We start from the raw sequence: 139876 nt of genomic DNA on the forward strand, positions 1-139876 counted from the left end.
TGATGTCTTCAAACTATAGTCTTGACCAAATTTGTTATCAGACAGGCATGAAATGTTTGCTATGTTAGATTCTTATTACCCTTCTGGTCTGCTATTTCACATCATGGTGTAGTTTGCTTTTGTCAACACAGCTTTGCCTTTAAAGGTATTACAGCTTCATTCTCGTTATTCATTTTGTTATACTGAACGTAAGTAACAGCTGGTATGACAAAAAAAAAAGCCTTTAACTTAGTCAAATGCTTTAGAGGTTTCTCCAGGTTTCAAATAAATGCTTGTTTCTGTGAGCATACACCAGAAAGTTTCTGATGACACTGAAAGACAGTGTGCCTCAACCATCCCAGCAATGCTGAGGTGTTTTTACATACCGCAGGACTACCTTTGGTGACAAGGACACTGTGGGCCCTGAGGAAGCTCCCCCTGTCAGACAGAAAGCTCAGAAACTGGATGAGCTGCTTTGGAGGGAAACGGCCCACAGACACATCAGGCCCAAGATGAATGTCTAACTGTTGTCATGTTAAGGTCATTTTACAACATGACCCAAAGCATTGAACGCCTGCTTCCACCAAACCAACTTTTCCACCCACTTTATAATGTATTCTGGCTGGGTGCAGGGAGGGGGGCGTAGAAGACTGCTTGATGTTCAGAGCAGACTAGCCAAAACTTTGATAAAAAGCACTTCTTACATCCCACTTGTCCATAACACTCAGACTGTTCTCCAAGAACTCCTGTCTGACCAGCAGTCTGATAAAAGCTGAAGAAACAGGGAACAGTTAAAATTCTGATCTGTCCTCCTCCTCCAGTCAGATTAGGATTCTTGCTAACAGGATAATGTAACCCAGCCAAATCCATACTGCAACAAAAAAGAGAGCAAGTTTCTGTCTTTGCTGCAGTTTTGTTGAAGTCCTGTATTTTATTATCATCATCATAATTCAGTGTTAAGGCAGTATTTAACATAGGTATTATTCAGAGCCTATCTGAGAATGTACAGTTACAGCCCTTCCCTTTTGTTATTGTGGTCTCTACACCTACCTTCAAAAGGACGACAAAAACACTTATCATAAAGAAGACCTGCAAACAATACCAAGTAAAGAAGGAACAATTACCACAAGTTTCACTTCATCCAGATCTTAAATGACCTTTCATCTTGCTTCCTAACACTTCATAAACAAACATGCCAAAATCCAAACTTGCCTCTAATTCTAATCCACTCCCCAAAGGAAGGAAGGGTATATTTAGAAAACAAGCACATATATATACAAGCACACATATATTTAGAAAACAAGCACAAGTACAGGAAGCACTTGGAGAACACAGATGCTTTTTCTATTGAGAAGATACCTTGTTTGGGTGTTTGAATTCAATAGAAGAAGGCAGTTTAAGAAGAAAGCGTGGACACTCCCACCTCCTTCCAAACTGGGTCTTGCTTAAGCCGCAGCTGAAAAGAAACACAATCACATTCACATTCAGAAATCACATAAATATTATCACAGACATTTGGGTAGCGCTCAGAGTCTCAAGAGATTGTAAGAACCAGTTTTGCAGGGCTTCATGTGAGCACACAGCAAGAGTGCACCCCTGCATTAAAGACTTAGTAACTCTAAAGTACAAAATGAAAACCAGTGTTATTTCCAGCCCTTGCATCATTTCAACTGAAGAGCAAATCCCCTCCTTACAGTCCTGCAAAAACAATGGAGGGATTTAAGGTGTTCATTAGCTCTTGTTGTTATGCCGCTGGAGAACCATAACTAGTTTAGATACGAAATACAGAATTACTGCTAACAAACAAGACTTATCATACTCCTAACCTATATCAACTCTCTGCCAAGACAGAGCACCACAGCTAGGGCCATAACAGCATCAAGTTAAAGCATGTCTTGAAGTTGGTCTCAAGGCAGCCAAACAGCCTCCAACACCAGGAGCATAAGAAAGCATTTTTCACAGCTGAAAAGCTTCTCCTGAGAACAGGTACCACAAGTACTGAATTCACTCCTAGCAATCAGCAAATGAGGCAGCGATGTTCAGGTAATACCGTATGAAGGAAAGAGAAATCAGGAGCCTCAAATAAAGCTTTTTGCAGATTCACAGAGGATAGCCACAACACAGAATTAAATAGACTAAACAAATCAAAGTTGATGTGCTATCACAGGATGTTTTCAGACCACTGAGGTGGTACCTAAGCAGCTGCAGTAACAAAACTGTTACTGTTCCACAGATGCTGCAAAAGCAAAGGCTTTTTATTCTGAATAAAAGACCACTGAGATCCCTGATGAGGCTTCTGTAATTGAGACTTAAAAACACTATTTTGACTATCTGAACAACAGGCACACCAGTCAGCACCTTCTGAATAGCATCCAACTTCCCTGTTGATTTATTCTTCTTTTCAAAGCCATTGTTCACTTCTTCAGCCACAGATTCAACGGAATAGTTAGGCATGAGTAAGCCCCTTGATTCCACAGGCATGACATACCTGTGACTCTCAGACTTCAAACATAAAAGTGTGTGTTCAAAACTCAAAAAAAAAAATAAGTTAAGCCACTTTAAAGTTTCAGACATCCAGAGTTTTAGACATAGAAACAAAATGGAAACAGATTTCAGGCTGAGGGTCCTCCCAGCTCAGTTGCGCACATGGTCCCTGGACACTCCCTTCTCCAGCAACACTTTGATACCTTTACATGTGGCTCATAATGACATCCGACTCACTCAGCAGGTGCCTATTCTGCCGAAATCTACTAGTTGGCAGGAAGCTCAGAAAAATAAAAGTTATCTTTATGAAGAAACTACATAATGATTAATTGTGCTGGTAGCACTACACATGAAGCGGAACACAACTTGAAGAAGACACATACCCAGTCCTCTAGAACAGCCCTGTGTCAAATCCAGAGGCAGATTATTTTAATACTTACTCTGTATTGAATTAACTAAAAACTTGAATTTCAAACTGTAAGAAGTGAGTATTCTTACAGGTCATTAATCTTTACAGTAGTTTGCCATAATTCACTCTTAGCTGCCAGAGCTACTTTCTTACCCCACCTACACAAAAGCTTCTAGTATAATTTAATTAATTAATCTGAATTATCCATGCAGGAAGAGTAACTTAAAAGCATTCCAACATTTTCCCAATAAGATACAGGAGCATTAATATTTTAAAGTGAACACCTCGAGAGTCCACAGGAAGCCCAAGCAATCCGATTTCATGAAAGAGCAAGTCTGAGAAAAATTACCAATTCTGCCTTATCGCTGTAACACCCACAGAGTTTAACAGCTGACACCATCCTTCTCAAATCCTTCGGTCTGCAGAAAAGGTTACAGCAACCTTTTTCTTTACTTCTACAATTGTCTTTCTGATTCTCTCCTGTCACACTTTTAGAAGACCAGTCACCTTATATTCTGTGTACACAAGCTGCAGAGTCTAACTTCTCATGCTCTCTCTCAGCTATCCACTTCCTTTGCAAACTAAGCATGGGGCTTCTGAGGTTCTGAGTCAAACCTTCCAGCAATGGGTGGATCTCACCTTGCAGGACAGCACATAAAGTTATTTCAAACAGATTCCTCCCACTCCAATTTATTTCTTCACCATGATTACTACTGGAGAGGCAGGGAGAAGCTTAATGGAGAGGAGAGCACACAGCATTCCTTTCCCTCTCCTGTTGGGAGAAAACACACTATTTTAGCACACATGCTGTAGACATGAGATCTTCTGCTGAGGTCTGGCTGTGTCTGCATAGACACACATGAATTTCTCAAAAAGCATCAGCTATCATGACAGCAAAAGAACTGTTACCATCGCCACTGGAAAGTCAAAAGAAAATAAGGCAAGTGTGCTGACCCTGCTATGAGTTAACAAGTAAGGATAACAAATGAAACTGAAGGTAGCTTAAAAACAGTGTAATCTCTTTAATTTCTTGTTCTAGGACAACATGCCTCTGAGCTACACAGATGAGAGGTCATAATAGGGTGTATTTCATGGGGCTGACAAATAAATGCCAATGGTAAGCCTTGTCAGGAACAGCATGGCATACACACCGGATATAACCGTGAAGACCATCTTTCCTCCTTCCACATACAACAATACAGCCAAACAAGATACTGAGTGCTCCTGACCACTGACAGACAATTCATATTTAAGAATTTCCAAAGTGCAGTAGGAACTCAGCTGCAAAATTACTTTAAACTCCAGATCACACATATGCTAAATGAAAAAAGTCCTTACAATAGTACTTTGACTCAACCACTCAAAGCCTCTCTAACCCTTGGAGCTCATTTAAATTCAGGAGATACAGAAGGCAAGCAAGTTCTGAAGGCCACTTACTGAACAGTAAGTGGCTTACTCTCTTCTATATTTTATGGCATCAACAACTCTCAGAAGACTGCCTCTGAGTCACCAGTTAGTTCCCTTAACCCCACTCAGCTCCCTCGCTAGTTTTCAAGGCTAAACCAAACACTTCTTAGAAGACAACTTTTAATTTTATACAGATACAAGATAAGCATTTCCTGTTCTTACTCCACACCCCACAAATGATCAGATTATCACACTTGTCACTGGAAAAAAAAAAAAAAGCTACACAGCATACTCCCATATTAGCAAGCAGCCTTGTCTGGAGAGGTTCGTCTACCTAAATGTGTTTTTAAGTCTGAAGAAAGATATTTCTTCCTTTTCCCTCCTCTGTACTTCCAAATCTATCTGAAACTGAAATTTCAACTCTAGTTTTAATGAATAGTCATTAAAAGCCACTGCAGTTTCACAACTGATGTCACATAAAACTTGTATCAGTGTTATAACATTTGTTACCAGGAGGGTACAGGAAGATGAGAGGAAATTCCTCACAACAGTAAATATCTTCTTTGAAAGCATTAGGGTGCACTGATACAGCAACCATACCACAAAATAATGGGACAGAATGGGTTAGGTCGGAAAAGACTGCCAGTATCATCATCAAGAAACCTTCAAGTGTCCAAGGCACCCAAACCCACCTTACCTGGAGGGCTGCCAATACCAAAACCTTTAGAACTGCAGTGGAAGAAGTGTTATTTTGCCTTGCTTCCGTCTAGCACCTGGAAAGCACGAAGACGAGCTCTGTTTTGATAAAAATAAGTCAAACTGTAGTACTTTAAGGTTATCAGAATATATGCCAACCTTTTCACACTAATTGTGGGGCATTAATTTGTATGATAAGGCTTTTATAAGCAGTAAGCTCATAAAAGTAAAAAAAAAAAAGTCTAACAATTTATTTACTTCTAAACAAAGCTGACACTTCACAAACAAGTGCCAGTGGTATCACTGGGATGGGCTGAGTTTTGGCTATCGCACACACTACTGAAGCCAGCAGCCGAGCTATCACCAGGGCTGTACCGCTGCCTTGTGCTTCTCTTCCCTCCAAATGCTCTCAGAAGGTCACCCCGGTCAGGCTGACAGATACCGCAGAGGTAACAGGTTAAATCAAGACTGATTTGCAGTGTTCCCAGGGGCTCACAGGTCTCACTGTTTTATGACAGATGAAACACACAAGAAGAACTAAAAGCCCGCTTGTCATCCGTCCTAGGAACAGGTTCATTCGCCTTTGCCCACTCTTCTCCCACTCCAGCAACACTTCTCATAGAAAGCAGCCGCCATAGGAGTTCACAGCCTTACCATTCTTTATTAAAAGCATAAAGTATGTAATACGGCAGTTTAACCCCCTCGGGGAACAAGCAGCTCCAAGCAGTAACTCCCACATCCCTCAGAGAGGACCCCGAGCTGCTGGCCGCCGGGCTGAGGCCACTTCACCCGCTTCCCGATGCCCCTGGTCCCCGCCACCAGCAACCCGGGCTGCCACCGCTCCCGGTCAGCGCCTATCCCTCCACATGCCCCGTGGCTCGGACAAGGACCCCCGGGGCTCCCCGTCGCACACCTCCCCTCAGCTGGCCGAGGCGGGAGAACAGCGAGCTGCGTTTCCCCTCATCGCTGCCGTGCAGCCCCACTGCAAACCCTCGCCCCCCGCCCTCACCTCCATGACAGCCGCCAGCGTCCCCCGACTCCGGGACGTGAGCCGAGGGCAGCGCGCATGCGCGCAGCACCGCCCCGAGTGAGCCCGCCCTGTGCGCCGCCATCTTGTATTGCTGCCCGTCGTCCCTTTCTTGGGCAGGCGGAGAGCGCCCGAGGAAGAACCGAAATAACTAACACCGAGTACATGGTGCTCAGGTAATGCCTTCACAGAAAAGACCTTAATGAGTTAAAAAAGCCGCTAAGACTTTCACATCTGAAACCTAAAAACCTAGAACCCCTTAAAACTAAAAACCTAGAGCACAGGAGGGGTGGTAAGGAGAACTTTCAAGAAGCCTCTTTGCTCAGGAAGTTGTGTTTCGCTTTACGAGTTACTGTACTGTCTATGTAATGCCAGCAGCATAATAAATACTTTGGAAGCTGATATCCTTGCTTTTTCTGCTACCTGTGCTCCTCACAAGCATTTTGCAGGCACCCATGGTTTTTCGCAGTGATTTCCCATTTGTGCTCAGCATCAAGTTGGTGCTGATTGACCTCAGCACTTGCTCAGGTGTCAAGGGGAGATTGTCCTTCACCTCTGGCTTCTGAGCAGTGTGGCTACAGCACAGGGGTTTATGGAATCATAAATGAATGGTTTGGGTTGAAAAGGACCTTAAGATCACCTAGTTGCAACCCCCTGCCATGGGCAGGGACACCGCACTAGACCATGTCACCCAAGGCCCTGTGCACCTTCAAGCAGGACAGACTAAGTCTAATCTTTTTAATTATTTTTTTTAATTCCTATTGAATGAGGATTTTAATTTTGCCAGCTTTATCCCTTTTTAGCCTTTTTAGATAGGTTGTATTGCCTGGAAATATATTCGATAGAAAAAAACAATCACGTTTTCTTCTCAGCAAAGACACAAGACACCTGGTCTGCATGATTGCTCCAAGGGAAAAAAGGCTGACTAATAGCAGAAATCATGCTTTGGAGTTTGCAGATGAGTCTCTTCTTTCAGTTTTACAAAGACAAGTTCTGATCTACATCTCAGGTGTTAAAAAGGCTCAGGAATAGACTGTTACCAGTGCTATTTCCCACGGTAAGGCTGAGCAGGGACGTGGATTCATCTGCAGAGAAGCATCCCCAGAAAGAAATAGGGGTTTATCCGTATCAACTCAGATTGACATTTTATAAAGTTATTCTCAGTTTGGATGACATTTCAGTTCTCCACTCACTGTAATAGACTGAATGAAAAGATGTAAACTTGGTAAGTTTAGAATTCATATTAAAAAATGAAAAAGAAAAGATTTGATTGAAATTAAGTCCAGTAAGAACTCCTGTGAGATACACTCCCTACCTCATTTGTGATATAGTATCTTCTCCATAAGGATTTCAAATGTCAATGGAGATACTTTGTTGGGGAGTGAGAGATGTTCATGCCTCGAGACCGCAAGCTTTGCTGAACTGTGTGCCCACAGATACCAGACAGACGATGATAAACTTTGAAGGAGAACCTGAATATGCCTGAGAAAATCAAATTGCAAGTTGTCAAGTTAGCAGGACTTTAACAGTCACAATATAGATGTTCTAACTCATTTTATTTTGCATTTTTTAAGATCTGGGAATTGGCACACAGCATTACCACATTTCAGCTGGGAGATGGTAACTGCCTCATGACAAAGAGACTGTAGGACTGTGAATGGCAAAGAGATACAGCCCTTCCCACTGTGAAGCACCAGAAACCATCTCCAGGTTGCCATGAAGGAAGAGCAACCTATTTTAGTTACACTGGCCCGAAAGTTTCAACTCTGCTGCTGCCACATATATGTCAATAACTTGTTTTATTTTTCACCCAAAGCTGTTCAATTCCGCTAGTGCTGGCTATTGTTAAAATGGCTCAAGAGAAACACCAAATTCAGCTTTAACCCGTAAGCATCCTAGCACCATATGGTTTCAGTCTGGACATGCAGGTTGGTACCCACAACTCTCAAAGCAGCAAGCTTAGCAAACCTAAAGCAAGTTAAGACACAGTGCTACCTGCTCTTGTTGCCTTCTCTGCCGAGGGGCCAGGAAGATGAACCACAGTTTGAGAGAGCTGCCAGTTCCTCATCAGGGATCAAAGGAAACAGCTCAGAAGCAGAGCAGTGCCTGAGATAGCTGAAGTCTGCAGGTCTCAGGATAGGATGGGGCTAGTGAATCAATGATGTCTTTGTGGTCTTCTCTCCCAGGATGAAAGCATGTTTTGTTCTTTCCACCAAGCTGGCATGGGAGAGCATCTCCTATAAACAGCAGAAGCATTGAAGCCTGGTTTCCTGGGGATGGACTCGTGTGCATGGTGGTGCAGTGCTCTGAAGATTTCTCTACTCCCAGCAGCTCTTTCCTACATGAATGGTGGCCCATCCAAGTTGAGGATTCTCCCGTTTCCCTCTCCCCTTAAGGAAAGCATTAGTAGTCTTTGCTTTCCCTTAGCTGCCTGCCTATTTCCACAGTACATCAAAACCTTTTATCCTTGAAGGGTTCAGAACTTACTTCTGAACATCTTCCCATGTAGACCTCCACTTGAACAGAAGTAAAGGGTAGTTTGCAAGAGTAGCTCAAATCCGTGCAAGCACATTTGGACTCTCAACGTCTAGGACTGGATCAGTTCAGGGAAGATTATCTCAAAGTTCTGCAGCATGTTTTCAAGTTGAATTCATCACGGTTTTTCATTCCTGTCCTTTGCTTCTTATTACACCTTTCTCCAATGGGTTAAAGGGCTTTTACACCACTCAGTATCCTCTGCCTGTGAAAAGCAGGCATCCATTCTTAAAGCAAATTCTGTATATCTGGATCCTTGTTTTTCTGTCCTTTTGTTACTTGCAAGATAATCCAGCTGGACAACATTTAACTAGAGGGCAAATCTTAAGTTTCAGTCTAGCCTGTTATAAAGCAGGAGTGAAAAGAAAAATACCATTTTGATTTTCATTTTGTTGTTTTTCCATAGAATATGTGTGGTATTTCTGGGAAATGGTTATGCTAATATTTCAGGGCTAAGTCCCATGAAAAATGAAGAAGAAAGCACCTCCTCAAACACTATAATAGGGTTATTAAACACAGTAAAATGCGCAGTTCTTCCATATGACTTTTCCTTTCAGTTTTTAATAGCTTTTTAGGTACATGTCTGCATTTCATCCATGCAGCACACAGCAGAGAAGATAAGGAGCCATCTATGCTGGCTGTTAGGCAAATAAGGAGTAATTACCAAAGCTAGTTTTGATTTAGCAGTGTTACAATTGGATCACAGTATTTTTGCCTATTTTTTACTACTAAAATGATCGCAAGACATGACTAGAATTATTTCTCATCTGCCCACAGCCAGGCACCTAAATCTATATTTAAGCACCTGCAATCTAGTCTAGGCTGATTTTCAGGACATAAAGCATGTACTGTTCCCTCTGCTGTTCAAGGAATTTGTTTCAGGCTCAGTTTCTCCGAAAATTATACTTCTTATTTAGGTCATTAAACCCAGAGGCAGGTTTATGCGATCACATTTGCCAAGACCACACTTCTGGGTCATTCTTTTGTTGTGAATGTCCCTTCTCTACCCCCACTTCTTCCCAAAAAAAAACCAAGAAAAAAAAGGAAAAGAAAGAGAAAATACCGATTCTTACAGGAAGCCTTGTGATTCATGTGGGTAGGGTTGTCTCTCTCTACCCCTAGAGACCCTGTTTCAGTGTTCCATCTGGCAAAGCTGTTTACAGCAGGGGACAAGGAAAACTCAAAATGGACATTAAAAGTGTCTGTATGGATGTGAATGTCAGGCTGAAACCTGCTTTTCCTGTAGCCAGACCCATGAGGAGTACTCACACCTTCACAGAGTTCCACCCCACTGGGACAGAGATCCTGAACTGACTATATAATGGAAAGCCCAGGTAATGTGGGACTTGGAAGTTGTGCAGTGTGCTGAAGATCAAAAAACCAAACCTGCTGGAACCAAGCAGAAAAATGCTTCTGCCCACTGTACAAGCTGATCATTAGAGGCTGTTACTGCGTCCCCCTGAACTATCCCATTTATCTCTAACAGCTGTTCAGTAGCAGCAGTGATTTCTGATAGTCCAGATTGCTTTCCATCCTTGACAGTGCCTTGTTTTTCAGCTGGACTTGGCAGAACCATTACATCATAGAATCATTGTATTTGGGTTGGAAGGGACTTTAAAGCTCGTACACTTCCAATCCCCCTGCCATGGGCAGGGACACCTTCCACTAGACAAGGTTGCGCCAAACCCTGTCCAACCTGGCCTTGAACACTGCCAGGGATAGGGCAGCCACAGCTTCTCTGGGCAACCTGTGCCAGCGCCTCAGCACCGTCAGATTACAAATCCTTCTAGTCCATTTCCTATGGTGTCCTTCTTAGGAGAGCAAGTGGAAATGCAGACTCTGTGCTATCCCAAATGCTAGGCCCCGGGCATTGCAATTAGGCAGTGGAGACACATGGGCTGTGTCCAGGTAGTCTAACTTAAGTATTACAACTTGGTACTGATTGTTAGGTGGAGCCTATACCTGCATTGTCAATGCAAAATTAACAAGAAGGTTGAGATCTGGTGATGTTAACATGATGTTACACGTGGTGTTTTGATGATATATTCTTATTAAAATGAACAGGACTAAGCTGTCTCATGCCCTTGGGTTCCTCGGGATATTACCCAGATGAGTAACAGCCTTGCTGGCCAAAGTTCTGGATGCTGCAGTTTTACCCTATGACACTGTCCGTGCTACATCTATGTGCACAGTCTAGAGATTTAGAAAGTACTTGCACATGGATTAAACAAAAGCCTTGGGGCCAGGGGTATGCAGAACTCTCAGAAAATCCATTTGGAAAGCAAGGGTTGATACCCTTATCCCACCCAACTGATTTCCACAGACATGAGAGGTGCTGCTATGCAAGCGTGTAGCACCAAAGAGGGAGGCTCTTGGAGTTTTCTGTTACAAGCTTGTGCAGAAGGGCCTTTTTTTTTAATCCTCCTATTTCTACGGGCTGCTTACAAGACAGTGTAATATAAGAATGTCTGTGAGTTTTAATGGATTTAGAAGTCATAGCACAAAAGGGTGTCTTGGGAGGAAATTGCTGTAACAGCTAGGAACAGAAGTGGGAAGATGATTTCCTCCTGAGTGGTGACATTTTCATTTTGCTGCAGCCCTGTTATGCTTAGGTATTTATTTTTGCACCAGAGAGCAGTAATATCGAGCAGATTGCAAAGTCAAGCAGGAAGGACTTAGACTGTCCAGTGTTTCCAGCACAGAGAAGACATCAGCCTAGTTCCTAACAAGGCCAGTTATGGGTTACAGAAGCAATCCAAGGACTAAAAAATTCCAAGTCCTCAGAAATGAGCAGTCACCAAAACAGCAGAACATTTTGCCACCACGTCGGAAATCAGAACCATCACATCAGAAATCAAAGCCTTCTATAGCATTACCTCCACCTATATGCAGCTCCCAAAACCAGCACATCCACCTTGTGTACATCTCAGCTCTTACTCCCCCACAGTGCACCTAAGTGTGGAGAATGCTTGCACTACTGGAAAACTGCAAGATGAGTAAGACCCAAAGGAGGTAGATCATGAGTGCAGGGCTGGTCATGGCCTCCAGCCCAGGATGCCTACAGCAAGTTGTCCTGAGACTGTCAGCTCTTACCTATGCTCACCTGACAGCCACATGAACGGATGGCAAAATGCTTACCTTAGTCCATCATTAGGGCATAGCCCAGAGCAACTGGTAACTCACCCAGTGGATATGAAATATTAAATGACAAAAGACACGTCTGTTCCAGTATGGCAACTCCTAAGTAGTACACCTTCATTAAAGTTAATAAAATAGCTGCTGGAGGATTTACTCAGATGGTGGTGAAGTTTATGCTTCTAACAGAGGCTGAAGTCATAAAACGATCCTGAAAATATGGATCCTCTTTATACTCATGATTACTCTTCCCAGCAGGAGGGTGTTAAATGCATACCACCACTTGCTGAGTACAGAGCAACCCTGTGCCCCAGCAGACAGCACCTGGACCCAGCTGTTCTGCAAGAGGAACCCTACAATCCAGGGTTCCTGCAAAGTCCCAGATTTCCTTCAAGATTTCCACCAAAACACATGATTTGGGAGAAAAAGTGCCAGATATTTTTAAGAAGCAGCAGTCGTGGAGCTGCTGAACTCATGATGCAGTGGGTGTCATCTGAACACTGCTTTCCCAGTTATCCTCCTTGCTGCTGAGGAACCTGGCCCCAGCAGTGAGCCAGCTTGGAAGGAGGGAAGGTTGGGTGAACTCAGACACTGGAAGAGAGCAGAGACCCTGGGGCAGTCAAAGTGTGGCCAGCACTAAGTGACTACAACAGGTGGTGAGTCCTGCCCAAAGGATTTCAGGAGCAGATGCCATCACCCAGTATCCCAAAACATCAAAGTAAGGTACCTCATTGGAGTTGAGTGGATGGTGTTTCACTGAGGCTGTGTCCTGGGTTCAGCAGTAGCAGTCATGTTTTTCCTTTGTGTTAACTGGTGCAGTGACTGCTACTGCTGAACCCAGGACAGGCTGTAAAGAAATTTGCAGGCAGATCATGCTGTTGTTTCTCCCACAGCCACCTCTCCGGAAAGAGACTCTCGTGTGAGACCTCATTTGCTTTTGCTGTGTTCTACATTGATGCAGACACACAGGAGTCCCACACTCGCCGCTGGCATTTCAGCTCTGACTCAGGGTCTTTTTTCAGCAGGGAGCTGAATGCCACACTCTTGCTTCATGGTTTTCTTTGACTCTTATGAGTTCTCTGAAGTCCTTGGCTGAACCCAAGCCCTCCCCCATCCCTGTGGCACTGGGATAGGAGCCATTATGCTCCACAAAGCCTTTTTTTAACCCAAGGCTATTCCCAAATTCTCCAACATCTGCAGACAGTGCATAGCACAGCATCGCTCCTGTGCCAGCCTCCCTCTGACCTGTGATGGGTGCCACAACCTTTTGTTTAGTCCCAAAGGACATGGTGGCTCCAGAGAAGGGAAGTAAAATCCTGCAGTAGCACATCTGCCCTACATCAGGAGAAAACAGGGATTTTGCAAAGAGAAAAATGAGCCCCAGGCACCTCACAGCCAGCTGAGCAGATGAGTCATTTAGGGAGCTGGCGCTAACAAGAGCTACTTGCATATTTAATGCATCCCAGGTTCCTGCCTGCTTTCAAATTGCTCAGGGATGTTTGTGGAAGCTCTGGGGATGTTGGAACCTCATAGGCACACTTCAGCATCCTGAAGGGAGGAGATGTTTGACTTAGATACTTATCTCAGCACTTTTTGCTTCATAAACTTCTCTGCTGTGCTCAGGCATTAAACTCTCCAGGCTGGGAGGCACTCGGATGAGGACCAGGGGAATAGCTCCGTGTCTTGGAGAAAGACAGAAAGACCTTTCTGGCAGTGAATGATCTCCATGTCTCCCCTTCCAGTACTGCTTCCAGAGTTATTAAAGATGCAGTTTTCACAGCACAATCATGAGCTTTGTTTCCTTGGGTAAACCAGATTAAAAAGAGAAAAAAAGAAAAAAGACCTTTGAAATTCAGTTTTTAATTGCTGCTTGAGATGAGCCTGTGGGATGATCTTTCAGAAATAACAGCTTTCTGTTCTGCAGGAATCTATAGAATCATCATAGAATCATACATATAGAAGCTTCGTGGTGTGGAGGAGGTAAACAGGAAACATTCTCGAAGCAGGAGGGCTGAAATCCTCAGGCATGGGTTTAAAAAATAATCAAAGTTCACTCCCCTACTGTAATGCAGTTACCTGGTGGAACTCATTGCTGCAGGACAATGTGGTGGACAAAATAAAAGCAGGCTGCTATGCAAAGGTATTATTCATACCAAGTCTTGTTTATCTGAGGATGGTTAACGCTTCCTCTCTAGGTATGTGTCCCCTGGCTTCACCACACTCTTGGATTATTCTTTTCTATTGCCTGATTTGAATATTCCAAGCCACAGATTGTGACTGTTAGTCACTGTCTTCCACAGCTGAGAAGAGGTTGACTCTGTCATCTTTATACCTCACCCTGAAGTAGCTGTCGGCTGCGGTCAGTTCATCCCTTAGACCCCACTGTCAAGACAGCTTCTTCATAACTCCCAACCTCACCAGCTCCCAGAGGGTCGTGTGCATTGAGTCCAACGATGCCTCACTTCTTGGCATGGCAGAAGGTTCCTAATAGAGCTGTTGTCATCTTCTGCCTCTGCACCACACCACAGTCGTGCTTCCACTTCTGAGTTATATGAAGAGGCTGGAACATGGATCCCAGGATCCAAGAACCACACACCTTTGCAGAAAGTACTGAGTAAAGCTCACCACCATGTATCACTGGAAAAATACCTTCAAGTTGGGAAGCTGGTGAAAAGTCTGCAAGGGGAGGATGCAGACCAGCAACATCTGCCTATGCCAAGCCACTTTCTGAGATGTAATTTCAGGTCTCAACATAGCACTGAGATCCATCAGTGCTGCAACTCTGTGTAAATCCACTCTTCGAGTTATCCTGGGTGCTTTTTTCATGATGCCTGTCTTACTACAGATGAATCAGGGAAGAGTGATGCACACCAAGCTTATTAACATTTCTTTAATTAGGAACTGAACAAAAATATCTAGACTTTTACCAGTTATTTTACATAGAAAATATTTGAATGATGTATGAGGTGTTTTTGTGTCCATTTTGCTCTCTTTTATTTCCATGTAAAAATATATATCTGGTACATAAGCTTAAAAAAAATAGATTTTCACAACAAAATAAGTGCTTTGAGCACTAAAAATTCACTTATGCACCTTAATGTTAGCCTAAATATTTACATTTTCCAGCCACATCCCTCCCCCCATCCCAAAAACGGGCAAAACCCCAGATTATAAATATCGGCTGTGTCTGGTATACAAAACTTCCCCAGAAGGGCAGGAAATACAAACATAATGCAGTGGCTCAGACAGTTTGATTTTAACTCCCTAAAACAGAAAAAAGACTTCAGCTCTTGTGAAAAGACAAATGGGACAACATTAGTTATCAGGGGCTGCAAGCAGAAGGGAAGGAAATTTTGAGATGTAATACCATTCAGAGGAATAATGGTGCAGACCAGGTAGCAACAGTGTGCAAAAGGGTTTAAGAAGGACTGTTCTTGCGTTTTTGGAAGAACTGGGTAGATTAGGTATCTCAAAGTCCTTCTTCACCTGATTTGCTATACTGTAGAGTTGGAAAATGGAAAACCATCCATTTCTGCAGCCAGCATCTGCTGCTTTTGAGCCAAAACGACATGTCAGGAAATGCTGACATGTTGAAAATCACGTTTTCTGGCAACAGCTTCCTCCACTTTCTGAGTCTTTTCTCAGGTAGACTGTGCTGGTCACGATGAAAAGTGGCCTAGTTCACCTCCTCTGGCATGGGGCCACCTTGCCACTGGTCCAGGCAGTGTTGGATGCATCTTAAGAACATCATGAAGTCCCTCTGCCAAACATGAAAAATCCCTTGCAGGGAAAAATGGTCCTTTTGGTAAAGCATGAATTAGGGCAGAATGAGAGACATTCGTAGCTTGTGGTTAAAAATGGTACATCAGCAACAAACCACATTAGGGCAGCTTGGATCGAATGTCACCAACTTTGTTATCCAAGATAACATCTTGGATGTTACCACAAACCACTGCAGGTGGGAAAGGTAAGAGGCATTACTTGGTAGCCAAGTTCATACCTGTTCACAGGGCAGGAATCACTGATGAAGCATCTGGAAATCAGTGTAGATGAGGACAAAACAAGAGGAAGGGTAGCTGAGGGGATGTTAGCAAACACAGAATTGGGTCGTAGAAACCAGAGTGTGCAAACATCAACCAAACTTGCCTTGTTCTCCAGTAAGTCAGTGGCTTTCCTTGGCAGGAGCCATACAACAGAAACTGGGATCTATAACAAAAAATCCCAAAACCTCTGTCCAGAGATGCTTGGCAAGCTTAGGCTTTGGCCATGGCCTGAAGAGGCTCTTCTGCAGTGTTCATAGTTCATTGAGTTGAAATGCCCAGAGCAAGTCCTCAGGAAGAGGTCTTCCACCACAGGGTATCTTGTCCCATCAGACTCCAAATGAGCCAGCTGAGTTCACCTGCCAAAATGCTTCAGTGGCAAATTCGTTCTGTCATTTCTTTCTGCATTGAAGGGGAGAGAGAAGAAAGAAACAGTAAGTGCAAAAGACAGGTTTTGGTAGAGTGACACATCAGTTTGGTAGGTGTCCAAAAACAACCCAAAGAAGTGACCGTGGGAGTCTCGGGCAGTGTTTCTCTATTTCCCATGCCAGTCCTCATGGGAACTGCTCTGCCTCAGCAGCTCCTTCCTGGCATCCTCCTCGGTTCCTGTGGCACAAGGCTTTTTTGGCAGCCTAGCTTTGAGAGTGGTCCAAGGAAAGAGCTGAGATGTTGAAAGATGCAGGTCCTGCTCCTGACTCAGCTATGGAGCAGCCAAACAGGGCTGTGCTGCTCTTGGAGCCTCTGCAGCTGCTGAGGGAGGCGACATGGAGCTGCTCCCAGCTCTTGCTCCAGAAGATAACAAGAGCTCACCCAAAGACCACAGTCACACTACAATGCAAATGAGTGCTATTAAGAGGGCCAAAGGAAAGCTCCTGCAAGACTTGGCTGTGTTTAGGTTAACAGACTGTTTTCTTTAGCCAGGGTGGCATCATGCCAGCTGCATTAGGAAGGTACCCAGCTTTCAGGTGTTGGAAGATGGTATTTGTTCTTTCCTGAAGCTTGCAGATAATCTACTGCAGCGAGGGAATTCTGCGATTCCCTCTGGCTCATCAGGTTCATGGCTTGTGAATCTGTGTTTGCACACCTACCCTCTCACATAACCTAAAGGTTTGCACATGAAAATGTACTCCCAAAATAGAGCTGAAGTAGGACTGGGCTGCAGAGAGGAAGGTTGCAACTGAAAAAAGAACCAAGAAAGCAGGATGACCCATGAGTAACCCTATAAAAGTCCCTTTAGTGATATAACCAAGGGGGACAAAAGCTGCAATTTCAGCTCTTTAGTGGTGAGAGATTTGTTTTTAAAATCCACTGGGGGAGAGTGGCAAAGAGGGGGCTTCTCTGTAGGAGTAACAGTAAAAATCACTCAAGCAGCAGAAGCAGCAAATCAAAAGCCAATGCTCTACCACAAAACTATGTTGGAAATGTTTGCAGACATCTCAGAAGGAGAAAGAAAAAGGGGTGAGAAGACTGAACATCCTCTTGCAACGGCATCCAGCCTGCCCCACTAGCACAGCACCACACACCAAAGCAGCCTTGAACTGGGTGGATTGAAGCAATCGGTGGGCTGACAAACCACCTACGAGCTCCTTAAGCTGTCCCCAAATGTCCAGAACATTCATCAGACTGAAGATCCCCACAGCTCTGCCTTAGGATATAATCAGCTGGACCTCTGCCAGTGCTGCCGCCCAGCACCGTGACCTGTTCTTCTCAAGGCAACAAGTGCACGGCTTCTCTCTGCCCCCGTATTTCTTGATCTGCTAAGAGTGAATCACTGCCTTGTGCTGGTTCTGCCTATACAAAGGATCTCTTTCATTCTTGGCTCCCAGGACTTGCTGCTAAGGAATCATGCCTCAGAGAAGCTTGACAAAAGGAAACTTAGGCAGCAAAGGGAGATTCTGCCAGAGGCAGGTTTAGAAACTGAGAACTCCTTCATCCCACTATCTTTCTAATTTTTCAAAGCTGTTTGAGCCTAACAGGACATCCTTTGGCTGGGGAGGTGCTGTTGTTTTCTTTCTTACTTCTCAGTCGGAAAAGCTCCAACCATAATACAGCACTCAGATCTGCTGTCCTGCTCCAGATACGCTCCATCCACGTGAGTAGTGGCCTTCCATAATCACATGCAGGGAACAAGCACCTCTGCAGGCAGGAGTCTCTTCTGTCATGGGATTCATGAGGACTAACTCTGGCCATCTAAATGCAAGGTTAGGACGGTTTTATGGGGTCATGAGGTAGTCAGGAGAGACTGAACCTCTCAAGGACACTTAATCTCGTCCCTACTGAGAGATTATCGCCTTTCCACAAACCTTGAGCACTTGCAAAAACAAAACCTTGCAGTCTTAGCCTAAAATGTAGGCAGACGGAATGCACTGTCTGTCCTTGCTTCGGAGTCAAACCAGCTCATGAATCCTTCAGGACTTAAAAACACTTTTTTTAGTGTTTTAGCAGGACAACAGCTGCAGTGCAGCCACAGGAAAGTGAACTGAGATCGAGTGTAGAGTGCTGAAGAGGCTGGATGTTACTATTTGTGCATCTTCACAACTACTGCTGAAGCCAAGCCAGAGCAGCATGAACACCCACAGCAGGCTCCCAGTGGCTCAAGAAACTTCCCATTATTACTTCCCTGCCTGCAGCAGAGAGAAATGCTGTTGGAAGCTTTTGGATCAATCCTAACCCTTGCAGACTTTGGGACTGATGCAGTGTCAAGCTGCAGCCTCCCTGGGGCTGGCCTGAAGGACCATTTTCAGGTATTGAAAGTTATTCATGAGCTGCAGCAACCTGTCCTCTCTCCTCAGCTCAGCATTGCACCCTGGACACAGCCATCCTCTGGTTGCAGGACACTCACACACACCTACAGCAAGTCATTGCCTGAGGGAAGGAGGTCTGCCATGCAGTTGGGTCTGCTTGCAGCTTGGAAGCCAGGCAGTGGGCACACCACAAAATGAGATGCAGCTAGACCACAGGTAAATGTGTCTCATTTCCTTATAGTTTAAGCCTGGTTGCATCACACATGAAAATCTGTTCATGTTAGATTCATCCAGAACCATAAATCATCTCATGTTGAGTGTGAGTCACTGGCTTTGAAAGCCTGTTTAGCTATGTCAGCCTCTGCTAATTATTGGCATTAGCAAGCATCAGTCAAAGGAGATGACACCATTATGGGCTGTATATCAAATGCTAAAGAAGTTTGTTGTGAGGAGTGGTAGTGAGGGAGACTAACTGGACAGAGTGAGCCTGAGCTGCCATTTTCTGGAGCTGAGGGCCATTGTGGTTATACAGGTCACAATCAAACTCTAGGAAATAATTCATGTAGATGCAGTTGTCATTCAAGTCTCCCCTGATTAGATCATCATTTCTCCATCCCCCCAAATCATGACAGGAGCAGACAGGTAGCAAATTGACTGAAAACAAATGAAAGGAGAGGAGTAAGGCTTTGGAACTCTTCTCATCTCTTTCTCTCTCTGGGATTATATCCCTCTGGTCTTCCCTGGCTCTCTATTGCTGGATATGACCTTTTCTGCAACCCAGCCCTATCACAGCATGCTGAGTACTGGGCTCCCTATTAATTCTCCTCCCCACTGCAACATGTCCTCCTTAGGTCATGTTGTTTAACTTTGCCTGTGACACATTTGCTTCTCTTACAAAACTATGTTTTGTTTTCTAGTTCCCAAGCTGTCTGGCCTCTGCTTCCCACCAGTCCTGCTGTTTTCAAGGACTCTCACTCTCTGCCTGGCTAATTGCTTCCCAAGGGAGGCTGCAGAGAAACTGGAACTCCAGCGAGGCACCTCCAGTGAGGCATCCATAGCAGTTTTCTGGAGGTGTATGTCCTACTGGGGCTTGCCTTCCCGCAGCCTTATTGTAATTCATAATAGGGTCTCAAGCAAGGGCCTTAGTCTGCTAACAGGAATACTCAAGACTCTAGAGAGGAGACTTGAGCTCATATCTGACCCCTGAAAGCCATGGCTGGGGACACTTCAATGTGCAAACTGCATTAGAGCTACTGAGACAGTATAGAGGGACGCTATGTTACCGTTGTCCTGAGGGCAATGAAGAACAATGCGTAAGACACGGCAGCAGAAGCAGAGTTTAAGGGGGGTTTTCAAAGTATAAAGGGTTGCTGAAAAGTTCTATCTAAGAGCACTAAGGCTGATGGTTACAGGACAGAAAACATGGGTGTGCTTCTGAGTCAAGGTGAATGAAAAGAGTTCAGAGAGGGTGACTGCACTGCTCAGAGTGCAGCCCCTAACTAAATACACCAGTCCTGCATTCATGCTCTCTACCTCCCCTCCCTGAGGCATCCTTACCAAAGGCTCCAGCTCCCGATGGTCAACGAGGCTGAACTCCCTGATGAAGTAGTAAAAGTGCTTGTAGCAGGTGTTGACATGAGCCTCAGCACCCATGTTGATGATGCTGTCGAAGTGGTGGATGTAGACATGGACAAAGACACGGAAGAGCCGGGTGAGGATCTTAGTGCAAACTTGCTGGAACTGCTTGGGGAAGGGAACACCTGCAAAGCAGAAGCAAGTTGGAAGCCATCTGACCATTAAAATAAAACATAAACCAGCTAGTGTTTAAATGTCACTGTCATGCTTAACAGGCAGTCATGGGTCATGAGGTAGGATCGAGAGCTAAACTGGACAATATGCCATCTAGCTCTCCCCCCATACTTCCTTATTGCCCAACCAGCAATTTCACACAGGCATGGTCTGAGGATTTGGGGAGTTTCCCTTGGAGAGAAAATTTCTCATCCAGTGGAGAGAGAAAACTGTCATGCAGAGCAGTCTGGCAGAGGATCGAGCCCTCTCTCCCTGCTTTTCCTTACAAGCCTGTGAAGGCACAGCGTAAGGCAAAATGTATTTATCCAGGTCCATGAACAAAACTAGACCTCCTCCCAGCAGAAGAGATACCTTCCTTGTCCTCTGAATCAAAAGCATGGTTCATACTGTTTTCCACACGCCCTCAAAACATCACTTCTGGTGCATCACTAGAAACAGGTGGGTTTTCTGCTCTTTTCTTGATCCTTGCTTCAAACAGGTCTCATTAAACCAGGAAGAAAACTGCCTTAATGATGCTTAGGTTGTAATTTCATTGCACCTGTATGGCACTCCCCCACGAGAGGTCCTCCCAGGCTGATCAAGAACAGGACCCACCACAAGTAGCTCTGTCCTTTTAGCCTAGTCCCACACAAAGACATGATTTACCCTGCATTTCTATCCTTGCTTAAGTGAACTGTTATCACAGTGAAAACCTCAGAGGTGTGATACAGCCAGTGTCAGCAAGCTTGGGGTAAATCTCTAAAGGAAACATTGACTTTGAAACACCAAATATCTATTTTGCAGGAGGAGGAAAATGAAACAAGTGGAATTTGTTTTCCTGAAGCTTCTTCCTCCCCCCTGAGCAATTCCATGCAAATTTGCAAAGAACAGAATAAGCATCTCCCTTCCCACGGCTGTACCAGCCTCCTCCCTTAGCTTCTTATTAATGCAGCACATAACCTCTTCAAAATCTCTCCAAACAGTCTGTGCTCAGGCACGGCCAGCTCACCAGCTCACCCATTTGCACTGTGGAAAGCACCAGCAAGTCTCTTAGTTTAAAAAAAGAATTAAAAATGGTAATTTTATCTTTGAATCTTTCTCATCAGCCTCACAAGGCAATTAAACCATTGTTCTCAAAGGCTCCTGGCAGTTTTGTTTCCCATGCCCTTCTCCTGCATGGGTGGGAATTGCCAAGGAGCTGTTCTTCCAGCATCATGCATGGAGCCTGTGTTTCCAATGGCCAGGGTTTGGTGGGTGCTTTGTTCAGTACTGCAGCATTCGTGACAGAAAATCATCCTGCTTTGATCTAAAACAGGCTCATCCTAGCCCAGTCTTGCCTTGCTTTGTGACAGCATGAACATAGTCAGCAATGGGGGATGTCCCAGACACCACTTGGAGGAGAGCACATAGCTCAGTGTCACGCATATGGAGAGGTGGTTTTGAGGCTGATTCATGGCTGCTGCTCTGCACAACCGTGAACATGCTGCAGCCTCAGGGCTGTTACCACAGCAGGGACCTCAGCATGACCCATCTCACCGACAGCTCTAGCACATCCCATTAGGACTTTCTGGGAAACGTGCTCATCTGGCAAAGTACAACCAGGTTCTCCCCATGCCAGCACCTTAGGGTTGGTAGCAATCATCTGCTTCTGCCCTGCACCCTTGGCTGCAGAGCTCTCCTTGTGTGCCAGTCTGATAAGAGCAAGGATCAGAGAGAGGTCTCCAAGTTTCCCTGCAGTCTGGAGGAACACTGTGCTTTATCAACAGCTTCATTTGAGCTTTTTGCACTGAGTGAGAATTTGCTGAGCAAATAAAGGCCGTAATCACCCATCTGGGGGCTCAGAGATGCTGTTAGGGCATCCCCTGCAGACCTGCTTTGAAGAACCAGTCAAGAAACATTGTTTTTAATAAAGACAAATTCATCATGGCAAGTAGTTTCTAATGGCTGCACATTGCCAGGCACTGGCTGGGGAATACACGCTGTTCTGAACAGCCTGTCTTGTGGGACCAGAGGTGAACAGTTACTGCAGGGAGCTCAGCAAGGTGCCACCAGGCAGACAGCAACGCATTTGTTGCCTCCAGTTTGTCACCCATCCTACTTGCCTACTTGTCAAAGCAGGCAGTAAGGATGAAATCAGACCTGACCAGCCACTGGAAGTTTATCACCAGACTGGGAAGAGTGATAAGGAAAGCAGCAAACCTTGACCCAGTCCTGAGCTGAGAAAGAAATAAGGTCAGACATGAACAACAGACCAAAGGAGCTCAGACTGCCAGGGCTGATAGCATCTATAGTCCAGATACTGCTGTCAGATGAGCGACCTCCAGAGCTGGCAGATGGTGACAAGTGGCTTTTCATCCCTTTTGTCCTGAGGATAGCCAGGGAGCATCTTGTCCTGTAAATCAGTTCCCAGCAAGTCTTCATGGACATGCTGGTATCCAAGAGGGGGGACACTTCTAGCCACATCCTGGGTTCTCCAAAAACAGCTCTTGTATCAAGGAACAGGGGTGTAGCATAAATCGTAGCTCATAGAATAGTTTGGGTTGGAAGGGACATTTAAAGGTCATCTTTTAGCCTACCCCACCACAGTGCTTTCACATGAGCCCAGCTCCTGGGAGGTGAAGTTGGGCTGCTCTTCTTTGTGTCCATCACAAGGTGTCAGTGTGTGGCTATCCCCTCCAGATGTGGCCAGCCTGTAGTGGTGGCTGGCTTTCACTAATGGGTACTAATGCCACTAATGGACAAGTCACCCCTCACCCTACCATGTCATGACACCACTACCCACCATGGTCCCTTGGATCCAGGGATTACAGCTCCAGCTTTGGCTCTTTCTGCCCACATCACCCCTTTCACTCACACATATGCCTAGGGAGGCATGAGCAGACCCAGCAGCACAGGGCACAACCCTGGACCATCGAGTCCTGCTGCCTCTCCCCATGCTGCAGCCACATCTGCGCCTCCTGTGCCAGGACCCTCAACATAGGCTACAGATGCTTGACTGGACCTTGTGTCTGGCACAGGGTCCTGTGCCAGTTGATCAAAGCACTTCCCATGGGAAGGAAGCAGGGTGGATATGTGATAAGCAGGTTGCATCCGCCAGTAGCAGTTGTGTCTTGCTGCTGATCTCTAGTGGCTTGGAGAGAAACCCACAGCAGCCGCAGCAGGCACTGGCCACGCTGGCAAGGATATGGAGACATTCCCCATCTCCTCACCCAAAGCTGAAAGGAAAGGGCTCTCCAGCAGAGCCTGCATCTGACCAACCCAGGGAGAGCAGCAGAAAGATGTGGCATAAATAGCCTTGCCCTGGGTCATGGCTGCTGGCTCAGCGGATGTCCAGCAGACAATGCATGTGACATCCTCCTCCAGCACGCGAGGGGACACAGCAAGAGCAGGCTATGCCTCCTCCCTGCAGCCACCACATCCCAGCAAAGGGCAAGCCCTGGAACAGGGGTCTCAGCGCTATCGTGTTCTTGCAGGTGTTGAGCTTTAAACCAGTCAGTTCACATCAGAGTCATCCTGGCTGGTAAGAGGGGTCACCATGCATTCCCCAAGCACAGAGGGTGACAGGCTGCTCCCCAAATGACACCCACCTCCCAGTCAAGCTGGGCTAGGCAGATCAGTGTTACAACTAATGGGGCAGAGAGACCTCATTAGTGGCCAATATGCTGATAAGCAGCACTTGGGAATGGAGCAATGGTGACCCTTGTTTGGGGAACTTCCTCCATCTCTGAGGTGGTGCATGGTGGCACAAACCAGCAGAAGTAGCAACTTAGAGAAACAAAGGAATGAGGCTGGTGGGACTGACACTGCATGGCTGAGATGATCTGTTAGCAGGAGTATGGCAGGCCCGGGCAAAGTTAGGATAGAGCCCAGCCGAGTGATGCTGCTTGGGTTTGCTTCACCCTTCGCAGCCCTACACACATACAGGGACCCAGCAATGCCATCCCAGTCATCCTGCTGGTGCTGGTCCCAGCTGCCCCAAGGGACAGCAGAATATCACAAAACCCGCCTGGGTTGATTTAAAGGCACTGAATTTAACTTTACATTTAATTCACTGTGCTCACTGTCCAGCAGCCTTGCTGCTTTTGCAGCAGCAAACCCACAATCTGGCAGGCAGTAGCCCCCCTCTGACTCTCCTTGCATGATGAGTGATGAGGAGGGAACTGCAGGGTGCAATATGAACTTCATCAGATACAGGAAAAAGATTTATACACAAGGTGAGCTCTTCTCCTCCCGTTATCTAGGTATGCACTACCCAGACGCTGCACACAGACCAGGCAGCTGGTGGCTCAGAACATTGCTTATCCCAGTGTGGAAACACAGCCCAGTCCCAGGAGGAGTTGAGCAGAGCAGTAATCCCCTGCAGCAGAAAAGGGGGAACCTTACCCCTGCTCCAAGCCAAGGCAAAGCTGTAAGTACAGCAGGTACAATTTCACTGCAACACAGCCAGGGCACTGGTGAGCAGTGTGACTCACAGCCCTGAAATGAATTAGCACCTTCAGTTTGTCTTGGATGCTTTGCTTGAAAACCCCAAGACGTGATTCAATGCTCAAAAAAAAGCTGCTTTCCCCACTCTCTGCTGATTGCTTCAAAGCATAAAGAAACCATGTGGGACCACGTGTAAAAGGAAATGAAAATGAGAGCTAACAAAGTGCCTGCGCTTATGGTACAGTACCGCAAATGGCTCTCGGATCTCTCCTGCCCCTTCTCCTGTCCCTAACCCTTGTGCTCCAGCCAATTTAATATTTTCAGGATGAATCAGTACTGGGAAGCTGTTTTGCTTCTTGGCAATGGTATTTTTTGCTCTGCAAGAGCAGTACTTCAATGAACTATGTAATGAATTATTGTTGTTGTTATTATTTCTCAATTCCATTTTGGCCACCGTGGTGTTGGTGATTAATTTTTGCCTAAAAATAAGTCTTTAAAGCCCCATTTAAAACTAATGGCACCGTGGCAGCTGCAAGCGGGTGTGAAAGAAGCTGGAAGAAAATAGGGGAAAAAAAGAAGACAAAGCATGTAAAAAATAGCCAGCTGAGAGAAGGGCAATAATTAGCTGAATCCTGAATGTTTTCCTCCTGTTGTTATAGGGAGAAAGTATCGGATAATTTCACACCAAGTTCTCTCTGCATTTCATAATTGTTTTGGGACAACGCTTGAATGGCAGAGCTTGAGTTTTGAAAAGCTTTCTAAGAACTGTTCCAAACCCTCCTGTGACTGACGCTCTGTAGAGCTGCAGGCACATTTGGCAGAGAGCACGGGGTGTTTCCGCCGCTGGGTCTGGTCCAAGCCCTGCATCTGCACTGATTTAATAACGCCACAATGGTGCTGATGGAAGACGCCTGTGTGCAACCAGCAACCTGATGCTGGGCTGACAATGCAGACACAGTGGGCTGCCACGGGCCCTGCAAAGCCCATCCGGACAACTCTGTGGAGCTTCCTAAAACCAAGGCACCACAGGCAGAATGGTTACTGGAAAGAGTTGATATTTTCCACATGGTGATTTATTCATGTGGCCACTCACTGAAGAAATTTATACTGATATAGTTTTACCAGCTGGTAAAAATACACCTGTAGAATCATTTATTCTTCTCCCTGAATGGGAACAATGCTTATTCTCCATTTAAATGTGTTTTTCAGGACAGCTATGTTGGTTGAAAGAGTGGAAACAGAGCACTAGCATATGCAAACTGATACGGGTCGTCTGGGAAAGCTGCTGCTGCTGCAGATTTACAGCAGGCAGGTTGGCATAGCTCACCCCATGCAGGGATTTGTCTCATCTTGACCGGCAGACAAACAGGTTTCTGCTCCAGAGGAAGGATTATGCAGCAAAGCCTTTAAGTATGACCGAGCCCTGCAGGTGGATGGGGAAGACACAGCATCTCCCCCCAGTTGTTGCTATGGTACGCAACAGTGGCCCCATTAAATCACCATAAGGATTTTCTGCTGATGGAGGCAGCTATCCAAGGGCTGTGGTCTTGATGGTTACCTCTGCCAGGTCACAAGCTGTCTGCTGGCATCAGGTTCCCTTGCTGGAGCTGGGACAAGGACCTGTGCAGTGGTGCAACTGAAGTATCTCACTAGAGATTCTCACTGGAGTTGTGCCCTGTGATGCCAAAGGACCCTGTGAGCCCACAAGCCACTGAACCATCTCTGCTTATTTCCAGCTGAGCTTCTCACCCCAGGGTGAAGGATTTCCCTTCTCTGACCCGTGAGATACCTCTCCTTTAACCATCAGGACAGCCATGAGCAAGCCCCATTGAATCATGTGCTGCTTCAGGCTTTGTAGCTGTTGGATAGAGAAAGATGCTGTGGTTAGCCTCAGGCAACATTAGCAAGTTTGGGGAACACTTACTTAAAGGAAGAATATCAAAGAGATGTCTGTTTTGTCTGCGGTCAGGGGGCCTTAGCCAGGAAAATGGGAAATCTTGGTGCTGGGGCAGTTTTATTGCATATGGCAAAGAGGGGCTAGGAGGGAAAGCTGAGATGCACACAGCTCATGGAACACCTGCTGAGACAGCAGTCAGCTGTGTCAGTGGACCTCAGTAGTACAAGCAGGAGTGGAACAAACCTTCATGCTAAACCCCATCTCTGCTGCTAATACTGAAAAGCCTCACCCTGCCTCCAAAGCATGACATTTATAATTTCCCTCCATCCCTTCATCAGACTCAAATCCTCTCCTTCAAACAGCTCACCTCTCCCCTGTGTCCTCTAGGTGCCTTATTCCTTTGGTCCTGGGTCTCTTCCAGAGGGGCTGGCTCTTTAGGAGGGAGGGTGAGCATCTCTGTTTGCTTGTCCCTGAGACCCACATCCCTCCCCTCTGTGTGTACCCCCAGCCTCCCCCATCATCCGGTGCAGCGACAAGGAGCAGCTCATCAGGAACATCACATCAGGATGTGACATTTCCTTTCGGCCAAACACCTCCATTTTCTGAAATGCCAGAGCTACCGAGCAATTACCCAGCACACAAGGCAGGCCAGTGAAAGACAGTTAACAGGGGACACACTGGGACACAAAGTGCCACCAGGTCCTTCCTACCCCTGCTTCCCACAACAGCCTTTCATGTGTTTTAAAGTGTGATCTCAGCCTAAGTTCACTTTCACATATGGGAGGCCACAACCACCAAGCTGTGCCTGCAAGGGGGCTGAAGTCACTCGGGGACACAAAGGTCCCCGCGACAAAGGGGCCTGGAAGAGGGGCCACTGGAATGGCTTTGGAAGAGAGGAAAATGGGTTTTCCCCATGACTGCCTGCAGCCAGCCCGGATCTCACCCAGAATTGCGCCTGTACCAAAGTAAAAGGAGAGGTGGAAATGAGAGGCACGAGCTGTTCCTCCCCACATCAGGATGTGTTACACCTCGGAGGCAAAAGTGACAGAAATGGGGTGAAAACCAGCAGGGCCACAACTGTGCTTTGCTTTTGCTCCTCACAGGGAGACATGAGAGAGCAGAGGGTGCTGTAGGCTCCCTGTAGCACTGACTCCCCAGGGCAGCTTTCAAGCAGCATCAAATCCCAAATCCCACCTGAAAGGCATGAAATTGGACCAGGACACTCTCAATTCTGTCTGGAGGGAAAACTGAGTAAATCCACATCTTTGCCCCTGCTTTTAATGGTGTGCAGAGCTTCTCCTTGGGAAGAAGCAGACCTAGCTTGTATCCTGTGGCTGCTGTTTCACCCCTTGGCAGCAGCCAGAATCAATGGGGATTTTGTTGAGACTGCCAGCATGGAGTATCCTGCACCAACACTATCAGCCAGCCACACTTCCAGCCTCCTCTATCCATTGGGATGTGTGGAGCTCACTGAGCCCATGAGGGAGGGATGCCACCATGGCACAGGAAATGCCACCAGTGAATCCTAGGGGCAGACTCCCCCGTGTGCCCCAAAGACAGCCTGTCTGTCTGTCCTCCAGCATGAGGATCTGGCACCGCATTTGCCCTGCCTTCCCCTCTTGCCTGCAGAGAGCCAAGGGCCAGAGATTATCCCACAAAAGATACACAACTAGATGCTACAACATAGACAAATAGGGCTACAACAGCTAGTGGCTGGCAGTAATCCCACACAGACCATTTTCTTCAGTGTTTCTCAGCATATTAATGAAAATCCTGAGCCTCAACTGCACTGATTTCATATGGCTCTGTCAACTGTGCTGCTTGAGAAAACAAACAAGGTCAAGCAACCTTGCAAAGCTGTATCTTTCCTCCTGAAGCCCCTTAAATATTCTTTTACATTCAAGTACCTTTGCATTTCATCTGAAAAGCAACCACACCAAGGCATACCTGAGGCTCCAGCAGCTCCACCAGCCTACGCATCAGCTCTAACCCTTGAACTCATCTCCCCAAAGGACAAGAAAGCAGCTAAGTAGCAGGGCTAACATCAGCCCTGGCAGCTGCCAAGCACTGCAGGTCAGCAGCAAAGAGGTTACTTTCAAGCTGAGTTGCCTTTGGCAGCTGCTGCAAACTCCTAAGGCCAAACTTTTTTGAAGGGGTGCATCGTATACCCTGGGGATTGACAGCTGGAAAGGCCAGATTCCAGGGGCAGTAAGAATGTAAGTAGTAAGAATGTGATGTATAATCGGGGCTGAGATGAATTAGCAGAGGTGGAAAGGAGCTGAGAAGTGAAACAAGGTGGGATGAGGTTTGGGCCTTGGGACCACCTTTAACCAGCCCTGTGCTTCAGCTCCTCGAGGAAGTGCAAGGAAGCTGATGATCTGCCTGCCCTTATTTCTCACAAACACAGAATACTTGGAAAAAGCACAGAAAAGGAGAACATTGTTTTCTACATCCTCTAGGAGAAAGACAAGGGCTCCCAAGCTCAATTTGGGACTCTAAGGAACACCTGGAACAGGAAAGGCCATGATCCTTGGGATCACAAAGTCAGTAATACCAACCCTGAGGTGAATCAGCAGAGCCTGCCTCAGTTACAACCCCAGCCTTCTCATGAAGAACCAGAGCACACTCACCTATCCTGGTAGGGAAGATGTCCTCGTTGTTAATGAGCATCTCGATCCAGTCCATCAGCATACACATGTACTGCGGAGCCGACAGCTTGGTTGGCTTCTTGTACTTGCTATCATCCTGCCACCTGTACTCATACTTGAGTCCACCAGACATGATGGGGCAGCTCCTTTCCGTGCAGTACTCTGACATGGTGCCGTAGATGAGGTTGATGCGGTTGAAGAAGTCCACCACGTGCACCGCGATCCAGTCATTGATGCTCTCACCGGGAGGCAGCTGCACCACTGATTTCAGGTCCAGCCCAGACTTGAGGGAGGCCTGGGCTTTCTTGTACAGCTCAAAGCGCTGGGTGCCCGGCTCAAACTTCTTTCGGGGTCGAAACGTTTTGTCTTTGTTGAAGACTTGCTTGAGACACAATGCCATCATGGGTAGGGGTGGCCAGGGTGAGGGCAGAGGCTCGGCGCAGGGTCAAACCCAAAGCTGGGGTCTTCAGGGGTGGAGGTCTCTGTGGGGAGAAAGAGACAAATTTTAGTCACATATGAAGCCAACATGGGCACGCTCATAAGGATGAGTTCACACCAGGATGCTGGCTGGCACTGCTGCTCTAGCAGCACATAGGGATGGAGATTTGGGGAAAGCTCCTGGCCCCTCCACATTAGGGTGACATGAAGCAGCTGATGCCACCTCACACAGCAGCTCCTGGCACTGGAGAGGGTGAGCATGTACCACATGTACCCTGTGCAAGGCTCAATGGCAGGCAGAGCCCTTCCTCACTTCTGCGCGCACTGGGACCTCACCAGGCTTCAGCCAGGCTCTTACCTTTTATCAAAAATTGCTGCAATAAAGCAAGAGCCATGACATCAACAGAGTTCACCAGCCTGGGAAGCCCCAGCCTGGTGGCCTTTTCCTCTTCTGGCCAAGGGAAGCATCTCTTTCCTGGGGACTTCCCAGGATAAATAACCCGTATCCCACTACTGCGGCTGGTGAGCGATGCTCTGGAAACTGCACTGTGAGCGCAGCTGGCTGCTGGTTCACACAGCCCCAGTCCGACATCAATGGGAAGAGGGGGGATTATTTTTGTTGTTCTGCCCCATGTGTTTGTTCAACAGAACAAAACACGCATCCGAAGAAGGGAAACGGCAGCACAACAACACAACGTGCCAGGATGCGGCCAGCCCTCGGCATGCACACAATGAACGCAACAGCTGGAGTGGCTGATGCTCCTCTGGGTGACTCGGTCTGGAAGTCACGAGCTCAGCAAAGTGCTGAGCTCACCCCTTCCTGCCTGACTTAGGAGTTATTTCCCTTTATTCCTTTTCCTCCCTGAAGCTCCAGTGGAAATCCCATCCGCCCCAGACTGAACGGTGCGTTTTGTTACCTGCACTCATCACCTGTAGTGGTAACGTGAGATCAAGGCCCCTTTCTGCTAAATGCTTTGGTGAGGCTTAGAGAAGAGAAAGTCCTTCAACAGCATCCCCCCAACAGGGGAAGATGGAGAACGAGTTAAATAAAAGTGAGGAAAAGATTCACGGAAAGAGGAAGTGACTTACCCAAAGTCACAAGCAGGAGGGAATGGTGCCCCAGCAAAACTTGGATGCACATTCCTCATTAAAAAGACAGCTTGTAGGCAAAAGCTTGCTGTATAAACTCTGTTTTCTAAACTTCGCCCTAAGCCACAGGTAGATTCTGTGTTGCCCAGTGGAGACCAGCTAGATATTTTGTAAGAGAAACCCTGTGCTCCCCTCAAAACCCACACATGAGGGCATCACTGGAGGCAAAAGGACCTACTGATCATCCCAAACACTTGCAGGTCTGCCCGATGGGGATTTCTATACCACAGTCAGCACGTGGCTGTGAGGGAAAAACCTTTGTGTGGTTGGAAACCCCAGCATGAGTGCCATTAGTGCTCTAACCATGGCCTTTCCTACAGGCTGGAGTGTTGCTTTGCCACTGTTAGGTAGCTCATAGCATGGTGGTACCAAACCCTGCCATGCTCTGCTGTACCCAGTTACAACCCGACCTGAAACCATACGGTTTTAGGTGCTTTATGGTCCATGGAATGGGTCACAGCCATCATGCAATGTTATGCAGTATGATTTTCATAGTGGGGTATCTGTAAACCTTCCCCAGCTCATGTGGCTGGGTGGGATTTTAATGGGTTCTTATTTTAGTGACAGGACAAGAGGGAATGTCTTTAAGCTGAAAGAGGGAGATTTAGATTAGATATTAGGAAAGAAACTTTTCACTGTGAGGGTGCTGAGGCACTGGCACAGGTTGCCCACAGAAGCTGTGGCTGTCCCATCCCTGGCAGTGTTCAAGGCCAGGTTGGATGGGGCTTGGAGCAACCTGCTCTAGTGGAAGGTGTCCCTGCCCATGGCAGGGGTTGGAACTGAGTGAGCTTTGAGGTTCCTTCCAACCCAAACCACTCTATGATTCTGTGATTTATTGCTGAAGGGCAGTGACTGGGGAATGTTTCTTGGATGCTTTTTCCTCCCCCACCCCAAGCAGGCTCCAACCATATCAAAGGACTTGTTCCCCACTTCAGAAAAAGAGCATGAGCTCTTCAAAATGCCAACCGATGGAGAGAGCAAACAGCCCAAGGAAGCACAATGTACACCAGGGTACTCCGGGCCCAGCGAGGCTGTAAAGAAAAGCCCTTATCTGTGGCTTCCCACCCTGTGTGGCTGTCACAGGATATTCAAGGCATATCCTGTCGATAGCACCTCTAAAAAAAGCCTCCCGGGGAGTTTGCTAATGCATAACAGTTTCTGAAATATGTACACATACATCCATATACATTCATCTATAACTGCTGCAGTGGGGATCCTAATCTAATAGCAAAGGAAGTGCTGGGATACTGTTCAGGATGAGACATCCAGCAGGGTCTGCCCTTATGGAGGAATATGTATTGGGGCTGAGCAGTGCCCAGGCCTGCACTCAGCATGGGAGGGAGGGGGCCAGCAGCACCTCCGGTGCTTTTGCCCTTCTCAAAGCATTTATCACTAACTGGCTTTACAGCAAGCCAGGACATGGGGCTGTCCCTGCCCTGCTACTGTCCATACCCTCACATATGGGCTATTTTTTCTCTCCTGTCACCAGGCAGCAGCAGAGGGCTCTGGTTGAAACATAAAAGCCATTAAAATAAGGAAAATTAAACAACTGGTCCTTTAACAAAAAGTCAGGATTTGCCATCTGACACTTGGCAGCTTCCCGGGATGGGCATGATGCAGTACCCACTAATCAGTCCTCATCCTGCAGCTCCTTCATCCCAGTTCCCAGCCAGTCCATGACCCCACCAACAAAGCTGAGCATCCCCTTTACCCAACACCCAAATAAAGCCCAGGGGCTGCCACCCTGCAGGGCTGGACAGGCATCACACAGGACCACACCAAACCTGCATTCTCAGTCTCTTTGCTGAACAGATACAGGATGAACAACTTAGAATCACAGAATCAATTAGGTTGGAAAAGACGTGTAAGATCATCAAGTCCAACCATTACCCCAGGGTTGTCAAATACATTCACTGCTCTGGGAGCTATTGCTGTTTGCAGGCTCTTCCATGCAGAGACTGGGTTGTTGCAGGGTAATGAGAATCCAGCCTGCTAGAGGATATCCCACCACGTGTGTCACTTGCAAGGGGCCATGAGCAGTGAAATCAGTTCTCTATGAATACAGTGTGGGGGTCCCTTGTTCCTGTGTCTCACATTACAAGTCCTCTGCAAATATTGAGCCACTCACTGAGAAATAAACTCTACATCTCATCTCCTGAAGCCAGAGCCTTAACACCCCACAACTGCACCTCTGCATCATCCACAACCGGATCTTTGTGTTTCCCTGCAAGCTGCTCTCGCTCACCAGGCAGGTGGGAATGTGCTTCATGCTTCAGCACCATCCAGATGAAACACCAGTTAAAAACGTAAATGAAGAAACAAACCTGCTAAACATCTGCCAAGTGTTTTCATAACATACTTCTGATAGAGATTGCCAGGAATGAGGGGGAGAAACCTGTCACTGCTCAAGTGCTCGGAGCAGACCTGTACCTGGGATGCCAGCAGGACACCGCAGCCTTTCTGCTCCCCAGGCAGCAGCACACACCAGAGCAGCAAGAGCGGTTTTGCTTTCAGGATCCTCGCCAGCATCGCTGCCAAATCACTAAGTCATCAAAAGGCCGTGGCAGTTTCACTGGAGAAAATGCTCTCCAGAAATTAAATTTAACACAAAGCCAAAAACACATCCTGGGATTTACGACCCGGAGAAGCAGAGAGGCACCGGGCCAAAGAACAGATTTGCTCTATACCTTGCTCCAAAGCTATCACTGCCCAGAGATGGATGTGCAGGAAGGATGTGAGCAGCACAGGGAGGAGCTGCACAGAGGCCAGGATCAGGGCTTGAAATACCAGCTATGTTCTTTGCAGCTGAGGTGCTGAGATAGGACGTACCAGCTCGGTGCAAACAGGCACTGCAAAGTGACCGATGCCTCAGTTTCCTCTTGCACAGGGACCCAGCACTTGCCCCTGCTTTCTGGGAAGAAAAGCAAAGTCCTTTGGGAATGAACCGAAATGCATCCAAAACCTAACTGGAGGAAAAGGGCATCAGCATCGAATGCGAGACCAGATCTTCCTGGTGTCCACCTTTATGCATCTGACTCAACCAGTGCTCTTCCATCACTGGCCAAATATTTGGGACAGATCCACATAAAAGAACAGAAATGGGAGCTCTTTGAAGGTTTAGCTGTGGTGTGGAGTTCATCTGAGTCTGATGTCCAGGGCTGTTGCATTCCCCGAAATCAGACTTTGGTCACTGAAGCTTGGGGTGGGAAAGGAGACCCGTCCAAGCCCAAACCCAAATTGTCCAAGTCCAGATCACAGCTTGCACTGCCTGTCCTGGGAAATCTGAAGGTGAGCTGCCATTCAACAAGCTCAGACAGCAGCTTCCTACAACATGACCGTACACATCCCACTGGCAGGGCCTGGGCCGGCGCCGGTGCAGCCGCCTGCAGGTCTCTGCCTTTGGTTCCCACGTGTGAAATCAAAGCTGCTCCTAGAGGAGCCTTGGCAAAGGCTGCAAACCCCCTTCACCGCGCCGCAGTTCCCATCGGAGGTGGTTCCGGCACCCCAGGGGCTCACACGTCCCTTTCTGAAGCATCTGCAACCCCCCAAACCAAACCTCATCCCGTTCCTGGGAGCGGAAAGGGGGGAAGCAGGCAGCTGTGGAGCTGGAGACGTTTCCTGCTGTCACCCCATGTCCCTGCTAAGGACAGTAGGAGGGTGGAAAGAGGCTGCAGCTTGTCATGGGACAGCCATACCACAGCGTGTTTAGTGCTCACCCACATCCATGCTCCCAAAACAGCCTTGGCTTTGCAGAAGGCTGGCAAACCCACAAAACCTTATCCACAGCTCTAAAGGCTGCTGGCTTCAGGCCTGACCCTGTTTGTACCAGCAGCAGCAGAAGCAAAACTCAGTTGGGTTTAACAAGAACCAAACAAGAGCAGGGTTAAGCTCTGCAAGGGCACAGCAGAGCTGCTGCCAGGGTTGTAGCAGGCAGAGACATGTGAAACACTGATTTCCCAGCTTGCTGGTGGGTCCAGAGACGAAAGGAAATGAACTGGATGGGGGGAGAATGTAAGTTCAGGGTCGAACTAAGCTGCTAGTTTCAGATTTGAAACTTGCTTGGGGTTTTTACTTAAGCTTTTTGTTTCTTCTTCTTTTTTATCTTTTGGAAACCACAGAGGAACACAGCAAGGCGAAGGCTTTGTTGTAAACTAAAAACAACTCTGAAAGTTCTGTTTGGAAGCTGGTAAAACAAAAGGGGAAAGCAGGCAGAGTGGAAGGAGGGGGGGCTTCCTCACCCCCATTCCCAACACAAGGTCACCAAAGGCAACCTCTGGTTTTGACCCCAGATAAACTGGAGTCAGAAAGCCTGCAGGAAGGATCAGACACACCACTGGTCTCCAGGGTGATGGGCACGGGGCGGTCCTGTGCTTCCTGCCTCAGTTTCCCCAGTTTCAAGATTGCTCTCCCTCCCTGGGCTGCCTCTATATTAAGGGCTGCAAAAGCAAAGGCTTTAGGGGTGCAGGTGCCCCTGGAAGCGTTAATGGTCATGGAGGGTAAGGACAGAGGAAGGCTTTGACACCAGCACCTCTTGCAGCTCCAGTGCCAAGTGCATCCTCTCTGGATCCAGCCAGAGACAGTTACACACTCACACAAGCATCTGACTGGAAACCACAGGCAGCCTCTTTAGCAGCAACCTCCAGCCCTCGCTGGCGGTGCGACAGCCTGGGAGCACAACAAGGGGTTCAATGCCACAGGCAATCCACAGGGAGACTCCAGCTCCCGCTGCTCTGGGAGGAGGCTGTAGAGGAAGAGTGCAGGTACATGCAGCTCCAGCACCATAAAGTAAACTGTAGGTTAACTACTACCACCTCTGCGCATCCTCCCCGAGTTTCCCCAGGGGGATCTTGCCTTTGGTCACCCAGATGTCTACTTCTGCTTCCCTGCTTTAGGGGATTCCCTTCTCCCCACCACAAGCAGTGTGGAAGTCCCATGCTGCCCCATCTCCACCAGGGCAGGCATCAGCTCAGCCACTCTGTGCCAGTCCCTGACACAGCAGCCAGCTTCCAGATGGACAGTGTGACCAGAAACCCACTGGGTTTTCACTGCTCTAGGAAGAGCTGCTGTCTGCCTGCTGACTCCAAACTCCTGCCTCTGAGCTTCCCTTCAAGCCCCAGAGAAGCCCTGTTGCAGAGTTAGGTGTTCAACCTGTCCTAGAGCATCTTTCCAACCACGGCTGGATTAGCATCCCAAAGACCAAGGCAGCTTCTCCCAAGCAGCCCTTGAACTGCAGCCACCCCAGCCTCAATCTAGTCAGGGGTTGTGAGTTCATGGTGCTCCCGGAGAAGGGAACGTATCCTGTCTTTTCCAGCCATGTCTGGTTTAAATCATCTAAGGAAAGGGGAGCTGCAGAATGAGGATGCTGGGGAGCACAGTCTTGGGGTGCTGGCCCCCTCTCTCAGTGCTTCCTGCTGGAGCCAAGCCCCAGCTAGGCTGGCTGTGAGAAACGGGGTTATTGGCTGCTGATCCCAAATATAACCCAAACGATGGAAAATTCCAGGAAACGAGCCAAGAGAAGATGCCGGGAGGGGGATCAAAGCCCTGCACGTAGGCTGGGGGAGCTGCAGGGAATCTCTGGGCTGCCAAACCCTCCTTGTGCAAACCGTCCCTGGTACCAGAGAGACCCATGAGAGGTGTGAGCATCCTCAGAGGCAGCCCTGGAGCACCAGTCTCCAGAGCAGCAGGACTCAGTCCCCCAGAGCCACCAGCGGGAAGCTGTGATGGTGCTTGGAAATCCCCAGTTCCCGCAGACCGGACCCAGCATGGCTTCCAGGAGCAGGGCTGCACAACTTGGCTCATCCCTTGCTCTGTCCTGCTCCATGCCCTGCCTCCCTGCCACACCAAGAGCCCAGCAGCAGCTCCCGGTGGACCACAGCCTGGCCCAAAGGCACTGAAAAAGCTTTTCCTGACCTCATTCCTGGGGGTTGCAATCTCGCTGCTGCCACCAGTGACTTGTTGGGAGCCCTGTGAAGAGGTGTCCAATGGGCTCCGCAGTGCCCGACCGCTCCGGTTCAGTCCCAAGGGTGCTTACTCCGCAGTCAGCGCCGTAATCCCCCACACGGGAAGCCCCAGGCCTGCGAGCTGCGGGAGGGAGGCGAGAGGAGATAAACCAGCTGCTGAAAACCCATCTCCAGCACTCGCCCTCACCCAGTTTCCCCACCCACAACTTTCCGCCCTCCCTCTGACACCAGCAAAGCCGCTGCCGGGACCGTCCCAACCGGGAAGCGTGTGTCTGTGCTGCCTTCCCCTGCCCGAACCCCTTCCCCTGCCCACCAATGGCTATCCCTGCCCTGCTGCCAAGGGCTCCCGGACCTTCCCGCACCCCCAAAACAGGCTCTCTCGGTATTTACACACTGGCATGCCAGAGGAAGAGGAAAAGCCTTCTGCAGGCGTCCATGAAGGATTGCTCCTTCCCAGGCTAACCCCAAGCGGGTCTTGCCCAACCCATGCTTAAAAGCACCCCAGGAGCATCCTCAGGGGTGCAGCACTGACTCTTCCCACCCCTAAGACTCACCTCATCCCAGCATGACTGGCTTCCAGCCCCAAATCCTTCCGCTGCGCTTTCTGCTCCTACTGAGGAAAAAAGGAGAAAAAGTAAGAAGAAACAAGTCCTGGGCAGGTTTCCCGACAGGAATGCTGGCGGTTTGGGGATGGCAGCAGCAGCGAGAGCCACAGGCTCTGGTATTCACTGGGGTTTCATTAACAAAACCCTGGGGCCGAGGGCTTTTCTATGGCCAGTGATGTCACATCCTGACCCTGGAAAACCCACTGGGAAGCGGCCCCACGATCACCCACTCCCAAGCACCATTCCTGGGTGCTGAGGTCCTTTTTGGCACACAGTCCCACACCACTGGCTAACTCTGTGCTTTCATTGGGCAGCAGCACAATGGGGGAAAGGAGGTGAAACCCTGCAGTATTTCTCCCCCCCCCATCTTTTCCCTCTCCCTTCATCCTTCCCCCCTCCACACTCACACCAAAATCAGACAGAGGTTTCAGTGCCAGGCCAAGCTGGACACCATCCAACACAAAAAAGCCGGAGAGAAGGGAAAGAGCACATCAGACCAGCTTCCTCTGCTCGGAGCAGACTTACTTTCTGTGGGTCTCCGACGTGGGGTAAGTTCTTAAGTGCGCTGTGGTCTTTAAACACTCCTCAGTGGAAGCAAGCCTGCGCCAGCACGCTCAGCGTTGAGAGGAGCAGCCAGCCCGGGTGGGATGGCTCTGCTCTGGGGTCAGGATGTGCAGCTGGTGGTGCACCCTGCAAGTGATGCTTTGGGGTGGGAGGCAGCAGCACAGCCCTGGTGCTCCCTCTGCCCTTCCTGGCACAGCGGTGTGTCTGTCCCAGGGGAGCAGCCACGGCGAGATGAGATGTTAGCACTGCTGGAAACGTCTGCAAATTGTTTGTCACCAGGTCAGGTCTAGCGAATGAAGCGTTTCCAGGCTTTGCTTCAGCGTGCATTGAACTCAGGTTGAGCCAAGCATGGCAGGTGAGGGGGTGAGCTGGGACCACAGTGCAGGTGAGGGGGGAAGGACCAGAAGAAGTGTGAGAAAGGAAACCACAGACGCAGCAGCCTGAGGCGGAAGGAGGATCCGGCTGCTGGATACAGTTGTGTGAAGCAGGAAGGTTTAGGATGAGGGTTCCCTTCCCTGATCCCTTCAGGAACTGGGGATCTTGATCCTGCTGCAGCAGTGGATTCACCTTCCGACCCCATCCAGTGGGATGCACCTCTGCAGGATCTGGACTTCTTCCTCCTGTAATGAGGCTTCTCAGCTATAGGTGATGCCAGGGTTTGCCCCTGAGGCACAATGTTCAGGGACAGCCTAAAACTAAAGTTATGGCAAACAGCCTCCATTATCCAGCAGCCTCCCCAAGCAGCCAGCCACGAGGGAGCTCAGCCCAGGCCCTACAAGGCATCTGCTCTCCTTTCCTGCCAGCATTGTGCTGTGCAGGTGTAATAGAATCCCTTTGTCACCTGCAGCAGCATCTTACTAGGAGCAAAGAAGACATCAAAGGGCCCATAGCATCAGGCAGCAGCCTCTAGCAGATTGCTTTGGGCTGGAGCCATAGGGAATCAGGGTTTGCACACCCCAGCAGCACCTTGCTTCCCTGCTTGTAAGCCATTTGGGACATGGCTGAAGTTGACGGGAGGATACACTGTGAACAGGATTCACCCATGCTTGGCACTTATTGCAACAGGAGTTGGCTGGGATGTCTCACACCTACAGAAAAAGTAGAACCTGGAAGCAAGCTCAGCTCCTGGGGATGGAGGGAAGCACAAGCTGTCAAATTCATCTGCCTGGCTGCTTCCCCTCACAGTCATCAGCTAGCGTAACACAACAGGCTCAGCTCTGTGTGTACATCCACCCCAGGATCCACAGGCTGGTTTAAGGACACAGAGCCTTTCCCCATGAACCCTGCCCCACTCCTGAGCGAATCTTGTGGTCATTGCAAGTCTCAGGTTGAAGTAACACCACTAAAATGAGGATCTGGCTCAAGTGGCCCAGCAGACTCCTCCTGGCCTCTGGCAAACCAGCTCTGTGCCCGGCTTCAGCATGTTCAGGTCACAGCAGCAGCTCCACGAAGTCTCTTTCAGCACATGGGGGAGTTTCCCAATGCTGGATGCTCCCTGCTTGCATATCAGAGCCACCCTGAGTCCTGCCAAGGTCCTCCATCCCAAGGACAGTGTCTGTGCTTCTCCACGAGGGATGTGGAGAAACATCCGCAGACCTTGTAAGCAGGGTGTGGAGGTCTGTGGAGCAGATGTAACTCCTGACAGCTAACAGCAAGCCAGGAGGAAACTTTCAACTGAAATCCAAGCAAAAAAAAATGGGCACAAATCCAAAATTTAGAGGGCTTGGCCACATAGCCAAGATCCCAAAGGGAATTCATGGCCAGGATTTACATCCAGGCGAGACGGAGCCAAAATACTTAAAGGCGAGAAGGGGTCCTCCCATCCTCAGCAGTCTGGAGCCAAAGGAGAGGGGCCAAGAAAACAGCACAAGGGCTGAAGTTGTATGAGCTGCAGCCCTGCAAGTCTGCAGGGGTGAGCAGCACCTCCTGTATAGGGAATTAACGCCTAGCATGAGGTTTTGGAAACCTCACAGAGCAGAGAACTCACCAGGATGGAGGGTCCCAGCTACAGGGAGGGAGGGCAGGAGTCACCTGGGAGAGAGGAAAAGGTCCGAGGGGCAGGAGGGATGTGTTATTGTGAAGAAGGCATTTGCCTACCCTGGAGGAAGGAAGAGGGGGGGTTGACCCCACTCCTGAAGGCAGGTGCATGGCTGAATTTATCAGTAGGAAGGAAGCAAGGAAGGAAACAAGCCCGGAGCGCTGGATGGCTCCATTGGACTTCACGGGTGGTCATGGAAAGCAGCCCAACACAGTGATACAGCTTCACACAGCTCAGCACGACACAGCTGCATGAGGGGAGGGCACAGCGAGCCCCCTGCAAGCCCCCACCAGCACCAGGCCTGGCTCTCCCATGCTACATGATGCCCTGCACCCCATCAGCCAGGGAGATGCTTGTTCCCAGGCTGTGTTGAAGGCTCCGCATGCCTGTGCAGACCACAAGACACAGCAAAGGGAGCAGTGGGTTTGCACTGATTATTCCCAGAGAGACCAAGGACATGCCCATTAAAGTTTACCTCGGTTATGCAGCATCAGGAACAGCCAGTTCCCACTCCCTGCTCCACCGAGTCCTGCGCAAGCTCAGCAATAGGGAGTGAGAACTTCCTCAGCCACGGATCAGAGGGCACTGGAGTCTTGCCATTTGCTAAGGCACAGGGAAAAATGCAGGCACTGGAGTCAGCATTTTAAGTGAGGGTAGGAACACCATCCCTCAGTCTGCACTTCCTTGATTGCTGTGACAGCTGCCTTTCACAATCCAGGGTGTCTCCCGAGGGAGCAGGATGGGCGCTGGGTTTCCTGCTGACACAGGTGGTGACAGGAGTTCTCCTGGGGGTGACAGGAGTTTGAGATGCTGATAACAAGGAGTCTGGTGCTAAAGCTTGCTCCACTGCTCCTAGCAGGAACTGCTGCTACATCCCTGGCCTTGGGGTCTTACTCCAGCCCAAGGCAGACCACAGACAGCACTGAGGGAAGGCGGTGGCTCCTACAGCACTCAGTTTAGCTGCGAAGTCCTTGCTGCAGAGGTCTTGAGCCTACATGGGGAAACAGGGCGACTTGGACTTCTCCTCCACGAGCATGCCCACTTGAGGACTATTTAAGACAGACACAAGCAGCTCAGGAAGAACCTGGTCCAAAAGTGGAAATCAGTAAAGCTACCTGGAAACCTACAGTAGGATGTTTGCCCCTCCCAGGGCAGCTCATCCAGGATCTAGGACAGTGGGCTGAGAACTGTTGGTCTAACTTAGCGCATCCCACCACGTTATAAACCATATAGGCGCAGCCATGGCATCTAAATGGGTTTTTAGCACAAAACTCACCCCGAGCTCACAAAGCTGAGCAGACAGGATCATGAAAGCTGTGTGGGAGCTCAGAATAAGGAGACAAATCTTCCCTCTAGTGGCCGTACAGGACAAGTCTTTCAGTTACCTTCTTTCCTCATGCCAAGACTAGCAGCATTTTCACCAGCCTTTAGGATCAACGCAGAGCCCAAGCACGTCACATCTTACAAATTCTGCGTTGAGATTTTAGTGGCTTAAAACTGGTGTAGCTGCAAATTTACACAAAGCAACAGATGGACCCAGGGGTCTGTGTCCACCCTATGGCTTGAAGGTACCCATCCTCATGGCCAGCTCATGCTGAGGCTACATAAGGCAGCCGGGACAAGTGCCTTCTGGGCACTGCAGCAGCCACACAGCCATAGCACACCATGGCCTGTTTCTGCAGCACGGATGGTTTGTGGAGCTGGTTCTTCAGCTGACTTACTCCCCCATACAGCAAGCATTCAGTGGGACACAGGATTATGACTATAGTTTTTATCCCAGTTTCAGCCCCATCACCACCACAGCAGCAGTCAGCACAGATCCAAGTGTGCTGGTCAAGTCCTAACTGTGGCAGAAGCACAGTACCTGCCAGGAGGACATGTAGCTTTGAGTTTCCTAAGCCCTCAGCTATCTCCCTGCCATTGCACACACATCCAAGTCTGGCAAGCTCTTTGAACCTCAGTGAGACATAGTACAGCACCACAACATTGACACCACATCAGTCATTTCTGTGCCACATGGTCTCACCTTGGCACAAGGAGGAAACACGTTACAGTGTGCACTTCAAGGCATGTGAATTCACCTACAGAAAAAAGCCCTTGCTCCCTTCATCAGTCCATTCCACTTCTGCCAGGGACAGAAAATGCAGCCCCTTGCAAAATGGCTGCAGGCAGTATGATCAACTTTTGCCTTTCCACTCTGGGACTTATTTAAAAACCATTCCAATGCATGCATTGCAGGAAAACACGTATATGAGTCGGTACTAAAACAGTTCCCAATACTAAAACCTTACTATCTACCTTTAGTACTTGGCTAAACGATGTTCATGTCCAACGAATGGGCTGAGACAGCATGGAGCAACAGTATTAACAGCAGCAGGGTCCTACAATTCCACTGGCAAACAGATTGTCAGAGCCCCTTGTAACTAATCAAACCTCCCTATCAGGTCATGGTTAAGGGTAGCACAAAAAATCTGATACCAGCCCTGCCCCAAAAACTGTCTTCCTGTAACTCAGAGACAAGCTGTGTACCCTTCTTGCCTTCATTCCTCTGGCACGGGAGGGAATGCCTGCCAGCTTCAGCAGGCTGATGGGAAGGCACAACATGGCCTGGACATAATGGGTAATTAGTGCTAAGGGCAAGTTAATGGCAGGGATTTGATGTGGACATGGAAAATATTGTAGTGTTGCTCCTGGCTGTCCTCTGCTGCCTGCCTGCTCAGTGGTGGTGTGCTGGTAATCCAGGCACAGGTTGCATGTCACACTGCTCAGTACACCCTTGCCCAGCTGCACTGGCTGCCCCTGCTGGGAATGAAAACAAGAGAAGTTCAAGCATGAATGTTTTGGGATCCTTTTGTTGAAGGCAGGTTTGAAAAGTCAAACCTACTGCAGTCTGTAAAGCCAGAACCTTACCAACAACTCTGCCATGTTACAGTAGCTATGCACATTCATTTTATGCACACCTATACATCTTTTCCATGAGCTGTCACTTAGCATTTGAGAAGCTGGTGAGTGGCTCACTCTCTGCTACTATGCCAGTCCATCTTGCTTTTAATACGGATAGTGCCTTTCCTGAAATGGGAACAAGTGCTGGTTTCTGTCCCTTCAAATACCATTGGCTGACTAGATGCCGGTCTGCATAAAGTTAATTCTATAAAACAGGCCATCATTCCTCCACACTATTAAAAAATATAGGTTTTAATAGTTTTTATTCTTTGAATAGAAGAATAAAACCATGTACATCACATCCTGCACCTCAAGTAAAACATCTCTAAGATAGAAACACAGCAACAGGATGAAATGAATGTATCAAATAAGCACAAAATTCCCAGAACAAATCTAGTCACTCTATTTTTCAATCCTGAGAAAAACACAGGCCACAGTACACATCTGTGTAAGGAACCTCACAAAGTAACAAAGAGGCATTTGTTTGAGACCGTCAGCCCTACTCTCTTTTCTTGATGGACAAGCCTGTATAAATTCCACACAGATTAAAAAGCACTGGACCATGCAATTATAATGGCAGAGGGCATTTAAATGCATTTACTGAGCAGAAACATTGGTTTTTGGGTCTCTCCTGATGTCAGTGCAGTCCATTACAGAGCTTCTCTTCTGTCACTTCAGATTTCAAAAATACAGCATGCAGCAGTAAGTCAGAGGATGGGAAAATGGCTTGTTCTAATGAAGTTCCAGGGCTCCATTTTGGCAATTATGGTTGTTCATATGGCCCAAGTCCTCATCTTGCATGAGTGCAAGACAGGCTTGACACTCCCAGGATGTCTCCAGATCCTTTCTGTATCCAAACCAAATCTGTAAACCAAAAGACACAGCACCACCCCATGTAGGAAACCCTCACTGCTGCTGGCTCACTTCACCTGCAGGTCAGCTCTGTGACTTGTCAGAAATCTGACCAGGTCTCAGTTCTCTTCCAAGCCCGCTTTGCTCAAGCTCTGCTATAACTGACATATATTTAAATTCACTAGATCTGTGGTTGAAGGTCTCCACTAGTTCATAGGTCTCGGAACGATCCGTTGCATAGAAAAGCTGCACCTGATTCGCCAAGCACTGTGCTTCATGCACCACCTGCGAGTTAAAACAAAGAGTTTGTGTTACTATCAGGGCTTGTGTTTGAGTATCCTGCTGAAAAAGACTCTTCAGCAGCTGCAGTCCTGCTCACTGAGCGACTCAATGCCAAGCCACCTTAATTTAGCAAATCTCTTAAACCACCTCCCTCTTGTTCCTGACCTACTTACATGCTTTAGCACCGTGCATTTAAACTGCCTTCCTGCTGAGCATACACCTCAGAGGTCAAATACATCTTTCATGATCCCTGCAAGCTCTAAGACACTGGATATGCACCAAAGTCTCATCTTTCCCTTCTTATGGTTGACCTATTTGCAAAAATTGATTGTTTACTCAAGAGACACAACGGGGCAAATGCATCACCAATGAGTTCTCTGCACACTCCTCTGCACACTGCTTCAGAACTGGTGTAAGTAGGTCAGTTAGAGATGGGATGCTTTAGTTATCTTGTTCCACCAGTTCAATCCCTGGTACAATTAGTCCTAGCACTGTACTACTGCAGATATGCAAGTAACAGCACACCCACACATAGAAAAAAGAGCAAAGGTGCATGGAAACAAGAAGCACTGGAGGTCTCCTGATTTGACAAGCAGTATTCAAAACAGTTCTTTAACTTGTTGGCAGGTAGCAACACATTTCACTTCAATTTGCTTTTATTAATAAGAAAAAAACAAAAGTAACAAACAAAACAAAAGAATGCATGAGCTGAAATCACCAGAGAGACAAAGACTGGTGACTCCCTTCTAGCTTTCCCTAGTACTAAGTAGATTAGGTTAAAGGAATCTTGTAAGACTATTCTTTGGGAAAGGGTCTTTTAAAGACTTCATTTCAATTTGGCTTTAATTCAAACCTGTACGAGGAGTTGCAGCATAAAATGAAGGAAGACAGTGAGCAGATTTCTCTTACCAAGAACTTGGAGTCCATTTCTGCTGTCATTAGAACTATCCCTTTTTCCTTCTGTAGATCAGGAAAATGGTACAGGACCAACTGGCTAGGGGCAGTTTCACCTTGGGTCTGAAGGAGATAAAGAAACCCATCAGCATCCCATGAAGAACTTTAGCTCTACTGTAGATCTGGAGGCTTTATTACAAAACTTTTGAGTATTAACTGCTATGGAGGCAGTCATCTTTCAGGGCTTAAGGGTCAGTTCTAATTAAAACTTTATTATTCCTGGCATTTACAGAAAACAAGGGATTTGCAGAGTTAGGCTGGGTTTTCTTCATGACTAAAGACTATTTTGCATTTAAAAGAACCCACAATTTCCAGGATGACATTTCATCTTATAGCATCGACTGGTAATGTAAACAGCTTGCACAAACAGTTCTGAAGAGTTTGGCTTGTGCTTCTATTTTGAGACTATGTGACTTCTACCTCATCCTCCTTTTAGAGAGACACTTGATACCCATAAACGTACTAATTTACCCTTAATTAAGTTACCCATAATTAATGTCAGTTTTTCATTGATAATTCTTTTCAAGTTAAGCTAGACAACCTGTTCATTAAACTGTTTAGCAAGTATTAGATATTGTAATATGTTGGTAGTATGTATTGCTGGATCCTAAGCCATTTTTGGACTTTGTATTTCAACCACTCACCTGAACGTTTATTAGGGAAGTGAAGTGCAATTCTGTTCCTGACCACTGCCCCACAAAGAACTCGTAGCCTTCTTTTCTTGGCAAAGCATATAGAAACTGCAGAGAAATGATTAAAAAATTAGTAAAACCAATTCAAACAAAGCCTTTCATAGAACAAAACGGTGCCCATGTAATACTGGCCTCCAGCGTAAATGCTCTGGAAAGAGAACCATAACAGATAAAGGGGTTTCCTTGCCCCACCAGGAATGATAGGGCAGCAGGAACCAGACAATAAACCAGCATTACCTTATCAGCATTATTACATTAGCAAATATGTTGGCATATATTTTTATCAGTGTTCTATGAGACAGGGAAAGGAAAGGACAGGACAGTGGAGAACATTCAGACTCTGACTTTTCTGTTCACTTCTACGGAATTAACAGAGAATGATAAAATATGACATAAGGAGCATTCAGAGTATGTAATCCTGTAATTTCACCAACTGTTTCAGAACAGGCAGCAAGCATTTTCTCTCTAGAGATTTACAATCTATTAAGCTCCATAGGTTAGAGACTTGCTCATTTTCCCACACCAAGGGGAAGAACAACACAAGAGGAGAAAAACATACAGGATACCTGACTAAATGCCAATGCACTGTACATAAATGTACTTAAAGCTATAAATAGCTTTCCAAGTTCCAAGTACCTCGGGAAGCCGGATATGGCTGATCTTGCTCTTGGCAAGTGGAATATACAGGACCAATCCACCTATCCAGTAAACTCTCCCATTCAGATCTGCAAAAGCACTCCTCCTAACACAGTGAAGTCTAGGTACTTTGTTTTCACAAGGAAATGAAGCATTTGATTTCTGTGTCAGCACAGCAAAATTTGCACAAAGGCAATGCTTCAGTGCACAAGTTACTGTAAAAACTTACTTTCAACTGAAAACAATGCTAATCCAGCAGCACAAACAAAAGATATCCTTTAGCTTGTTAGTTCTGCTCTTTTGTAGCTTAACTTCTTCAAAGCAACAACATACTCGTTCACAAAGGAATCTTATAATATATCCACCAACCCACATGAGAAACAGTGAATCCAAATCTTGGGAATCCACTCATTTCTGAAATAAACCTGTTATGCATTCTCAGTATTTTATGCTTTGCCATGCTGGCATACACCTAAGACATAACCCACAGAGTACTTTACGAACCTTAATAAAGGGTTCGGCTACACCTAATTCCCACTTTCTTTCCTTCGCAGCTGCTGAATTACAATGCTGTGCAACAGAGCTTACACATAGGCTTTTTTGACAACTCACTCTCCCTTGGAAACAGACACATCACTGACACAGCAAGGTGCCTGCCCAGGATGGTTTCCATGCAAATGACTCTTATTAGCTTACCAGTATTTATCTATCACAGATCAACAGCATGGTGAAGAAAGCATGGCTATGCATATTTGACAAAAAAGCAGGCTAACAGATGACAAGGTTCAGCTCTTATTTGGACAAAACCCCAACATGTTGATTTCTTGTCTTTTTCTCTTTCAGATACTCCTGCCTATTATCTCCACTGCCAGAAAAGAAACATATAGAGGAGCAACTCACAGCAGCCATTAAGACAAGAGAACTCCCTTTCCCCACACACACACAATGTGATGCCATGGTGACTCACAGTTACAGCCAACAACAGTTCCTCTGGGTTAAAGCAAGTGTGCTTTGAGCAATAAGAAAAGATATGTGGGAATATCAGTGAAGCTGGCCTAAAAAGCCTGGCTCTTCATAGCACTGCATGAAAGAGACAACCACAAGACATCAATTCATGGAAAACAATGGCTTGTAGCTAAATCCATTCCCTGGGAGATTCTGCGCTTGTTTTCTGAACCCTACATCTCTCATCTCTAGTTATCTGATCGCTAGATCAAACTGTTTAATACATATAAATAGCCATTGCTTTTATCTGAACACTAAGATGAGTGTATGAACACTTGGATTTTACTTACTGAGCTGATACAATGAGTCTGAATAGAGGAGGGTCAAAGGTTTATGAATTAAGCTTTAGAGAGGAGAACTGCATTACAGCTCTACATCCACACGCTGTGAGTATCTTCCATACGTACCGATGGACATTTCTGGGCTCTCTCCCATATTAAATCAAACTTTTCTGCCTTTGGAGAAGGAGAAAGAGAAAGTCAATAATTCAGAATCATCTCATTAACCTTTATAGGGTACAACTTCCATCTACAGAAGGTCTCACTGCGGGAGCAGCTAACAATGAGTGCACGGAAAACTGCATTTAGTTCTTAGTTACCCAAATGTCATTGGTATCCCGTTTTAACAATGCTGTCTCCAAGATACAGCAGCAAACTCCTTTCTGGATCCAAAGCTTTATTCCTTGGAGGTGGGGGGCCCACACTTCAGACTTACATTATGTCCTCTTTGAGTAATAGGTCCACCGCATTTTGTGGTGTCAACAGTTGAGCAGGGCGACATATCCCTGGCCTCAAATTGTGCATTTTACATCACAGTCATCTATTCTTCAGTATCAAAATGCAGCCTAGATATTTACTCAAGTAACATACTTATTGCTTAGGTTTATATTAAAGCCACAAATACATTTGGTCATCCCTGATGAAACCTGGTAATGTCATTCACATGTTCTCTACATTCCCCCAAACCTTTTGTCTGCACTTTTCTTCCCAGCACAGCACATTAATAGTCTAAGGTGTTCAGGAAAGAAAACACATGATATCCATCAAACATGAAATTCCCCCATGCGTGCTTTTGAGCACTCAAGAATTAGGCAAGGCCTTTCTTCCAGCCAACAAAAAGCTTTTGGCAAAAGATACAGAGATTTTCCCCCCGCCAGATGACACCATGAACTACCTCCTAATGTGCCTAGGACCTGGTTTGCATTAAAGCCTTAAAAAGCTTCCAAAGCTCCTCTAAAGCAGTGCACCAAAGAACAGTGCCAGCCCCACTAATGAAAGATCTACACCGTCTTAACTGGAGTCCCCGGCTTTGGCCTTCTGCTATAGTAAATGTGTGATTCAAACTGTTTTCACAAGATCCACATGTTGGGAAAACTGAAACATGAAGCCGCTCAACTTCAAATCCCATGTTGCCATATCAAGGGCGTGCAACACTTCATACATCTAGGATACAGCCTCCCACCAACTTCAGTTGCAGCTCAAAAGGCCAAATACAATTGCAAATCAGACCCCAGATCTAAATGAGGTTTCAAGAACTCAAGGAACATACAGTTTGTGCCCAGATGTGAAAAGACAGATTTAAGAGATCACAATCACATAGAGACTTTGAAGCAAGGAATGGAAAGAAATCCCCAAAGTGAAAAAAACCTCCTTCAGCCTAATGCAGATTAACAACAATTAACATCTGGGAAAGTCATCAGGAATAAGAAGTAAGATCTTATCACAGGAAGCACCATGCAATCTCAGTGAAAGACAGCACTGCCAATAATTTTAAATGTATGAAGGTAAGTCATAAGTGATTAGCCACGTGCAAATCATTAGCCAAGTGCTCTAGTACTGCCCTATTCAACTGGAGTTTGCTGTTCAGGCTGCAGGGAAGACAAGAAAGAAATAAGCAACACTTAGAAAAAATGATGTGAAAATATAAATGCTACCTTAACAGATACCAGGGCCCTGCAAAGAGTATTGGATACTCATAATAAAATGTGCCTGGAAATTCAAGCCAGATGTGCAGAAAAAGGTACTGGCTTTACTGAGACTGATGTAAGCGAGGAAAAAAAGGAGTACACGTTTTTGGTGTGGGGAAAAAAAGCCTTTAGCCTTCATTTGGGACAGTAAGACCACTGAATCTGGAAAGAAAATTTGTTCTTGTAACCTCATTTTCCTTCAATGACTGCTTTTAAAAGCAACAGAATCACAATTAGAAAAGAAAGCTTTGCATACTGGCCTTTCAAATGCATAACTACAGAGGAACTACTTACAGGAATAACAGCATAAACCGTATCTTTTGCAGAAAAATACTGATTCCAAATCTGCAGGAAACAGAGGAGATGGTGTACAGTTATGATCAGCAATATTAAATTAAAATAATAACAGTTAAAAGCAGTAATACTAAATGCTTTAAAAGAAATTTCCTTTGTCAACTAACCTTTGTAAGCACTTCAAGAAGTCATTTTTCAAACCTGACTGACTTTCCTGCTAACACAATACACTTCTAAGTGTAACATTTAAGAGAAGACAAGTCTTTGCATAACACTTCCCCATGTTCACAACCTTTTTCTTCATCACAGCAGGATAGCACTACCTACATAAAAGCTCAGAGTCTTTAATAAATGGACAAGCACAGGTAAAAAAAAGCCCAGAGTTCAGGACTTTTTCAGTTGCTCTTCCCCAGTCCTACAGAATTAATGAGAATTGTCCGTAAAATGTTTAATCAACGAAACAGAAGTAGAGGAATTCAAAAGGAACTCATGAGTTATCAAACCACTCCCTGCTATAACTGGTTGCACACCATCCCTGCAGAGCATGTAACTACTTCTATAATGTTCTCAAGCTATCAGGAAAGCCGCTAGGTTTCTGCTCTCCAGGCTGTGCCAGAAGGCTGCTTTCCTTCAAATGATCGTGCCTACATAGTTTCTTGGCATACAGACTGATAAGGAAAAAAAGTATCGATCCAACTCAAGCTACATCAGAAATGTGCAACAGATGTGACTTATAACTAGATAAAAGGGAATACAGTGCAAAGCCAAGCAGATAACAGGAAGAATAATTCACTTCACACTGTTTTTCAAAGAAACAGACCCATCCACCTCCTTCTCACCCTAACCAACTTCAGTACACAGGCTCCTAAATGAGATACAATGCAAAGAAAGGTACAAGGTGGCAAAAGCTTTGATTTTATTTCTGTAGAACAGATGTAGTATAATCCATACGAACTACTGCTAAGTTTTCCCTTTACTGGGCTTCAAACCTGACCAGAGCTTGCTAACGCCAATTCAACTACTACACACTAAATGGCAACAATAAGAATTACAGTAGAGTCAGTTTCTGAGAAATCAAGTCCAGATGTACCAAGCTACATCCTAGGTGGACTTACATATATGGAAAAAATTTTATTTTCTACTACTAATATGCATGTCAATGTGCTTTTAATAAATATTTCATCTGTAGACTGAAAAATAAAACATGGCTGAGTAAAATTCCATTCTCATATGCAGATTACTATTAAGCACATTCCATTTAAATCCATCACCTGTTTTATCTCCTCCGCTGACTTTTCTTTCACCATCTCAACATTCAGAATTGAATCAAGTGTCTGTAAGAGAAGGCATAAGGAATCCGGCATGATGGCAGTTCTCCGATCGAAGTGAGAATCCAGAATGAATGGATGCAATTAGAGAACATACTCAAGCTAGAATAGCTTCATTCAGTTTACAGTGTGACTTAGTCTTCTTAATTGCCAAAGAAACCAGTAAATTATAAGCAGTAGCACACTGAGAAGTGGAATCACACACTGAGTCAAAATAGAAGACATACTTTCAGGACACAGAACACGCTGCTCCAGCTGTGCAGAAAGCTGCAAGAGGAGCTGCAGCCTTTCACCTTCAGCCATCTCAAGACATATTTACACAGTAAGTTTGCCAAAATACAAGAAATGTGGAAGAGAGTAAAACCAGCCTCTTGTCCCTCTGCTGGCTAATCTCTGGAAATCTATTTATACGTTGTACAGGCAGCTTAACCCTTGCTGTTTATTGCTGTGAGCATTCAGTACAGATTCTCTCAGGAGCAGGAGCTTCCAGGGTGTCAGAGAGAAATGACAGGATACTAAAAACGCAAAGTGCCAGGAGTTTCAAGATCAAACACAATCCCAACCGTAAATTAAAATCTTATAATCAATTGCAGCATAAGGAAGATCAGTTTTATGTCAAGAAGCTCTTGGCTGAAGCACTGATGGTAGCAATACATCTACATCCTTAATTTATCAGCATGTCCTCTCCTAACATGAAGGTTTGTTTCCCTTACCTTGTCTTTTGTGAATCCACCCTTAGATGTCTTTGAGCCCAAGCCTTTTGCCTAGAAGAAAACATTCTTTAGTTTTTATAGCTGATGCTTTAATACCATTTATTTTCCTTGCCTGCCATGCATAACATGCCTGATGACAAAAATCTCTGAGTAAGAGCTCAAGTTTAAGATACTTGAAGTTCACTGCAGTGCATTTTGAATAAAATTATTAATTAGAAGAAAGATGAGTAACCTAATGAATTATTAATTTAAAGGCCAGAAAGGATTAATTTAAAGCAAACTATTATGCACTTTGGATCCGGTATTACTGAACAGTTTTCTTACATTCCCTAAAAAATGATATATGCAAGATCATGTCCCTCCATTTGGCTAAACTAATCTGGAACTAATTAAGCAACTTAAACAAGGCTTCAAGCACAGAAATTAGTCTAAAACCCAGAAAAATTAAACACTGGAGTAGAGAACAATACTTCTAGCCATCAGAGAGTGACATTCTGGAGCTCCTTACTAATGGGAACACTTTATGTTCACAGCATTATGCTAATCCTATAGACATGGCATTATAGCTTTAATACATGTGAATTACAAAGAAAGATGGCCTTACCTTTTCCTCCATGCATCTGATAAATTCTCCCTGATTGGAGTATCCCACAGGCTGCTTTTTCACTTCAGTTCTTTTTTCCATACGGGATTCAAACACATCTGGACTGGATCTGAATTGGAAAAGGGACTGTTAAAAGTACTGGGTGATGAACATCCTTTGGCTTTTTAAAATGTTTACTGTGGCAGTGATTCATGCTGTAAATGTTGTAACTTACATTTTTAATTTCTTGTTATTGAAACTCTCTTACCAACTGGCCACAGAATCCCAGACTGGTTTGGGTTGGAAGGGACCTCAAAGCTCACCCAGTTCCAACCCCCTGCCATGGGCAGGGACACCTTCCACTAGACCAGGTTGCTCCAAGCCCTGTCCAACCTGGCCTTGAACACTGCCAGGGATGGGGCAGCCACAGCTTCTCTGGGCATCCTGTGCCAGCACCTCAGCACCCTCGCTTTTTATCCAGTATCTGATCTGTATTTTTATCCTAGTATCTCATCTGAATCTCCCTTCTGTCAGGTTAAAGCCATTCCCCCATGTCCTGTCCCTACAGGCCCTTGTAAGAGGCCCCTCTCCAGATTTCTCATAGTCCCTCTTTAGGCACTGGAAGCTGCTCTAAGGTATCCCTGTAGCCTTCTCTTCAGGCTGACCCAGCCCAGCTCTCTCAGCCTGGCTCCATAGCAGAGGTGCTCCAGCCCCCACAGCACCTTTGTGGCCTCCTCTGGACTCATTCAAGCAGGTCCACATACCTCTTGTGTTGCAGGCCCCAGAGCTGAACACCACGCTGAGAGACAACTCTCACCAACTTGGTGACAACTACATACAATCGCAGCATGGTTTGGCTTGGAAGGGACCTTAAAGCTCATCCAGTTCCAACCCCCTGCCATGGGCAGGGACACCTTCGACTAGACCAGGTTGCTCAAAGCCTCACCCTCCTTCAAGGCAGCATTTGGCCTAACTAGTTAATTTTCTCATTGGCCACAAAGCTAAAAATTACTTCCTTCCTTCCTTCCCAAAATCCCACCTCCCCCAGCACCCTATTCCCAGAAATGAGCCCCTCCGCCTCGGCCTCCCTGCTGCCCTTCCCTCCCCTCAGGCCCATCCGCAGCCATGTCCTCAGGCCCGCCCGCACCTCCGCAGCTCCTGGATCTTATGTCGGTACTTCCCGTAGAAGGGGTTCTCCTCCAGCGCCGCCTCCCCGTGCCCCGGCCCCAGGTCGGCCACCCCGCGGCTCGGGGGGACCAGCAACCCCAGCGGGCGGAGAGCAGCGCGGCTCCGCAAGGCTGCCGCCAGCCCATAGCCTTGCAGCAGCGGGCCCGCCATGGCGGCCGGCCCCTCAGCGCTCCGCCCGGCCCCCTCAGCGCTCCGCCCCGCAGTGAAGAGGCCGGAGACGCGCTCTGGAAAGGAACTTTTATTTCGAGACACTAAAAGCGACGTTACATGATACAAAACCAGCGCGGAGTGCCATAGCGCAAACCCAGCTCAGAAGCGCGATGCACGACGAGCACGGTGCGGTTTCGCTGCATGTAAAGGTCAGTAACTGAACTGAAAGATACACAGTGAGTGTAGTGTAGGGTGGTTCCTACACGGGAGTCATCCGAACAAACGCAAATACAGCCTGAAAACGAACCTAAGAATCACAGCATAACAGCAAGATAACAGCAAGTCTCGGCAGCGCATCGCTCCATTCCCGCTACAGCCTGGACTTGTCCCTCTCACCATTTCATGTCTTTTCATTTCAGACATCACTTATTTCTCTAGGGCGCACCATCTGAAGCTTCCAACCACCTCATTGGAAAGCCGTGCTCCACAGGCATGAGCTGCAGCAGGGAGCAGATCCGGACAAGTGTATTTACTACACCCATGGCTTTTATGCCCTCTACCATCTGCAGCATGAATAAAACACAGGAGGAAGCCTGCCAACATGCAGCATAAGGGCTCTGGAAAGCATGTAGGATGGAGACCGGTGGCATAGCAGAAAGCTTGCTGGCTGGGGACCAGAGCTCCCAGCCTGCAGCACACGACGACTGGTTACCCTAGGCCAAACAAGCAACCACTATACGTGGGGATGATGTTGAATTGATAGCACAATTCCATCCTACAACAGCAGCAAGTATAGCAATTAGCAATTGACTGTGCCCTTGACATGCAAGTTAAGCAGCACCACTGGACAGCTGCGCCCCACTGCTAGTGACTGACCAGCTTCACTCCCTGGCCACAGGCTGAGGACATGTGTGGCTGGAGCAGCACACGCTGTCTCTAGCTGATGGTTTTTCACTGCTGCTGTTGAAGAGCCTTCTAAAAGTAAAGCAGACTGCAACAAAACAAAATACTAAGAGATTCACATGGCACTACAATAATCCCTTAAATTTTAAGGTAAGTTAAATTCCATACAAATCAAACTTCCAAAAATATTTTGCAAACTCTGGCATATGGCTATGATACAGTATGTACAAATAAAATACCAGAATGGTTACATTTTATTGCTAGGGTTTTTTTTTTATTTGGTTAAGGAATTATACAGAAGCGTATAAAAGGGTATGGGAAGCAGCAAGAAGCAAGTATCAGCTTCTTGTCCTCTCAAAAGCCAAGGTTGGTTGGTTTTGTTTCATTTTTAAATACTGTGTTTGCAAACGTCACATCAAAAGCATTTCTGTACTGGGTCACGTCTGCATTACCCAAACAGGATAGAAGAGAGCAACAGTGAAAGAAGCCTAGGCAACAGGTAACAGGGTTCTGGTTTGTACATTCCTTCACTGATTCATACTTCCAGAATACAGTTATTCATAAAACATCCAGTCTAAGGTTTTGTAAAAGTCAACAGTTACAAACTAACTTCCACATAAACTGATGTCTTAGCGAGGTGGGCAACTTGAGGTCACTAATCATGCAAGAAACTCCCAACAGCATCAGTGCTGCTTGTGAGCAAAATCATCCAACTTGGCCATAGTCTCACCTGCAAGAGAATCCCTTCTGCAGAAGTCATTTTCTATGTTCCAGAAGGTTCACTAGTATAAACAAACCCTGCACTTCCTCTATTGTAAGGAAACCTCACAAAGATGCATCAGGAGAAAACACAGATGCCACTGCACACCCCTATCTTGCATTTTACATCCTTTTGTTGGCAAAAGCACAAAAGGTAAAGGTATAAAGTGATCACGTTCACATCAGTCAGGAAACAGCCCACAAGTCTACCCTTGGGCCTTCCCCACCTGCTCACTCCTAGTGACCAGAAGCTTTGCTCAGGACACTTCACCATAGTGACCCAAACAACAGTTCATGGAAGAAGCCAGCAGCATCAGCAACCATGTTCCAAAGATCTCCAGTAACCAGTTAGCAAGACCATCAGCACACTGCTGATCACACCTGAGGCATGAATTATCCAGGTGCTACTCACCAGGCTGCATTGCAGACTTTTACCTCTTAAGCATCTGTTAAAGTTATTCGTTTTCTTAAAAAATAGAACAGATAAGCTTATCTCACAAAATGTAATCTGGATGCAATACAGCAAAGCAAAAAGAATGCTAAAGTGAAAACCCAAGCACTTGGTAATTTGCTCCTGTAGGCTCATGACATAAAAACACTTTCAACTCTTCCCTCTTAAAATAAATCCTGCTAGAGATGGGCATGATTTACTACTCCTGCTTTCCTCTGACTGAGTCTAAACTCATTCATGGATGCACTTGGTCAAAATCAGAAATTTATCTGAAGCTCTTAACCACCACTTTTAGGCTCAGTCTCATTATAAACAGCTTGCTACCAACACAGCCCCTGACACAAACTTCTCCTTAAATATGCATAATTTACTCTGTCTCAAATATTTACAAGCAGAAGCAGCCCATCTTTACAAGACAGCTTTCCCTCTGCTCTACATAAAGTGCAGCTCTCTAATTTAAGGCAAATTTCAGTGAACTATAAAACCATAGTTTTATTTTAGTATGTACACATTTTCAATTAAAAACAAGAACTCCCTTGAAAAGGAAAGAATGAGAGGAAAATGTTTCCAAGTTTGGGAATTTTCTGGATTTTAACACAGTCCCAATATTATGTCCTATTGACATAGAAATTTGTATGGTTTATTCTTCAATAAATGCAAATGAAAAAAGAAGTGCAATGTGTACAGTAACTTAGCTCCAAAGATCAGTAAAACACTGGGAAAGTGCAGATGTAGTTTTTCATGTCCCGTAGTTTCCTTTAGCTACAGTAGCATCCATCAGTATCACATTTCTAAATATGCATCTTAGACACCTAATGCTAATCTCAGTTCTTGTAGTGAGTATTTCTCATCTCCATCTGTGTCAAATTGCTTAAAGCTCTGTGACTCTTGAGCTGTTGAGCCAAGCAGCTTTTGAAGATCTTCATGTGACAGTTTTCCATCAGCATCTTGGGTTGCTTTTTCAAAGAAATTCTGAAGATCTGCAAAGAGAGCAGGGATTGAAAAGTAGCTCCTTTAAGTACAGAGGAATATCCTATAAGCTGCTCTTCCAGTTTTAACTGCACTGTTTCTTTACTACCTAGTAATGAAATAAAGCACCTCCAGGTATGGAGCTCGCTATCTGCGTTGTCACAAGCTACCAATAACAGTTTAGGAGAAAAAAAAGCACAAACATTTCTGGATTAAATTATACTAAATCCATGAAAAGGTAATCCCTATTTCTGGCCATGACTAATAGCCCATTCTACAACCACTAACTGCAGACAGCTACAGTTATCCTCCACAAAAGCAAGCTTCAAATGACTGTTGCTATACCAACAGCACAGATGGTATAAAGGGAAAACTGTCTACTCATTTCCCAGTTCAAAACATTGCCCTTTCAGTAGCTGAAGAGCCTGAGCAGCAAGATCCAGAAACCATTTATTTGCCCAGGAAGTGTTCTCTTAAAAAAAAAGAGGGGAAAAAAAAAAACCATCAAACATACACATATCTACTTAATTTTCCTTCAGCATCCTAATCTTGCCCTTGACTTCATTCCCAGTCTCTGAGGCACTTGGTATAACGCTTTGTCACTAAAAACAATTATAATCCACTTTTAATGCACATTCTTGATTAAAACCCAGATTATTTTCTTCTACATACTATTATTTTCCTTTTAGGTTTGGTCTTGTTTGGTTTTAATTACTTTTTAAAGACCCTATTCTCAAGCTTTTAAAATTGACCTCACTTCTCCCTGAATGGCCAGATACACTACCATCATTCCAGTTATAACCTCGTGAACATTAACACTAATGCCCAGCTACACTACCATCATTCCAGTTACAGTTATAACCTCATGAACATTAACATGAAATATACAGAAAAAGGAAAGGTCAGCCTAGAAAGGACATACCTTCAATGCTGGAAATTCCTGGTAAGGACAGATGTCTCAGCTGTCCATTATCCTCTGTGCTGTCATCAGCTGACCTTGAAGCCAGCCTTGAAAGGTCTGTGGGCTTTACTGTAGTACTCAGACTACTTTCAACTGTTACAAAACAATTCCTATTAGTCTTGACACAGAACTACAGTTAGCAGAAACAACAAAAAGTACAATAAAGTTATTCTGTCATAGATGCTGTATGGGATAAGAATGCTGCAAAATCATTTCAGAATACAGCATGCATTGCTGCCCCCTTTTAGTAACTGGAAGAACAGAAGGAAGCAAGCTTTTGACAGTTACACAGCCTTACTCTTATGCTGTACTGATATGTATTTGTAAACCCCATGCAAAGAATGACTTGAAAGTGCTTTCTACTCCCCAGCCTGAAGCACTGAACAAGCTTTATTAAGCAAATTACACCTGCCCACCTGGGTAGCTTTCCCCTTATCAGTGCAGGCATCCATCTTCCCCAACAGCAAGGTCTAAACTTCCCAAGTTAGCAAATCGACAAGCACAGTTCTAGTGTAATGAAGTATTTAAAAATCTTATCTTCAGCACTACCTGAATATATACAGCAAAAGTGCAGAACTGAGACAAGTCAGCAGAGACATAGACCTTTCCTCTGTTACACTTAGATTTTGAAAAACCAGAAATAGATGTTACCAGGTATAAATTTCTACAGGTTAATCACTACATGCCTTCAAATACAAGCTCCTGATGCATGTGAATCCTGCTATACACATGGAAGGTTACCTTCAAGCTTTAGCAGTCATACAGTTTTCTGTTTTAGAGCCATCAGTTTCCTACCACTTTAACTCAAATAATCTACACCAAAGCTTTAAAGAACAGTTTAAATTACCCACCCTGATTAGTTACTCTTTGAATTACACAGGGAATCTTTAGATTTACAGATTACTATTATATGACCTTCTTACCATTCTTTGATGTCTCGATGAGTTTGTCATTTTCTGACTTGCTTGTGAGAGCACTGATCATCTGAAGCGTCTCTCTTAGTTTTGATACCTGAGAGTCTCTAGTTCCTGTTTCCTGTATATATAAAAAAGCACCTCTTCAGTAGATAGAGAAGATCAGGAAAAGAAGTCATTTAAAATACATAAATATTTTTGAGTGACTTGGAGCTCTCCAGACTAAATCAAGCTTAAGATAATAGGCAGTATTTAATAATATGCATGGAAAGATGTAAGGAATAAATTCACGCAGTCTGTAAGAAAAACAATAGAATCAGCACCTCAACCTGAAAAGCAAGCAACTCTTTTGCAGACACCAATTTCAAAAGAATCTGACATTTAATTTCCATATTTCTTATTTAAATGAGCAAGAAAAATTATAACAAACCAGTTAAAGCATACTTGGAGTGAACACTTCTACATTAACTGAATTGTTTCAAATGTCTGTCTGCAATACTGACTACCTTAGTGCAGGAGTCATTGTATTTGTCAAACCAAAACCACCATATTTTTAAATCTAAAGCTCCTTTGCTCTTTTTATGAGTAGGTTCCTGATGACAGGTTGAGTTTCCATCAATCCAAGCCTAGAACTGACAGTGTAACTGGTTCACTCACCTTCTTCCCAGAAGACAGAAACTAAACTCGGCAGCACCACCTCTTTTTTCCCACAGTTTGGCCAGTTAGTCTCAAACTTACAGTCATCAGATCATTACTGAGAGGTGCCTTTCATCAATTCTTAGACTTCATTAGTGCAAAATTCCTCTTAAGTCAACCCAAGAAAGTTTTTAAACCTGGATAAATGCCATAAGCTCCTTCATGGCATGAACCCACAACAGTTGTGCTAGCTTTGCTGAAAGCATGGCTGAAAGCATGGCTGAAAGCACAGGTATTCAAATGCTGAATGCCAGAGTTCCCTGTTCCACTGGACCATCATCTGAACCTCCCAAGATTCTTTCAGCTGCACAGAAGGATATTACAGCAGCTCTGCTGTGTTATCACATACACAGTCAGAATGGCAAGACTTTCAACTATTACAACATTTCTTCCATCCCAATTGACATCCTGTCCCCAAAATGGGGTGGATAAGCTCTTCTGCTCTGGACTTTTAAAAGAAGCTTGATCAGATTGGCCTGCTTGCAGATCTTTCCACAATTAAGTTTAATTTAAAACATTACTATAAAGACAATGACATGCTCTACTAGTCCAGTGGAATTCATGTTTCCTTACTTTTACCTTCAGTTCTTTATTTGAATGAGTTTCGTTATCTATTTGATCTTCATTTTCCACATTTTGAGAGGTAGTTGCATCATTCCCCTACAGGATAAATGGAGGAGAGCCGAGTTTATTCATGTATTCATTATTTACTACAAATAGGGTTTCTTTCCTTCAAATTTGGCAGGCATGAAGCAGGAAAAACCAGAACAAATACACACTAGAATAAACATGAAGGTTATGTAATTTAACACAGCATGGTCCTTATTGCTAAACATACAGAACACATTCTTAGAGACTGGCCCCACTATGACATACAGAAAGCACTGGATTCCACAAATGAACCTATTTAGTATTAATTTTATGGGGGTTTTAGCATTTAAGCACCACTGGACAACCCAGAGGTCCACCTAGCTCTTCATTGGTCTTAACAGCCCCATGCCAGAATGCCTTCCTAAAACACAGAGGTTTGTGAATAGCATTCATTAACCAGTCACTCAAGTCTTAAATGTCACAGTGTTTTAGACATTTTTCTGTAGATTCTGCAGGGAAGAAATAACTCCTTCGGGGATACTCTTAACACTGATTATCTGTTCAGAAATATGGAACAAATTCCAGCCTTTTCAAATAAAGTCCTGAGTGTCTCAAATTCCATTCTGATTTTTTCTTTAGCTAGGTTTGAAAAAGCTGTATCTGTAGTGCATAGAAAGCATTGAAACTACCAGCATGAGTGTATACCTTTAGTCATCAAATACTTACCACACTGCTAGACAAGTTTTCTCTTTTGTCCAGATTATTCCCAGAAAGGGTAGAGTTTTCTAACAGCATAACCCTCTGGCTGAGGTTACCAATGGCTGAATCCACATTTAGAAGCTTGATGTCATTCAACTTTTGGTATGCCACTACAATGTTATTTAGCTCTCCCAAGGCTGCATGCAGTGACTGGCTTTCCTGAAATATAAAACCAGCACACATCAATTTACTCAACCTCTGCAGCACCTTGCTATTAACAGTATGGTGACTGACCCAGTTTAACTGGGCAGACTTTACACTGGCTCTCCACAGACATCACTGAAAACATCCAACTGGAAGCTTCCAGAAAGTTATTCCAGCTTTCAAAGTTTGAAACAGAGATTCTTCCTTAGGACTAACCTCTTTGTTGCTAATGTAATCACTTCAGCTGTGCCAGCAAACACAGAAAGCCTATTCATCTTGTTTTCCAGGGCAAGTTTAGTAACCACACCAACTGTTTTTCCCAAGGAAGAATGTACTAGGCATATTTCTACACAAGGTTTGTTTTTGAGGAAGATACTGACTGTTTTAAATGTGAATAAATGCAGACCTTCCATTCCAACCCATTCAGCTAAACACCCACACATTACCTTTTCTTTTGGTTGTTGCTGAATCCCTGCCTTCCACACCTCATATCCCATTGAGGGTGACTCAACACAGGCCACTCCCAAATTTGCTCAGGTTAGCAAATACTTGCTATAAAACCCATTCCATAAAAAGCCTTTAATTCATTTCCATTTACATGAGCAAAGTGCACGTATAATTTGTTGGATATTCATCGTTTTACTCCTCACCCAGTTATAACACAAAAAAAGTACTCTCAGACCAGGGTACTTTCCTGTTTGCACATACACAGGAACAACTACAGCTAAATGACCTTATACTTCCTTTTGAAGGATATTATCTGTAGTGTCTTGATAAAACACCACTTTTTATATGCTACAGTACTGCAAAACCCACCCAAAAAGTTACACATCAGTGATACTTGTACCAATATTCCTTATGCAAGGGGGGAAATACCTTTCTGCAGTTTTCTGTCTGATTCTTCTCAGTCCTTGGCACAACAGTGGAGGGAAGTGAAGGTATCTGTTTTAATTCCCTCTAAGAAAAGAAGTAGAAAATTATGTTGGAATTATGTGGGGGTTGGAACTGGATGATCTGAAGGTCCTTTTCAACCCTAACTATTCTATGATTCTATGTTACCAAATGCTTGTAAAAAACCATACTAAGCTATCGATAACTGGCTGGGTGTAGCTAAGGATGTTTTCTTACAATTACAGGCACTCATGGCTATTGTGCATGCAGTATTTTAACTAGACTAACAGAGTTTTCACTTTCAAGTACAGAAGGTCCAAATTTATTTTAATTAAACCCTCCTAATGAGCTCTTCTCCATTTAGTGGAGTTTTATGATACGCATTTCACTGCTACCATACACACTGCCACATCTGCAATGCTTCTGTTAACACCCATTGACTGCATTAAGTTTTATAATGAGCCTAATTTACATTTTATCTGCAAGTATTCATAATAAAGTAATGCTGTATTGCAGTTTAGCTGGAAAACTTTAATTACTGGCTCAGTTTCTTAATCCCAAGTGAGACGTTGGTATAAATAGAGTGAGTAGATTCTGGTAAAGACAGGCAGTAATTTCATCCTTATTTCAACCAACAAACTCTATCTCAATGCTTCCACTACCCATAATTCTAAAACAGTGCAGACAGTTACTATAAGCAGTATCCTGCCTCACACAGAAGCAGACTCCCAAGGCTCCACATCTATTTCATGCAAAGCAAAAATATGCAGGATAAGAAGTGCTGTAGGGACCAACAATTCTGGGTCCAGAGAAATACAAACTTGGCCCCATAGGACACGCCACACAGGGATTAGAAGATCAGTTTACTAATGTACCAACCCACTGAAACGTCAAAAGTATCTTGAAAGGCATAAGGCAGAACTCCAGACTGTTCTTAAACTTGCTTCATGTTATGCAGGTAACTAGTAAAACACATGTTAAATCAACACATTTTCTTACCACGTCATTCTGAAGGATTTCTATGGATTTCTTGTATTCTTCAATAGCTGTCTGTATATTTTCAACATCATGCGAAACACTGGTAAGTGTGCTGCCTATGTTAGCTACAGTCTGGAATAAAGAAGACAACAAAAACCTCAGCCTTCCTCAAACTTCACTGTCCCAAAGTTTCAACTGCTGAACACAATGTTTTGCTAGTTAAGCTGCAGGCAGACTGCCACAAAAATACACAAGGGCATTTGAAATATCCAGAGCTTTTTCTGCAGCAAACCTGCAAATTCTACCCGTCATCTCTCCAGGCCAGTAAACAAAGACACACTCTTCACCATGAAAGCTTAAGCTAGAGCCAAAATTATGGGTTTGCTACTCCCACTCCCCAAACAATATTAATGTGCTGGCATCAATATGAAAAATAATCCTGATATGTAGACATCTTACCTCCTCTTTACATGGAGTGTCCATATTGAATACTAGGATGTTGATACCACCAATTTATCCTGTCTCAATTGTCTTTCAGAGGCACCCATCAGACACATTATACACCACAAAACTTGTCTGCCAAAGGCTGCAGATTAAATTGCCTTTTCTAAAATGAAAGAATGGCTCTGAAGCATTAGAAAAGCCCCCATGAATTCTGCAGGTACAGTGTGCTCTGACAGCTACTTTTGCTTCTGACTGCTCCCATCTCACCCTGCCCTTGCCTTCACCCATATGAACTGCTCCAGTCCCCAGCTATCACTTTAGAAAGTAACTATGCTGTAAAGCTGCACCAGTGTTTTAGCAGCTGATGGCACAGCCCCTAGCATCAGATCATCAGCTAGGACATCCACAACCACCAGTGGAAACTACAGTAAGAGAACAGAGCATACCCCTATGCTTCTCATTCCATTCTTAATAGAATCATAGAATCGTTAGGGTTGGAAAGGACCTTAAGATCATCTAGTTCCAACCCCCTTGCCATGGCCAGGGACACCTCACACTAAACCATGCCGCCCAAAGCTTCTTCCAACCTGGCTTTGAACACTGCCAGGGATGGAGCATTCACAATCTCCCTGGGCAACCCATTCCAGTGCCTCACTACCCTAACAGGAAAGAATTTCTTTCTTATATCCAACCTAAACTTCTCCTGTTTAAGATTTAACCTGTTACCCCTTGTCCTGTTACCACAGTCTCTAATGAAGAGTCCCTCTCCAGCATCCCTATAGGCCCCCTTCAGATACTGGAAGGCTGCTATGAGGTCTCAATACAGCCTTCTCTTCTCCAGGCTGAACAGCTCCAGCTTCCTCAGCCTGTCTTCATACGGGAGGTGCTCCAGTCCCCTGATCATCCTCGTGGCCCTTCTCTCGGCTTGTTCCAACAGTTCCATGTACTTTTTATGTTGAGGACACCAGAACTGCACACAATACTCCACATGAGGTCTCGCAAGAGCAGAGTAGAGGGGCAGGATCACCTCCTTCGACCTGCTGGTCACACTCCTTTTGATGCAGCCCAGGATATGGTTGGCTTTCTTGTCTGCAAGAGCACACTGCCGGCTCATGTTCATTTTCTCATCGACCAGCACCCCCAAGTCCTTCTCCGCAGGGCTGCTCTGAATCTCTTCTCTGCCCAACCTGTAGCTGTGTCTGCTTTCTTCAATCATTAAAACAACACATCTAAAACCCTTTTTCCTATGACCCTGTAAATACTCATAAGCTCTTAAGGCACTGAAGTGATACTCTGGCTAACCAAACTATATTCAAACAATATCCACACAGATTTTCCAGCTTTCCATTCTGCAAGTCTGAACACAGATTCAGTAAGCAATCTCTGCCCTGGAAGACCTCAGGACACCTTCAGCACCTTTCATTAGTCTGAACAAAAGCCTTTACCCAAGAGGAACTCTCTCAATAAACCTTCAGGACTCTTAACACCAGCAGGCAGCTGCTCATTTTCAGGAACAGTACCTACAGGGAAAAAGGCTTAAGAAAGCCAAAGCCTGTTCTAAGAATAGCAGCTTTTTCAGAGAATCACAGAATCATTTAGATTGAAAATGACCTTTAAGATCGAGTCCAACCATTCATTAACTTAGAACAGCCAAGTCCAACATTAAACCATGTCCCCAAGCACCATATCTACACATCCTTTTAAATACCTCCAGGCATGCTGCCTCAACCATCTTCCTGGGCAGCCTGTTCCAATGCTTGACAACCCATTCGGTGAAGATATTTTTCCTAATATTCAATCTAAACCTCCCCTGGCACAACTTGAGGCCATTTTTTCTCATCCTATGACTTATTACTTGGTAGAAGACACTAACCTGCACCTCAATACAACTTCCTTTCAGGTAGTTGTAGAGGCCAATAAGGTCTTCCCTGAGCTTCATTTTCTCCAGGCTGAATAACTTCAGTTCTTTCAGCTGCTTCTCGTAACACTTGTTCTCCAGACCCTTTACCACCTTCATTACCATTTGCTGGACCCGCTCCAGCACCTCAATGTCTTTCTTGTAGTGAGGGGCTCAGGACTGAACGCAGGATTCACAGTACAACCTCACCAGTGCCCAGTACAGGGGGATGATCACTGCCCTGGCCCTGCTGTCCACACTATGTCTGACACAGGCCAGGATACTGTTGGCTGTCTTGGTTGCCTGGGCACCAGCTGGCTCATGTTCAATCAGAACTCCATCAATCAGAACTCCCAGATCCCCTTCCATCAGGCAGCTTTCCAGCCACTCTTCAAGCCTGCAGCATTGTACACGGTTGTAGTGTTCCAAGTGCAGGGCCCGGCACTGAGCCGTGCAGAACCTCATACCACTGCCCATCAATCCAGCCTGGCCAGATCCCTCTGCAGTGCCTTCCTACCCTCCACCAGATCCAACCTTCCCACCCAGCTTAGTGTCATCTGGAAACTTACGGAGGGTGCACTCAATCCCCTCATCCAGATCATTGATAAAGATAGTAAACAGAGATGGCCCCAATCCTGAGCTCTGGAGAACACCCCTTGTGACTGTCTTCCAACTGGATTTAACTCCATTCATCACCACTCTTGGGGTTCAGCCACCCAGGTAGTTTTTTACCCAGCAAAGGGTACACGAGTCCAGGTCATAAGCAGACAGTTTCTCCAGGAGAATGCTGTGAGAAGCATTGTTAAAGGCTTTACTGAAGTTTAGGTAGACAACATCCACAGCCTTTCCCTCATCCACCGAGTGGGTCACCTTGCCATAGAGGGAGACCAGTTAGCCAAGCACAACCTGTCTTTCACAAACCCATGTTGACTGGGCCTGATCACCTGGCTGTCCTGTATGTGCTGCATGATGGCACTCAAGGTGATCTGCTTCATAACCTTCCACAGCACTGAGGTCAGACTGACAGGCCTGTAGTTCCTCAGATCCTCCTTTTGTCCCTTCCTGTAGATGGGCATTACGTTTGCTAACCTCCAGTGAACTGGGACTTCCCTGGTTAGCCAGGACTGCTGATAAGACAGTTTCTTCAAAGAAAGGCAGGTAATTCCAAAGACAGCTGGATGCAACAGACAGCTGAACAGGAGTTTTTCACCAGGCTATCAAAAGCCAGGCTACCACCTACACTCACTGAAGTTCTCCTCCATGACAGGAGCCAGTGCAGCATGCACACAGACGGCATCAAGAGAGCAGTGGTAACAGATGCCACATCTAACGCTTTAGGCTCAACAGTGAGACTGGAAAGAACTCAAAAGTTCTCAGGTTATTTGATTTTCATAAAGTGTGACCAAGGATGGACTTACTCCAACATGGAAAAGCCTTGCTGTTCAGCAGACTGCTAGAAGCTGAAACCTGCTGGCCCAAACACTTTGTCCTGACAGGACTGAAGGCAGCAAGATGACAAAAAGTTCTTTATACACTGTTTGTATATATAAATATACATACACACACAAAGTAGGTGCAGATTTCAGACTAGGTACTGCCTTAAGGCTTACTTCTGATATGACACTGAAAATACAACATCTTCATAACAGCAAATTAGAAGCTTAGACAACAGCTTTGTACTCATCCTGTAAAAAGAGATTCCAGCAGCCTGATCAGCCAAACCACACTAATTGCTTTGCATATAACTAGCTTGTTGATTATACATTAATCTTTTAGGAAATGAGAAGTGGAAACCCATAAAAGCCACAAAGACTAGACTGAGATTAGCTATTAGCCCAATATAAATGTTTATTGCTAAATGCCCATAACTGCTATGGAGGAGCTGGGGAAGTTTCAACAAACCATTCTTTGTACCAAGATAAAAAGGACAGTTCTTTGGTAAAGAATGGTAAGACATGGGTAAGACACCGTACTAACAGAAGTCACTTCAGAAGTAAGCTTGTGTCACCCAGTAAGGCCCATCTTCCAAGGGGTTGCCAGAAAACTATCCCAGTACAACTCATGTTTTGCTGTTCATATACTGAACACCTAGAAAGCTCCCACACTATAAAGTTCCAGGATCACCACTCCCAAGTCAGACTCCTACACACCTCAAGACTGTAAATGCAGAATCAGATATACAATTATGTACTGCTCAAAATGAGCAAGTTTTCCAGAAAGCAATCCATTTTCTTTTCCAATTAAAAGCTAAACAAACCACCTATTTGCAAGCTGAGCTGTAAAACTTCAGACAGACTTTTTGCAAGTGTCTTAATGTTAAAACTAGCAACCTGAAGGAAAGCAACAGTAACGATCAGTTCTAAAGTAAAAAAATGACAACATAATATAAAAAAATGCATTTTCAGAAAGGGACAAACATGGCCTTCAACTTTTTTACCTGCCCTGTGTTACTGTAGGACCATACACTATCAAGTATATGAAGTCTAATTCAAAAACAAGAGAAGCAAATATTCCTCTCAGACAATTCAAGTAATTCCTGTTGCCACTGCTGTCCCATAGAGCACAGCTGCAGCTCAGCATTCAGCAGCACAGAACACCACATTTAGCAATAGCCACATTTACAGTACTTGCCTTCTGAAGTTTCTCTACTGTGAGAGGAAGAGAAATCAGATCAGAAGCAGACTTTATGTTGTTTCTGAGATGATTTACTGTTGAGGTCAATAGTGATATCTAAAACCAAAGAGGAATATTTAGAATTAGTCAACATAATCCTGATTCTGACCTTCCCCAATACTAATGACTTAATTTGTAACATTCAAGCATAAAGCAAGACAATTATACATGTACACACACAAAAATCACCCATCTCTAGGTTAGAAGCCCTGCTTAAACCACGACCCTAGGCCATGCCTGAAAGCTATAGAAGCCCCTTCTTTTCAAAAAGGTAGACCTCGGCCCATTTTACATTCATTAGAGGGTGGTGCCCAAGAAAGATACAAAGAATTGTACAAGAAGCCCTTACGTGGAGGAAACAGTCACCCACTTACTGTAGTTAGCAGTCAAACCTGCCTGGCAATACCCAGCAAAGCACGCAACTTCTCTGAGTAACAGAGGAGTTGCACATATTACCCACACCTTCTGATACAGAAATGTAACAGTGACAATCTAGCTACAGTGGTTTACCGAAATTTCTGTCAAACTGTTTGACCCAGACAGCAAGTTATTCAATGAGTCTTCAAGATTCCTTATTCACTCCAACTGAGAAGTTATCAAATAAACTAAAACCAGCTACCTGCTAGTCATCCATGGCTAACACTATCACTTTAAGATCAATTTGTAGCCATTGGTAGTCAAAATAATTTCTTCTCACATTTGACAGCACAAAAACAACTTTCTTTGTGTTAAAAGAGGAAAAAAGTTTCACAAGCTGAGGAAATGAGCAAGATCCTAATGTTACATTAGGCCTATGTTGATCAGTTTGAGTGCAGTCTCTCTGGTTCCACAGCTGTGAATATTGGCTGAAATAATTCCCAGCAGCACATCCCAACAGTTCATGGAAAATAATAAAAAAACTAACTAAATTTTTATTCCCAGGAGAGCTGGCTCAAACTATAAACAGACCCTGTAGGAACTTGAGGGCCTGCAAGAGCCATGTGCAAGTATATTTAACATCCAGATGCAGATGATAGTGTTTTACAAGTCCAGTGAAGCACCTGAATATCTGTAGATAATGCATACTGCCAGATGCCAAAGAAAACTTGTCAAATCTATTTACGTGCCTCATTTAGCACTTAACCACTGCATGGGACTGAAGAAAAACCAACCTGAACAGGCACCTCAATACTCTTAAAATTAAACCCAAAGCACCAGTGTCGGAGAGGACACTTCTTGACACCGCTGTGAGCAGCTCTGAACTTTTACCCTTTGTGGCAAGAATTTCAATAAGAACCTTGCTGGATGCTTTGTTTGAAGAAGCATGAGTTAATAAAGCAGCTGAGCCTCCTGTTAAGTGGCTTAGGTTTAGCTGCATAAACAGAGCTAAGATTTACACCAGCTCAGATGCTGAGTGCGTATGAGCAGATTTTATATTCACAAGACACCAGTGCTTCATCTGTAGCAATGTGAACTTGCACTGATTTGGGTAACTGTTTTCCACACTTATGAAACATTTGCAGATGCTCTCTGAAATGTCAAATCTCTCATCATGAACACCGGACTTATTTGGCAGGAAAATGAAGAACTGCCCAGTCTCAGGTTCTTTTAAGTTCTGCCTGAAGTTTATCCACCAGTTGTGCAATTTCTTCAATTTGTGATCAATTTCCAGTCCAGATGGATGCTCAAACTTTGTTTGTTTGTTTAATAAAGAGGCTTATGCTCCAGTTTAAGAGTTCAGCATATGGCCACAGAAGGCCTTAGATAAAAACTCAGCACTGCACTTGAAATGCATTTCTGTGGAAATAAGCTTCAATGGACTATTTTATTATTTTTCAAAACCAAGCACTGATCCCTCTCACCTGTTTATTGATCTCTGTGATATTTATCCAAATTTTATTTAGCCCCAGTTCTCCAGTCTCAATTTGTTCGAGTTCCTTTTGCTTCTGCACCAAATCTTCGTTCAGTTTAGGAATTTCTTGGAATGATGTCTTTTGATTAGATTCCACTAAAAAACAAAATATAAAAAAACCTCGAAGAATAATGAAATTAAAAAGTCCAGGTAAACAATGTTGAAAGGCAGAAAACAAATGAAAGCAGCACCATCTATAGCAGTAAAAGAAGGAAATAACAGTTCCTACATAGGGGTTTATTGCCAATTCAGAATTAAGTGTTTGTTCAGAATTACAGCTGTTTTAAGAGTACCCATGTCTGCAGAGAAAACCCAGAGAGACCGTACTAAATGTAACACTTCGCAATAGTACTGTCACTCTGGCAAGCCTCAGTAGGTCTTTATTTAGTGCAGTTATTTTGCATTACTTTCAGAGGAACATGAAAAGGTAATGGGACTGTAAGGACTGCCAACACTACCAGGGCAAAGGAAGCACGTGAAATGAACTTCTGTGCCCTTCTCAAGCCTCCAAAGCGGCCGATGATGAAATTAATTCCAAGGAGATTATCGTGATTACAGTTGTTCTGTGTACCAGTAAGACAACTGAACATATAACCTTGCACCCTAACATCTGTTGGTAAACAAATCAATAAACAGGGTCCTTGGAAATAAAGTCAGTTATTACAGCAATTAACGCTACACGTAAGAGGGAAACATGCAGCCAATTCAAATGAGCTTCAGAAATGCAGCTCTTCCAGGTTGGCAGTGACTAAGCTATTTAGCTGCAAGCACTATTAGGTAACCCTAAATCCCTAGGTCTGGCAAACAAATAAGCAAAGGTTTTGAGATGGAGATGACAGAGTTCGTCAAAATCTCTACCTCCACCCTGTAATGTAGCACACAATGCTCCACAACAAACCACCACTACTGAGAACATGCTGCCAAGAGCAGTGGGATGTACAGCATATGTAGCTGGCAGCTCCCAGAACAGATTTCCATGCATGACCCATCTGGTCAAAAAGAGGAAGCCTTCAGGAGGGCTTCATGCTGTGGTGCCCAAATACACACAACTGGAAAGACATACACCTTCAAAAACCCTCTTCACTTTTCTGGAAGCAAGTCCTCACAGTCCTTTCTAGGGACAGAGTAATCTGCTCAGATCATCCAGATCCAAACAACACTTTCAGTTACACACAACCTTGAAAGATTTACTTTAGCCAAAACAGACTGAGAACTAATTGAGGGTTCAATATAAGCACTTCACACCAAATCTGACGTTTCAGAGGCTCCTGTAGACAAACTATCGTCTGTTTTGCCACTCTTACGGTGTAGAGCGAGACTCCACTGAAGACTTTTACAGTGATAGAATGCATTACTGTTCGTAGCACAATTACTAAGAAGGGAAACACCACAATGACTTCCCTCTATCCCAAACGTACTAGATACAAAGATGTCTTATTCTTAAAAAGCACCCATAACACAGTCTGTTCAAAGGATGGCAGAACATTAAAATACGACCACAGGAATCTGCTCTTATGGGGAAAAAATCTGGATGAAGATTCAGAGGAAGAAAGTTCTTTCTCCAAACTTGCTGTAGGGACAGACAGATCCCATGCCTTTGCTCATCCATCCATCCACACATTTTACCAAAGCACAATGTTACTTTTTAGAACCAGGTTACTCTTGCTGTTTTTTTGTTGTTGTTTTTAATGTTGTGCCTCATTCTGAGGCTCCCATCCAGCTTCTAGGTATGCTATTACAGTGGCAGGGACATCTGAGACTGTTCCACCTCTGAATGAAATACTAGATGCATGGCTTTTCTATCAGAGCTACTAAGGAGAAAAAAAAAAAAGCACATCTGTAACTGCCAGACAGGAAGCTCGGAGAGAACAACTGCTTTAACAAAGGGGTCTGTGTAGAACAGGAATGATGAAACTTAACTACACCAAAGCCAACAAATGTTGTCATTGTGCAAAACTTCTACTTAAAGCAGACCATTCCAAGAAGAGCAGCAGTCAGCTTACCCAGGACACAGCAACAACAACTGCAGGGCTGTTTGGTGCACTCACAGCCACAAAGGAGGGCCTGTAACTAAAGGTGTCCTCCATAACTGGTGGATACCACCTACAGCTAACTTTCAGAGTTCAGTATCAGTTAATCTAAAAGCACATCTATCAGGAGCACTTCCTCTCACTGCTAGCCAGCCAGCCAGGCAGCCAGCAGGTTCCACCTTGGCAAGCAACTCCCCACCTCACAGCAGTTACACACCTGAACAGGAAGCCCTGAACCACCAATAGCAAGGAATTTCTACATGCATTTCCTCAATGCCTCTTTCACCACAAGCAAATCAAGTCCTCTGCTTAACTCTTGCCCTTGCAGTCTCCTAATTTAACTGATGTCATCAGCCTTATTTTTAAGGTCATCTTCGTGTCATGAACACAAAAATTCAAAGATTAAGACCAAAGCTGTGCAACAAAACCCGTGGTCAACAGAGGTGCTCCTCATGCAAAATATAACTCCTCAGGTTTCCTGAAGCAGCTAGAGACTACCTGAATGCCTAAGCTTCACTTTCTTTTGCCCTGTTTGCACAGCTCCTTAGCTTATCTTTGCCTTTTTCAATGCATACGATTTTAAACACTACTAGAACAATGCACCAAAACAGACACTGCGTCCAGAGATGAGGTATACAGAACATATGCTACATGCAAATCTCAGTGCTACAGAAGTTAATACTGAAATCTTACATGGACAGGAAAAATCTGAGAGCTGCAAGCAAAATGCTTCACATTAACTCCATACTTCTAAGTATTAAACATGATGTAAGTCCACACCACATGCAACACGTGAAAGCTGAACAAGAACAGGCTTCAAGCAAGATGAACATTTACAGGAAACAAGGATAAAACATAATACCAAAGCAACATTAAAATTGCATAACACCACAGGAAGTATTAAAGATTTTAACAAGAGCTCAAGACAAGAACATTGTTTTACATTATTTTAAGGGATGCATCAAAACCCCTTAGATTGCTGTTCCAGGGCTGATCAGAACTTTCTCTTTTTAAACAGGGGCTTCCTTTGGAAGAGAGCACTTCCAAGACCAAAGCCAGGAATTTTAGAAATGTACATACAAACTACAGGCCCACCTCTTCCTGCTCCTCGAAAGACACAGAGCAGACAAGAATATATAATACTTGCCTTAGATTCACCCAACCACCAAGTATTTTTGGCTCAGAGGACTCCTCAATTCAAGGTCAGTTTGCCTCCTCAGTACTTTCAGGCTTTGAATAAGCAGGTAAGCAACTAAAGCTCTCTCTCTTGCCCAAAGCAGATGTGAAACAGTGTAGTTACATCTATACTTACTAGTCCGAAACTTCTCCTTTATTGCATCCAGATCCTCCTTGAGGGCCACCTGCATCCAGACTAAGCCAACACATGCTACCACACAAGCAGCGAGAATGACAAAGGAACATAATGGGTAACAGAACTTGCAGCATCGTAGATAGTCTCCCCTGGATAAAACATAAATAACAGGTTGTGAATATTCAACAACACCTAGAAAAGCTTGATTTTTAAATGCTGCTCTATCAAACAAAGCAAGGGACAGTGCTAGAACAGCAGACGTTTTGGCTGACAAGAACTAAAAGCTTTTCCAAGAATAAATAAGGCTCTACAGTGGATCGCGGCTATTGCTGTCTGTTCAGTTCATCCTCAGGAGGCACATCTAGCATATTTAAGAGCAGCTGCCAGGTTTCCCATACTAAGATTTCCTGCTCTTCTCACATAAGCTTATGTTAGAAACATCTGCTTGATAGCTTGGAAAGCAGGCTTTGAAAAAGAGCATCACCATAATGTTACAGTAAGTACTTCTAGATTATCCTAAACTGTGAAAGCCAAAATTTCTCTGCAACATGCCTGCTTTTTAGTTATTCTTAAAAGCCCATTAATAACTTAACTGAGAAGTTTATTTACTGACAAAGCTCATCACGTCCATGAGAAACCAATACGGCGGCAGCTCAAGCACACAGGACTGTGCCATGAACACACAATAGCTGTGCTCAACACTTAACCAACTGCCCCCGAGCTGCCCTAAGGACTTCAGCTGCGCTGAGCATTAAACATTAAAAACAAGAACTAGAAAGCCAAAAGGACGGTTGAGATCTACTTCAACCCCTCACCAGACGACCTGTGGGGACTCAGCGTAGCTCTAAGTCTCTCCCGGCAGCCCCCAGCTCCCCACCAGCCTCCCCAGCCGCGGAGCGCACCCCGGAGACCGGCGCTGAGGGCCGGAGCCCTAGGCGGGGAGGACCAGCTTGGGCCGGCTCCCGCCGGCAGCCCCAGGGACTCACTTGCCGCAGCGGCCCCGCGCCCCGGAGAACTCGTCCTCCTCGGAGCTGGACTCGGAGTCGGAGGCGGGCGGCTCCGTGCGCAGCAGCCGGTGTCCCGAGCCCTTCTTAGCGGGCTTCTTCCTGCGGCCGTCGGTGGCCAGGCCGATAAGGGCGTTCAGCTCCTTCCGCTTCTTCATCCTCTTGTGCGGCGGCGGCACGGTCGGCGGCTGGGTCCCGCCTCCCTCTTCCTCCGCCGCCGTCACGGCGGCCGCCGCCAGCGCGCCCCGGCTCGCCAGCCTGCGGCCCGGCCGCGGCTACAGGCGCTCCGCGGGGCCGCGGCCGCTGCTCCCCCGCCGGCCCCGCGGCGGCACGCCTGGCCCCACCGCCCGCCCCGCCCGCGCCATGGCTGCGACCGGCCCGTCGAGCCCGCCCCCTCCACCTGCCAGCAAGCCGCGTTCCCATTGGGCAGCGCGGGGCCGCCCCACTCGAGGCTTAAAGGCCCAGGCGCGCCCTCCACGGGGGTCGGGAGTTGTGATGGAGGTTTGAGGGTTCGAGTCCCGGCTCTGGCAGATGGGGCGTGCTGGGAAGGAGGCGGCGTGAAGCGGCCGAGCTGAGGGGCACTGCCCGGCTTGGTGCCTCCCTCCACCGTTACCTTCTGCCCCTTCGCCCGCGGGCTCAGCGGGGGCCGTTGCTCCCAGAGATACCGGTGGTAGAGAAGCGGTGTTGCCTGGCAGCTGCCCGCCTTGTGCCTGCCACAAAGCTGCGGCGTTACCCAGCCCCTCGGCTGACACAGCACCGCAACGCCAGCCCGGTGCAGCATCCACCGCGGCCGCTGTGGCAAACATGCTGCCCCGACTGTTCTTAAGATGCGACTTAAAACTTTAGCTCGCTCGGTGGGGAGAGATGTCAGCCGGGATGGGAATGGGTGGAAATGAGGGGGAAACCTTGGGAGGGAGGAGTATGTGATGAAAACCCTGGGGGAGAGGAAGCTCACGGTATGCCTGCGTTCTCCTGAAAGCCTGAAGGCTTGTCTGCGCTAAAAGCCTAAAGAACCGCATGTGAAACAGCAATATTCCCAAGTGATGCTTCCCACGCCCCTCGGGATGGTCCTTCCACACCCTCACTCAGCCATGTTCTTCAGTTTTGCCTCCTTGAGAGCCCCGGTCTCGCTCGCTCTTTGCTGTCTTCCTCGGTCGGCGCTGCGGGTCTCCAGCTCTTCCCCTGCCTCCCCTACCCGCATCCTTGCGGTCCCCGGCGGCGGGCGGGAGCTCTGAGCCCGTTCTGCGGGCAAAGCGGGATGCTGCCCTTCCTCCCAACAAGCGCTGCCGTGATTTGGCAGCCGCTCGGGCTCTGAACCTGCCTCTTCGCCCTGCATTGGATAAATACGGCCGCCGCGCCCGGGGGGGCTGATACCGGTGTCCGCCTGATCCCGCCGCTGCCGTGGCCGAGAGGATGAAGCTGCTGTGGCTGGGGGTGGATGTCTCCCGGGTGGTGCACCTCGCCGCCGTGTTCTGCCTGACCTGCGTGCTGCTGAAAGCCATCCAGCTGTACCGCCGGCGGCGGGAGCTGCTCAGAGCGCTGGCCGACTTCCCCGGACACCCGACACACTGGCTCCTGGGTCACGTCCAGGAGGTAGGGAGGGAGCCGGGTCTGCGCTGCCGGGAGGGGTAATGCCGGTGGGGATGATGCTGCGGGGACTTGTCCCTGCGGTCCAGGAGAATTGCTTCTCCTAGCCTCCGGGTAAGGGGAAGACGGGCATCCTCCCTCTCAACCATACACACCGCTCTCTCTGCTTGTAATGCCTGGAGAACGGCACATGCAGGCTGCTGCAAAATGCACGGTGGAAAGAGGTGGTAGCTGGCTTGCAAGTAAAGAAAGATCATGTCATGTGGAGTGCGCAAGGTCATCCCAGGGTGTAAACCCGGCATCAATGCCAAAGCTGCTCTGTCCTGGCTCCGCCGTCACCTCTTTGCTCCTGTGACGGCCACGACATGGCTGCTACAATGGGACACTGGTCCCAGCGTTCAGAAGCACCTTCTCTCTCTTGCCAGCTTGCATCGTCTTATGGCCAGGTGAGCCAGGTGCCCGTGACGGAGCATTGATCATTTTCCGTCATGTTTATGCCATAAAACACATCCCAAGTATAGCATCTGGTACAGGATCCACAGATCTTTGTAAGGTTGCATTAAAGCCCCAACTAACTAAGCCCATGTACATAAGCAAGCCTTGTTCTGGGCATTTGTGGTGTGGGTGACTATTCCCCGAGGTATGTGGTTGCCCACACAAATCGCCGTGTCTGCTTTGGCAAACTGATTTCCACAACTCATCAGCTACTTCACAAGGAGTAACTGAGCTGCCTGATGCAACAGGCTTTTTCATACATGCTAAAGGCTAGTTAAAATCACCCTGGGCTCTGATACTGCCCTGCCCGGGCCAAATCTGTGGCACATTAAATCACTGGCACCCTGAGAAGTAGCTGGGAAACCTGGAGGAGACCTCTTAGGGCTCGCCCCAGTTTTGCTGCGCTGGACGGGACAGGCAGTCTTTTGGCAAAGTTAGCACGAAGATGGGCCAGTTCAGGGCTTTGTTGAGCTGCCAGTTAGACTTTAAAACTGCAATTATATAAACTATGTTCTACTCTATGTCAGTTGTGACTGTTTATCCTGGAATGGGATTTAACCATTTGTGCCAATCCCTCGCTCCCGTCATGGCTGAGTTGTTCACGGCTTCACTTTTACCTCAGAGGGTATTTTTTTAAGAACTCCTGTTCTGCAAACTTAATCAATTGCTGATTAAATGCTGCTGAATTCCTCAGAGGCAAACAGTTCATTGAGCCAGTGAGGAAACTGGCAGTGCGCTGGGTACATGCTGAATGCAAGGTTTACACACACCTCAGAGGGAAGACCTGAGAGCTGTATTGAGAGCACTGACATTTCCTATTCTCTTGATGTAAAGTGACTCATTGCCAGTTTCATTCAGGTCTATTTAATATCTCAGATATTATTTGTCATGCTTTGAATGGGTCTCCCAGGAATACATCACTGTTTTAAAGCATTCTTAGGTATTAGTCTCTGCATATCCAAATCACTTGATAGAAATGACATTAAAATATCAGGAGGGGTTGTGTAGGTTGTGTCTCACTGCAGCAGCATGACTTAGTTAAAACCCAGAGTGCCAGCAGTAAGTTAGCCAAACAGACATCCCCTGGCAACAGCTGGTGGGAAGCAGAGGAGAGCAGAGTGCAGGGGGACTGTCAGTCCCTCAACAGTCCTTTTCCTGCATCTGCCCTGTGCATGCAGCAGGAGGAGGGGAGCCAGCCTGGTTCTGACTGAGCACAGCATAGCTTCATGCTCAGGTTTCTGCTCGTGTGTTTTCTGTTTCATTTGCTATCAGTGTGTAGCCATTAAAAGCATCCTTAAGTGCCTCTTCCCAGATGCTTTTAGTGTTGGATCCATTTCAAAAGCTGCATTTCAGTGTGAGATGGGGCTATTACCTTTCTTCCTTAGACACAAGTGGTGGTTATACTTTTCTTCTCAAGACCCCAAGGGAGGAAGAAGTAGAAGTGATGGTCTTTCATGCACAGCCTGGTAACTGGAGCTGTGGTTAAGAAGCAGGAGCTTTCCTCTCCTCTTCCTCTACAGCCCGTAGGACTTTACACCCTCTGTACTGGGCGTGCTTGGCAGAGCAGGTAGAGATTATTCACCTTGGGGGTAACCTCTGCTCTTGGACAAACCCATATGACCCTCTTCCAGTGCAGGGATGGTTCTTGATAGCACAAACCAAAGCCAGCACTCCAAAGCCAAGGTTGCATGCAGAGGCTTCCAGCATTAGGACTTCTGTCAGCAAGGCTTGCTTGGCATCTCCTAATTACTTCCATTTATGCCTTCTGTGATTTCTTGACAGGAGGAAGCACAAGCAGCCTTATCAAAGGGACTTTCACACATTCAAGTATTACTGAGTTAAAGGCACTGTGCCAAGCCCCATTTCTGCTGGCACTGCTGAAGGGGTGGGTGCTAAGGAAGGCTGCCACCTTTTAGCCCAATACTTGATCCCTCCAACCAGAACAATTGGTAGTTCTCTTTAATAAGTCCAAAATCTTGAACTTGGGCAAGAGAATTTGAACAACAACTTTCTATCATAAGTGATAGCTGGATGTAATTTGTCATTCTGCTGAATGTGGGAGAAACACAGGACATGCTGGAGGATATGACCCCCTGGCTCACAGGGAAGGGGGCTCAGCCTTGATCATGGAGCCTGGATGTGCCCCCACACAGCCCATGCAGAAGCCTTGTGGCTCCTGAGCATCCTCTCCGATACAAGCCTAGCATAGGTGATTATTTGAATACAAACCATCTCCAGGGTTGAGAAACACTCACCAAACTAAAAGCTGAGCTGATATAACTCAGCACCAAAGCAATTGAGCAAATATTCGCTTAACTCAGTCAATACAGTGACTGTGGCTGGTTTCTGCACCAGTATGCAGATGTAATAAAGCTTCAAGCTTCATATCAAAGCAGCAGCAGTTATGTCAGCCCTAGCTCTCCAAAATCCTTCCCCCTGCGTATTGTGACAGAATAGTTTCTGTTAAAAGAGAATCCTTACATAGTTTTGTCTCTTTTCTCTGCCTCTGACTTTGTATGTTTCCACTGATCTTTTCACTTGTTCTTTGACTGTTTCCTGTTTAATATATAACACCACTGGCTATAAAAGCAATAAAATGGTGATCACTTTTGAAGAATCAACATGTGAGTGCTGCTGGTATGAACACTGGTGCCCACGTTACTCTTCAGATTGCACCTTCGAGGGACTGGAGATGAACCTTTCTGAGAGCACCAGCTCTTCATTCTCTATTAAATTCTATTCATGGAAATCAATGAAATCTTAAGCTAACATTATCCTCCGTACACTCCATTGGCAACTTTGGACTTACTTTGTTGATTTTTACCTGGACACTGGCCTTCTCCACCTAAATGGCTGGAGGAAGCTGTGGCCCACATTTCCTGGTCAGGAGGCATCATTGCACTGGGGCAAACAACAGCAGCGATGCTGTTGGCTGCTGTGAAAGTGCTGCTGTATTTTCTCATGGCTGCAGGGTGCTAATTGCTCAGCCATGTGCAAGAGAGAGCATATCCACATGCCACAAACCGCAGATGCTGTCTGGGGCAAACCTGAGTCTTCTTTGGGGTGGCCATGTCAAAAAGAGCAGATAAAATATATGCACTGATCGGTACCACCACTGTCCCTAAGCATGCTCTCCATGGGTAGGGTCAAGTGATAAGGAAGAATTATTTTATATGAAGTTTAAAAGTAACATGCATCTCTACTTCTCATCCTCTGCAAACCCAGAGGGATAACCCCTTGTTTGCCATTACCTGGTTTTGTGGTGCAGAAAGACCTTGAGGTTTTTAAGGAAGTGTACTGGGAGGTTGTTTATTTTTTTCTCTGACTCTGTGTATTTTTCTCTTTTTACTTCTCCACAACTAGTTTCTCAAGGAGGAAGAGGTGCTGGACAAAGTAGAGACCTGGGCACAGAAGTACCTATATGCTCACCCTGTCTGGTTCGGGAGTTTCTCGGCATTCCTGGTTATCACTGATCCTGACTATGCCAAGGCTTTGCTGTCCAGAGGAGGTGAGGAGATGATGCCTTTGACTGTGAAGATGATTTCCCATGACAGCCTAAACATTCGCAGCAAGGCAGGGTGTCACAGAGAGGCTGTCTTGCAGAAATCATCTAAAGGCAGGGAGGGATACCCCTCCTTCATGCCATGCCCTGGAGCTTCAGGCACAGGGCTGCAGGGTGGACCAGGGCCCCTCCAAATCAATGGCAAATCAAACTTCCTCAAGTGTTCCTTGAAATGTTCTTTTCTTGGTGCTTGAACCCAGCAAAAAGAAGAGAGTTGGGAGCTGTTTCCTCAGTTTACAGCCCCGGTTCCTATTGCAGAGAAGTATCTTTAGTGCATCAAGATAGGTGCTGAATGGTGCTGTCTGGGAGGATTAATCATTTATCCCACAGCACAGACTTTGGACTACCAATATTAATGTTTTTTTTTCCAGTCTGGGCATCTGCTTTTAATCTGTGTTTCTCACAGATGGGCCAGACAGTGTTGTTTGTTGTGAAATACTGATGAATTCTGCAGGGATGCCACCCATTCTGCTTCCTACCCACCCAAAAGTGAGAGCCCACAGGGACCTTTCAGGTGCAACCAAATGGGTTGATGCTACTGCAACATTTACAACTTTATTTTGTCTTTCTTGATGATTCTTTTTTGCAGATCCCAAGGATAACATCAGCTATAAATACCTTGTCCCATGGATTGGTAAGTATTCCCAGGGCTTTGTCTACCAGGGATGGTTTGAAGATAATGAAGAGCATGCTATAAATAAACAGCATTGTGCTTATTCCTTGATGCAGTTTCAGCTAAAAGCTTCCTAAAATTATTGTTTGTTGAAAAAGGTGCTACATAATGTTGGGGAGGGTTGTGATTTGAGGAAAGAAAGCTCAGACATTAAGTCATACTTACAAAAGAGAGCCACTTACATGTCCACAGATAGCAGAGGGTGGTGATGGGAGAAGCTCAGGTTCAGTGGAGAACTGGTGGAAAATGCATTTGCTGATCTGAACTTCTCAGCTCCAGCAGTGTTAGTGTTTCCTTTTGGAGGCAGCTCTATGTCATGTCTGGGAACCCCAGAACTGATGGCAACACTTGGAAATACTCTCTTGTAGCAGCCTAGGTCTAATCATGCTCTGTGCAGGCAGAGGCTGTACTCATAGGCAGGTGAAAGCAGCCTGTCTGTGCCCAGCAAAACATGCCTTGCCTGTGTTTCCCCAGGGAACGGGTTGCTGATCTTACATGGGCCAAAATGGCACCAGCATCGAAGACTCCTGACTCCGGGCTTTCATTACGACATCTTGAAACCATACGTGGCCCTGATGGCAGAGTCTACTAATGTGATGCTGGTAGGACTCATATGGTGCTCCTCTCTCTGCCCTGTTTTCTTTTCCTTGATCCTGATGGGTTAGTAGGTAAACACTGGAGCAGTTTTGTTGCTGTACCATTACTCACAACCTGGTAACTATAGGGACAGGCTGTGTCCTGGTGGTTGATCTCTCTGAGTGACCACAAATCCCTGCCCCTGAGTTGGAAAGAATGAGCAGATTGAGCTTCCCCACAGGGACTGTGTCTGTGGTATTGCTTTGGGCTCCGTGGGTATGATTTGAGGATGTTACTGCCATCCCCAAACTGCATAATCTCAATCCCAACTGCAACTTCTTTTAGGGTATTTTTTTAAATGAAGAACTGAAATAAATAAAGGTTCATAACAAATCCCCCAAAATAATGCAAAGTTTGGAGCAGAGCTATGCTGTGACCTAAGGTTGAAGACTATTATTTGCTGTTAAGATAGCCATGACTGAATGGCAATCCTTGCCTTGCCTAATACACAATGAAACCACACTATTCTTCCATCCGTCAGTGCTGGGTACAATGGAAACCAGTGTGAATTACAGGTGAGGGGCACCAGGCTTAGTGCATGTGGACCAGCAGGAGTCTGGGTGCTGGATCTATTCCTTCTACTTTGCCTCCCTCCATCCAGCCTCCCTGGCAGCTCCACATGGATCCTGGCTGTTCTCCCTACCACTGGTCCAGGGAGCAGGGCTCTGGAGAGCCAGAACAGCTTTTGCAATGCATACAAGTGCCTAGCAGTTTGTAATTCCTTGCAGACCATGCAAAGGGTCTACTGTTGGAACTCAAGCCACCAGGTGGCAATCGTGGTGTGTGCTATGGACTTAAGTCTGTCCGGAGAGAACAAGGATGTGACTGTGCTCCTCCATCTCCACCCTTTCTCAGCTTTTAAGTCCACTGGTTCCTTACATCAACGAAGGGACAGAGGATTCAACATCATTTCATGTCTGCCAGGCAAGAGAGACACTATTATAGTTTCTTTAGGGATCCCCTATGGGAAGAGCTGAGCAAGAGCTCCTATGTTATATGCTGGAAAAAGACAGTGGCAGAGAGATTGTGGGATGGAGGAAAAACCTTGGTCAGAAGTTTGTCTCTTAGGCACCAAAGTCACACGTACTTGAAGACAGACTTGGTGAAGCCCAGTACCGGCAGATGCTGCCCTTGTGCAGGAAACACACTCTACCCTAAGAAAGACATTGGTAACATGCTTCATCACCCAGCAATGTGCCTGTCCTGGGCTTCTCCAGGGTGCTCTTACCCCAGGGTAGGGTGCACCAGGGCTCACCACTGCCAGGATTCCAGAATAGCAGCTGCCTGAGGCAACTGCTGTATTAACCATCCCGCTCTTGGCTTCCCTTCTCCAGGATTTTGATGGCAACTAAGAGATCCTCTTCTATTTTCCTCTTCTCTGGGATGTATCCCCAGCTGAGCACTCATGTAACCAGCGAGTAACTGCAGATCATGCAGGGCTGTCCCTTGCGTTCTCATTTCTGTCTCCTTTGTGCCCTAGGATAAATGGGAACAACTGATCACAGATGGAAAACCGGTGGAGCTCTTTGAGCACGTCAGCTTGATGACCCTCGACAGCATCATGAAATGTGCCTTCAGTTGTCACAGCAACTGCCAGACCAACAGGTAGGTGCTGGCTGCCTCAAACCCTGACAGACACTTTTGGAGCTCAGGAGGACAATGGGCAAATCACTTGTCATGAAGCTTCCAAACGTACAAACTTCCACCATTTCTTTCCCTCCAGGAAAAACACCTACATCCAGGCTGTCTACGACATGTGCCAAATGGTACACCAGCGCCTCCGCATCTTCCCCTACCACAATGATATCATTTACTGGCTCAGCCCCCATGGATTTCGGTTCAGAAAGTACTGCCAGCTTGCTCATGACCACACAGGTATTCCCTACCTTCATCCTCTCCTAAAGCTTTAGAACTGAGTGATGGCTGACCAGGGGCAGTCGAGTGACCTCCTTGCCCATGCAGTGATTCTGCTCAGAGCTAGGATCCAAGCAGAGCATCAGCTTGCAGCAGTGGTCCTGATACAGGCATAAAGCCAGGGGTCTTACAGCTTCTGGGTTATTAAACTGGACTAATGGAGGAATTCCTGCCTGGGAATGCTCCTGTTAAATGACCAGAGATCAGTGAGACAAGGGATGGTCACTGCCTGCACTACCATCTCAGGTGCCCATCTCCTGTCCCTGCTGAACCTTTAACTCTTTTTTCCCCAGACAAGGTGATCCGTGAGCGAAAGGAGTCCCTAAAAGATGAACAGGAATTTGAAAAGATCCAGAAGAAGAGACATTTGGACTTCTTGGACATTCTGCTGTGTGCCAAAGTGAGTGGTGAGGAGTGGGTGTGCAGCAGGGTGCAGAAGCTGCTCAGTCTTTGCAGGGGTGCCACAAACCACCAGAGACCCTCAGGACTGCACAAGCCATTAAAACAAACTATCCCAGTCCTGTCCAGTTGAAGAAGGGCCAAGGTGATCCAGTTTTCCATCACTGAAATGCTTAGTAGCCTTTGTGGGGGAATACAACACACAGAGGGATTTCATAGTCATGGTGGTTTAATATGGGGAGGGATAAAGAGCCTTTTAAGTGAAGGAAAGGGGGCTCTGAATTCAGTCTAAACAGAGACTGATTTTGTTTAGATGTATCTCAGGGTCTTTACCACTTCCTTCACAATAGCTGAAGGAATATTAATTTTTATATATAATAGGGATACTAATTTTTATATATAAATATATGGGGCACTATAATAGATATGTCATTATATTATCTGTATTATCTGTTCTCTATTATCATGTTATGTATTATTTATTGTATATATTACTTTTATATATGAGTGGCTGTATATCAGTGTCTCTGATCTGTTAGGATGAGAACGGAGCTGGGCTGTCTGATGAGGACCTGCGTGCTGAGGTGGACACATTCATGTTTGAGGGCCATGATACCACAGCCAGTGGCATCTCCTGGCTCTTGTACTGCCTGGCGTCACACCCCGAGCACCAGGCACGGTGCCGGGAGGAGATCCAGGGGATCCTGGGAGAGCGGGAGACGCTTCAGTGGTAAGGTTGCACCTCAGCTGGTGACTTTTCCCCCATCGCTGCCATTTCTAAGTGAGCAGTGTATTCGAGGCTCGAAAGCTGCGGTGCTGAAGGTTACTGCAGGTACAGGGACTTCATGGGACAGAGCAGACAGTGCATCCTTCAGCTAAATCTGCCTCCCTGCCCTTCAGGGTTTGTATACTAGGGCAGACATGAGAAAGACCACCCTAGACCACGAGGGACATGCTAGAATCTGTGCCAAGACCTGGACCATTAGCGTTGCTCTTTGCTCTCTCCTATTTTCTCACCACAGGACATTGTAGTAGCAACTTTTCACCTTTTGCTACAGCTTTTCACTTGTCCTTGTTCGGAGGTTGTTAAGGTTGTTCAGAGGTGGTGTGGAGTCTCTGGCTTGCAGCAGCTTGTGGCTGGATGTTGTGGATCCCTCTGTACTCCCCCCAAGGGGGTCTCACTGTGGGGCTGATGGCCGCGGGACAAGGGGCCTCCTGATGCAGGGCAGCAGGGGGTGCGTGGGGCTCAGCCTACCTCTGTCCTGGCAGGGAGGACCTGGGCAAGATGACTTACAGCACCATGTGCATCAAGGAGAGCCTTCGCCTTTATCCACCAGTGCCTGGTGTGTCCCGGCAGCTCAGCAAACCCATCACCTTCCCCGATGGTCGCAGCTTGCCAGAAGGTCTGTAAATCCCATTCCTGCTTCACAGAACTGTGCTCTTGGACATCAGCCGTGTCCTTGCCGCCTGCTGCAGAGCAAAGGTGACAGCCCTGTCTCTGTGACCTGCTCCTCACTGCACAGATGTTCACATAGGGCTGTGCAGATGTTGGCATCTCACTGACAGACTGGGCTGTACAGCAACATCCCTGTGGCATCTTTCCTGCCATTGTCACTATAAGGCAGCTGTGCCTATGCCAAAAGCCCCTTCTCTTTCTGACCAAGCACAAGGTCATAGCTTACTCATTTTGGTGAGGGAGGGACAGAGACTGATTCCATCCCAGTTTGTGGTGTGGGAGTTGTCTTGTGCTGCTCTTTACCTGCTCTGATTTGGCATACAAGTGGGCAGTTTTGGTGGAGGGATGATGTGCCTACAGTCCCAGTGCCTTCCTCATTTCCACTACTTGGCTACTTACAACTAAATAAATAGAAAACATTTAGTTTTCTCTGAAGCCAGTGACAAAACCCTCATAGGTTTCCAGCTGGCAGATAAGACCACAATGATTTAGACAGACCATTGTGTGAGCATGCTGCAACCTTCCCTTTAGTTTCTTTGTCACTGAGCCCTTTTCTCCTCCTCAATTGCTTTACAGGCAGCATCGCCGCAATAAGCATTTATCTCATGCACAGAAACCCTGCAGTCTGGAAAGACCCTTTGGTGAGTTTTCTTTTCCCTTCCTAATAACTTTTCCTCTTTATGCTGTGCCTCTTCCAGTGTCCCCTTCACCTGTTAGCAGGAGAGCAGAGCCCCCCTTGCTCCCAAACATCTTTGCCCACAGGAATCATGCTGAGAAGTGACTGTCTTGTGTTAGTCTCGACCAACTGCAGCACAGGCTGGTCAGACAGCAGCATTAGGAATGGGTGCTGCCCAAACAGTGCAACAAAGTGCTCCAAAGAGCTTGTTGTAGTAACAAGCAAAAAGATGGTTTTTTTGCTCAGCCTAAAGGTGGAGGATTGAAACCTGGCTCCCCGTTTTCACCATATCCATGTCTGGTTTATGTTGGCAGCACCATTACCAGGCTCAGTGGAAAGCAAAGAAGTCTGATGTGTGAGCTTCAGTCCATCTCAAAATGAATCCTCTTTCCAATGGGGTTGTTCAGAAATGATGGGGCGTCACGTGTCTGAAGATTCCAGTCAGTGCTTTGTTTCTTAAATAATCACTTTTTTTTTGCTGCATATTCCTCATTTCCAGGTGTTTGACCCGTTGCGGTTTTCCCCGGAGAATGTCTCTGGCAGGCACTCTCATGCCTTTCTGCCTTTTTCTGCTGGAATGAGGTAAAGTGTATTGAATGCTGAAGGAGTAGTGGGGAGAGAAAGCATGCATCCCTAGAGACTGCTCAGCCTGAGATGTCTGTGCTGCTGCTATAACTGCTATGGGGAAGCACTCACAGAATGCTCTCAGAGCCCACCTCCTGAAGTCCTGGCCCCGCAGCGTTGAACAGTTCACAAGCATATAACAAGCGTTTGTGCCATAGAAGGGTTCTGATACCAGCAGACAAAATGGGAAGGCAACATTGCCAGGCCCCTCATGGGGACAGGGAGCCAGGTCCCAAAGCTGCGGAGCACCTTGCTGGCATCATACAGGAAGCCTGCAACATCCTGGGCTTACCTGCTCTCCTCCTCTCCTTGATGCAGAGACCCTATCCCACCTCCCTGCCCTTTGATTCTCCCAAAGAGCTCAGCCCATGCCCTTGCTTTTGCTACCCAAAACACTGTCTGGAGCCCCCAGAGCTGCAGAGGGGAAGGGCTGTATTCTGGTGTGAGAGATCTGGGATCTGGGAATATCTGAGCTGCTCTGTTTTACCCCAGGAACTGCATCGGGCAGCAGTTTGCCATGAACGAGATGAAGGTGGCACTGGCCCTGACCCTGCTCCGCTTTCAGCTCTCTCCTGATCCAGACAAGCCTCCCTACAAAATACCTCAGATCACTCTTCGCTCCAAGAACGGGATTCACCTGTATCTGAAGAAAACCTGCTGATGCTGGAAAACATCCTGCCTCTGGTGGAGGGAGGGACAATGTTTCTCTAGGGCAAAAGGTGCAGGGCAGGATTTGGGGATGAAGATTTCTGATTTCTGTGCCTCTTCTACCAGCTGTAAACCCTTTTCAGCCTGGGCCCATCTAGCCTGGATGGCCTTGCACAGACCCATTGCCATCGGCTCTGTGAGCACCAATCTCAGTGCAGCCGTGCATGGCTGTCCCCTTGCCCTGCTGTAAGGGAAGGTCCCACCAGCTTCCTCCTTACCAAATCCCGCCTTTGCACTCATGTCCTGGCTGAATCCATAACTGTTCCCAGCCCTGCACCATTGTCAGCACCTTCCTCAGTGCCTAGGGGTCAGGCCTCCTCTCCTGCAGCAGGGACAGCCTATGGCAGACCTCTGTCTCTCTTTTCACACTCAACCTGACTGTTTTGTTGAAAACACTGGTGCCAGTTTGGGCTCAGAAATTCTGACCAAACTGCAAAATACTCTGTAATTTTTGTGTTAATAAACCAATAATTATTCCTGTAACAGCAGCTGCCTCTGTTTTTGTTGCTGACATTTGCTCACTTCATCACAAACAGCGTAAAACCCCTTTAGATCCTGGAGATTGAGAGGAAACCCATGAGGGGCAAGAGGCAACCCTGGGGGTGTCTGGCCAGGCCCCTGCCCATGGGTCTCCAGTTGCAGCCAACACAGCATCTCTTTCCATAGAATCATAGAATAGTTAGGGTTGGAAAGGACCTTAAGATCATCTAGTTCCAACCCCCTTGCCATGGCCAGGGACACCTCACACTAAACCATGCCGCCCAAAGCTTCTTCCAACCTGGCTTTGAACACTGCCAGGGATGGAGCATTCACAATCTCCCTGGGCAACCCATTCCAGTGCCTCACCACCCTTACAGTAAAGAACTTCCTTCTTATATCCAATCTAAACTTCCCCTGTTTAAGTTTGAACCCGTTACCCCTTGTCCTGTCACTACAGTCCCTAATGAAGAGTCCCTCTCCAGCATCCCTATAGGCCCCCTTCAGATACTGGAAGGCTGCTATGAGGTCTCCCTGCAGCCTTCTCTTCTCCAGGCTGAACAGCCCCAACTTTCTCAGCCTGTCTTCATATGGGAGGTGCTCCAGTCCCCTGATCATCCTCATGGCCTCCTCTGGACTTGTTCCAACAGTTCCATGTCCTTTTTATGTTGAGGACACCAGAACTGCACACAATACTCCACATGAGGTCTCACAAGAGCAGAGTAGAGGGGCAGAATCACCTCCTTTGACCTGCTGGTCACGCTCCTTTTGATGCAGCCCAGGATATGGTTGGCTTTCTGGGCTGCGAGTGCACACTGAGAGCTCAAGTTCATTTTCTCATCAACCAACACCCCCAAGTCCTTCTCCGCAGGACTGCTCTGAATCTCTTCTCTGCCCAACCTGTAGCTGTGCCTGGGATTGCTCCAACCCAGGTGTAGGACCTTGCACTTGGCATGGTTAAACCTCATGAGGTTGGCATCAGCCCAGCTCACAAGCGTGTCAAGGTCCCTCTGGATGGCATTCCTTCCCTCCAGCGTATCAACTGAACCACACAGCTTGGTGTCATCGGCAAACTTGCTGAGGGCGCACTCAATCCCACTGTCCATGTCAGCGACAAAGATGTTGAACAAGACCGGTCCCAACACCGATCCCTGAGGGACACCACTCGTTACTGGTCTCCAGCCGGACATTGAGCCATTGACCACAACTCTTTGCGTGTGGCCATCCAGCCAGTTCTTTATCCACCGAGTGGTCCATCCATCAAATTGATGTCTCTCCAATTTAGAGACAAGGATGTCGTGTGGGACAGTGTCGAACTCTTTGCACAAGTCCACGTAGATGACATGAACTGCTCTACCCCTGTCCATCAGTTCTGTAGCCCCATCATAGAAGGCCACCAAATTGGTCAGGCAGGATTTCCCCTTAGTGAAGCCATGCTGGCTGTCACCAAGCACCTTGTTGATTTTCATGTGCCTTAGCATGCCTTCCAGGAGAATCTGCTCCAAGATTTTGCCAGGCACAGAGGTGAGACTGACTGCTCTGTAATTCCCCGGGTCATCCATTTTCCCCTTCTTGAAAATGGGGGTTATATTTCCCTTTTTCCAGTCTTCGGGAACTTCACCTGACTGCCATGATCTATCAAATATGATGGCCAGTGGCTTAGCAACTTCATTCACCAGCTCCTTCAGGACCTGTGGATGAATTTCATCAGGTCCCACAGACTTGTGCACTTTTAGGTTTTTAAGATGGTCTCGAACCAAATCCTCTCCTACAGTGGGCCCAAGGTCTTCATTCTCACAGTCCCTGCATCTGCCTTCCAAGACTTGGGTGGTGCTGTCAGAACTTTGCCAGTGAAGACCGAGGCAAAGAAGTCATTCAGAACCTCAGCCTTCTCCAAATCCTGTGTAGCCAGTTCTCCCGAGAGCTTCTGGAGGGGGCCTACGTTGTCCCTAGTCTGTCTTTTATTCTCTGTGTACCTATAGAATCCCTTCCTGTTATCCTTAACATCCCTAATCAAGTTTAATTCTCACCGGGCCTTAGCTTTCCTAACCTGGTCCATGGGCAACCCCTTAGCAGGGTTCCAATGCGTAATCTTCATTTGAAGCTGTGAGGAAGGAATTCTGCCAGATCATTTTGTGCACCACATTGTCTGGCAAAAGAGCACATGAGCAAATCCAGCGTCAGGGCAGACTTCAATGCAACCCAATTATTATTTTCTGGCTCAAAAGCAGAAGAGGTTCTAATGCTTTTTCTCTTCTCAAACTTCTCATTCCTCTGAAAAACAGGGATGTTTGGAGGTAAAGCCTCCCAGGGAAAAAAAAACTATTTTCTTTAAGGAAAAATCAGAAACCTGTTGAACCCCATATTACAACCTGAATGATGATGCTACTCCCTTCTTCTGGAATGAATTCCACTAAAAGAACAAATCCGAACTTATAATGAGAAAGACATATCTTGAAAATGCATTTAAGCCTATGTGTAAAGGCAATCCTTGTCAAATGGCTGCTCTGTCATTGGCAGCATACAGTTTTAGTTGCTGCTAATCAGGAATGAATCAGGACTCTAGAAAGTAAAATGAAAATAAGATTTCTCAGTAAATGCGCTTTTCCATGTGCTTTTTCATCTCTATTCCCTGCCCTCCAGCAGTGCTGGCTTTCCGCCTATGACAATCTGAATCCCAGTTCAACTTATTTTTGCTTTTGAGTTAATCCAATTTATTTTGGCCTGAACCAGCTCCTCTCAAAGAAGCAGGAACGTCAGCACGATGGTAGGGGATGCTCACTTCAGCTGCCTGTCCCCTCTTCAGACACAAGGTGCAGCTCTCGAGTTGCAATCAAGAGATATCCCTGCAGTGGAGAGAGATGGAGCATGCTTATTAAAATGTAAAATGTCATGAACCTATGGGATGCCTCGAGCTCTTTGGAGGGTGCTATCAGGATACAGCATTATCTTGATAAATAGAAGAAATGCTGCAGCGAATGCGATGCCAGCCCACGAGCACAAGCACAAAGCACAAGAGGCAGGCACAGCCCTCAATGAAATGAAGAGGGGAAATGACTGATAGGCACCAATATCTCCAAAACGTATTTAGAAGATACAGAGGCAAAGATAATTCCAATCACTAATATCCTGCCATTGTAATTAAAGCAAGCATCATACTTGGATACATAAATACAAATACTTGAATATTTTTCACTTGCATCTCCATTCACTGGGTGAAATGAGATAGTGTCCTTCAACCTCGCCTGGAGTTCTAAGTATAAAGGCGACCGCATTTCCTCCATAATGTACCTTGCCTGCCTATTCTAAAGTGTAAACTGAGAAAACTTCTAATCAAAATAGCTGGGTCATTAGGACCAAACGCATCTCTATTGGATTCAAGTTCTTTTTCAGGATAAGGTTGGGAAAAATAAAATGCTATCTGAAAAGGAGTGGATGAACCTTGACATGCAAACATGAAAGATTAATGCCACGACATCTGATGAGCAAGAGGACAAGGCTGACATTATGGTGCACTCTGAAAGGGAGTAGGTAAAAGGGTATCAAACTGAGAGAACCCGGCATAACAGTCCTCAGGGAAATAGACAGACTGGATGAACTAGATGACTTTTAAAGGTACCTTCCAACCCCAACTATTCTATGGTTCTATGAAATGGCAACTGCTAAACTGCATTTAGGCAGACACCGATTGCACAGCATAAAGCACTCCCTAAGGTTTCTTAAGCCCTAACATAGTTTGCCTGGAGAATCTGTGTTTTCAGAGGTTTTAAGAGCAGGTCACTTTTTTTGCTGCATAAGCCAAAGGCCCAAAGAAAGTAATGAACATGGTATAAGGGCACAGAGGTACCCACCTCTGGTCTGGTTTTTGGGAGCAGTCTGAATCAGGGATAGAGGAAAGGCTGCCCTGCTGCTTTCCCAGCTGGATTATCCAACGTGTGAGTGTTCCTGGGCCTGGGATGGAAAAGCCAGGCTGCTCCTGCCTTCTTCCTCTTCAGTCACTGTCCCCCCTATGACTTTTAGGATTTGTTGAAAATCTGCCTCTTCATATCTGATGAGGAAAAGGAAAGGTGCTCTGCAGCGTTCCCATCCTCCCCTCCATGCTGTGTTTGTGGCTTCTTGACATGGGAGTGGAGCAGAGCCCAGTTCCCCTGCATACCCAAACCCAATATCAGATCTGCACTCAAAGCTCTCCTTGGTGCTAACACCCTCCAAGGCCAGGAGCTAGAATCCCACTCTTCTAAATAACACCACCCATGGCAGCCCAACTCCCCAAGCCACATGGGACAGCACTGCATGACAGGCCAGCCAGCCTGCATCCCACATCCTGCACCCTACATCCCATATCCTGCATCCCACATCCCGCATCCCATATTCTGCATCCTGCATCATCTCACATCCCGCAACTTGTATCCCACATCCCATATCTCATATCCTACATCTTGCCTCCCACATCCTGCATCATCTCACATCCCGCATCCTGCATCCCACATCTTCCATAGCTACTCTGCTTTTGAACTGGAGAGCTGGGCTGAGGCTGCAACAGGGCTTCTGGGGCAACGGTGTCCCAGTGCCAGAGTGAGCCTGATCATTCCAGCATGTAATTTCTGACAGCACCTTCCCCCCAGTTACCTCTCCCCTCCTCGATATTATCGACATGGTGGTAATAAAAAGATGTGGGGTGTATAACTCGGAGCAATAAAGACAGCCAAGGACTAGATGCAGAGGGGTTACCTCATTCTTTAATCCTTCCCTACCTTCTGCAGCAAGGGTAATTGCAGAGATGATGAGCTGACCTTGGACTGCCTGACTCAGACCTTCAGAAACTAATCTAACAAGAACTCATGAGAGGAGCTATGCGGGGTGAAAGCGGGTAAGTCTTTGTTTTGGTTATAAAGACCCTGTATTTTCCTCATTGCTACAGCTTGGCCTTTCAATAACAGCAGAGCAAGGATGCCATCAACTCATGCAGTTATTCCTTTCCCCATAGAGACTGTCGTAATAGCTGTCCAGCCACATCCTGGGCACGCAAAGGGTATACCATCCATCACAGCCTGGTTGTGGTACTTTCATGCTGCTAAGCACAGCAGGAACAGCTGAACCAGCGGTGAGAGGGAGCTCTGCAGGGCACAGGACCCACACCACTCTCCAGGCAAACCCATGCTGAGATGGTACCAGCGATTTCCCTCTAAACCCCACTGGGGTTTTACACTGGCAGCAGCCTGTAAATGAAGTATTGCAACATGTTTGTAAGACAGCTGTATAAAATGCTTCCAGATATAAATTCATCCATTGATGAATTTATCCATCCATCCATGGATCCCATCTGACTACACCACTGTGTAGTCAGATTGGATCCAGGCCGCTCGCATTACTCCGCAACACTGGCTGGGCTCTTGCCGTGATTTCCTCATATATCATGTGTTTGGAAGCTTGAAACGTTATTATTTCTTTTGGCTTTACAACTACATTTCATCTGTCAGCACTGAGCGCTGCAGGAACACACAGGGACAGATGGGCCTGGGCTCTTCTTCCTACCCAAACAAACACAGGCACAACCAGGGAAAGCAGCTGCTGCAAGGTCACGCTCTGGGGCAAAGTTCTGATTTCCCACCTAAATTTCACCTGCTCAGTAAACCAGTTCTTCTGCAATGAATGGCAACAGGATGAGTTAAAACAGTGTTCAGGCATCTGAAGTAAGCGGAGCAATTGCCAAGACCCTGAAAGTGATTTCCATCGCCTGATGTGTCCTTGGTTGTGGTACAGGATGGGAGCTCTCCAGTGTAACTGGCCGTTTCCACCCTTGTGGCTTGGGCTGTCATGGCACACACTGCCATCATGTGGACATCCATACATCGAGCCAACCGTGCAGATGTCCTTCCATACCCAGCGTAGTTTAGCCGGTCCACACGTCCAGGAGGTGAAGCCAAGCCTCTCCTCACCCTGCCAACCTCTCTGGCTATCAGGAGACCCTTGTAGCTGCTTTTTCATGCTGAGATCTTCAGGATCATTTCCCTTTTCCTTTAGGAATTCCATGCTTTCTGCCCTGGCAAACCCCTTGAGTTATCTTCCCCAGACTGTGCTAAGTGTCAGACAGAATGTTCATGGCCCCTCTTGCCAGGAAACCTCTGAAATACATGAGAAAGGCATTTCTATCCCCTCCACCAGTGAAACACAAAACGCAGAGGCTGAAGGCTGGATTAGGCACCCACTTTTGCTATCCCCAAAGATCAGATTCTTGCTCCATACCCCCATAAATGTGGATTTATCCACACTATCCCCTATGTTCCTTCCCTATTAGCTCAACACTTGACATCTCATTAGATTTTCAAGACAACCCATGCCCCCTTGGCCCCATGCTCAACAGTTGTTGCTGGTTATTGAATAACTACCGAAGAGACAGATGGGTACAAACCCACCCTGCTCAGTAACCCACAGTCAAACCCATTGTCCAGGGACTTTGTCACTAGCGAGAATTTGTCTGTTGTTACAGAAGTTTCATCTGAGACAGAGCCAGAATCCAATGGCCTGACCCCTCCACCTCTGGGTCTTAGGGCATTTCTGAGTTGTTTTATAGGTGACTGATGAAAGGTGCTTCCCAGTTCCAGACCAGATGGTCTGGTAATAGGGTAGGTGCCCCAGAAGAGCTCCATTGGCCCTGACTAGTCTTACACTCCAACTCTGTTCTCCTTATGTAGCCCTTGTAAGGCACCCAACTACATGACACTGCTGGATTTATGAGCATGCTACAGGTCTTCACATGATGGACCCACAGCAGCAATCCCACCTTCCAATGTCCTCAGTCTCATGGAGCCCTCCTTCCAGTCCCTCCCATCCATGGACAAGGGTCAAGTTGTTTAGGGACTGTTTCCTAGAGGATGGTCTGTGAAAGAGCCCAAACACTGTCTTAGAGCTGGTTGAGAGGAAAAAGGCCTGGTGTAGCTTTGGGGCAGAGTCCATGCAGCACTGGGGATGGGGAGTGGGGTCTGTCGTAGGATACAACACTTGAATCTAAATTCAAGGTTAATCCCAAGCATCACGGTAGACTTGTCCAAACTCTGTGACCTCACTTGATAACAAGAGAAAGCACAAGGTAACACTGCTCTTCTAACACTCTTCACCTGCCCAATCTAGCTTAGCCTCACATTTTGAAAGCACCTTGCAGAGCCACTAATCTGGTTTGGACAGTCCAAAAGTGGCTCCTTGTTCCATATGTTCACCCTTCTCCCACTCCTCAGGTAAGCAAGAATCATCAGCATCATCCCAAACTGCAACCCACACTCATTCCAGCCAGCTGGCCAGCTAGCCAGCCTGCACTGCCTCCTCTCCTGGTGGGAAGCCCATTAATCGTGGTGCTGCAGGACAGGTGAAGGATCATAAATAGATCTAGAGGTAGTAGATGTGTCTCCTACACCTTCCATAGCCATGAGGTGCATGGAGTCAGGTGCTCCTCCTAAGGAGTGTGAAGTTGGTATGACAGATTGGGTCCCTCTTGCCCTGACTGCAGCTAAAGCCTTCTCTAAGAAATCCCAACCCGACAGACTGCAGCCTTCAGCCTCCTAAAGAGCAACCTTTAATTCCCTGAACTTTTGCACGGATCCAGCTGGCTCAGCATAACGAGATATAATTAGCGTCATGGAGATGGCCAAGTGTATGAAAAGCTAATGCTCTTCAGTGCCTGCCAGGGATGTTCTCCAAGGCAACACAAGGAGAGCCGGTGTGTTCTTTTAAGCTGTCAATGGAAGCGTCTGTAATGACTTACCAGGCTCTGGCACAAAGGACAAAGCATGTCAGCAACTGATGGGGAGAAAGCAGGATGACAAATGCCAGCCAGGGAATACAACTCCTCCTTCCTCTTCTTCCTGGCCTGAGGAACCAGAGGCACCATCTTAATGGAAGTTACGTGGGTCCAGTTCAAGGGACAGACACGTGGTGGAGATGAAAATGTGCTAGGCCAGGGCTCAAGCAGCCACAGCATCAAGTCTGGGGAGACATAAGAGATTTTCAGCCATTGTCGTTGGCTCTTTCCAATGGATCTTCCTGCCATGCTAACAAAAGCCCAATTCCATGTGGACAGCTGTAGTGTTGACTGGGTCACTCATCACAGCTGAGGAGCCCATGCAATCACTGTTTCTATGGAAATGCTGAAGAAACATAGTCTTCATATTGGCAGACTAGCAGAGGTGTATTTGCAGCCCAGGAACAGGCTAAGAGGAGATCATAGAGTTGATGTTTTCGAGAGAAAAGAGCGTTTCTAGAGCAGTCTTCTACTACCAGCATGCAGAAGCAAGGGACAGAACCCTCTTCAGCCCAAACTTTAGATGCACAATAGGAGGTAGCTGTTAGCCAGCTGACATGCCCAAGTGCCCTGGATGCCAACCTCACAATGCAATCCCAGAAGTGAATGAGGAGCTTTGGAAACCTTGTCACTGATGGAGCTGGAGGCCACTGTTAGAAACTGCCACTCCCAACTCATCATACCTGAGCATTGCAATGTATCTTATCACCACTGAGAAGCAGGTGATGATGCATGCGACAGAGACCATGTACCACGCCAGCTAATGTCAGCAGGGGTATCAATGTTCAGCCAGAAAATCTACAGCTGAACCCCAAAGAGCAGACAGAAGCAGTGGGATGCACAGTCACACATCCCTCCAAAGGACAATGAAGGTGAAGCCACCTAAACCCATAGGACCCCTCTGTGAACCATTCAGCTGAGAGGATGTCTTTGTATGGCACTGAGCATCCTCTAGCTGTGTGGCAGGGAGGACAAATCCTCTCCCTTTCAAGGACCCATAGGTAACATTGCAGTGCCTGTGCTGGACAGAGGGTCAGGTTGAGTCCTCCTGCTCTGTGTATAATTTACTCTCCCATGAAGAGAACAAAGAGTCATGAATTAGGATGCACATTTCAAAAGGGGAATCTGCACACACATGAAATAAAACTGTCCCAAATGGTGGGTTCTACTGTGAGCTCCCAAGAGGGGTTGAGAGCTTGGAGAAGTTGCATGTAGAGATTTAGGTGAAAAGGGAGTTTCACAGCACTTCTTCCTGAGGAGTGCCCTCAGCATTTCTGCAGTCTATTGATTCTTCTCTCCCTTAAAGAGCAGAGGATCAGCATAGCTTATACAGATGAGCACCTTCCCATGCTACACTCAAACTGGCAATGAGTAGTGCATCGACAATCCCTCACGTGGGTTTGTAGCAGCCAGACGCTTTAAATCTCCCTAAGCCTGAAATACAAATGGTACCATCTGTACCTACACTTTGTCTTTGCAATCATTGATTAATGAATAGGCCACAAGCCAGCTAAGGGAAAAGTTACTTTGCTAACTTTCAGGCATGTTTGTGGAGTTAGGTTATCCCCAGACAGCGGCTCTCAATCTTGCTGCAGCTTATTTTACTGCTCTGATCGCCCTCTCCTTGTATTACATCTTGATCATGCTAATTCCTCTGGGTACCAGTTTAGTTTCCTGGCTTATCTATGGTAGGCCCTCTTGGAAGAGCAGTGCCATGGTCCCTTATGTTATGTCCATTCTCTTGATTATATATAAAGTGTTGTGTGATGCTGCAGACACTCAGAGCACTGCTTTTACAGCAGAAGGCACTGGACCCATTCAGCCCATGTGTTGGGCAGAGGTAGCCCATTTGTTCCCCACTTAAACTAGGCAGATGAACAGCTTCCAGACCTCGACTGGCTGAAGATATCTTGGAGCTCAGCTAGAACCCGAGACCAGCTACCTCCCACCTTGCTCCTCCTATGGCTTTTTCCCCACGGGCATGGATAACCGAGTGCTTTCACTCACTCCTGCGGTGTATGAGACTTCAAAGAAAGTTGGGAATATGTGCAGGTTGGTTGTTAACAAACTGCCTCCGTCCACAGGTTGCTGGAAGCAGGTCAAAGGGTGAGTTGGGAGCAGCAGGCAATTGGCCAAACTGACACAGTGTTTACCATGGTGTTCCTGCCACTATAAATTGCTGACAGCACCACTTCATCAGGCTCAGCTCTAGCAGAGCAGGAGGGAGAGGTTTTTTCCTGCACTGAGCTCCCCATCAGGTGCAGGAGCAGGAGGAACAGAGGAGAAGGCAGTGTCAGGCATCCCAGACACAGGTCCAGCATGGCATCTCTGCTGGACAGCATAGCCAGACCTTCTGCTGTCGTTCTGCAGCTGTCTGTGGTGCTTGGTGTAGTCTTTGTGCTGCTGAAGGTGGCCCAATTCTACCAGAAGAGGAAGAAACTCATCAAAGCTCTGGAAGCATTCCCTGGTCCCCCAAAACACTGGCTCTATGGCCACAATCACCTGGTAAGGAGGGAGCTGGGCTCAGGCAGGGTGGGTTTGCTCCAAAATCTGGGCAAGGTATCAATAAGGATAAGAGGAAGCACTGGGTGGGGGGTGAACCTCAGCCCAGGGAGCACCAAGGCTTCTGCAGGGCAGGGAGAGAAGGGTGCCTGGATATGAGATAGGCACCATTTGGTAAATAACAGAGCCACGTTGTTTTCAATCATGTGCTTAAACATGGAGTTAGGCAATTTCTGGGGTTTTCATGATGTTTTTTAAATGTAAGCAATCATAAAATGTCTCTCTTCTGCATTAAACCTTCAACCAGTAAGAGTCTTTCCCTCTACAGCCACTGAAGAAGAGGCATTATATTGCAGCCATTTTCAGCCTTCTGTAGTGAAGATACTTTTGCATTCCCATTACATGCCCACCTTGCACTGCTGAACTTAGAGAACAGAGATGTAACAGCACTGGTCCTCCTGGCATTGCCTATGCCAGCATAGCTCCTGAGAGCAACACCAAGCCCAGGCCACCCTAACACAGCCCAGCTGCAGCCAGGCCCCAGCTAGGGACTCTCCATGGGGCTGCCTGGTGCTGCAGGGACATGCCATCTCAGTCAGCTTTGCCACCTATGCACAGTCCCTTTGCAGTGCCCAGTGTCTCCTCTATCTGCAGTATAGAAAGCTCCCCTGTTCAAGTCCACCTATTCTGTCTCCATTTCCAGGAGAAGATATCTTGTATGTGCTTCCCATGAGAAGGCAAGTTTAGACTTTGCTCTCCCTGGCACATCCCTCTTTCGCTACCTGAATTCAGTCCCTGCTTAATTGTCATTGCAGATAACTACTGAAAACATATTAAACCAGCTATTGTTATGGGGAGATGAATATCCCTATGCCTTTCCAAGGTGGTTTGGACCAGTCCTGCCTGCTCTAATAGTCCACCATCCTGACTATGCCAAAGTCATAGTTAGCCAAACGGGTAAGTCTCTACATGTGGTTTTGGGAAGCCATGTCCTTGACACTTCGTTACTGAGAAAATAATGGAAAAGTTGCCTGGAGTCATCCCCTCTGCTGGCGTCCTTCATGGATATTGCAGTTCCCCTTTTTCTCCCCCTCTCAAGCTCCCAACCTGCCCCAGGTTTCATGGAGCAGTTTGTGTTCTTGTGCAAAACAGTGACCAGTTGCCTGTTCCTCCCAGTTCACTGTCTCCATCGTCACTGGTCTTAACTGTCTTCTGTGGCATCTATGACCACAGTAGATGTGCTTCCCAGTAAACCCAATAAAACAGGTGAGCTGGTATGCAAATGGCTCTCAGAAGACATCTTAAGCCTTCTCCTCTCCTCCTTTCTATGGAGCATGATGCCTGTGAGTGGTACATACATGGGCATCAACAGTAACTCCCTCCATTGTTCTCAACTTTGAGATTTGCCATGGCCATTTCTTTGCCACACACATTTTTCCTTATACCTTTCTCTGGTTTTCTCAAGTCCACTAGGGTCATATTTGTAGAAGAGCTCTTTTAAATTCTGCTCTAGTGGTAGAGTATTTTACACAATTAAATTAGACTGATTCAACATTGCGATTTAGGGGACAAACTCCAGTGTAAATTTATCCTGATTTTTCTTTTTTGCTATGCTGAATTCATCAGCTATTCATAATGTTCTGGTGTCTGTTTTGTCTTACAGAACACAAGCCCAGTGTACCCTACAAATTCTTAACTCCCTGGATTGGTAAGTCATCTTTTATCCATTACCCCTTTCAGCCACATTGCACATTTCAGCAGCTTCTCTCTTTTTTTTCCTTTATTCCATTCCATTCAAAAACCAGAGCTTGCAAATGAGAGGGTTTGTTTGAATGTGAGCATTACTACTGGTGGTGCCCATCTAGTTGTGGAGCACATCAGGCGGCTTTGCCTTAGATCACCCCCCCAAACTTCAGTTTGCTCAGGGACTGAATGCTACCATAGATAACTGGGGGGATACACACCAAGGGCAGAAAACCCACCTGAGAGCACAAGTCCTGTGCCTCTGCCATCATGGGCCTGGTTTCAGGGTAGTTTGGGTGTGCATGGCTGGTTGCAGTGGGCATGCTTCATCTCCATCCAAGGAGTGCTGCTGTGAACGGCCTCAGAGGCTGAAGAAAGGCTCCATCACCAACTCTCCCTTCTCCCAGATCCTGCACATTAGTCTGTGCTTGCCCAAAAGCAGTAGTAAAGCTGCCAGCACGGTGACCAATGTCTGGAGGAGCTGATTGCACCTTTGCTTCTGTTTCCCCAGGGGAGGGACTGTTGATTTTGGAGGGAGCCAAATGGTTCCAGCATCGGAAGCTGCTCACCCCAGCTTTTCATTATGATGTGCTGAAAACTTACGTGACCCTGATGTCAGACTCAGTCAAAGTGATGCTGGTAAGAATCATCACTCCTGTCACTTTTACCTTTCAGCTGTGCACCAGTGAAAATAGTCAGGTCTGGGAATGACCAAGGGAGACAGGCAGGGTTTAAATGGCTCCTAGTTTGGAAGCTCTGAAATTGCTCTCCTCACCTCCCTCTGGTCCTTCCACTTATTCTTTCTTTCTTTCTTCTGCCTTCCAATGAAATCAGCCACTGGTAGAACATCCTTTCCTAGCCCAGTAATGGTAAACCTTGAACAAGAAATGCACAGAAGGGTTTGATTAGATTTCACAGAATATACATTGAACTAGGGCCTCAGCTGGCAGATAAGAAAGCAATTAACAATGTGGATCTGGGAAGAGGAATTGGAAAATAGGACCTAATTCTAGATGGTTGTCTGTCCTTCCTTACCCCTGCCTCCACCGCTAGGATAAATGGGAAAAGAAGAACACAGACAGGAAGTCAGTGGAGCTCTTTCGAGACGTCAGCTTGATGACACTAGACAGCATCTTGAAGTGTGCCTTCAGCTATAATGCCAACTGCCAGACTGAAAGGTCAGTGCTTCGACTTCCAGATGCTGTGAAAACAAGTGCTCCTGTTTCCTCACTCTGCCTGCTAACACCAGCTTTAACCTTGATCTCCCTACAGCAACTCAGACTATTATATCAGAGCTGTTTATGACCTGAGCTACCTCCTGAGCAACAGAATCCAGAATTTTTCTTACAAGGATGTCTTCTATAACTTGACTCGCAAAGGCCGGGAGTTTCAGGATGCCTGCAAACGGGCCCATACCCACACAGGTATCTCTTCACTTCTCTCCAGCCCTATTTAGGTATCTCTCCCCACTTCTCCCCAGCCCTGTTTCCTAGCTGAACCTTGCCCCCACTTCCATCTGGAGCTGCTCGGAGCGGGGTTGCAGCATGCACCGGCCAGAGGGTTATACATTAAACAAGGTCCAAACTGCTGACCAAGCAGACAGGTACATGAGGTCTCTGGAGGGGCAGGGCACATCTAACTGATCATTCCTCTGTGCAGATAAGGTAATAAAAGAAAGAAAGATGTTGTTCTCCAGTGAGAAGGAATATGACAAGATCCAGAAGAAGAAACACCTGGATTTTCTGGACATTCTTCTTTGTACCAAGGTGAATGTTTGAAATAATCATATCAAATGCCAAACAACGTACCTGTGTGGCACTGAGGATGCACCAGCTGGGAGGTGGCCAGTCCTGGCTGGAATTGCTGGCCCCAGCTTCTCCACTTGGGAAGGAAACACAGATGTGTAAGATGAAGAACATAAACACCTTGGGCAGACTTTCACCTTTCTTGTTCATTTTAATTGAGCACACTGATAGCTCCACATAAGTGAGCTGTCAGAAAGCACAGAAGAATGAGACCTTTGGAAACATTACAAGGGGTCCAGCTTGGCTGTACTCCTCTCAAGTGATTTCATTTATTACCTTCTGTAGTTTTACCTTTGCAGACCTCTTCAGATACTCTGGACAGAAGCTGCCATTTGGTGTTCAGGAAGGAGACACGTTCTCTGTGCGCTCGCTCTGCTTGCTGGAGGCACTGCTTTCTTTTCTTCTCAATCCGAAACAAAAGTCATCCAAACATACCAACTGAAAAACTTAACAGGGACCCTTGGTAGAGGAACAAATAGAGCCTTTAATAGACCTCAGTAGAGCCCTTCCTTCTGAAGGGCTGGGAACTGGTATCACCCCAAAGCCCAGCTCTGTAGCTCTGTTGACTGCAGAGTCAGCAACAAGCAGGTCTGACTGTTCTCACATATATCGGATGTATTTTCTACTAGCTTACTTCCTGATGTACAGGGAGATACAAAAGACACCAAACTGGGCCCTTCATCATCATCCAGGGTTATTTTTAAATCCAAATCAGAAAGTCCAATTAATGTGTGCTTAAGGATGGTGTACTCTCCTCTTTGTTAGGATGCAAATGGAGTTGGGCTATCTGATGAAGACCTGCGGGCTGAGGTGGACACATTCATGTTTGAGGGTCATGATACCACAGCCAGTGGGATCTCCTGGCTCTTGTACTGCATGTCATTATATCCAGAGTACCAGCAACGGTGCAGGGAGGAGATCCGGGGAATCTTGGGAGACCGGGATACTGTTGAATGGTGAGCTAGGACTTCTTATTCCTTTATTTCAAATTCTTTTCACTTATCCTTTAAGGACTTTGTCACAGTCACCCCACAACATCCTTCTCTCTATATAGGAAAAATATAGATTTGATGGGTGGACTGTTTGGTGGATGAGGAATCAATTGGATGGCAGCATCCAAAGGGTAGTGGTCAATGGCTCAGTGTCCAGGTGGAGATCAGTGATGAGTGGTGTCCCTCAGGGGTCTGTATCTGGACCAGTACTGTTTAATATATTCATCAATGACATAGTGTGTATTTGAGTGCACCTTCAGCAAGTTTGCAGACAACACGGAGCTGAGTAGTGCATTTGACACATTTGGCTAAATGACCTTTAAATGTTCCTTCCAATCCAAACTATTCTATGATTCTAAGAATGAAACTTCATCCACCTTATACTGCATCTACACTGGGACACTTTGCTTTTCACGCAGCAATGCTAGCAGCCAAGGGAGGACTAGGAGAGGGAGAAATCCCAACAAGAGAAGGAAGACGTGGCAGTCCAACGCACCCAGTGTTCAGCACAGGCTGTGGCTGCTGCTGTCCCCATTGCTGGCACTCAAACACAGCCTGACCCAGGTTTGCTTTCAGGGAGGACCTCGGGAAGATGACTTACGCCACGATGTGCATCAAAGAGAGCTTGCGCCTATTCCCAGCGGTTCCTTCTGTGTCCCGACTCCTACATAAACCTGTCACGTTTCCTGATGGACGCAGCTTGCCAGCAGGTCTGTTGGGTTCATTCATCCTTCATGCTGCTGCCAGCAGCAAGTGAGGCATCATCACTAGAGCCCAAGGAGGGATAACATCCCACAAACCCCTCTCTTGGGTTTTCACTCTGAGGTGTCACAAGCCTTTTCTTTTCCAGGCTGCCAGGTTGCACTGAACATATTCGCTATTCACAGGAACCGGGATGTGTGGGAGGACCCCGAGGTATTTCACCTTTGTTATAATAACAAGAATATCTCAGCCCAAACATCCTCTCCTCTTGAACAAGGCAGCCTGTGCCTCCCTGCCACATTTGGGTGTTTTTTCCCCCTCCTATTCTGACATTCCATATTCAAATGCAAAGTGCAATGAAGTTACCAAACACCCAAAGGCTTTGAACAAGACAAAGTGAGGGGAAAGCAGGTTGAATAGTCTATCTTCATGTGTGATGACACAGAGATACTCAGATTACTTTCTGCTGCCCTGGATAGACTTAGGTCCCTTAGACTTTAGTGTACGACAGGTCCCAAGCCCTCCAGGCAATGTGTGATTCAAAGCTGGTATCTTAGTATTCAGGGAAAGAAAGAGCTGGAAAACTCAAAGGAAGGTGTACAGCTGCCTCTGTCCAGTGGCTGCCTGGAGAGTCAGGTTCGGCTGTCTCCGGACCAGAGAAAGTCTGAATTGATGATGGCTGCCACGGATGAGAAAACACCTTCAGGCATCTTGGGCACTGTAGAGGGTGATCGGGATATCTCCAAGGGGAAAACTGGCACAGGCAGCAGCACTCCACTCTCATCCACCCAGTGGCTTTGTAGGGAGATGCCTGTGAGCTGCATTCCCCCCCAGGGACAGCAGAAACCACGTCCAAGCCTACCATGGGGACTGGGGGAGATCCTGGTGCTGCTCATACCAAACCAAACCAAACCAAATCCTGACCTCACGGCCTTTGTTGCTCCCACAGGTCTATGATCCCCTGAGGTTTTCTCCAGAGAACTCAGCACAGAGGCATTCCCACGCTTTCCTGCCTTTCTCTGCTGGATCCAGGTGGGAGACCCTTCCTCTCTTTTCTTCTTTGTATTGCCTTACATAGTAGATCTAGCTCAGAGCGGAGCTCCTCAAGCTAATCCTCCCTCTGTGCCCTTGAGCCAAGCTGGCTTGGCCAACTCAAGCAGGCTTTCTGTAACCAGATCTCCACCATGCTCCATCAGCTCCAGAGTGTTTCCTACACCCCAAGCTCTGTGGTCACCATAGGATTTCACACACTCCTCATGTGGATTTTCAGAGGTGTTTATATTTCTGTTGCCTGCATTGGGAACACAGGCTCCCTTGCTCAGAGATGAACACCCACTGCGCCTCAAAGCCAAGCTGGGTCCAAGTCTGTGGTTTCCATGCTGTATCAACATGCAGGATACTGAAGTCTCGGTAACTTGCAGAAGATACTCACAGAGCCAAAAATAATCTTCCTGAGGTGTCCAGGTTTTTAGCTGGATCCATGCAGCCCTTTCCAGTGAAGTAGGCCCCAGCCTTCTCAATCTCACTTATTTTTTCAATGCTCATTGAAACAACACCACCCCACCACAGTGGTAGGTACATTATGTTATGGCATCAGGGGATTCCTAGATAAGCTGTGCCATCATCTATGCAGCAACTGGAGGTTCCTCACTGCCCAGCTCGGAGGCAGCTGGGGATGAAGGCAGCAAGTAGAGCGTTTGTTCTCCTCTCCCCAGGAACTGCATTGGGCAGCAGTTTGCCATGAACGAGATGAAGGTGGCACTGGCCCTGACCCTGCTCCGCTTTGAGCTCTGCCCTGACCCATCCAACCCTCCCACACTGACACCACAGATCATCCTCAGGTCCAGCAGCGGGGTCCACGTGCATCTGAAGAAGATCCACTGATCCCCTGAGGCACCACAGCATGGGTCAAGACCTATCCCAAGGACCACCCTTCGTCCAGAGGGCGACACCAACCAGACTCACCCTGGCCACCTCAGACCTCTCCCACATTAACCTCCTGCTGCTGTCCAGGGGGGCACAGTGAGCTCTTTCATACACACCCTGAACCCAGCAGGTCTAGGTCCCCTCCTTGCACCAGGAATAGCACTGCCAAGTGAGTTTCACAGCACAGCTACGGCTCAAGCATCATCTCCATGGGCATCCTCCATGTCCTGCTCATCTCCACACAGACCGTCTGACGGGACCTCTGTCACCCTCATGTCTATATGCACTGTTACCAGTTCCCTGCTTGGGCATGACAATGAAACTGGCAAGGTTTGTATGGCTGTCTAAAGCCTGAACACTGTCCCAGCACAATATCCCTCCCCTACCCCCAGCCTGAGAGTGCCAGGGCAGGATAACTCCTCCCTACAGCCACTCTGCATCCCCATGCATCACCCTCCACATTATCCCCCTAATCTGCGCCGGCGCTGGCACTGTGCCTGCCGTTATGGAGACAAAAGCCAACGGGGTTTTCTGCCCTGGCGCTGAACTTCCTTGAGCTGAGGGTGCTCATGACCCAGCACAGGGACGTGTCACCAGTTAACTTGGAGAAACAGCCCTCCACACTGAAAACAAAGCATGATCAGCCTTGTTCTCCTCTCTGAAACGTGAATACAGCCTTGTGGAGATGCTCCCAAAGCGTGGCTTTCTTTGGCTTTGCATTTGGAGGGCCAGCGGGGTACAGGATGAGTCCCATCAGCCCAGAGGCAAGGCTGAGCCCGAGGGTGCAGCCCTGCGATTGTTTTCTCAAGCCACAAAGGCTGTTTCAGCGGGTTTGCCCCTCCTGAGCCCAAGGAGCCTGCTTCCACCCCTCCCATGCCATGGGTCACCAAGCCCTTACCTCTGCCTCCAGGAATTTCTGTGGTAAGGAAACGACTGAAATGATCCGGGGTCAAACACAGCAAAACAAAGTCACCATCCTCCAAGTGCTGGTGGCAAGAACAAACTCAGCTTGCAAGAAAACCCTAAAGGTCCCAATAGGGAGCATGAGCCTCAAGCCCTTTTCTGCAGAGGCTGAGACCTGGCTGCTCGGTACACGAGTGAGCTGCCCAAGGGGTGCAGGTGGGTGCTGGCCCTGAGACCAGGCTTGTTTTAGGGATGCAGGGACCCCCATAGGGCCTCACCCCACCACTGTCCTTAGATGGGCTCTGGGGCTAAGAAGACCCATCTCGGTGAGCTGCAGGTCCAGGGTGTGAAATGGATCACTAGGTGGCAGTGGGAGACCCTGAAAAACACGGAGTCCTCCCACGTCCCTGGCAAAACCCCCTGGGCTTGGCAGGGAGCACGGCCAAGCCCAGCAGGGCAGCTGATGGGTCCCATCCCCGAGGACGTCCCGGTCCTCATTCCCTTCCTCAGCTGCGTCGCACAGCAGAGGAGGCTGCTCCATCACAGTCCCCAGCTTGAAGGTGATACTGCCCATAGCACAGGGAAAGCTTGACACTGCAAGTGCTGGGCACTCAGCAGGCGTTAGGGGAAACTGAGGCATGGAGGACAGCACACATGCCATGCCACAGAGATAAGGCTGTCTGTCCAGCTTCTGCCCACGGCAACAGCATCATCAGCATCACTGCAAGCACTCACATAGCCACACCATGTCCATTCCTCCAGGCAGCTCACTTCTGCTGACGGCCAGACCAGGACAGCCAAACCTGAGCATGTCCCCATCTGAATAAACCCCTGCAGTCCCCTCCCTCCCATTTCCAATGCCTGCTGCAACCTCAGTTTGAGAAACAAAATCCTTCTAGGGCTGGATCCAGACCTCCATTTTTGCTAACAGGTACCTAATGGGACAGGGATGCTGTGAATAACCAGCAAGGTGCAGGCTGCATATATTTTGCAAGGCAGCTGGAGACCGAGTTCCTCTTCTCCCTTTTTCACCCTCAGGAAGGGACTGGATTTAGGTTGTGTAGGTGCCAATGCCATCATCCTTGCACTGATGGCGGACTCAGGCTGGTATCAAAGGTTCTCTGCCTCCCTGGTTCCAGCACAGCAACTGGAAGGCAGCATTTTGATAGCAGCTTTTCATTACTGGCCCTATTTTTCAGACCTTTCAGCCACCCATCCAGGAACAAGAAAGCCACCTTGCAGCTCTGCTCATCCCAGTCTGTCTCCTTGGTGATGGGGTTCAAAGGAAGCTAGGTAGCACTTGAAGATGCCCCTACAACATCTTCTGGCTTGGGCATGATGGGATAAGGCCAGAGCAGGAAAAGTTAGAGCTGATGAGGACCCACAGCTGCTGCCTATACCTGTATGTGTACAGTGCCCTGCTTGGCCTCCCAACCCTGTGCTTGGAGGCCATCACCCTATTTGCTGCCATGACCAAGGCTGCTTGTTTGGTTTACAAAGTGTTCGGACTGTTACGAATGGCCAAACCCCAACTACTTCCAGTAGAGACCTTCCCCAGGGAAACTGCTCTGGGAAATCTGCTTGGGAAAGAGGGAAGAAACTACCACCATTTTTTATGGGAAAGAAAATGAATCATTATTGAACAGTTCTGACAATAATTGAGTCAACCTAAGCCAAACACTTTAAAGTCTCTCCGCATTAAGAATCACACTTAACCCAGATGTGCAGTTTGAAGGACCAAAGCTTTGGGGGAAGATCCTGCGGCACCGAAGCATCATGAAGCCATAATGCAGCAGCAGCAGCCAGGAGAAAATTCTTCTGCTTTTCAGCTTATCCAGGTCAAACCAGGCAACCCAAACATCCCCCCTGCCTTCAGATGCTGGCAGTTTCTGGACAGCATCGTGTACAAGATAACCTCCTCTGCCAAGCCGCCACTAAACTGCTTTGAGAGCAGCAAAAGCAGCACAAGGAGCCGGGCAGCACCCGGTGACACAGATCTAATCACCCCACCATTTGCCCCAAACGTCTCTCTGCCAGGCAGTGACATTTCTACGCTGTCTCAGCTCTCTCCCTCCATCACCATGGTTACAACAGCCGCCAATCCACAGGCGAGTCCTTCCTAGGTACCGCCAAGCCCTTTGGGAGATGCTTCGAGAGCCAGCCCCTTTGGCAGGGAGACACTTCGGGGACCCCGGGACAGCCCATAGCACCAAAAATTCCCCTTTTTTTCTTCTTTCCCTCCTCCTTTATTATTTTCTCTTTTTCTCCTTTTTTTGAAGCACAAACAATGGAGCTAAAAGGTTGGGTATCAGGCCGATAATCATGAATGACGTGTCGTTATTACACACCACACATTCATTATCTCCCAGTCCAGCCATGTCACAGGCGGCTGGAGGAGGGCAGATAACGGGGTGCCTTCATGCAGATGGCTTATTATCAGGATGTTCCAGGAGGGGCTTTAAGACAGTTAGTGATGCTGTTTGCCAGTTAAAGATTAGAGACCCCAGAGAATAATTAACAATCCCAAACCCCAGTTTTTCTGCTGGATTCTTCTGCTTTCTCCCCCCTCCCCATCCTCTTTAATCTATTCACTCTAGCAGGTGTAATAAAGCGATAAGGACAGGCTCCAGGGATGTTTGTTTGGCTACTACGGGTGTATAAACCAACAATGGATGGTATTTTACTTCTGGCTTTCAGTGCCTTGAATCAAGACCAAAAACTTTGCAGCCCACTTGCCCACACACAGACACCCCAACATGCCACGGTCCCGGCTCCCACATGGGTGACCAGGCTTTTCCCCAGCCCAATGGATTACAATGGTGGGACAGGCTCCCTTTTTGCTTCTGGAGGACCAAATTGCATCGCTTGGGTGTCGAGGTGCCCAATGCCAGGTACAATGCTCAGGGCTGGAGCTGATGGTCCTTCCAGCAGCCATTTACCTCCATACAGCAAGTCTCTAACTAAGCCACCTTGGAATAATTTATACAGTAGGTATCCACCTGCTCAAGCTGCTTCAGGGCTGTGGTCACAGCTGAAACATCTTAAACATCCATCCCTAAAGTGCCTCAGGAGAGATTAGGGGAGGGTTAGAGTACAGGTGGCTTTCAACAAGATGTCCTGTTATCAGGGGATCTGAGAGACAACTTTCACCCTCCTAGGCCACAAAGGAAAGCTGTGATACGTCTCCTAATGAGGCAGCAGTGCAAAAAGACCATTCTGAATGTCCTCTGCCCAAGAGGAGACTGTCCTGTTCACAGCAGATCCCAACCCTGAATGTATCCCTGAAGCCCAGGCTCCAGAGATACTGACATTACAGAGTAGGGTGTAGGATGGGGTATCCATGGGTGTCCTTCCCCTTCATTGGGGAGCATTGGGGTGACTTGTGGAGGACACAGTCACCTCCTATGCTGTGTGGAGAGAGGCACTGAGCAGGATTTGGCCCCCAGGCAATTTGGCTCAGGGGCCTTTGAGGAGGTCACCAAGGCTGTTGGAGATGCCCATCATCTGGAAGCTATCAGGATGCTCTGGAGGGCATCCCCCAGCTTGCAGGGTCAATGTGGCAGGCACAAGTGCTGGGATGCCAGAAGTTGCCTTCCTGATCACGCTCACCCTGCTAGGGAGGGATGAGAGCATTGTGCTTTAAAGAGCATCCCCAACCCTATCAGCAAGAGATGAGATATCCTAATTATGGCAGAACAGGCGAGGATCCGGGCCGTATCAGCCAGCACAGAAAGGTAAACAAGAAATATAACAATGGACCCTTAACACTCATTAGCTGTGTCAGATAATACCTCACTTTTCTCCCTTTGGGCTTCAAATCTAATTAAGATTTTCCAACAATAAATTTCATTTATGCTCGCTCCCTTTTGTTCTTTTTAGGATCACACCAAGAAGCATCTACGAGCCTGCTGCATGGCTCGTGGGAAGGCAGCCTGCTTCGTACAGACAACCTCGGGTTGTGCTTGACAGACAAGGGAAACTGAGGCAGGACTGCATGGAGGGGATACCCCACCATGGAACAACACACTGGTTCTTGCAAAAAATGTCCCCTAGAAAGTGAACTCTGAAGGGGCACTGGCACAATGAAGCCCCATCCTTCTCCTTGCTTGGACCTATGACTATGGAAGGGATCCACTGGGAAAAGAGACCCTGAGACCCATTGAGCACACCTCCACTCCAAACCCACATCCAGGGGAACAGCCCAGACATTCATTACACATTCAGGGTGTGCACATGGCAGGGAATAAACTCCCATTGTTACTCATTATAAGGATGCAGTTTCTAACTCCTTTTGCAACCGAGAGGTAAAAATTAATGGGTTCCCCTCCTCTCGCCACACCCCCAGCCTGAGTGCTGATGCAGCAGCAGCAAACAATGACTAATCCTCCTTAAACCCTACTGAGCGAAGCTGAACTCTAAGGAGCTTGTTTTTTTCCAAACCCTCATCATATTGGCATCTGCGAGAGGAAAATCAGGGAGCAGCATCCATCAGGGGCACAAGTGGGGGGGTCCAGGACCCGGCCTGGGGCTGGCTCAGCCTCCCCAGGGGCAGGTGGTAGAAGGGTAGAAGCTCTCATGCGATGCTGGGGACGGCAGCCACCGTGCCTTGACCCCTCCAACCCTTCTGCCTGTTTTCTTCTACCCCCGTGCAATTTCTCAACTGGAGCTGTGATTTCTCAATGCTGAGCTTGAGGGTGCTTTCGAAACGCTTGCCTACATGAGGTTCTTTGGGGAGATGCCTTCCAGGGTGGGTCTGTTACTGGAAGGCTCCTGGATTATCCTCATGCCTGAATTTTTGTGTCACCACCTACTAGGGACATCAACAGCTTTCCCTGTGGGAAGTGATAAGTACCTCTTGGTGAGTGGTAGCACCAGGATCCAGCTCCCTGTTCCACCGCAGAGGGATCCCAGCAGTGGGAAGTGGCCTGAGCTCCCCACCAGGACTGCTGCGTCTTCGCTTCAGGGAATACCCATCAGGTTTCAGCGCTGTAGCTGAACAGCGTGTTTTACTGCACCATGTGGAAAGTGTAGGGAAGAAGCATGCTCCCTCCACCATGCTGGGCAGCACCTTCTTCAGCACGGCCTTGGGCTTTTAAGGTCACTGGCAATGCAGAGAATAGCCCTTGCAGCAGGAAAGCTCCTTCAGGATGGAAAACCACAGAGCAGGAGCTGTGCTAGTGAGAGGCAAAGAGGTACTTTCAGCCCCAACACTCTCCCTGCCTGCTTCTGGCATTGCTGCCTGCAAATGGGTCTGCAAAGCACACCCTGCACAGAGGCCACAGCTCCTCCCAGATCCAAACCCATCACAGCCGCTGTTTCAGAGCAGGTCTAACACCTCTCTATGCCTCAATACTCAAGAGAAAGTGAAAGCAAGAGGTAGCTCCCGCCACCACCTCCTCCTCCTTTGTGTTTGCACAGCCCCAAAACCACGCAGTTCCCCCCCAAACCCAGAGGCTGCCAAAAACGCCCCTCTTATAAACCTCCATCCCATCCATCCCAATCCTGCTCCACCTGCAGTCCCTGCACTGCCCTTGACTGCAAAGCTCCTTATCCTTTTCCTTGTTGTTCAAGGGGAAGACTCTGCACACTGATGTCTCAGGGACGGCCAAGGCATTAAAGGTCTTTCATTTCAACCTGCAAACATTGTGGCATGGGAACACTCATTGCTCCCATGGTGGCCTCAGCACTGTCCCCACACAGCAAAACATGGAGCCTGGTTAATGAACAGCCTGGGAGGAGCAGGTGGCACCATGTCCAGCAGCCCATGGGAGAGCCAGCACTGTCCAGAGCAGTCCCCAGGCACATCCTGGCAACAGCAGTGATTGCCATTCACAGCTATGGGAATGCTCCCCAGGAATGGCTGCAGGCCTCTGCCCTATGGCTGGTGGGAGTCAGGGATTACTGGCTTTCACCTGCTAAGCAGCACTGGGAAGTGCTGGATTGGTGCCATGCCTCAGTTTCCCCACCTGGCAAGTGGAGGGGATGATGCTCACCCCCCCTGTATGGCCCTTTGTGGCTCTGGGGAGATCTAAATCCTGAGCAAGAAAAATGTTCCACTTTTTTCTCTTCCCTCCTGATGCACAGACACACAGAGAATTGCTCCTGGCTTCATCCAAGTGAGGAAATAAGAGATGGAGCCTACTCGGGAGGGATCATAGGCAAAGATGTGGATGCTGACCCCTAAGCATCCTTCCAACCCCCAGAACAATGCCTTCCCTCACACCACCTTCCCTCACACCCCCTTCCCCAGTGTCCTTACCTTCCCAAACTGCCCTGAAGGCTGGGAATGCCTTTGGATGAGATGCCAGAAAGTCCTTTGGATGATTAGCAAAACGACCCTCTTTGCTGTCCTGTGGGCAACAATTCTCTTTATTGTTCACAGGGAAGATATGTACAGGGGAGAAGGTTTGCTCTGACACTCAAATGCATGGAGTAGGGCCCTAAAAAGGACGGTGAAAGGGGAAGAAGAGAGCAGGTTTTGCATCAGCAGCTCCCTGGCGGGCAGCTGGGAGGTCCCAGGCACCCAGCAAGACCTCTCCATGCCTGGAGCAGGTCAGTACCCCTTTGGGACCAGGGACATCAACGTCACTAACCATGTGTGGTGACTGCCCAGCAGGAGAGGTGGCACCCCAGACCTCTCCTAGGGACCAATGTCCATGTGGACACCAGCCCCTAGGGCAGAAGAGCACATTCTGTGCGTGGGAAGGGAAAAGATCAAGAGATGATGATGCTGTGGAGAGGCTGGGAGCAACACACACGTATGGGGGATGCCAGTGCAGAGGGTCCCTGCGAAATGCCCATCGCGACAGCAGGAAGCAAAGTGAGGGGAGGAAGGAGCATGGCCAGCCAGGGCAGATGCTACATAGCAGTGGTGATCACCCTCTCCTCAGGCTCCACGTTGTTCTCGTAGGCATGCTGGCTCTCTTTGGACCTGTGTTGGAGGGAGAAGCAACAGCACTTAGCTCACTGGAGCAAGACCAGCCTCCCTGAAGCCTTGCTGGTGCTGACCACGCATTGAGCAGGGGTAAGGTGGGAAGGCAGGAGGGGAGCCAAGCACAGGGTGGGAATTGCTGTGATTTCTAGTACGGGCTATTTTGGCAGTCAACATCTGCATCGTGACCTGTGGCCACTTTTGGTGGTTTCTGCTGTTTGAAAAGCATGATGTAGGGTAAGAAAAATGCAGTGTAGCAGGTTTCATGGTGGTGGATGGGCCATGGGGCTAAGCTGCAGGAATAGGAGAGACTGAGGATACTCCCTCACTGGCTTCTCCTTGGTGCCTAGAGAGGATAAAAGCCCCCCAAGTCAAGTGAATGGAGCACGCAAAACCCTGAGTGGGAGAGACTATAGCTCTGCACGTCTGAGCTGTCCCTGGGGTGGTGGAACAGAGCCTGAGCGCCATGGGGAGGACATCTGAGCAAGTTCACCTGAAGTCAGCCGCAGCACTTATGTATTTCCCTTCGTGGCCATTGGACATGACAGGATCCAGCTTGTCCTCAACGCTTACCACCCTCTCGACGTTTTCCCTGGAGGGAGAGAAGAGGGCAGCTGAGATAGAGCAATGGAGGGGCTGTGCCCAGGAGCAGCTCACAATGGTGATGGAAGAGAGGAAGGGACTGCTCCAACACAGGAGGATAAGGGACCTGGATGCTTGATCCTGCCTTGAACACCCAGCTCAGCCCCTTTCCCAGTAGGATATGGGCGAGGAGAGATGTCCTCACGGCAGGTTTGCAGGGGCCATTCCGGATGCTGAGTGCCAGCCCCTGTCTCTGGAGCTGGTGCCCAGCATTGGGCCAGCAGTCAGCAAACCTCATTTGTCAATACATAGGATTGTTTTGTCCCGCTAACTGGTTTTTCCAGTCTTCTTCTATGTAATCTGTTGCAAAATAGTCCCAGACAGGCCCCAGCTGAGGGAAATGCTGAGGTTCTGCCAGTGTCACAGCCTGGGAGGACGTGCACGCCCATGCATACAAAGCCAAGCTGCCTTCTTTCAGATGCAACTATGGATCCGTCACAGAAGGAATCACGGGGCAGGGACTGGGTGTTTAACCTCAGCCAGAGCCTAAAAGCTGACCTCTGGAGCGAGCCAAATGGTGCTGGGGCAGTTGATCAGAGGGTGGGCGCAGGTCCACCCCGTGTGCACATCCCTGCCTCCTCAGCCCTTGCCCAAAGGTGATTCCAGAGGTTTTTCCTAGGAACAGACTGGCATAAACAAGCAGGGCCTTGAGCTGATAGCGACTGTCACAGTGGCAGCAGGGAGCTGGCAGTGCTCCAGGCTGCTGAGCCTCACTGTCAGCTCTTCTGAAGAGACCAGGTTAATTAAAACGAGCCACTGTGCCCCCTCAAGCCCTCCTCAGCATCCTCTGCCTATGGGCTGGGAAGAGGCAGCTGGGCACAGGCAGAGGTAGGAAACACTATCCCACTATCCCTGCCTCCAACTTCATGGGCTGCGAACTCCTCCACTTTGGGGACAAAAGTTCTTCTTTGGAAAAGACTGCAGTTGCAAATCAGACCATAGGAAAAAAAAAAAAAATATATATATATATTTTCAATGTATATTTATATATAATGCAATTTGTATATATATGTATGTGTAGAATATGTACATATAATGCATAATTGTACCTATACAGTGCATAATGCAGTGTGTGTGTTTATGTGTACATACACTGCATTCTGCATTGGACCTGAATGCATCTCAAAGGGCTCCCTTTAAATGCATCTGGGACAGAAGCCAGCCTGTTGAGCATTGGGATACACCCCAAGTCCCCACCTCCTTGGCCTGGGGAGACTGCAGAGATGTGCAGATACAAGAAGACTCCATCACCTTTGGCTGCAAAGCCCAAAGTGCCTGTGCTGGGGCAGAGGTACTGGGAACCTGGCTATGGGGTCAGGACTTCACCCCCCTGTTGACTTTGGGCTCAGGTTCAAGACCAAGTTGCTGCAGCTTAGCCTGGGTCAGCAGAGCAGCAACAGCAGCAAAGCAGTGGTTTTGCTTGGCTGGCAGCAGGAAAGAGGTAGTTGGTCCCAGAGAGCCTTTTTCTGATGAACAAGGCCACCTCATTTGTGCTGTGGGCTCTGGGTGAAGAGCACTGCCACAACTTGACTACCTCCCTCTTGTCCCAGCTTCTCTGAGTGCCTTCTAAAAACTTGGCTCAGTTTGCTTTGCAAATGAAGCTTCTGGGGGCTTGTTTTCCTGTGGATATAAGGCAGCTGTGAACTGCCCCCCCAGATCCATAGGAAACCAGGCTCAGGCCTGCCCCAGGACACACATGCCCATGTAAAACATGCATCTTTCTCATACAGCTTGCTCCTGGCAATGAGTAACAGGGAGCATAGGCCAGGACAGGGAGAAAAGGACAGAGAGAGCAGGACAGGGAGTCGTTGCCCTCCCCACCCAGCTCCCAGGGCAGTGATCACGGTGTTCCCACCCCTGGCATGAGGACGGAGGCAGATAGAAGTGACCTGTGCAGAGGCAACTACACCCAACCAAAGGGCTCCCACACTTACACTTTCTCCTTACACCAGAACTTATTGACCACGAAAGCGATGGCCACCAGGACTAGAAACACAACCACTGCAATGACACCCTGCAACCATGGCTGGAGATTGCCCCGTGCTGCAGGGAAAAGGAGAATATGTGTTAGAAATACATCCTCAGTCTTCATCTGCCAAGCTTCTTCCACCCAGCTTCAGCAATGTGCAGCCAAGAGCTTGGTCCTGCAAAGCTGAACAGAACATGTTGCTGTTACTCCAGGCAGACTTACCTGAGTGATAGCAATGAAATAAAGTACAAATAACAACAGTTATTTGAACAGAAAACAACAGTTTTGCTGGCCTTTGTGTGTGGAGCATGGTGCCTTGAAGCTTTGTATATATATACATATATGTATGCAGTGGGGTGCAGATGACTCTGCAATGGGGGATGCAAAGGGCTAGGGGACAGGGAGGGAGGGAGGGAAGGAGGATGTTTCCCCGAAGTGGCAGGAGAAAGAAGGCAGACGGACTTCAGCAAGCTTTATTCTCCATCCCCAGATCCCACAGACGTCATTCCCAGGTTGTTTTCCAAATACTGCCTGCTATAAAACAAGGACCTCATGACAGGGATAGTGCAAAACACAAAACTCTCCCAGCAAATGGTTGCCAGCATGGATTTCAGTAAAACACACCATTCAACAAGTTTCCAGAGCAGCAAACTGATTTATGACGGGAAATTGAAGGCTGAAGCATTCAGAGCAACGGCCTCCAAGTGCAAAGGCCAGGCAGGGCTGGCGGGGGGCCAGGCTGCAGCAGGGGGAGGCAGCGGGTGGCCAGGAGCTGGCTGCAGCATCCCTGGCCCCCCCTGGGTTGGGATGGAAGAGCAGGTTCTTTCTGTAGCCAGACCTAAGCAGTAATCCAGCCATGGATGGGAAGGGTGCAAAACATATTCCTGGATGCGTGAGGAACTTGGGGACAGAAGGATGAGAAGATGAAACCTTGTCCCAGTCCTTGCTGGGATGACTGTGCCTTGCCTCCCACTGGCTTTTGGGCAGCAGAGAACTCAGACTTAGTCAAACCCATCTCTAAGTGCTATTACATCAGGAGACTTTGTTCACACACACACATCCCTTTGGGGTTTCAATACTATATATTCAGGCACAGCTTTTCCTCTTTCTGCTGACTGAAACGCCAGCCCTTGCACATAAATGAAGTCACTCCGTGCAGGCAGGTGGAAGATGCTACCTGCCAGCCTCAGCATCAGCCTCGGACCATATGGACCCAACCCTGACACCAGCACCCATGAGGCTGAGCACATTGGTACTTCATTCTTGACATGGGAGCGTTACGCTACCTGAACACTTCATCTGTCTCATGGGAGACAAATGAAACAAACCTCTGCTGTAAACAGTTAATAAACTTTACTAGCAGCAATAAAGGTGGGCTGTGTGCTCTGCACGTGAAAAGTCCCTGTAGGCAGCCAGCTCCACTGCTGACAGCCCTCATCTTCCTCTGCTTTTGGGGAGGGGGGAACATTTACTGCAAATGCCTTTCATTTATAAAAACAAACCAAAACACCACAAAGAAAAGCTCCTTCCTCCTCTTGGAAATGCAATCAGCTTGAGGCTGACTCACCTCCTGTGCCAGTCCGGAAAGTGGTGGCACCCCTGGTAAGCGGTTGTAAGAGTAGCACCAAACAGCATCCTTCAGCCCCAACACTTCCCCACAGGGACACTTGCCATGTTTACTGCAAGGTCCCGGGGCCAAAACTCAGCAGGAGGAACTCAGGTGGAAATTCCCACTTGTATCAGTGCGTTTTGGATGAAATCCCATTATACCAGCAGGCTGCTGGTGGCCATACAAGGGGTGGTGGCAGTGATGAAGAGCAGGGTTTGGTCCCATCCTGCCATACATCGTAAGCAGGGATGCTTGTGCCCCTGCTGCCCACCATCGGCTGGGTGCAGCCCCAACACACCTATTGCCTCCAGGCTGAGCTTTGGCCTGTTTTGCTTCCTCCCTCGCTCTGCCCTTGGCTGTTATCTCAGCCACATTTATTTGTTAGTTGCAGTTAATTTTTCCTGCCGGAGCCAGAGTTTCCAGCCTAAGCCTAGGAGGGGATGGCTAGGTCCAGCATTCAGTGAGGTTTCTGCTTGGGTTAAGGGAGTTCAAGGTCAACCGGGGAATGAAGTCAGCGATGACTGAAATTGCCAAATTTGCATCTCATGATCTTTGAACAAAGGAGGCGAGAAGATCAGTGGTAGGAAGCATCCTCCTGGCAGCCAGGCTCAGGAGGTACTCTATGTTTGTGCAAGCAAAACCCCACTCAGGAGCTGTTTCCAGCCATATTTCCAAGCATCCAAAGCCAAAAGGTGAATTACCGAACCAAAATCAAGTGGTTCTGGCTTTAAGAGACCCTGTAGAGACCAGTTGCAAGGGGAGATGATGGATAATGAAGATGAGGATAGCAGGGGAAACAGTAAACGTCTCTGCCCATGGACATGGAGAACTTCCATGGGCATAACAGAGGAGGAGGCAAGAACTTGATAGCATCTTCTATCCAGGGAGTGAATATATGGATCACAGCCCTGGGGGACACTGCCTGGCTGGAGCCCCACCAGAGCATGCCTTGCTGCCCTGCCAGGAGGAATGGCCAAAAGGATGAGTCTTACCTGTGGAAATGGGACTGTGCTCCTGGAAAAGTGCTTTACCAGAGATGTTCCTCCTGGTGCAGCCTGTCCCTTGGGCTCTGCCACCTCCTCTCTGTTTTGCCCCATGGTAATGACAGGGTTTTCCTGCCCAAACAAGATCTCCTAAACCAGATTAAGCAACGTGGGATCTGCAACCCCGGCAGATGTGTGTGCACGCATCTGCAGCTACAAATGAGACCGAGGGAAGTGCCGATGACAGTATAAGCCCTTGCCCGTGTTGCAAGTCCATTTCTGTCCTCAGCAGCTGGCTTGAAGACATAGATCTGCTTTTTGATACTGAGTGCTTGGAAAGCATCTGCTAGCCCATGTTATCCACTTGAGGAAGCTGTGTCAGGCTCTGCAGCCTCATTAAAGGCTTTTCCCCCCCACCTCTTTCGAGGCAACAGCAAAACGTTCAATCCTGCTGACAGCGGAGACCCCAGACTGTTAAATCCTCAGCAAGTCGGTAAACAAACACAGGAAGAGCGGTCAGGGCTGGAACATCAGGAGGAGAAAGGGGGAGGGAATTTTCCAGGACTTTGGCAGCACGGGATGAGTTTTAATTACAGCTCATTATTTCTGGCGTTAGACAAATCCTTCCATGGATTTTGTAAAAGTAATGCCCTGGCCATAGGAAGTTTCTCTAAGTCTTTAGGAAGGGAACGGGAGGGCAGTTTGCAAAGGAAAATATTTGCCCCCTCACCTCGGCAATGATCAGAATTACAGATTAACAGGAAAACCTGAGAGCTCAGGGAGCGACCCAGGGACAAGGGGACAAGTAAGAAAGGAGACAAAAAGAGCCTGAAGAAAACGGATTACTCATCCTGGTGCACCGTAAATCAAAGCTGCTTTGTCTCCACGTAATCATGTGAGATAAACCTCAGACAGCGGCTTCAGCCTTTGGCAAAACAGGTAGAAAGTCTCCATTGCCCCAGCTCCGGCAGCACCTCCTAACCCACCAAACACCCTCCCATCCCCATTTCCCGCTGATGTGAAGCCAGAGCTAAAGCTGGGATGTTTCTCCTCTTCCCAAGAGGCTCCTTCTCAGTTGTCCCTTGTCCCCAGAGCCATCCCGCCTCCCGGGACTCCGCACACCTTCCTGCCTCAGTTTCCCCATGAGGTCCGTTCCCCTGCACTCACCTTGCTGGCAGCAGGCAGGCTCCGGGAGCAGCCCCAGGAGGATGAGGAGCAGGCAGCGGGCAGGCATGGCGGCAGGCAGGGCCTCGAGCTCTCGGAGGGAGCAGCGGAACGCGGCCGCTCCTGCGTTTGGGCACGCCGCCCTCCCACTGCGATGAGCGCTTGGTCAATTATCAAACGCATTAACGAGGGAGGCCGATGCTCACACCTGGGTATTCAAATCCCACTGCGGGGAAAAGGGGTGGAAGGAGGTGCCTCTGTCTGGCTCCCGTAGAAGGGGAATCTGGGGCACGGTGACTTGAACGTGACAGTCCCCTTAGGGCGTGGAAGGGGACTCAGGTGCAAGATATTTGCATCCACCCAGGAGGAAGAAGTGACGCCCAGATGGATAAATCTCTCCCCCAGCGCTTGGGGAATGTGGCTGGACAGGACCTGGGTGTCCCCCAAGCCCTCCATCCCCGCAGCAGAAGAGGGGTCCAGCAATGCCCCAGCTCTGACATCCCTCCCCATCCCACAGGACCCCATGTCCTGAGGGTACAGGGAGCTGCCCGGCACAGTTCCCACTCTCTTCCTTGCTGTTTCCTGTTCAGTAAGTGTCATTAATAACCAAACAAAACACATTTGTAGCTTTAAAACATCCATTTAATAAACCAGACTTGATGCCAAGTGTTGCCTCCCATGCCTTGTTGAATGGAGAGACTGTTAAACAGATTAAACATAGCATTCATTTCATTGAGCCTTCAGGGCTGTTCCCAAAATTTCTTTCACATCAAAAGAGGCAGAAACACCAAAAGACCTGCAGCAGATGGCAAAGCTGACCCTTCACATCAGCAGCACTGATTCTGTGGGATGGGGAACGTTGCACGTCCCGAGTTAAGCAGCTTTCCAGCCTGTGCCAGGTTTGGATGGCTGACAAACCCACCCTGCAGGAAGAATACAAGCTATTGGCTTCACAGCTACACAGCTTCACTTACTTCTGAAGGAAATGTTAAACCTGTGAACCAGTGGTCGCTCTTCTCTTGCTGTGTTGTAGCATCTCTGTAAGCCATCACAGAGCATCCCTGTCAGCAGCATCTGAGCTCCCAGGCTTTGGGTCTGGTGGTCCTGTCCTCAGACCCCATCTGAGTGTTTGTATTCCCCTATGGGCACCTGGAACACACCCATGGTCAGGAACATGCAGCACCCTCAGGAATACATACCCACGGGTGCAGGATTGCCCTCCTTTATCCCTCCTCTTTCCCCTGGATCTACAATAATGTAATTTGTCCTAAAAAACAAGCCAGAGCTGGTTCGAAATGCACTGAAGGCCAGTTCCCAGCTCTCTCCCAAATCCCTTTCCATGGCCAAATCCCCACCTGCAACATGGGATAATCCCATTCCCAACACTGCTAGGTTTTGTTTCTGAACTCCCTGAGACAGAGACTCTCTCACTGCACCCCTCAAGGAAGTGGCATGACAGGGACCTGCCCATAATAAGGCCCTGTAAAAGCAATGTGATTTTGTTAAAGAGAAACAGGAATGGCTTGCAAAGAAATAAAAATAAGAGTGAACTTTGGGTTCCTTTGACTTGCTTCCACATAATCTCTATGGGAAAGCACACAGAGCTTGCACTCTTTGCTGCCTGCTTGTTGCTTGTCTCTTAGCAAAAGGCCATCAAAAAACCTAGCTTTTTGGAGCAGAAGGCTTTATCAGCAGATCAGAAGCCCTAGAGCAGTCCTGCTGCTGCCCTTGGGAAATTCAAGGTCTGAGGCATCTCTCTGCCATTGCTATCTACACCCCAGTCATGCCTGGGGCTGCAGCAAGTTGCTCACAGGGTCCCTTTTGGTCCTCCTCTGCACGTACCCCAGGTTGTCTTTTCACCTCAGGGCTCTGCTCAGCCCTGCTCCAGGGACCCTGGGTTGATTTTTCCAAGGATAGGGATGTCTTAAGGATCCACTTGTATCCTATCATGTGCTGGGGGAACAGGACATGACAGACCAGACCCTGAGATGGAGTCAGGGATGCTGTGCCTTCCAGAGAGGGGTCTTGCTGTGAGCTCCTTCCTGAGGAGCAAATATCTCTTTACCGTTGCACATTCCCACCTTTACCCCAAATGTATGGGAATGTAATTATTTAATTGTCTGGGCTTGCTGATGAAGACAGAGAATTTCTCCTTTGCTTATCTCAAAGCTCCCCTGTGCTTCAATGCACCTTCTTTAGCCCCCCGGCAGCTATTAGGAAGGCATGTGCTCTTGTGACCATGGCATTTGCCTGCTTGCATACCCTGGGTCTGGCCTAGGAGGGGGATGAGAAATAGCAAGTCACTGCAATGGCAGCAGCCTTGTTTCAGGGGCAAAGTCTGAAATTTTGGCAAATAATTTGCCATCCACCTTCTGCTTTTGCCATTCTGGCTGCAGTTTGGGACCCGCGGGGATAAGAAGCTTTGTGTTTCTGCTGCAGCGTGCTGGCAATCTTGCCATGTCTCTCATCTAAGCCTTCAGAATCACCCAGATGTGGTGAGTCAAAGCCGTACAGGTCCATTTTAGAGGTGGAGGAAACTGAGGCACAGAGGGCAAATCTCCTTGGCAGCATTTAGTCAAACCCAAGTGGAGCCACAGGCAGCTCAGTTCTCTCCCAGGGACCCACGACCAGTTGCCTCCACAAGTCTTGCACAAAGCAGATCTTGCAATTTCAGGATTTACACTGATATCCTCCAAAAATTGGCATTTTTTTTCCCCCAAGAAATGTGTCATTTTTAGCCAAAATTAACATTGGCTCAAAGCAACATTCCTGAGCCTAAAATGTGTTCCTGGGTGATACAGCTCACAGTAGAGATGCCAGTTCCTCTTCGAAAAACATTGCAGGGCTCTGTGTTTTAATGGAGGTTATTCTTCTTTCTCCTTCACTTCCTTCCTTCCTTCCTCCTTCCTTCCCTCCTTCCTTCACTCCATCTCCTCCCCCTCTCTCAGAAAGAGCCATAAAAATGAAGCATATATATGAGAGCAAGACTGAACATTCCCTTTTGTATTTTTCCTAAGGAAAAAGAGTGGTGAATTTGTTGCATTTCAATAGCTGCTCCCAAAAGAAAAGGGAAAACAACAAAAAACCAAGCCCAACCACAAACACAATTTTTAATTGCTTGTTTCGTTTGACATTTGCCATCAAAACCAAATATTCTTTGCATGCCCAGAATTCCCTCATTTCGTATTGACACTGGCTTTCAAATTCTGCCTGGGATGGAGAGCCAGGAGCTATAGCCGCTGTGAAAAGGGCATTTTCTTGGCCTGGTGTGCCAAGATGTGGATAAACAGCACCAGAAAAAGGCAGCCCCTGCTCAGGCTTTTCATCCTTCACAGCTCTGTGCCCTGCTTCCCTTCTTTAAAAAGGCTTTTAAAGCAATGTATTTTGTTATTTACATGCTGATGAAAACCCTGGTTGCAATGGTGTGGCATTAGGGCATCACCCCACACCAGCCCCATCCTCCCTCTGTCAGCACAGGGTTCAACTGAGCCATTTGTTCCCCTCCTGCACACACACAGGGACAAGAAAAAGACATCTCTTGGCATTCTAATTGGACATTTTATTAGACCATACATGAGTCCCCCAGCAATGATGCTAATTGCAAGCCCTGAATAAGCAGCAGGGAAAAGAGGGTGACATGGTGATTGCCATGATCCCTCCTGGACCTTCATCAGGAGAGGATGTGGATTACCTCCTTCTCCTCCCAGGCAGCCTGGATGGGTCAGCCAAGGTCACTCCTGGCAGGACACTTGCTGGGAGCTGGTACCCGGCAGCTATCTGAGATGGAGCATCAGCATCAGGCACTAGGCATGCCCTTCATTGTCCCTCAAGATCTGCTCAATAGCATCACTGTGGCCCGTATGTATTTCATGGGACCCTCTGGATGATGCTTTTCACACCAGCTGGTTTTTGGCATGGATCTCTGGGCAGCATTCACACCGGACACTGTCTGTGCTGGAACCTGATGCTACCACTCTGTACATCTAAGGGCAGCAATGGGCTGTCTCCTCTATCCAGTTGCCCATTTGCACAGAGCTGCTAGGAGTTGTCCCCTCTGAGCACCTCTGCTCCTGGCTTCAATAGCTGCCATGGAGCTGACAGCATGTTCACATTAGCCTCAGGCCCTGCAACTTGGAAAATTAGGCTAAGAAAAGACCTACCTGATCTGTCACACCTTGTTCTGGGCTGGGAATAATCATAGAATCATAGAATAGGTAGGGTTGGAAAGGACCTTAACATAATCAAACCAAAAATTCCTGGAACAGGAAGAAAATCCACCTGCCTCTGGTCTGACTTATTGCTGGGGAATAAGCCTGCATCCGTGATTCCCCCTTGGCTTTCCCATCTGTTCAGAAGGCGTATTGCACCCCTAATCATCTCTGAGCACAGGGGAAAGTGCTGCTGCATTGCTGGAGTGGCAGATAACCAGGATCCCAGTACGTGATGCTCAGAAAGGGAGAAAGGAGCTGACTTCGCTGTGGATATTCCCTCCTGCCTGGTGCTATCGAATGGAATGAATAATTTACTATCCGATCATCTCTAATCTTCATCCCATAAAATCAGCAGCAAGCTGGGAGGGTTTTTGAAGCCTCCAGCTGCATTTGCTGATAAGACATGAGGCAGGAAAGATTGGAAGCCCATAAAAATGATAATCTCAGGCTTCAGTGTAACTTAGTGGAGGGGTTTTCTCCTGTCCCTTCATTAAGGATGGATTTCCTTAAATAACAACAAGCCTTCTCACGAGGAATCTCCCACCCAAGAAACGACTGCATTGTCGTTAGGAAATAGGAGTCCAAGAAGCCAGACTAAAGTAGCTGGAGCACAGGTTAGTGCAAGGGCCAAGGTTTTGAAGGGCAAATGGTACTTACCTTTACGGGGTGGGAGGAAAAGAGGGAGGATTGGAAATGATTTCTGAACACGGAGACAAGATTTAGGCACTGGGGCTTTGCCTCAGAGTCAGGCACCAGTGCCAGGTTAAGCTGCCTGCCACAAGCCTGACCAGGAGCTTGGCTATGAGACAAGCCCCATCATCCTCATCCTACACCTCCTTGGTGTGAAGAGAAACATCATGTTTCACTCCAGTCTGGCTTGGTACAGCATCCTCCCCTTCAGGCTCGAATTCAGCAAGTCTGCCTATTGCCTGGGAGGAGAAGGGAAAGCTAAAAACCCAACTCTTCAACCATATCCATGTGAATCTCAAACAGGACAGCCAAGAGAAGAAGCAGGAAAGAGTTAGCTGGCTTGTTGGGAGTGGACAGTTTCAGGAAATAATTATCCCAGATGCCAGAATAGAAGAAAATTGAAAGTGTAAACTATAATCAGATGTTAAGTTGCTTTTCTTCTGCTAATTGAAATAGTGTTTTCTCTGCTACCCACCACTCTACCCCTTTCAGATGCTAATCCCTATCAAACACGGACTTACAATTACAAATTCATAGGCATCTTTCCCAGGAGCAGAAATTGCTTTGCCCTGTAACCTCTAAGATGAGGTCTTAATAGGAATTCACGAGCAGTCGCTGGTAAAGCTTCATTAGCCAGAGAGAATAGACAAGGGCAAGTTGCAGTGCTCCCTAACCACTCTAGGGAAAAATTAATTTAAATTACTTTGTAAAGTAACAAGGCCAGATAATGTGTTTCCTTCTCGGATTATTGTTTTCCAACACTCTAATGTGCTCCTAGATTACTTTGCTCTGCTTGTGGTCTATGTTAAATTGTGGTTTATGGAGAGCAAAAGCCAATGGAAAGAGAAACACCTACCCCTTGGGCCAGAGGTGGATGAAGACAGGGTGAGGATTTGGCTGTTTCTTACTGGGTTGGGTTGCTCAGAGGCTGTTGGGGAGGCAAGAAGAGGCCACCTCCAGCATAACTTCCACACAGCCTAGAGGAGAAACCTGGAAATTGAAGGTGTTTCCCTGACTGAAAACTGGTCCAAGCCAATGGAAGGAGTCCTGATGATTTGAGGCAGCTCCAGATTTGTTTCCTGGAGCAATGCTGAGTACTCTGTTCCCAAGGGCTGGACAGGCAAGGGAAACCTCTTCCAGAAGCCACCATCCTTGAGCAAAGGTACAAGCGTGAGGCTGATTCCCATCCAGCTAAAACCTAAAATGCACTAAAGCATACTAAAACCTAAGCCTGAACCACCAGGACGGGGAGCTGGGATTTCACACCCCATCTCCAACCCTTACCGAGCCTCCTCAAAAGGAGCTATAATTCTCTTCCCCTGGCACCAGGCTGCATGCTCTTCATGCTGGGCTTACAATTCAGTGTGGTTTTACAGAGCTTTGCAGCGAGCCAAGAGAGGGGCCGCGGGAAGATGCAGTGATAAGGGCTTGGCAGAGGGGCTGAGACTGTTCCCAGCACCGTGGGCTTGCAGCCGGGCTTTGGTGGGTGCTGCCAGGGCCCAGAGTTATTAACCTGAGACTTGTCACACGGAATGGGCCAGCCTGGCTAAATCCTCAGGGGACACGAGCATCATTCAACGAAGAGACAAAGAGTTCAAAGGGCCTTTCGGCAGCAAACAGCGCTGATCATCTCTGCTGATTAAATAGGTTCCCAACTGATCGGGGAGTCCTAGGAGACCAGACTGAAGCTGGGAAGATTTATGGGGAGCTACCTAAATTGGAGAGGGAAGATATTGATTCTATTCCTGTCTTCTGAAGGGGATAGCTGGGAGGATGGGGGGGTGGGGTCAGAGCAAAGATAGGGCTGGAGAGAAATGCATTGAGACAGAGGGGTAGGTAGTTAAGTAGAGGGGATGAATGGATGGACAGACTCCCAGCCTATCTAATAAGTTTCTTGTCCCTGCTTGCTTGTGGGAAGACAAAAACCCCATGGCACCCAGACCTCCCTTCTGTCATTCTCCGTGCAAAACTGCAGCATTTCAAAATGGGATTGTAACCCCCAAAGATGAGGGTGTATGTCACCCCAGCTCCTGCAGTCACTTGAATTTCTTTCATCCCCATCAGCATCCCATTGCCCTCCAAGTCCTGACAAATTCTGGACCGCCTTTGCTGGAGGTGAGCCCTGTGTTTCAACAGCTCCAAGCACGATTAAGTGCTCCCTAGAGTCCTGCTTGCCCTTGTGTCTTGCAACAGGCAGGACTCAGCCTCCTGGAGAGCAGAAAAGCATCAGAGAAGGCCATGCCCCATGAGAAGGACACCACTGCATGACCCTCTGGGTCCCCAGTGGGTAGAGAAGAGCCTGACTGCAGTAGGAACCACCTGCTCAGCATCATCTGAAGAAGGTGTTTTCCTTCCTCCAGCCCCCACAGCCTTACTGGGTTAAAGGAAGGGCCCTGGGCAGAGCAAGGAGCACTCACAATATAGGAGATCAGCCTGAGCATCCTCGCACTGTGGGGTTCAACCTACCAGAATCATGCCAGTGGGCACCAACCCTATTTATTTCCATGCTCATCAGCAAAAGCAGCGCATTTTCAGATGGCATCTCTCTTCCTTCTCAGCACCAAAGCTTTTGCCTGGCATCCAAAGGGAAAAGAATAACGGGGCCATCAGCAGTGAGCAAAACGCATCTCATAACCTCCACTTCTTTTCAACGAGCTCCAGTTGTTGCTTTACAAGTGTACTCCAACCCCAGCAAGTGCCAAACAAAAGCTCCCCTCTCCTCCTCTGTGCCTTGTTAAACAGCCTTATTATTTCAGTGAGCTGCATCTGCTGGGTGGCAGCCGCGATTACCATAACACAGGGGCAGGATCTGGCCTGGATGCTTCACCCTCAATTCTGCAACATGCGAGAGCATTGGGCTGGATTTAAAATGAAATGAAAAATAAAGGGGGAAGGGGGAGGGAAATTCAATGTATGAAGTCACTTTTCTGGCTGCCACCCAAGCAAACAGATGCAGGTAATAGAGGAGATGGGGAAAATCACGTCATCTTCTGCTCTGAGCAGTGGATTCTGTTGTTTGGGAAGGGGGTGGGAGGGACGTGAAAGGCCAGAGGGATTTCATGCGAGTCCAAAGGGTGAAAGAGGCATTTCTCGGGGCACATTGGAGTTGGGGAAGCTTTTTAGGAGCTTTAACCCATTCCTGAAGCCTTGGAGGCTGCTGGCCCTAGCAGGATGCTGCAGCAGCCAAGCAAGTGCTGTGAGATGAGGTGAGGGAGCCAGGGCTCCTGTGGGAGGGATGACATGGATAGGAAAGGGCTGAGCAACATTGAGCTGTGCCATTGTGCCACAGCAGCTGAGATCAGGCTGCCCTCAAATCCAGCCCTGAATAGGTTTTGAGGACAAAAGGTGAAGACCCCTGAGAGATGCATTTGCCTGGGACTGGGGAGAAGAGGCTGTTTCCAGGAGTGGCTATTAATCAAAACTCAGTAAATAGCAGTGCATCGGCACAGCCACCAGCATTCCCACCAGGAAGAGTGAGACTTCACAGAGTCACCTCACCCCTGCCGAGGTCCTGGGGGATTCAGCAGCCTGTGCTCCCCTGGCAGAGCAAACAGGGAGCCAGTGACCACAGGCACAGAGCCCATTGCCTCCATGCACTGGGGAACAGGGATATATGGGGCAGCACTGAGATGTCCAGGGCCTGACTGAGCTGGGGGAGCACCAGCTGTCCTGAGCATTCTCTGTGCCTTCCCACCCACAAGTACCAAACTCTGCAGGAAAATAGCTGTGGTGTTCAAACAGAGAGATGTTAACATAATGATTAGGTCTATGGTAACTCCATGAAGACCTGGAGGGCTGATCAGTGTAGGGGGAAGAGTGGGAATGGAGTGGGAGAAAGGGAGAAAGGGTATGGATATGAGGAAGGGAAGGGAAAAGGGAAGAGGGAAGAGGAAAAACAAAAAAGGGAAAAGAGAAAAGAAGGGGGGAAAGGCCAGCCTTTAACATACATCATTTGTGAAGCCCCAAGAACACACTGAACCCTCTTACCAAATCCCATTTCCTCACCCCACCTCGGGGCCGCACTCGTGGGGGCCGCGGTGCGCCCTCTGGCGGCCTCGGGGGGTACTGTGGCCGAGGGGGGGGCAGCGGGCGGGGATCGGGCCCCGCCGGCTCCGGCTCCGCCTGCTCCGCGCCGGCAGGAAGCGCTGGTGCTGCGGTCGGCTTTGATCTGTCGCTTATCGGCGACAAGGGGCTCCCCCAGACCCGCTCAAAGCAGGCGCTGGCCCGGAGGCGGCTGCTTCGGGAGTGCCCGCGGCCGCTGGGGCCAGTGGTGGGGCTCGGGGTGGGGAGGCCGCCGCGTGTGGGACCGTCCCGCCGGGGGCCCCGTTGGGCAGCGGCACTGTGAACGCATCGGTTGTGGGGTCCTGCGGGAGGCAGACCCAAGCGGCAAGGCAGTGTTGATGTTGGGGCAGCGTCACCTTTGGAGGGGACAACACTTGCTTCTGCTCACAGCACCCTTCTGCCAGCCCTGCCCCAGGGCTGCTGCTGGGGGTGGTTGTGGGAGCTTATCCCCAGCACCTGCATCCAGGCAGATAGAGCGGGGCAGCTGGAGGGTGGCCCCATGGAACAGGACAGGCAGCCCTCCCGCCCGATGCCTGCCGAGATAGGAGCAACGGCTGTCGCCTCTGGCACGCTGGGCAAGCTTCTGTCACCTTAGAAAGCACCCTAGGAAAAGCATCCGGGGTGGGCTGGTGTTCTCTGACATAGAAGAAGGGAAAAGGCAGCTCAAGAGTTTGCTAGGATAAGGCAGGGAGCAGCTGGGGAGTGATTCCTGCTGATGCAACCAAAAGCAAAACCGCCCTGGTGTTTTCTACGATGAGGACCACCTGCAGGCAGCATGCAAGGTGCTGGGGACACGTATGTGTGAGCACATCATGGGCTTGGGTGGCTTGAAGACACACGCAGGACTGTGTGCTCACTTCCATCCAGATATGTGTGTTTAGGACTATGTCCTCAGCGGCACATCCATAGATGTGCCCACAGATCTGAGATGTACAAAAATGAGTTGTGAACGTGTTCATGCAGCATCCCACATGTGAGAACGCATGGACCATGCATTTGTGAGCAAGCCAGTGTGCACATTTGACTGTCATGGGCATGGACAGGTATTTGTGGGGTGGGAGAATGTCTGCGACTCCTTGTGCACACATGCTTCCCGGTCCCAACACCCGCAGTGACATGTTGCTAAGTGGCTCCAGCCACCCTCAGGCTACCCCCAGCTCCCATTTCAACACCATTCCCAGGCATGGAGTAGGCCGGGTGCTCAGAGAAGTGATGCTGCATTGCTGGATGGTTGCAAGAAACACGACTGGACGGGTGTTGATGTGTTTTATTTCAGCTCCAGCAGCCTGTGAAGGGACGTGTCACTGCTGGAGTGCAAGTGAAGTGCTTTGGAGATGGGACAGCTGCTGTAAAGCAGCTCCTTGCTTGCATGCCCTCCCAGGCAGCATTGCTTGGGCAGTGGTTGAGACCCTTAAGACATGCAGGAGGACCTTGCCTCTGGATTTGGTGCCTGTGGGCAAGCCTTGGGGAGGTAGGATGCTATTCTTGCCCCGAGGACAGTGATGGTGATGGAAGCAATACTAGTCCCTTCACTGAGGCATGGCCAGCAATACCTCTGCAGTCAAAGGGGCTGGTGTTCCCTGCCACAGACACAGCGTGCACAGGGCATGTGCACAGCCACTCTAGGCTGTGATGCTTGGCACTGTTTTGGCCCCTTAAGCCCAGCTCAGGGTCCCACATGAGGAAGAACCACTTACAGCACCTCACACAAAGACCTGCCACCTCCTGCTGTCAATCTGCTCCCTTCACCTGATGCAACCCAGGATGCTTTGCCAGGGCTTTCCCGGACGCCCCTGGGCAAGTCCCCAAACCTCTCCCAGCTCAGTCAGCAAGTCACCTCCTCCCCTTGTTTCCAGCAACCCTTTAGCAACACAATGCCAGCAGCAGCCTGCCTTTCACTTCGCAGGGTGCGCACACCGAGGAACACGGTACCACTGTGGCTTTGCTGGCCTCTGCCAACAGCCCTTTGCTGCAGGACCCATCCCCACTTTGGCACAGCAGGGTTAAGCTGGTGCCATGCAGGATTTACTGGAGGGATGGGCAAGGAGCGAAGCCCTTGGCCCCACCACGTGCTGCTGACCGGGCTCAGCCCCTGCACATCAAAGTGGTTTAGCCGTGATCCAGACGCTCCCTCCCATTTCCTGCTGGATTCCCGTCTCGCTCCCTGTGCCCGCATCAGCAAAACAGAGTGTAAAAATAGAGGCTGGGCTTCACCAAAACACAATAGTAAATTGTTCCCCGGAAAGGTCACCGGGGCGGCCGAAAATAGCTCCGAGAGCAGGGGAAAAGGAACGTCTACCGGGGGGATGAGTTTGAAAGTGCCTGCTGGACCCCCCACGGGAGGTTTCCTGCATCCCCATCAGTGGTGCAGGTCCCCACTCCTTGGACCCCAAGGTCTTGGAGCATCCTTATCTTGTGCCGTCCAGCCCCACTGAGTAGCCCCAGCTCCCCCAGCACCAATTTTTGGATGGATACTGAAATAAAAGAACAGGGAGGAAGAAATAAGGCAAAAGGAGAGGCAGGAGGACCAGAGAGGAAGAAAAGGGCTGGGAGGAGAAAGGGATCCTGCTCGCTGCTCATCTCCTGACTGTGTGTGACAGCGCAGTGTCCCCTGGGCACCGCTGCCTGGCTGCAGCCTTTGTGCGGTGGTGGGAATGTGAGGGATGAGCCTGGGGATGAGGAGCATATCGAGCAGTCCCAGAGAGCCGTAAATTACTCCCTCCTGTTGTCATCGGCCTGTAATAGCGAAGAGGCAAAGCTTTCTCATTGCCTGAAGGGTGGGAATGTTTGGGTCCTGTCATTTCTGTGAGCGTATTTAATTCAGTTATGTGGGAATGCCCTTAATGATGCAGGTCCTTGCTCTTGGCTTCAGCGGTGTTCCCAGGCAGGGGTGCCAGTGCAGGCTGCCCTCAGCATGGCTTTGCCAGAAAGGTTGTAATTAAACCCAGATAATGAGGCTTGAAAATAAAAGCTGTCCAAATTTGGGGTGCTTTGGGGTTTTTGTGTTTCTCATTTCATTGTCTCATACATTTGTGTCCCTCCCACCTTCTCTAGTTCATTTTTATTTTAATCAATTTTATCTCAATGCCACTTCCCCTCTGTTCTCACTCCCCAGTGATATCCATGCAACTGTCAGGGGAATTTTCTGCCACTGGGAGCCTGAATGTCACCAGTTTCTTGGGACACATTAGAAGTGTGGATGAACAACATATCCTTAAGGGCACCTGCTTCAATTGCTGTTTACCAGACAAATTGCTGCAGAAGGCTTGTGGTGCCACCAGTGAGAAATGAACCCCAGCCCTGTCCCAGCCTACAGCAATGCCAACTACGACACCCAGGCTATTGCCCTTCTTTAGTGGATACTAGGACCTAAAGTGCTTTTACCAACTTTCTTCTCTGTTTTGCATAAACAACATAAAATCCAGGCTGGGCTGTTATTTTTTCCCTGTATATTTGAATCCACAGAGCACTGCTCACCACCTCGCAATACAACACAGCTGTAAAATAGTAATATCATTTGATGGGAAATGAATGAGAGATTCCACCAGAAGACAAGAGTGAGAAGGGCTTTCAAAAACTACTTTAGAAGAAGAAAAAGAAAGGCAGATGATGTCTGCTACCTTCTGTGACATTTGCACCTTGGTGGCTGAGCAGCAGGGAGGTCCAGATGCTCTGGAGAGGAAGGTGCTGGAAGGAGGATGCTCCTTCCAGCACAGCCAACATAGGGCCAGCAGCCACTCAGATGGGGACACATCCCTGGAGCCTTTCCCAGCATGGCAGCTCCCAGGGTCTCCCCACCACTGGCATACATAAGGAATGATGTATGTTGACCATCCCATCGAGGTGCGGGTGGCATCAGCATCCTCCCAGAACTTACTATTGTCTATAGAGCTATATATTAAATATTAGAGCTCTATATTAAATGTATATCTGCAGGGAGTGTTTTGAAACCTTCACCTCGAGGATGTCCTTCCCTTTGCTGATGGCAAAGAAAACATGGTAATGAGGGACCTTTTAATTGAATAAAGGAAAAAAGCAGAAGGGGGAGGTGTCCTGGCAATGTAAGGAGGGAGAGTGCTGGGTGGTGGAGAGCAGAGATAAACGGTAGGTGTGCTATCAGCAGGATGGTGTACAAGGGTTAAACCAGCTGCATAGCTGTGATCACCCAGCCCCAGATAAACATCCAACAGCCCCACACTGCCCCACGCCCGCCCAACACCTTGTCCCGGTGCCTGAGGTTGAAACCAGCCTAGCCCCAACTGCAGGGGCTTTGCTTGGTCAGGCTGTGGGGGCCTCCTGTGTCCCTAGCTTAGGGCTGTGCTTGAACAGGGCTCCCTGCATACCCCAGGTTGGAGCCTGAGAAGGGACCCCTGCTTTCACCCGTGGGGAAATGTCACCCAGACTCTTTAAAAGCAAGAATTGGCTGATGGGCTGCTGGGTGTGAGGAGAGTTTAGCAGCTAAGCTTTTGGGGGGATGCTTTGAAAGAGCAAGGGATGCTCTAAAAGACCTTGTTTTAAGTAAGTAATGACTCTGAAACTCATAGAAATTAAAGACAGGAAAATAACTTGTGGTACCATTCCTGTTCATCTGCTTCATGTTCTAGATATGATGTTGGCCATCATCAACAGCATGGTGCCGGAGTCATGTGCATATATATATATATATATATATATATATATATATATATATAAAATATATATGCACACACGTGTTCAATGGACCTTTTAGCCTGTAAACCCTCTCTAACTAATGTTACCAGCTCAGCTGGTTTTTAACGTATTTATGCACATGGCTGTGATAGCAACTTCTTTTTTCTCTTCTAAAAAAAAAGAGGAATTACCATCATTAGTCATAAAATCATGGCCAAATACTTGCCATGGTGAGAAGGGAAGCAGCATGGCCCCTGGAAGACCCCTCCTCACACCATCCCCCTTGATAAAAGAGGAGAAAAGGCCATCAGAGCCTTTGGGGGACCTGCAAACAACGTGCTAGGGGTAACGCAGTGGTGGTTGGTAGCACTGGCCTGCAGTGAGGGGATTGCTTTGCCGCCCGTCTTCCTTCCTGCTGGCCCCACACGCTCTTCCTCCCTGCTACTCTCTCTACAAAAGCCCAGCCCAGGTTGGACAGCATGAGCCAAGCAAGGAAAAACATCAGCAGATCCTTCTGCAAGGCTTTTGCTGCCTGTTTATGGCTTTTGCTAGCTGGGGATGGGCCATCCTGGCATCATTGCCCCACAGTGTCTAGGAATGAGGTGGCAAAGATCTGAGCTGGGAGCTGGGAGAGAGGCAGACAGCGAGTGGAGGCTGCTTTGTAAAACTTTATTTAGAAATATTCTTGATATATTCATTATATATATATATTTATATATACACACACATTACAACAAATGTGTTTTGCTAAATAGCACATCCACAGTGGGTTGAGACTCAGGGTACCAGGTCTGGTTACTTCGTTTCTGCAGAAAAAATGCAGAAATCCAAGGGGAAGGTTGGCAGAGAAAGGGTTGGGGCTGAAATCAACCAAACCAAAAGTCGTAAGGTGGGAATTCACTCACACGGTACAGCATTGCCCCGGAGCACTGTTTCCAACAGAAACAGAGGGAGCGGTGGTCCACACAGCGAGAGATGAAGCAGGCAGGAGGAGAGGTGGGCAGAGGAAATGTACCATTCAAATCACGATTAAAGTACAAATGTACATACCCCGGGAGACCTACGGTGAGCCTGCTAATGGCTATGAGCAGGCACGTGTGTGCATGGGGGTGATGGGGGGATGCCACCAAAGTTGTACCATTTTCCCAACTGTTCAGCTACCAAAAAGATAAAGAATAATAATTATAAACTTGTGGGGAATGAGGAATTTCTGAGTGTCCATGATTTTTCTTGCAATAGTTTAATAAAAAGGGGGTAAAACTCCCACTCACCCCACCCCAGGTTATTTTGAATGCTGAAAACCAAGAACAGCTTCTCTGTGTGACCAGAGGGTACCCTACTGCCAGTCTCCCCTACCCCTGGTGCTGGGACCAGCCCAAACCATTTCCTCAGCATCACTCCATCACCTGCCAGCACCTCTCCGTGGACCTTCTTTAGTAAGAAAACCCTCATGCATTGGTGTTCTGGATCCAGGAAGGAGTTTTCCTCCTTTTCCTCAATTTAAGATGGAAGAGGTTGATGGTTTTGGAGGGTTTGGGGTCTATCTTGGAAATCCTTGCTTGGACCAGGACAGCTTCCCAGGCAGTTAATTCCACCTAACATGCCAACCTCCCACATATTATTTACAAAGAGGCATTAAAACCAACCAGGGACAGAAATGACAGGGCTCTGAATTAAGCCTGGGATGGGCTCGCAGACACCCACCCAAATCCTTCGTGTTCCCTTGTACCTCAGCACCCTTGAAAAGGGATGAGTGCGGTGGAAGATGTCCCTGCTTAACGGACTTTTTCCCTTCCAAAGGCTGTTTATGGATTTTGGTGGTTTTTTACTGTAGCATGGTAGAGAGTTCTGTGCCTTGACATATCTGCAGAGGGGGAGGATAGGCTTGGGGCAATAGCTCCATTAGGCATCATGTGAGAGATGGGCCTTATGCAGTGGTGATGGCATGGTGTGGTCCTCAGCTCCCAGCAGCAGCCTCCTGCTCCCCAGTCCTTTTGTCTCCCAAATGCCCTCCCGGGCAGGCAACAGGGATCAGAGGATCAGCTCCGTCACAGGCATCAATTTTGTATCAATCCAAGTACTGGAGGAGGGAGGCTAATCCCACCTCTGCTCTTAGTGCTTCCCCCCAGGATTTGGAGAGGCTGTGGGCTCCTACCAGCCTTGGGCAGCAAACACCTTCCTATCACCAGAATATGTTCAGCACTGTAGTCCAGCCTGCAGGCATTGACACAGCTGAACCACCACCATTTTCGTACAATAAAACCAAAAAATCCAAAGCATACCATTAAACCCCTTTATAACCCTATGTACACGCACACTGTTGATGCATCATAAACCCATTTTGCCTTTTTGTTGCTTGTTGGATTTAAAAATTCCCTGGTCCAAGGGGATGCTTCACTACCAAATGTTTATTTTTCTTTCCTTTATCAATTCATTTTCCTTGAGAGAAGCTCTGGCCCTACAGAAACTACTGGGAAAACTCCAGGATACCACAACAGGCCTGAAGCTTATCTGCTGAGCATTACCAGCAGAAGAATCAGGGACTGGGAGAGCAGGAGAAAACACCTATGTACCTTTTCATTCAGTGGATACTGCATGACAGCGTTAAACAGAAGTAATCCCATGTCATAAATACAACAACCCCAAACAATCGAAAGTTAGGTAGAAGGGGAAGGAAGAAAGGAAAGAAAAAAAGAAAAAAAAAAAAAGAAAGAAAAAAGAAAAATAAAAGAGAGGAAGAGAAATAGTCTTAATCCTTTTAATAGTCCTTTTGCTGAGGGTGTTTTTTTCACCTCTTTAAAAAGATACAGTCAAAAGCTCTCGGACAGCAGGAGCACGTGGGCACAGCTCCTGCTCAGGCCACTTGTATAAGCCACAGGAGAAATGCTGCAGCAGTGGCAGGGTTCAGCAGTCTCCAGTGCCACGTGGAGCTGGAAAGCATCAGTGGCCTCTGCCGGCAGTGAAAGAGGAGTTTCATGTCTCAACCAGGTGACTGTTCAAAAAGCAACGGTCGTCCAATGGTCTGAAAGCCCTCTAAATGCCGGAGAGGTTCTGGCCGTGTCTCCTTCCCCTCCACAGAGTCACATCATGAGCAGTATGTACAATGAAGATGACTTCAATGCTTTTCTTCTTTGTACGATCACGTACCTGAATACTGAACGTCCATCTAGTTTGGTCTTGTCCTCAGCCAACATGCCGGCTTCTCCATCCCGGGCTGGGAAGGACAGGGAGCCCATGGGGAAAGGCAGAGTCACAAATACTACAGGCACCGATTCCAGCACCCGCGCGCTCAGGTCTCGCCTTCCCCGTTGGTGCTTTGGGAGCGATACGGAACGTCATCACCGCTGCGCATTGCCTTCTACAGGGAGAATGGCGTGGTGCAGGCTCCGCGTGTGCTTCGAATCTAGTGTTTCGTGCTCTTCCGTGAAGCTGTCCGGGCTTGCTGCTCCATCTAAAGAACTTCCACAGCTAGAGTTAGGAGACAACATGTCCTGCAGGAGGTCTTCCTGGACTATCCCAGAGTCTTTGTTCACTTTGCCCCTTTGGTTTCCTTCTTCCTCCTGGTCATTGAGCAGCTTGGCCAGGAAGTTGATGTATTTCATAGCCAGGCGTAAGATCTCGTTCTTGCTGAGTTTTTTGTCGGGCGGGTGGGTAGGGATGAGCTTGCGAAGCTCTGCGAAGGCCCCGTTGACGTTCTGCTGTCTCCACCTCTCCCGGCTGTTGGTAAAAATGCGACGAACCACTTTCGTATGAGGACCTGCAATTGCAACCATGAAGAATTAGGAGCAGGGAAAAAAAAGGTCGTTTTCTACTTTGCTGAATTAACCCAAATTAATCAATATATTTTAGTCACATCAGCAAAGCAGTGAAACAGGGGTTTCCAGCTAACCTGGTGAGCTGAGGTACCCGTAATTTCTGTTCAATCCACTGGAAGGCAAAAATGGAGTTGTGCCTTTTTAGATGTCCCTTGAGATGCCTAAATTTACCTCTCCAAGGAGGAAGGCTTTGTCCATGACACATGTGCAGAAGGCTGCTGTATTTTTAGGGTATCTCAGCAACAAAGATCTTATTTAAAGTTTATCTCACTAAATGGTTTTATTTTGTATCCCAGAAGTGTCTTAAGGACATACCATTGGGACAGGAAGAAGTTAGTTTGACCAGAGGCTTTGGCAACTCTAAGATCCAGAGATCTTCCCTAATATAGACAGGATCCAGAGCTAACAAGGACCATATGATTGACACCAGCCCTCTGGGTGCTTTGTATGAAATGGGGTGGCAAGGTTCACCCTGTAGCAATAAGAATAGGCAGCAAGGTGACCCACAGCATGAAAGCAGTGTCCTTGCTGGAAGGATAGTCATGAGTGGAGAATGAGGCAGTTTCACAGTAGACCTGAAGACCGCCTGCTCTCTTTGCACATAAGTGCTGCAGGGCAAAGACCCCCTATCTGACACTAATTAGAGAAGAGACTCTAAACTGATGGAGGTGTATCCATATGGCTGTTACGTGTGAATTACAGTTAAAACCCTGTAATTTTACAGCTGTATTTCTGACAGCGTGTGTTACACAGCATGGATGCACAAAATACACCAGTTCTCCTTCCAGATCATCAGAGTAACTCCTGTTGGCACAAGCAAGACATTGTCTCTGTGTTAGAAGGGACCCAAAAACATCTCTACCCAAAAGTACTGTGCTACAGGAGTACCTTGGGTCCATAGAAACCAGTTCGTGTAAGCAGACACTGCTGTAAGATGCTTTTACTATTACACCCATTCCATCCTCACCTCCAGGATATACCAACAGTGGAAGGACACATCAATTTCATGAAAGGCTGGGAGACTAACCATAGCAGAAAGCTGCATAGCATGAAAAGCATCACATACAATGAAAATTATAAAGTATGAAGCAGAGACTTGGAAATGACACATTGATGAGTCATATGCCAAAGGGCAGGCTGAGAGTACTCCCATCCACACCATCTCTCCCCTGTAGCCCCCACTCTGATACACTTGCCACCTACTGCGTCCTGGTGGGAGGAAGTCCCTGGCCATGGTGAGCAGCTTAAGCCATAGCTCTGCCATCTCCCAGTGAAACCAGCATCTGGGGGGGTTGGCATTTAAACATAGATGTTCTTACATCCTTGACTGTGGCAGAGCAGCTGAACAGATGGGATTTCAGAGGCATCCTAGTCAGGCTGCACCTTGGCAGATCCTACCAGGCACAATGCGAGAAGAGGGATCCACATTCCAGGTGATTAAACACCATCACACCTTCCTCCCTGCAGGGGAAACGTGAGCCCCTTTGGGCCAGCACAACATACACACGCACCCCCACCACAGGGTTTGCGTGGGGACACACTCCCAAGCAGCCAGTTTAAAGCTACTGCCTTCTCCAGGGTGTAAGCAGCCATACAACTGACTTCTTGCAGCACGCTCAGGAGCAGGTAGTCCCCCAAAATCACAAAGAGCCCCTGGAATAAGCTGGAGGATGTAAGAAACTCATCTTCTTTAAGATCCTAGTCTGATGCTTTAATAAAGGCAATTTTCCACTCCCAAACAGCACGTAAATGCCCTTGGTATGAATTAATGTGCAAAAGCTCATGGAAAGGGAAGGTTTCTTGTCCCTGATGTGCACAAACCGCTGTGGTGCAGGTGGGGACCAAGAGGACTTCAACACCAGGCACTGCTAGAACGGCAGTGGAGAATGTGCCACGACCTACTACAATAATCTGGCGGTTTTGACACTTCAATGCTCTTTCCAGACAAGACAAAGCAACCAGCCCTGAATCCAGAAGGAAATGCAGCTTAAAACCTTTTCAGAGGATGAAGGGAAAAAAGAAAATGGATACTGTTTATTTAAAAAATAAATCCCAAGATATTTCGAGTCTTCACGGGCTCCAAACATGCATTTATTCACTGAAAGCTGCTGACTAAGAGGCATCTATTCATAAATACACCAGAAATCAGAAAAAAAGACCTGTTCTTTTTCATCCAGGAGCACCCAAACCAAGCACCAGCATAATGCTGACACCACTCACATTTTTTGATACCTGCAACAACTGAATTAAACCTGTCTTTTAGAAAGAGATCAGGTTCTGGCCAAAACACATCAGGCAACGGAGAAATGTAAAATGCCCCACAGCTGTGTTATAACAGAAGAGACTCATTTCTCATAAAGAAACTTGATTCATAATTAATTCAAGCAGTCATCTGAGAATTTTTGCCTGGATTTTGTTCCAATTGACTGAGTGATGCTTTTTTAATCGTAATCAGAGATCTGATGAATACTAATAAAAAGATGAACTTCCAAAGTTCTGGAATATCCTTGCACATGCTTTTAAACATTTTTATCTCTATTTACATCTATTTCTAAAGAAGATATTCAATGCATCGAACTTCCCCCGAAAAAGATAAATAAATAGTTGCAATAAAACCACCATTTGTTTTCTCACAGAGGAAACCGAACAGCAAGTGCCTGTGAAGACTCTCCTGCCCCTCTGCAGGTCCTGGGGGCTGAGGACCGGCAGGAGCGATGCTCAGTGTGCCGCAGATGTCAGCCGGCAGGTGACCATCAGAGCGATGAGCAAAGCCCGGCAGACCACACGGATTCCACAGCGCGGGATGCACATCCCTGCAAATAGCTCCTGTTCAGGCAGTATCATCTCTCTGATGATACCATTTTTTTCCCCAGAAAAATCAGAGCAGAGTCTTGGAAATTCACACGAGCCAGAACGTGCAGGACTGGGCTTGATCTATACACCTGCATTAAAGCTCATATCCAAAAACTTGGTTACAGCCAAATACCCTTAATATCTAATTTAATAGCAACTCAAAAGGTTTAGTGAGACACCGTGATTTGATGGACTTTTTATAGTAACCGTTAAGCCTCTAAATGGAAACCCAGACAAAAAGACCTTCGTGTGCCGGGGGCTGAGGCAAACCGGCCCCACGGGGCTGCGGGATGAAAGCACTAAGGGGATGGAGGAGAGCAGGGAGCGGCGAGAGAGGGTCTGATGAACGCAGATAATGCCCTGAGCCCATCATTTCGGACTGTGTTATTTTAGAGTGATGCGGATTATGATTTGATCTGAGTTTAGATCAGCCGGGTGGAAGGAAGGGGACGGCTAGCTAGAAAGAAGGAAAATTATTTGTCCAGCAACTGAAATACAGCGTTTACAATTGCTAAAGACAAAACGCAGTTTCAATGGATCTCGTTTGTACGGGCTGTTGACTTTGCATATATGAACGTGTCAGCCTTTCCACGTGCAAACCGGAGCGGGAAGCGGGATCCTGCCCTGACTTCTCCTTCCCTCCCTCCCTTTGAAATTATCCTGCCAGTGTGACAGGGATCCCCGCGCCCGGGATCTCTGCTCGGACACCAGCCTGTCACCGTCCACATCTGCTCCCAGGCTCTGCCACAAGACCAGACATGGGATTTTCTCCAGGGCAGACCACAGCAGCGTGAGGATATATCGCAGAATCACAGTGCAGAGAAGGTGTAATGGGACGGGAAACAATCCCACTGGGACCCCGCAGACTAGCACGGGTTTATCTCTGCTTTTAGGCACTTTA

At 47.6% G+C, this 139876-nt stretch overlaps 8 protein-coding genes and 2 long non-coding RNA genes across 18 annotated transcripts in view; 4 read left to right on the forward strand and 6 right to left on the reverse strand.

The window, feature by feature from the left end:
• The window catches only part of MKNK1 (MAPK interacting serine/threonine kinase 1), a 23732-nt gene extending 18708 nt beyond the window's left edge, over positions 1 to 5024 (reverse strand). Inside the window, exons 1-2 of one of the 3 annotated variants that reach the window (XM_057430710.1) lie at positions 5001 to 5024; positions 1339 to 1435 (exon numbers count right to left, since the gene is read on the reverse strand). The gene's annotated coding sequence lies outside the window, so the exon portion shown is untranslated. Of the gene's footprint in view, positions 1 to 1338; positions 1436 to 5000 lie in introns of those variants that run through there. The other 2 variants (XM_057430711.1, XM_057430712.1) reach the window with 2 other exon arrangements.
• A 10071-nt stretch (positions 5025 to 15095) lies between these two features.
• On the reverse strand, positions 15096 to 29738 carry MOB3C (MOB kinase activator 3C). Its single transcript, XM_057430717.1, has 3 exons — positions 29197 to 29738; positions 20014 to 20216; positions 15096 to 16114 (listed from the first exon to the last, which is right to left on the reverse strand). Exons 1-3 carry the CDS (start codon positions 29615 to 29617, stop codon positions 16085 to 16087), a joined length of 654 nt encoding a protein of 217 aa, XP_057286700.1. The 5' UTR covers positions 29618 to 29738; the 3' UTR covers positions 15096 to 16084.
• A 13565-nt stretch (positions 29739 to 43303) lies between these two features.
• ATPAF1 (ATP synthase mitochondrial F1 complex assembly factor 1) lies at positions 43304 to 53592 on the reverse strand. 3 transcript variants are annotated; one of them, XM_057430713.1, is made up of 9 exons: positions 53364 to 53592; positions 52238 to 52346; positions 51634 to 51684; positions 50864 to 50926; positions 49593 to 49643; positions 47740 to 47787; positions 45644 to 45739; positions 44955 to 45062; positions 43304 to 44048 (listed from the first exon to the last, which is right to left on the reverse strand). In XM_057430713.1, the coding sequence occupies exons 1-9, from the start codon at positions 53552 to 53554 to the stop codon at positions 43848 to 43850; spliced, it is 918 nt and encodes a 305-aa protein (XP_057286696.1). In that variant the 5' UTR covers positions 53555 to 53592; the 3' UTR covers positions 43304 to 43847. The 3 variants fall into 3 exon arrangements, with proteins under 3 accessions (XP_057286696.1, XP_057286698.1, XP_057286697.1); XM_057430715.1 differs by lacking the exon at positions 51634 to 51684 and having other exon boundaries at positions 53364 to 53583; XM_057430714.1 differs by lacking the exon at positions 47740 to 47787 and having other exon boundaries at positions 53364 to 53583.
• A 1112-nt stretch (positions 53593 to 54704) lies between these two features.
• EFCAB14 (EF-hand calcium binding domain 14) lies at positions 54705 to 74125 on the reverse strand. 3 transcript variants are annotated; one of them, XM_057430706.1, is made up of 11 exons: positions 73804 to 74124; positions 72818 to 72966; positions 69426 to 69571; positions 67543 to 67641; positions 62592 to 62702; positions 61578 to 61658; positions 60525 to 60716; positions 59781 to 59867; positions 58521 to 58632; positions 57559 to 57690; positions 54705 to 56647 (listed from the first exon to the last, which is right to left on the reverse strand). In XM_057430706.1, the coding sequence occupies exons 1-11, from the start codon at positions 73977 to 73979 to the stop codon at positions 56472 to 56474; spliced, it is 1461 nt and encodes a 486-aa protein (XP_057286689.1). In that variant the 5' UTR covers positions 73980 to 74124; the 3' UTR covers positions 54705 to 56471. The 3 variants fall into 3 exon arrangements, with proteins under 3 accessions (XP_057286689.1, XP_057286690.1, XP_057286691.1); XM_057430707.1 differs by having other exon boundaries at positions 59787 to 59867; positions 73804 to 74123; XM_057430708.1 differs by lacking the exons at positions 61578 to 61658; positions 62592 to 62702 and having other exon boundaries at positions 73804 to 74125.
• A 1054-nt stretch (positions 74126 to 75179) lies between these two features.
• On the forward strand, positions 75180 to 87034 carry LOC130610646 (cytochrome P450 4B1-like). The gene is made up of 12 exons (XM_057430699.1): positions 75180 to 75414; positions 79267 to 79411; positions 80055 to 80099; positions 80613 to 80740; positions 82255 to 82379; positions 82498 to 82649; positions 82982 to 83088; positions 83627 to 83817; positions 84357 to 84490; positions 85120 to 85184; positions 85719 to 85801; positions 86336 to 87034. Exons 1-12 carry the CDS (start codon positions 75235 to 75237, stop codon positions 86502 to 86504), a joined length of 1524 nt encoding a protein of 507 aa, XP_057286682.1. The 5' UTR covers positions 75180 to 75234; the 3' UTR covers positions 86505 to 87034.
• A 10056-nt stretch (positions 87035 to 97090) lies between these two features.
• LOC130610648 (cytochrome P450 4B1-like) lies at positions 97091 to 105189 on the forward strand. Its single transcript, XM_057430702.1, has 12 exons — positions 97091 to 97328; positions 98141 to 98282; positions 98989 to 99033; positions 99580 to 99707; positions 100122 to 100246; positions 100341 to 100492; positions 100728 to 100834; positions 101639 to 101829; positions 102442 to 102575; positions 102716 to 102780; positions 103517 to 103599; positions 104283 to 105189. The coding sequence occupies exons 1-12, from the start codon at positions 97143 to 97145 to the stop codon at positions 104449 to 104451; spliced, it is 1527 nt and encodes a 508-aa protein (XP_057286685.1). The 5' UTR covers positions 97091 to 97142; the 3' UTR covers positions 104452 to 105189.
• Positions 105190 to 108195: 3006 nt separating this feature from the next.
• Positions 108196 to 109803, forward strand: LOC130610642 (uncharacterized). Its single transcript, XR_008975087.1, has 2 exons — positions 108196 to 109130; positions 109276 to 109803. It is a non-coding gene; the product is annotated as an uncharacterized LOC130610642 (long non-coding RNA).
• Positions 109804 to 111747: 1944 nt separating this feature from the next.
• PDZK1IP1 (PDZK1 interacting protein 1) lies at positions 111748 to 118865 on the reverse strand. Its single transcript, XM_057430722.1, has 4 exons — positions 118698 to 118865; positions 114904 to 115012; positions 112821 to 112919; positions 111748 to 112327 (listed from the first exon to the last, which is right to left on the reverse strand). The coding sequence occupies exons 1-4, from the start codon at positions 118762 to 118764 to the stop codon at positions 112255 to 112257; spliced, it is 348 nt and encodes a 115-aa protein (XP_057286705.1). The 5' UTR covers positions 118765 to 118865; the 3' UTR covers positions 111748 to 112254.
• A 2117-nt stretch (positions 118866 to 120982) lies between these two features.
• On the forward strand, positions 120983 to 126320 carry LOC130610658 (uncharacterized). Its single transcript, XR_008975089.1, has 2 exons — positions 120983 to 121189; positions 125789 to 126320. It is a non-coding gene; the product is annotated as an uncharacterized LOC130610658 (long non-coding RNA).
• Positions 126321 to 132962: 6642 nt separating this feature from the next.
• The window catches only part of TAL1 (TAL bHLH transcription factor 1, erythroid differentiation factor), an 11405-nt gene continuing 4491 nt past the window's right edge, over positions 132963 to 139876 (reverse strand). For all 3 annotated transcript variants that reach the window (XM_057430672.1, XM_057430673.1, XM_057430674.1), the window contains one exon: positions 132963 to 136064. In XM_057430672.1, the coding sequence (XP_057286655.1) occupies positions 135646 to 136064 (419 nt within the window). In that variant the 3' untranslated portion in view covers positions 132963 to 135645. The remainder of the gene's footprint in view (positions 136065 to 139876) is intronic.

This window comes from Pezoporus wallicus, unplaced genomic scaffold (genome assembly GCF_028554395.1).
Source record: "Pezoporus wallicus isolate ANWC-B61680 ecotype Strahan unplaced genomic scaffold, APGP_CSIRO_Pwel_v1 contig_10084, whole genome shotgun sequence".
Taxonomy (NCBI): domain Eukaryota; kingdom Metazoa; phylum Chordata; class Aves; order Psittaciformes; family Psittacidae; genus Pezoporus; species Pezoporus wallicus.

Excerpts from the sequence above, each read along its gene's own strand:
- MOB3C (XM_057430717.1), bottom strand. The coding sequence starts at position 29,617 with ATGATGGCATTGTGTCTCAAGCAAGTCTTCAACAAAGACAAAACGTTT. Across the intron at positions 20,217-29,196 it reads CATCTTCCCTACCAGGATAG|GTGTTCCCTTCCCCAAGCAG; the intron begins GTGAGTGTGCTC and ends TCTGCTTTGCAG. Across the intron at positions 16,115-20,013 it reads ATCGGGAGCTGGAGCCTTTG|AAAGAAATGACAGAACGAAT; the intron begins GTAAGGATGCCT and ends CCTTCAATGCAG.
- ATPAF1 (XM_057430713.1), bottom strand. The coding sequence starts at position 53,554 with ATGGCGGGCCCGCTGCTGCAAGGCTATGGGCTGGCGGCAGCCTTGCGG. Across the intron at positions 49,644-50,863 it reads CAGCGGAGGAGATAAAACAG|ATTTGGAATCAGTATTTTTC; the intron begins GTGATGGATTTA and ends TGTTTCCTGCAG. Across the intron at positions 44,049-44,954 it reads AAATGGACTCCAAGTTCTTG|GTGGTGCATGAAGCACAGTG; the intron begins GTAAGAGAAATC and ends TTTAACTCGCAG.
- EFCAB14 (XM_057430706.1), bottom strand. The coding sequence starts at position 73,979 with ATGAAGAAGCGGAAGGAGCTGAACGCCCTTATCGGCCTGGCCACCGAC. Across the intron at positions 69,572-72,817 it reads AAAGGAGAAGTTTCGGACTA|TGGAATCTAATCAAAAGACA; the intron begins GTAAGTATAGAT and ends TTTGTTTTTTAG. Across the intron at positions 58,633-59,780 it reads ATAAAGAACTGAAGGTAAAA|GAAACAGGAACTAGAGACTC; the intron begins GTAAGGAAACAT and ends TTATATATACAG.
- LOC130610646 (XM_057430699.1), top strand. The coding sequence starts at position 75,235 with ATGAAGCTGCTGTGGCTGGGGGTGGATGTCTCCCGGGTGGTGCACCTC. Across the intron at positions 83,089-83,626 it reads ACATTCTGCTGTGTGCCAAA|GATGAGAACGGAGCTGGGCT; the intron begins GTGAGTGGTGAG and ends CTGATCTGTTAG. Across the intron at positions 83,818-84,356 it reads GAGCGGGAGACGCTTCAGTG|GGAGGACCTGGGCAAGATGA; the intron begins GTAAGGTTGCAC and ends CTGTCCTGGCAG.
- LOC130610648 (XM_057430702.1), top strand. The coding sequence starts at position 97,143 with ATGGCATCTCTGCTGGACAGCATAGCCAGACCTTCTGCTGTCGTTCTG. Across the intron at positions 99,034-99,579 it reads ATTCTTAACTCCCTGGATTG|GGGAGGGACTGTTGATTTTG; the intron begins GTAAGTCATCTT and ends CTGTTTCCCCAG. Across the intron at positions 99,708-100,121 it reads ACTCAGTCAAAGTGATGCTG|GATAAATGGGAAAAGAAGAA; the intron begins GTAAGAATCATC and ends CTCCACCGCTAG.
- PDZK1IP1 (XM_057430722.1), bottom strand. The coding sequence starts at position 118,764 with ATGCCTGCCCGCTGCCTGCTCCTCATCCTCCTGGGGCTGCTCCCGGAG. Across the intron at positions 112,920-114,903 it reads TTCTGGTGTAAGGAGAAAGT|GGAAAACGTCGAGAGGGTGG; the intron begins GTAAGTGTGGGA and ends CTCTCCCTCCAG. Across the intron at positions 112,328-112,820 it reads AGTGCTGCGGCTGACTTCAG|GTCCAAAGAGAGCCAGCATG; the intron begins GTGAACTTGCTC and ends CCTCCAACACAG.